The 144,179-nt window shown below is 39.4% G+C and overlaps 1 protein-coding gene across 1 annotated transcript in view; it reads left to right on the plus strand.

The window, feature by feature from the left end:
* The first annotated feature begins 142,766 nt into the window (after positions 1-142,766).
* LOC120105740 (zinc finger BED domain-containing protein RICESLEEPER 2-like) overlaps positions 142,767-144,179 on the plus strand; it is a 2,015-nt gene continuing 602 nt past the window's right edge. The window contains exons 1-2 of the mRNA XM_039118462.1: positions 142,767-143,891; positions 143,983-144,179. The exon at positions 143,983-144,179 is cut by the window's right edge and continues 53 nt beyond it. Coding sequence (XP_038974390.1) covers positions 142,767-143,891; positions 143,983-144,179 — 1,322 coding nt within the window. The remainder of the gene's footprint in view (positions 143,892-143,982) is intronic.

Raw genomic sequence — 144,179 nt, forward strand, 5'->3', positions numbered from 1 at the left:
TGTCATCATCAAAAAGGAAGAGATTGGGGAGTGATTGATTATACCCCTATTTGATTTTGATGAGCTCAAAGCATTTGAGTATATTTCATGTTGTACTAATGAATTCAATCTAGTGTCTCAGATAAATATATGTAAATTTATCTTTAAGAGCATCGAGCTTTTGTTCAAGGTCTTTTGGCTAAGTGTTGAACTCAATTAAGCCAAAGTCTGAAGCTCGAGTCAACTCCGAAAGATTGCGAGTCGACTCTAAGTATTTCAGAGGTTCTGGCACAAGCTCAAGTCGACTCCAGTACACTACGAGTCGACTCCGACTGAGAACAGACAGAAGGATAGAAAGATGAATTTCAGATCCTGTCACCGAGTCGACTCCGATGATTTTGAGTCGACTCCGATGCTTGCCGAGTCGACTCCCGACGGTTCCGAGTCGACTCCAAGGAGTAACAGACAGAAAGACAGAGAAGTGTTTTTCTAGACTCTGCTACCGAGTTGACTTCAGAAGGATTCGAGTCGACTCCAACGTTTGGTGAGTCGACTCCTAAACATGCCAGAGTTGACTCTCAGAGGAAAGCAGACTGAAAGACAGAGGATCAGTTTTCGGGCTCTGAGAGCCGAGTTGACTCCAAGATAATCCGAGTCGACTCTGAGGCAGTTCAACTCGAAAGACAGAGGATCAGTTTTCGGGCTCTGAGAGCCGAGTCGACTCCAAGAGGATCCGAGTCGAGTCGAGAGAGAAATGCAGAAAAATAGATCTCTGGAATCCTGAGAACGAGCCGTCTCCAAAAGTACCGAGTCATCTCCGGATATTGGGGAGTCGACTCCAGGTTTGGTCTGAGTCGACTCCAGGACGGGACAACACTTTAATTCAAATCCTGAACAGCGGGCGAGTCGTCTCCAGTAAAGTATGAGTCGACTCCTGCAACAGCCGAGTCGACTCCAGATCGAGCGAGTCGGCTCCGACCCCAATGGATACATTGTCAGGAAGTGCAGACTATGCAGAACGGCCACAAATCAGTGTCTAATGGCTATTTTTCAAAAGAGACTGTTTAAATAGCCAAAGTGAATAGTAGTAGACTGATAGTATGCGTGCAGAGGGCTAAGCATGAATTTCAGAAAATTTTTATGCGGAAAGAACGGGTTAAACATTTTAACCCATAACATGCTTGATATTTTAGATATTTTAACTCTGGTACCAGTCGAAGACAATCTTCAACTGCACATCACATGTGGCACGGGCTCAGTCCCAATACATAGGGTGACACCCGCACGTGCCTATCAAAGCACTCATCATATGAGCCCCCGGGTGGAGAGCCACGCTTCGTCACACGATCACGCATGAGAGTTTCCGAGAATCGGATAGTCTCCACTAATCCTTTGCTTTGACACCAAATATCACAAAGCCCTCAGATCCCGAGGATTGTGTGATTCGAATAAATATGCATAAATCACAACTTCTTGTGATTTGAAGATTGAGATCATATCACAACCGAAAAAGAGATCAGGTCTCTTACCTTTAGAAGGGGGTTCCTTCAAGGATGCTTCGCAGCCGCACAAGCGTCCGGCCTCGATGACTCGTCCACGCGAAGCTCCGAAATGATCAGCTCCCGGGGAGTGCTAGCTCGCAGGGAGGCAGAAGGTTGGCTGAAAAGGAGAAGGAAGACGATGGGCCTTCACAGCTCAAGAACTCCTTCTTGGGCTTTCACCTTCAGAGCTACTCTCTCCTCTCACTCTCTTTCTCTGGTGCTCTTTTTTTGTGTAGAGAAGAAGGAAGAGGGGTGGCTTATTTATAGGCCAAGAAGAAGGTGAGGTGTCCCTATGAGGTGTCCTATGAGGTGTCCTGCCAGGACACATGTCACACATGCAAGAAAAAGATGTGTCCTGCTCCGCCACGTGTCACGCATGCAAAGGGGTGAGGTGGCCTGGAGGGCGATGTCATGCATGACCTCATGAGGCAGATGAGGTCATGGATGACATCAGGAGGAGTGTGAGGTGTCCAGGCCCGCCACATGTCACGCATGCAAACAAAAGAGGTATCCTGCTCCGCCATGTGTCACTCATGCAAAAGGATGACGTGGCCTGGAGGGCGATCGGGATGTGGGTCCCACATACAGTATGCGGGTCCCACCTTAAGCAGGACGTGGGTCCCACATACAGTATGTGGGTCCCACATAGGCAGGACGTGGGTCCCACATACAGTATGTGGGTCCCACATAGGCAGGACGTGGGTCCCACAATGGGCAAGTGTTGCCCAGATAGACAACCCAAGAGGGGGGGTGAATTGGGTTTTAAAATAATTTTGCAATTAAAACGTTGTGGATGACTAATTAATGCTTTACCAAGATGGTTAATTAATTGCTATGTGCTGTGAATGAAATGAGAGTAAAAGAAAGAGACAAACAATCACAAACACAAGGCTTTTATAGTGGTTCGGAGCTAACCCTTGCTCCTACGTCCACTCCTCAAGTCTCACTTGGGAATTCACTATAACCCCTTGGATTACAGCTGGTTGTTTTACAAGCTCAGAACCAAACTTGTTATTTTACGAGCTCACAACGAACTCGGTCGGTTTTCCCTGGCTCACCGACTAGAACCACCCCGATTGTTTTTTCGGGATCACAATCGAACCCTTACACGTTGGTTTTACACTCGGCTCACCAACCAACCTCTACACCCTTGATTCAATCCCCCGATTGAACCAAGCAAAGACAATATGGAAAGAATAAGAAACAAACAGAAAAACTGAGCTTCTTAAAAAGCAGATTTGCTACAATATAAACTAGAGAGAAGTTAAGAGCCCTCAAACACTTTTGAGTTGGAGTAGAGTAGGGCTTCTTGAACTTTGAGTCTCCTCTAGAATGTCTGGTCGACTTGAATGCAGGAGGAGGCTTCTTTAAAATGCTGGGAAGAGGAAGTTGGATGGAGTTAATGGCGCTCTTCCTTCTTTTCATTGAAGACAAGTATGCAGAGAATGAATGCTTGATTTCTTTGAATGGAATGGTGCTTCTCTGCCTTGCTACAGTCCTCTGTGGCTATTTAAGCCATCCCCCACGGAAACTAGCCGTTAGACACCTTTTTCTGCCCGTTCTGCACACTCTGCACAACCTGACAATATGTCCGTTGGGGGTCGGAGTCGACTCGCGCGATCAGGAGTCGACTCGGCTGTAGCGGGAGTCGACTCATGCTTTTCTGGAGTCGACTCAACAACTGTTCCGGATTTGAATTAAAGTGGCCTCTTCGACTGGGAGTCGACTCGACTTGACCCGGAGTCGACTCGCCAACTTCTGGAGCTGACTTGGCATTTTCGGAGTCGGCTCATCCCATGAAGTCCATGGAGCCAATTTTCAACCTGGCCCACTCGAGTCGACTCGACAATCCTGGGAGTCGACTCGGCGCTCAGAGCCCGAACTCCCGATCTTCTGTCTTTTGGCTCGTCCAGTCTTGGAGTCGACTCGGCTCTCAGTTTTCGAAACATGGCCTTCTGCCTTTTTGGTGTAGCGCTGCCTTGGGGTCGACTCGAGCTGTCTGGGAGTCGACTCGGCTCTCAGAGACAATAATTCGGTCTTCTGTCTTTTTGGGGTCGCGCTGTCTCGGAGTCGACTCGCGCATTGCGGGAGTCGAATCGAATCTCAGAGTCCGAAAACTGCTCTCTGACTTTTGCCTTGTGAACCACTGAGAGTCGACTCTCGCTTTCTTTGGAGTCGACCTACCAACCATCGGAGTCGACTCGCGTTCCACAGGAGTCGACTCGAATCTCAGGGTCGAAATTCGCTCTCTGACTTTTCTGTCTGTAACTCCTTGGAGTCGACTCATACTACTCCGGAGTCGACTCGGTAAACATTGGAGTCGACTCGCGCACTTCAGGAGTCGACTCGTTGATAGATTTTGAGTTGATGCTTTCTGCTCGTCTGTCTGTTCTCAGTCGGAGTCGACTCGAGCCCGTGCCAGTGATTCTGATACGCTTAGAGTCGACTCGTAATACTCTGGAGTCGACTCGAGTCTCAGACTTTGGTTCAAACTGACTTCTTAACTTATCCAAAATATTATGAACCAAGTCTAGAAACACTTTAGACAAGATTTTCACTGAAACACTCAATTGAATTCATTAGTAAACAAGAGATATACTCAGATGCTTTGAGCTCATCAAAATCAAATAGGGTTATGATCAATCACTCCACAGCAAGAAGTTCAAGTCCAATTTGACTCAAGCCAAATCTAATTTGGTTGGGGGCAAATTGAGTCTAATCAGTGATCCAATCACCAATTAACTTTTCCAAGCAACAATTGCTTAGGGCAATCAATCAATCACATTTACTATTTTACCTCTAGACGATTCTCAATCGTCAATCAGCTATTTGATCAATCCAGAAACTTCTAAGCGTGTGACCTCACATGTTCGAGCCTAAGCCGGTAGTACAAAAACACTTCCTGCACTAATCGAAGTAACCATCTAGCAATGGGACCCGACGACCGGATAGGCCGAATAGATGCAAAGCAACATTCTAGAACTTATGGACCATGGTTACCGCATAATTCATCCTCTTGACCAGAAAATGTCCAGGGTGGGTTCAGAGTCTGTCTACCCTGAAACGATCTATCCGGAAATATGTTTCAATTCAATAAGTCAAGTGATAGAGATTTGACTTTCCCTGGCCAGGGTACTACTTAATTGAAAACACAAGGCATTCACCCTTATTCCTAAGGGAGGTCAATCCCATCTTGATTTGCAACTGACTACCACAAGTACTTGACTGGACCCAGAAACCTTCCGTCGCTGGATTAGAAATCCAGGTAGTCCGGCACCAAAGTACAGTGAGTTGCTTGCAAGCCACCGGTTGCAATCTTAGGTCTAAAGGATACATATACCCATATCCACTCGGAACAACTCTTGACAAGAGAGAGTCCGTCAATTGGTCACGTTCAGTGAACGTAGACTACCATTTACCTGTATACCATACTAGTATCTCTATACTCTTTGGTTTGGAAGACGACCAACAAATATGATACACAATGACCTACGCCCGATAATACTATCGTCCTATTAATAGTATATCATACGATCATGAACTTTTAAGGACCTGTGTGACAAAATCATATTTCATTACACAAAGCAGTCCTAAGGACTTCATCACATAGGAGTTTGTGAAGATGTTCTGGTGATGAATAAATACCATGTTATTTATAATTGATTCAAATACATTTACAATCAACAATTGATTGGATTTAGGACATAATTCCCAACAACTCCCACTTGACCTAAAGCCAATCAGTACAGTATCGTATACCCATCTTCAAGTAATGATGGTCAAACTCCTTTATACTGAGGGCCTTAGTGAAGGGGTCAGCTAAGTTATCCTTCCCGTCAATCTTTTGAAGATCAACGTCACCTCGTTCTACTATCTCACGAACGAGGTGATACCGGCGCAGAATGTGCTTGGTGCGTTGGTGTGCCTTTGGTTCTTTAGCTTGAGCGATGGCCCCGGTACTATCACAGTATAGTGGGACTGGTCCATCAGCGGAGGGTGCAACTCCGAGCTCAGCAATGAACTTTCATAACCAGACAGCTTCTTTGGCGGCATCAGATGCAGCAATGTATTCAGGCTCGCATACAGAGTCTGCCACGGTATGCTGCTTGGAACTTTTCCAGCACACGGCCCCACCTAACAGGGTAAACACATAACCAGACACAGACTTGCTATCATCTCGGTCTGATTGAAAACTTGAATCGGTATAACCGACAAGTCTCAACTCAGTATCTCCATAAACAAGCCACTTATTCTTAGTATTTCTCAAATACTTGAGGATAGTCTTTACAACTTTCCAGTGGCTCTCTCCTGGGTCAGATTGGTACCTACTCACTACTCCTAGTGAATACGCCACATCTGGTCTAGTACATGTCATAGCATACATAATAGATCCCACAGCAGAGGCATATGGAATTCTACTCATACGCTCTCTTTCTTGGGGAGTTGTCGGGCAATCTCCTTTAGAAAGAGTGATTCCATGACCTATCGGAAGATAGCCTTTCTTGGAATTTTCCATGCTGAATTGTTTCAGCACAGTATTTATGTACGTGGACTGGGATAACCCAAGCAACCTTTTAGACCTATCCCTATAGATCTTCATCCCTAGGATGTAGGATGCATCTCCTAGATCTTTCATGGAGAACTGTGATGACAGCCAGATCTTTATTCCTTGTAGTGCAGGAATGTCATTCCCTATTAAAAGAATATCATCCACATACAGTACAAGAAACATCACTACTGAACTATTTACCCACTTATATATGCAAGGTTCCTCTCCGTTCCTAACGAAGCCATACGTCTTGATCACCGTATCAAAGCATATGTTCCAATTTCGAGAAGCCTGCTTCAGTCCGTATAAGGACTTCTGAAGCTTGCATACCTTAGATTTATCTGCAGAAATAAAACCTTCAAGCTGTATCATATACACCTGCTCTTCTAAATCTCCATTCAGAAAAGCGGTTTTAACATCCATCTGCCAAATCTCTAAGTCCAGATGTGCAGCTATTGCAAGCATGATCTGAATGGATTTCAGCATTGCCACAGGAGAAAACGTCTCGTCATAGTCTATGCCATAACGTTGGCGAAATCCCTTGGCAACCAGACGGGCTTTGTAGGTTTCCACATTTCCGTCTGCGCCTCTCTTCCTCTTGAAAATCCATTTACACCCAATGGGTTTGATTCCTTCAGGTGGGTCAACCAATGTCCATACATCATTGACCTCAATGGACTCCAATTCGGATTTCATGGCATTAAACCATTTTTCAGAATCAGACCTTTGCATAGCATCCATGTATGTGACGGGATCCTCTGTGTTCTCATCGAGACCAACCGGTTCGCCGTCCTGGACCAGAAAACCATAGTATCTGTCCGGCTGATGCGGTACTCTACCGGATCGCCTCACGGATGTCTCTATAATGGGTTCTGGATCTGATCTAATCAAATCCGATTTTTTAGTCTGTACTGGTTCTTCTATACGTTGAACTTCCTTAAGTGCAACATCAGAGCTGTTCGCTCCTTCACCAAGGAACTCCTTCTCAAGGAAAACAGCCCTATTACTGACAAACAACTTTTGCGTATCAGTATTATAGAAGTAATACCCTAAGGTTTCTTTTGGATATCCGACAAAGAAACAATTATTAGATTTGGATTCCAGCTTATCTGCTTTCAAACGTTTGACATAGGCCTTACACCCCCAAACTCTTAGGTGAGTGATCACTGGCTTACGCCCAGTCCACATCTCATGTGGTGTTTTAATTACAGATTTACTAGGAACCTTATTTAAGATATAGCAGGCAGATTCTAGAGCATATCCCCAAAAGGATAAAGGCAGGCTAGCGAAACCCATCATGGACCGGACCATGTCTAACAGAGTTCTGTTCCTCCTTTCAGATACACCGTTATGTTGAGGTGTTCCAGGAGCGGTCCACTGAGACAGAATCCCATTCTCTTCCAGATAAGTCAAGAAATCACTGGAGAGATATTCCCCTCCTCGATCAGATCGAAGAATTTTAATATACTTTCCAGTTTGTTTCTCTACTTCATTACGGTATAATTTGAACATTTCAAAAGACTCGGACTTATGCCTCATAAGAAACACATGCCCGTACCTAGACAGGTCGTCTATAAACGTAATGAAATAGATGTACCCTCCTCTGGCACTTGTACTCATAGGTCCACATACATCCGTATGTACGAGTCCTAGAATATCTATGGCTCTCTCACCTTTTCCAGTAAAGGGTGATTTGGTCATTTTACCAAGAAGACAAGACTCACAAGTTGGAAATAATTCAAGATCATTAATATTCAGAATACCCAACTTGGCCAACTTGTTGATCCTATTCTTGTTAATATGTCCTAGCTGGCAATGCCATAGGTAGGTATCAGAGACATTATCTATCCTGGGTCGCTTACTTGATGTGTACATTACACTAACAGGATGTGATATTGTGTAAATGCCATTTATTAATTGTCCATCAACCATAATAACACCATTCACAATGATATTACAAGAACGATTCTTTATTGATATTTTATAACCGTTTTGGGCTAAAAGCCCTACAGAAATGACGTTCATTAAGAACGACGGGCAAAAGTGACAGTCACTTAAGGCGATTACATGAGAATTGAAAACTAACTTAAGATCTCCCAATACTAGAACTGGAACAGTCCTTCCATCTCCAACATTCAGGAACCTCTCATTATCCTCAAATCTCTTATTGACATGAAGTCCCTGTAATGAATTGCAAATATTATAAGGACTTCCGGTATCCAATACCCAAATCAATTTATCACATATGGAGAAATTACAAGGAGTTATCATATAAGTACCTTGCCCAGCAACTGTTTGCTCATTTCTCCTAGGCCTGTTTGGATCAAGGGTGGCTACATACAGAGGACAGTTCCTTTTCCAGTGTCCCAGTTTCTGACAGTGGTAGCACACCGCCTTTCTAGGGTCAGCCCGCTTTCTTATCATCTGACAAGATGTCCCGACACTTAGCACCTTTCTCTTCCTTTTATTTTTATTTTTAATTTTATTTTTGTTTTTCCCTTTCCCAAAGGGACGACGTCTTGCCCCACCACCAACCACATTAACCGGCCCTTTCCTGAGCTGGTTATCCTTCTCAAAGTTCTGCAACAACCCCAAAAGACCATGGAAGTTGAGTACAAGCTTTGTCATTCTATAATGAGTGAGGAATGGTCGGTAGGAATCAGGCAGGGAATTCAAAATCGCGTCCTTTCCCAATTGTTCATGCAGGGAAAAGCCGAGTTTGCTCAGGCGCTCTATCAACTCGATCATGTACAGTACATGGTCCGTAGCAGAGGCCCCTTCCCTGAGTTTGGCGTTAAAGATACAGCAACTGGTACTATACCTTTTATCATCATCAAGGATGCCAAACGATTCATTCAACACTTGAATGATCTCGTTCGGCTGAGCACTCTCGAATCTCTGCGAGAATTCGTCGCTCATCGCCGCTAGCATAATGCACCGGACAGTAATCCGATCACTCGTCCATTTCTGGTAAGCGTCACGGACTGCTACCCGTGCATTAGCAAGAGGCAATTCAGGTGCCGGATCAGTAATTATATACATGGTTCTCTCGTGTTCTAGGACGATCTTAAGCTTTCTAAGCCAGATTGAAAAGTTGGGACCGGTCAACTTATCATTATCTAACAATGACCTAAGTGACAATTGAGTGGCCATTTCTGCAAAGAATGACAACAAAGCCTAATCAGTAAATGAATCAATATAATCAAGAAATTTGGATTTTAGTCCAAAGATCCTCCCACCATTTTGTACGAATCAATAGCCTCTACTTTAATCCGAAGAATTACTCCTAATTTTTTAGTGGGTACCGGAATCCACATAGACTACAGATGGGCCCGAGTGTGTCTCGGCTAACCCATCTGTTTCTAAGGGTAGGTTCATAACCAATTGCTTCACCAAACAACTCCCAGTATTATCCTTTTGCCACAGGCCACTTCAGCAGGTGTGTGTCACCTCCACTAAAAAACCTGGTCAGGTCCAACCATCAACTTGCTGCAATAAGTTTATCACATTAATAGATGACCAAGCCCGAGTGTGTCTCGGCTCACCTAACCACCTATTCAATGGATGCAACCGATTCAACATTAATTGAGTGACAATCCCAATAGCCGATGAGCACCAGGCGTGTATCGCCTCCAATGATCATAAACATATTGGACTCATTATCATTTCAACGCAATGGGAGGCTATGACACGGTCATATTTCATTAACCGCACCATTTTTAAGAACCTGATAATTTAGAGGATTTGTATGAAACACGAAAAGCTGACTAACCTTGATCCTCCCACTGACTTCTTCAAATCAGAGGTTAATAAGAACAGGTTTGAGTCAGTGCACCTAAATCGGTCCGACCGATTTTCTTACAGGCATGGGTCAATTAGAGTCAATCAGAGATCTGATCAAAAGAGATTCACCAAGATGGCTAGGTAAGTGAGATCAGCGGAAGGGTATGCCATTAACTTGACTGGACCGAAACCCAGCAAGTAGCTCCCAATTAAAAACCTACCGATAACAGTTGCCTTAGACACCAACTGGTTCATCAATTTCAATTCGATCAATATCAAAACTCAGTGCTCAACCGCGGAGCCCAAATCAACATCCATTTGGTCTTATCAAGAGACATAGACTTGATCAACTACAACTATTGCAAAGATCAAGAGTTACCTTGATCGAATCCAAAGTAAATATTTTAAATTAGATTTGACCAGTTATTGTTCCATATTTTGATTTTGACCATTGGGTCTAACCCAACCAGATTTGATTAGATAACCCATTATCCCCATGATTTATGCAATGTCTTAAATGTTTAAATCAAATTTAAAATCTAAGATCTACATCAATACTTAATTCACAATTAAGTGTATTGCATTATTCATGTCTTATCTTGGTTTTGCATGCATTACAACTTTGAATCATTAAAACCCCTTTTAATGTTCAAGTTAAATGGTTTCCACATGCATACAAACATGTCTATTCATCATATGAATAACATCATAAAATAATATAATCAGTTTACATCATATGTAAAAGATCACATTTTGCATAGATATTTGATATCACAAAGAACCTGGACGAGCTCTGATACCACTGATAGTGTGCGTGCAGAGGGCTAAGCATGAATTTCAGAAAATTTTTATGCGGAAAGAACGGGTTAAACATTTTAACCCATAACATGCTTGATATTTTAGATATTTTAACTCTGGTACCAGTCGAAGACAATCTTCAACTGCACATCACATGTGGCACGGGCTTAGTCCCAATACATAGGGTGACACCCGCACGTGCCTATCAAAGCACTCATCATATGAGCCCCCGGGTGGAGAGCCACGCTTCGTCACACGATCATGCGTGAGAGTTCCCGAGAATCGGATAGTCTCCACTAATCCTTTGCTTTGACACCAAATATCACAAAGCCCTCAGATCCCGAGGATTGTGTGATTCGAATAAATATACATAAATCACAACTTCTTGTGATTTGAAGATTGAGATCATATCACAACCGGAAAAGAGATCAGGTCTCTTACCTTTAGAAGGGGGTTCCTTCAAGGATGCTTCGCAGCCGCACAAGCGTCCGGCCTCGATGACTCGTCCACGCGAAGCTCCGAAATGATCAGCTCCCGGGGAGTGCTAGCTCGCAGGGAGGCAGAAGGTTGGCTGAAAAGGAGAAGGAAGACGATGGGCCTTCACAGCTCAAGAACTCCTTCTTGGGCTTTCACCTTCAGAGCTACTCTCTCCTCTCACTCTCTTTCTTTGGTGCTCTTTTTTTGCGTAGAGAAGAAGGAAGAGGGGTGGCCTATTTATAGGCCAAGAAGAAGGTGAGGTGTCCCTATGAGGTGTCCTATGAGGTGTCCTGCCAGGACACATGTCACACATGCAAGAAAAAGATGTGTCCTGCTCCGCCACGTGTCACGCATGCAAAGGGGTGAGGTGGCCTAGAGGGCGATGTCATGCATGACCTCATGAGGCAGATGAGGTCATGGATGACATCAGGAGGAGTGTGAGGTGTCCAGGCCCGCCACATGTCACGCATGCAAGCAAAAGAGGTATCCTGCTCCGCCACGTGTCACTCATGCAAAAGGATGACGTGGCCTGGAGGGCGATCGAGATGTGGGTCCCACATACAGTATGCAGGTCCCACCTTAAGCAGGACGTGGGTCCCACATACAGTATGTGGGTCCCACATAGGCAGGACGTGGGTCCCACATAGGCAGGACGTGGGTCCCACATGGGCAAGAAGTTCAAGTCCAATTTGACTCAAGCCAAATCTAATTTGGTTGGGGGCAAATTGAGTCTAATCAGTGATCCAATCACCAATTAACTTTTTCAAGCAACAATTGCTTAGGGCAATCAATCAATCACATTGACTATTTTACCTCTAGACGATTCTTAATCGTCAATCAGCTATTTGATCAATCCAGAAACTTCTAAGCGTGTGACCTCACAGGTTCGAGCCTAAGCCGGTAGTACAAGAACACTTCCTGCACTAATCGAAGTAACCATCTAGCAATGGGACCCGACGACCAGATAGGCCGAATAGATGCAAAGCAACATTCTAGAACCTATGGACCATGGTTACCGCATAATTCATCCTCTTGACCAGAAAATGTCCAGGGTGGGTTCAGAGTCTGTCTACCCTGAAACGATCTATCCGGAAATATGTTTCAATTCAATAAGTCAAGTGATAGAGATTTGACTTTCCCTGGCCAGGGTACTACTTAATTGAAAACACAAGGCATTCACCCTTATTCCTAAGGGAGGTCAATCCCATCTTGATTTGCAACTGACTACCACAAGTACTTGACTGGACCCAGAAACCTTCCGTCGCTGGATTAGAAATCCAGGTAGTCCGGCACCAAAGTACAGTGAGTTGCTTGCAAGCCACCGGTTGCAATCTTAGGTCTAAAGGATACATATACCCATATCCACTCGGAACAACTCTTGACAAGAGAGAGTCCGTCAATTGGTCACGTTCAGTGAACGTAGACTACCATTTACCTGTATACCATACTAGTATCTCTATACTCTTTGGTTTGGAAGACGACCAACAAATATGATACACAATGACCTACGCCCGATAATACTATCGTCCTATTAATAGTATATCATACGATCATGAACTTTTAAGGACCTGTGTGACAAAATCATATTTCATTACACAAAGCAGTCCTAAGGACTTCATCACATCGGAGTTTGTGAAGATGTTCTGGTGATGAATAAATACCATGTTATTTATAATTGATTCAAATACATTTACAATCAACAATTGATTGGATTTAGGACATAATTCCCAATATAGACATCAAGAGAGTTACTTCATCTGTGCATTAAGTGTTTTCCAACTTCCAAGAGTCTATTGAAAGAAAAGTCAAGCATAAGAAGGAAGAACCGTATTCAATACATTCCTAGAAGTCTTTCCTTCGCATTCAAGGCTCTTCCTCTGGCATCAGATCTTCAGTGCACTCAAAGAGGAGACTCAGAGTTTGAGAAGCCCCTTATTCCTCTTCCAAAATCGGTTTGAGGGCTTCTAACTCTACTCTATTCATATTGATTAATATTTGCTTATTAAGAAGCTTTTCTTGTAACTTTCCCAAACTGTTGTCTTACTTGATTCAATCAGAAAATTGAATTAAGGGTTGTAAGGTTTGTTGGTGAGCCGAAGTTAAAACCAATGGTGTAAGAGTTCGATTGTGATCCCGGAAAAACAATCGGATGGTTCTAGTCGGTGAGCCTGTGAAAACCGACTGAGTTCATTGTGATCTCGCAAAAACAACAATTGGGTTGTGAACTTGTAAAACAACCGGCTATAATCCAAGGGATTATAGTGAACTCCCAAGTAAAGCTTGGGGAGTGGACGTAGGAGCAAGGGTTAGCTCCGAACCACTATAAATTGGTTTGAGTTTGTATTGGCTGCTGATTTTTCTCTCTCTCTTCATGCACATCATCTAGTAACTTCATCTAGTAACTTAACTAATTTGCTTGCAATAGAACTAGTTAATTACTAATCATAGTTTTTAATTGGTCGAGAATTAATCCAAACCCAATTCACCCTCCCTCTTGGGTTGTCTTCTTGGGCAACATGGACACCAAGGTGTCGTACCGGTACTGGTAGGCGTACCGGTTACCTACCGGATCAGTACGGTTTGGTTCGTACCGGAATCGGTCCAGTACGAACCAGTAGGCATTTTTTTTTCTTCTGGTTTTCACGTCCGCGAGCGGATGTTTTTTTTTTTACTTCTGGTTTTCAAGTCCGCGCGCAGACGTGTAGACATTTTTTTTTCCTACTGGGTTTCGCGTCCGCGGATGAGCGGAACAAATGCCACAATGTGGCATTAAATGCCACAATGTGGCATTAAATGCCACAATGTGGCATTAAATGCCACAATGTGGCATTAAATGCCACAATGTGGCATTAAATGCCACTCTGTGGCATTAATGAGCTCGTGGGGGGCAGCGCGCTCGCGCGGGCGGGGGAATCTCCCGTGCAGGGATTCACATCGCGGAGAACCGTGCAAAGGGCGCTCTGCCCGAGGAGCGCATTGCCGAAAGGCCACGCGCTTTTCCACAGCGTAAAACGCTCTCCCACTGTTAAAAAGAAAAATATACCAATGCGAACCAGCCGGTACATGACTGGTACGTATGTGTACCGATCGGTACCGGCCTGAAAATAGCTGAAACTGGCTCGAGAATAGCTGAAACTGGTTTCCACGCTGTCCGGATACCGGTTCCAGGCCAAACCGGCCGGTACGGTCCAGTTCGGCAGACACTGTCGGACACAAACATTTATTTGAAAAAAAAATACCAGGAATAATTTTGGATAAATGAAGTAGCTGAGATAAAGATGGGTGGCCTAAACGACAATGCCAAAGGTCAAAGGATTGAGGAGATATTGAAAGAGTAGCAATAGAACTAAAATTTAGTTGAAAAATATAAAGGCCTCCTCGCTCTTTACCCAAACAAATCTCCATCTTCCTTGACAAGTCCTGCAAAATATATTGGTTAGGATAGAAAATAAGGGCACAATTCATAGATTTTGTGAGATTACTAACAAAGAGAAGATTATGTTGAAAGGATGGAATGCAAAGGACATCATTTATGGATAAAGAAGAGTTGAGGTTTGTTGTTCCTACATATGTAACGTCGGCTTCTTTTCCATTAGGGAGAATCTAAGGTAGTAGAAGAGGTTAGAAGAGAGGAATCGGACACCATGACATTAGTGGCTCCACTATCAATCACCCATAGTTTAGAAAGGATAGAGAAACAAGCTAGAAGCATACCTGCAAGATTGGCCATCGGTGTGGGGGTACTTGGAGAAATTAAAGCAAATAGCTTGGCATATTGCTCGAGTGTAAAAGCTAGAGCAGTAGGAGTGAGAGCATCATGAGATCCATTAGGATCAACTTCCATGGGAGTGGAAAAACCAAGAGTATTGGCAGCATAGGAGGAAGACCAAGATCGATTTTGCGCAGGAGATGCTGAAGCATCATTCTTTTTCATTTTCTTCAATTTGTTCAATTGTGTGGTTTTCTTTCTTATAGTAACGGCATGACAAGGGCTTGGAAGGACTAGGAGTATGCCTCCTCTGGTTCTTAAAAGTAGCCAAGACGTGGTTTCCACAAGAGTTTTAGAAGTTAGATGAAGAGAGTGGTATCATTCTTCTTGTAAAAGGAGACTGTATGCCTTATTCACTAAATAAAGTGAGTCCATAAGTAAGATTTGTTGCGAAGAGAAGAGTATGATTCATTGAGTCCCATTAAGAATTACATCAATCATTGACAAAGCTCAAATTGGGACATAGATCGAGATGCAACATATGTGCAATAATTAATCTTTGACAATTCGGCAAGCTCGTCCCATAAAGATTTAAGCTTTCCATAATAAACGACAATAGAGGAGTTGCCTTGTTCTACTATTGCGATATTAGGCACAAATTCAAAAAATTTTGGTCCATTGCTTTGTACAAATTGCTCTTCTAGATCTTTTCAAATTTCATAGGTTGTTGAATAATGAACACTCCAATATTTCTGCAAAGAGTAAATGCAGAATCCATGAAACAACCATATCATTAATATGGTCGCATAAAGAACATATGGGAGATCTAGTGAGTGGCCACAAAAGAGAACCATCTATGAACCCTAATTTATTTTTGGCATTCAAAGCCATTTTCATGGCACATTACCAACCGTAATAATTATCACCAATAAAAGGTTTGGAAACAAGGGTAGTACCTACGTTGTCAAAGTGGTGGATTAGTGTAGGGTGAGAACAAACTTGGATCAATGAGAGGAGTGGAGACGAAGCTATTGGAAGCAATGGTGGAAGGGTTACTAGAGGATGCAGAACTTTCTGCAATGATGAACCTTGGAAGCGGTAGAAAAATTAGAAAGCTCCTTTGATGGCGATGAAGGATTAGATCTTCGATGTCTTCAAAGAAAGCGCCTGTTGCTGGATGGATAATAACCGAGCTTTGAACTACCAATGGAAGAGAAGAAGAAAGTAGTGGTGAAGACCCCTCCTAGAAAAAAAAAAAAGGACAGCCCCTTGATGCATCATCTTCGGGACGCCAGTGAGGAAGAAAACTGTGGTACCGAATATTCAATAAGAAATGAATGGCTTTGATACTATGTTAAGAAGAAATTTGTAGCCAAAAGGCTTGATTTTTATTAGCTATGATCATAATATATCGTACCATATCGAACTAGACAGTACAGGACGTACTATACTGGCTAAATATCGGTATGTGGTATAGGAGATATACCGACACTTAATATGCCAAACCGGCCCCATACCATACTGTACCGACATAGTGATAACATGGCACCGGTATGGGGCTTAGTATCGAGACAACCTTGGTTAATGATAACATGTTTAAATACACTTCATATGGGATCAATATCCCTACATCAAAGGAATTTATATCTCTACATGGAACGATATGATACATATAAAAAAAATCTCTACAAATATGTATATAGTTGGCAAAATCAAAGAATGATTTTCATCATATGGGATTGTATAGCTAGTCATATTTACCAAATCCAGTTGCATGGTTAGCCGAGGAAATCAAGGAATGATTTCCATCACATGGGATGGTATAGCTGCCCAATATGTACCTAATCAGGTGTTGAGAAATCAAGGTATGATTTCCATTAGATGAATGAGGAGGACAAAAATTTGTTTCCTCAGAAATTCTATGTGATGATGACAATGACAACATATTGTGTATCTTTTTCATTGGTCCATATTTCCATGTCTAACTACATTTTTTTCATGTCAAATTAAGGCATCATAAATGGTAGATTAAAGCTACTTAGAATAATCAAAATGGTGCAAGTGACTTGAATAAGATATGTCTGAGGTTATGATTGCTGAAAAGCGAGCATCTGACATGCCAATATCATGGTTTCTCAAACAGTGCTCATTCAAATTACAACTAAGTCATGCTTCTTACTTGTCATACAATGTATCCCCTTTAATGTTTGAAAAAAATCAAAAACAATCTTATGGGATCCAACCCCGTCTACAATTTATAGTACAGTTCTGGTCTTGGCAGACATTGCTCGCCATATCACTGTTTGTTTGTTCAGATTATTCTCAGATCCTAGAAGAAATCTTAACATATAGCTACAGCAATCATTCATAGCCAAAACAAACAACAAAGTGGTGCAGATATAGTATTCAGTTAACAATTAAGAATGCAAACCAGAGAAGAACAGTAAATGAACAAACACCTAATATTCCTTCCTCATACTACAAAAGAAAATAAAACGTTACTGTTAACAATAGAGCCAATTCGAGCTACAAAGACAGAGTCAATGCCAGCAAAGATAACAGAATTAGTTCAAATGTTTTTTGAATCATCTGATCCTTCGGATGAGGACCTAACTGGGAGCACAACAACCTCTCATAGATAACAACCTTTTGTATTTTGAATTGTAGCTAAGAGTCCTTAGTCAATGGTAATTATCTTGTCAACAAATTTTGTAACAGAAACTTGTATAAATATATGCATCCGCCTGCCTTGCTAGGGGTGGTGAGATTTCTCAATTCCATCATTCTATCATTTTCTACTTGGTATCAGAGCAATCAACATGTCTTCCACATCTTCTTTGACCGTTAGCAACTTTGTGACACTTCGTCTCAAACCAGACAACTAACCTTTATGGAGAGAATAAGTTCTGGCTTTGGCAGAAAGCCAAGACTTACTCGGTTCCCTTACTGGAGACACTCTACCACCTCCAACTCATCTTCCAGCTACTGCTGATAACAATGCAGCACCTGAGGATGATAGTGTTATTTTGATGATTAACACAACCATTGAGGAAATATCTAATTAGTACTACAAGTTAACGTGATACATCACTACTGAGTTCGACACTGTCGATACATTAGAAGAATTAGATCAAGATGTCTTTCAATGATTAATAATGAGATAAAATTTGTAATAAAAAAGGGATAGAAAATTCTAAATTCTAATTCAACAAAATTTCAAGTAAAATGTACTCTTAAGGGCAAAATAGTAATTTTAATTGTCAAGAGTATGTAGCACTACCATGGCATACATTCGAAATTGCTTGAAATATATTTCATTGATTGTATGGATGAGTCTAATCTTAAGATGCAGCAAAGTGTGGAATGAGTCGACCCCAACATAGGTGGAGTTGACCCTGGCATTTCATGTAACCATCAGGTACACCTCTGCAAAAATGGCATGGATGAACAGTAGTGGAGTCGACCCCAAGTATGCTTGAGTCGACCCCAGGAGCGGAGCCGACCCCAAAGAACCTTGAGTCGACCCCAGCTTCAAATATCAAGAAAACAAGTCTCTAGAATTTACTGAGAGGGTCGACCCCAACCTTCCTTGAGCCAACCTCAGATGGAGCCGACCCCAAGAATGCTTGAGTCGACACCAATAGAGTCGACCCCAACTGAACATGAATCGACCCCAAGGCTATGTCGTTCAAAACTGTATCTCTGAAATTCCTGAGAGGGTCGACCCCAATGAAACTTGAGTCGACCCCACTGTAGCTTGAGTTGACCCCAAAAAAAGTTGAGTCGACCCCAATAAAAAACAGCTAAAATACAAGGTTCTATGATTTCTGAGAGGGCCGACCCCACTGCAGCAGGAGTCGACCCCAGTGAAAGTTGGGTCGACCCCAAAAGGAGTTGAGTCGACCCCAAGTATGATGAACAGTGGTTTGAGTCGACCCTAGAAAAGTTTGAGTCGACCCCAGCACGGACAGAAGCATAATGGCTAGTTCTGCAGAAGTACTTTTTGACCTTCCAATGGTTAGTAACGGTTTGTTTTTGAAATCTAACCAATGGGGAGTGACCAATAGATGAGGAAAAGTATTTAAAATGACACTATTCATCAGAGGAAGTATCCTTTTGCAAAATATCAAAGTTCATTCAAGAAAGAAAAAGCCCTAACATTCTTCATTCAAGTGCTTCATTCAAAGAGCTAAAAGAAAGTTGTTGAGCAGATTCTGAGAGACATTAAGAGCTCCACCAACCCTTGAAAAGTGAAGCAATCTTGACAAAGAAGAGAAAAGTCTTATCAAAGCAATAACTATATTCTAAACTCTTCTTAGTAGTTCATAATTGTTATATTTGCTCATCTAGAAGTTTCAACTTTCTTCTTCTTAATCACCTTGTAAGGTTTGTTGGTGAGCCCGTAAAACCAACGGTGTAGGTTTGTTGGTGAACCCGTAAAACCAACTGTGAAGGTTCGTTGGTGAGCCCGTAAAACCAACATAGATTTTTGGTGATCCCGAAAAACCAAAGTGTAAAGGTTTTTGGATTGTGAGTCCGGAAAACAATCCAACTGTAATCCGTGGGATTATAGTAAATTCTCAAGAGGATGCTTGGAGAGTGGACGTAGGTGCTTAGGAGAGCACCGAATCACTATACTTCTTGTGTGTTTGCTTTATGCGTGTCTTTCTATTTCCATTACATGCACCTAATTAGTATTAACTAAGTGATTCAATCTCCTAACAATTTAATTGGAAAACCAAAAATTTAGAAGAACTAATTCACCCCCCCTCTTGGCTTGTCACTTTGGGCAACAAGTGGTATCAGAGCAAGGTGCTCTCATAGTATTTGTTGATCTTACAATCAAGAATCAAAGATTATGACAACCCAAGTAGGATGTTCTATTAGCGATGGACAATTCACAAATAGACCACCCTTGTTTAATGGCACTAATTATACTTATTGAAAAGCTAGGATGAGGATATTCATTCAAGCACTAGACTATGACTTGTGGAACATCATAACTAGGGGGCCACACACACCCACAGTTAGTATAGAGGGCACAATCATTCCTAAGCCTGAAATGGATTGGAATGAGAGTGATAGAAGACTTGCACAATTAAATGCTAAAGCAATTAATGTACTTTACTGCTTGCTAGATATAAGTGAATTTAATAGAATATTCACATGCATCTCCGCGAAAGAAATTTGAGATAAACTAGAGGTCACGCATGAAGAAACTAATCAAGTCAAAGAGTCAAAAATAAATATATTAGTACATAAGTATGAGTTATTTAAAATGAAATCCACTGAGTCCATAACTGAAATGTTCACTCAATTCACTGAAATCATAAATGGACTAAAGAGTTTGGAAAAGTCTTATACTAACTCTGAACTAGTGCGAAAAATTCTCAGGTCTCTACCAAGAGTTTGGAAGGCCAAGGTAACTGCAATTCAAGAAGCAAAGGTTCTCAATACACTGCAATTGGAAGAACTTCTAGAATCACTCATGACCTATGAGCTGACCATGAAACAAAACTCAGAAGAAGAGGTTAAGAAATGGAAGATCATTGCCTTGAAGTCTACAACTCCAAAGCAGAAAACTGAATCAGAGGAATCCGATGATGAGGAGGAATATGATGAAGAAGGAATGGCTATGCTTGCAAAAAAATTTTAGAAAATTCATGAAAGGTAAAAAGAAATTCCATAAAAGAAAATCTTTCGTCAGAGGTAGCTTAAGCCGGGAAAAGGGAAAAGAAAAGGAAAAAAAAAAGTGCCAATATGCTATGAGTGCAACAAGCCCGGGCACTTCAAGATAGATTGCTCGGAATTGAAATGGATGACTAGAAAACTTAAAAAGAAGAATCTCATGGCTGAATGGAGTGAAAGTGATGACTCAAGCTCTGAAGAAGAAGAGCAACAAGAGACGGCTCAAATTTGCTACATGGCCAATAATGATGAGGTAGATTCTGAACTTGAGTGTGATTTTACAGTAAAGAAACTACATGATGCATTTTTAGATCTTATGGAAGAGCATAAAAAGCTAATTACTAAAACTAAAATCCTAAAAGATGAAAATCAATCTCTTATCAAAGAAAAACTGAAACTATCTAATGACTATGAAACATTAAGTAGAAGGTTCACAAATGAAACCAAAAATCTAATTACTGAAAATGTCAAGCTAAAAGAAGATGCAGAAAAATACAAATTCTTAGTAGACAAGTTTACACTTAGTTCAACTAAATTAAATATGATTCTTGACAGTCAAAAAGCTGTATATGATAAGGCTGGTTTGGGATATAAAACCTATAGAAAGCAAAAATACTTAAAGAACATATTTGTGAAAGCCAAAACTAAAAATATAATTTGTCATTGCTGCAATAAAGTAGGACACAAAGCATCTGCATGCAATTTTAGAAAGTCTAGCTATAACAAATTGAGTGATAAGAGGTCTAAGTCCAAGAAAATTTGGATTCCAAAAGGAACATCAAGTACTAACCTTAAAGGACCCAACATAGTTTGGGTACCTAAAGCACATTCTTGACTTTGATTGCAGGAGTGTCTTACAGCTAATAAGAGGGATAAACGATGGTATCTAGATAGCGGCTGTTCAAGACACATGACAGGTGACATAGAACAATTTGTTACCTTGGAATCTAAGGAGGGTGGAGTGGTAACCTATGTAGACAATGGAAAAGAACTTATCATTGAAAAGGGTAAAATCTATATTACTCCATCCACATTTATAGAAAATATTTTATTAGTTAATAGTCTGAAACATAACTTGTTTAGCATAAGTCAATTTTGTGATAAAGGTCTTAAAGTCACATTTGAAGCTTCAGTATGCATAATTACAAATCCAAAAGATAATAGCATTGTACTTATGGGACATAGGCATGGAAATATTTATATGGTAGATCTTCATGATTTAGGCAAGAAAAATGGATTATGCTTAATTACTAATGAAGAAAGAAAAAGTGAAACAAGTTGGCTTTGGCACCATAGACTAGGACATGCTAGTATGGACTTAATATCGAAACTAGTCAAGAAGGATCTGATAAAAGATGTGCCAAAATTAATCTTTGAGAAAGATAAAATCTGTGGACCATGCTCATTGGGAAAGCAAACAAAATCATCCTTCAAATCAAAGAATATAGTATCAACCACTAGGCCCTTTGAACTCATACACATGGATCTATTTGGGCCTACTAGAACTGCTAGTCTAGGAGAAAAAAAGTATGGACTAGTTATAGTAGATGATTTCTCAAGATATACATGGGTTTCATTTCTTGCACATAAGAATGAAGCATTTTCAACATTCTTGAAATATTATAAAAATATCATAACTGAAAAGAAGCTCACCTTAATTGCAATTCGAAGTGATCATGGAACTGAATTTGAAAATCAACACTTTGAAGAATTTTGTAATAAAAATGGTATCTCTCATCAATTTTCAGCACCTAGAACGCCTCAACAAAATAGGATTATTGAAAGAAAAAATAGGACATTGGCAGAGATGGCACGCACGATGTTGTGTGACTCAAATCTTCCAAAGTACTTTTGGGCTGAAGCAATAAGTACTGCTTGCCATATTTTAAATCATATTTTAATACGATCTATAACCAAGAAAATTTTTTATGAACTTTGGAAGAATAAGAAGCCAACTGCTAAATATCTTAGAGTATTTGGATGTAAATGTTTTATTTTAAACAATGGCAAGGAGGATCTAAGTAAATTTGATGCCAAGTCAGATGAAGGTATCTTCTTAGGATACTCTACATCTAGCAGGGCATACAGAGTGTTCAATAAAAGAACTCTTGTAGTTGAAGAGTCAGTTAATATCATTTTTGATGAGTCTGATAGTGAGTCTCCTAGGAGAGAAAATACTCTTGATGATGATGCAGGAATTATTGATTTTGAAAAATTGAATCTTGATGATGTGCCAAATCAAGAAAAGAAAAATGATCGCATGCCACCACAATCTCAAGACTTGCCAAAGGAATGGAGGTACGTACATGAACACCCTAAAGACTTAATCATTGGTAATCCATCTCAAGGGGTAAGAACTCGATTCTCTTATAGAAATTTAAATGACTATCTTACTTTTGTTTCACAAATAGAACCCAAGACTTATGAAGAAGCTGAAAAAGACATAAATTGGATAAATGCTATGCAAGAAGAATTAAATCAATTCAAAAGAAGCAATGTATGGACATTAATTGAGAGACCAAAGCATAATTCTGTAATTGAAACAAAATAGGTCTTTAGAAATAAATTAGATGAAAATGGGGTAGTTATAAGAAATAAAGCTAGACTTGTAGCTAAGGGATATAATTAAGAAAAAGGAATAGATTTTGAGGAAACATTTGCTCCCGTGGCCAGATTAGAAGCTATTAGATTACTTCTAGCTTTTGCATGCTTCATGGATTTCAAATTGTATCAAATGGATGTAAAAAGTGCCTTCTTAAATGGTTATATAGAGGAAGAAGTATATGTAGAGCAACCTCCTGGTTTTGAGAATCATGAATTACTAAATCATGTGTTTAGATTACATAAGGCATTATATGGATTGAAACAAGCACCTAGGCCTTGGTATGATCGACTAAGCAAATTTCTGCTAAATAATGATTTCAGTAGAGAAAATGTAGATAAAAAACTTTTTCTCAAAAGAAAAGACAAAAATTTGCTAGTAGTACAAATATATGTAGATGACATAATCTTTGGTGCCACTAATGATAATCTTTGCAAAGAGTTTGCTAAATTAATGCAAGGAGAATTCGAGATGAGTATGATGGAAGAACTAAATTTTTTTCTCGGATTACAAATCAAGCAAACTAAGGAAGGCATCTTTATTCATCAAAATAAGTACACAAAGAAAATATTAAAGAAGTTTGGGAATGAAAATCACAAGGGGATAGGCACTCCTATGAACTCCACTAGTAAACTAGACAAAGATGAAAAAGAGAAAAGTATAGATATGAAGCTCTATAGAGGATTAATTGGATCTTTGCTTTACCTAACTGCCAGTAGGCCAGACATAGTATTTAGTGTGGGAATATGTGCTAGATACCAATCAAATCCTAAGGAATCACATTTAAGTGCTGTCAAAAGAATCCTTAGATATTTGAGAGGAACCACAAACATAGGATTATGGTACGCTAGAGACTCCTGTATTGATTTGCTCGCATATTCTGATGCAGATTTTGCTGGATGCAAATTAGATAGGAAGAGCACTAGTGGAACATGTCAATTCTTAGAAAATAACTTAGTATCATGGTTTAGCAAAAAGCAGAATTCAGTAGCATTGGTAACGGTTGAGGCCGAGTATATAGCTGCGAAAGTTGCTGTGCTCAAGTACTATGGCTCAAGCAACAACTAGAGGACTATGAAATTAAATTAGACAACATTCCTATAAAGTGTGATAACACTAGTGCCATTTACCTTACCAAAAATCCGGTTCAGCACTCTAAAGCCAAACATATTGAAATAAGGTATCATTTCATTAGAGATTATGTACAAAATGGGAATGTATGTATTGAACATGTACGTACCGAGAAACAATTAGCTGACATATTCATAAAACCTCTAAGTGAAGATAGATTATGCATGCTTAGAAGGAAATTAGGTATATGTGACCCCTTTGATTGAAAACAAATGAAGAGAACAAGTTGTCACGTGATACTCTCCTCTCATTTTGAAAAACCCATGAAACATTAGCCAAATCAGTTATTTATAGACTCCTTACTCATATATCAGTGTCCCACAAAGATTTGTTAAGGATTGGAAGAAAGGAAGAATTAAAAAAAAAAAAAAAAATTTTGGGCTAAACTGGGGCCGACCCAAGCTAGAATGGGGTCGACCCCACGTTGAGTCGACCCTAGCAGAAACTGGGGTCGACCCAACGATAGGACCCCACTTTTAAAAGGAGACCCGTGAGCTATTTTAGGGTACTATTTCATCTTGTCCTCTTCCTAAAACTCTATTTTCCACTTTCCAATCTCTTCCAATCACCTCCAAATAGTAGAAGATTGCTTTCCCAAGCCGTTGGATCAAGACCTAAGGAAGCATTTGGTGAAAATGGGACCCAAGCAAGCCGTTGCTAAGATATCCGGGAGAGTCTCATGCCCAACCATTGTAGATAGACATGCTAGAGACTCTTCTACAGTGCCCCCACAAGGTGAGACACGTGTAAAGCCTCCTCCACCTCCTTCCCCTTCAGTTCAACTTGCTAAATATGCAGGAAGACCGGTAACCACAGGGAGAAGGATCCACTCTGAATTTTTGGATCAAGAAGGGTTCCGTTTGGGGGATTGGATTCGAAGGCAAAGATGGGAGTATCTTTGCTCCCTAGACTTGGTGACCTACCCGGGCTTAGTTCGTGAGTTCTATGCCTTCCTAAAAGTTGGAATGGGAGGGCTTGTGTCTGAGGTCCGAAGAGTACGGGTTAGGATTTCAGAAGAAAGTTTGAGTGAGTTACTTCATCTCCCCTGCGAAGGTGCAACTCCAGAAACACCGGAAAGCAAGTTGAGAGCTCTATAGTTGATCTTTGAGAGAGATGATTTTGACTACTCCGAAAATGTGATAGCTAGCTCTCTATCAGCTGAGATGAGGTTATTGCACAACTTCATAGGTCGGATTTTGTTTCCGAAAAGTGGAAGATTTGATCACATATCTGAGCGAGATTTGGTCATTATGGTGCACGTCATTCAGGGCATACCCCTGAACCTTCCAGCTATGATGATCAAGTAGATGAGAGAGGCTATATGCAAATCGAGAGTTTTCCTGCCCTATGGTATGATACTCACCCTGGTCTTCCGACAGCATGACATATCTGTGGAGGAAGAGATCTCCAGGCATCTATTATTCACTGACACTTACACTGCACGGTCCTTAGTTCGCATGGATTATGAGAAGGTGAACAGGCAGTGGGTACGTGGAGGAGCAGGGATACATGCACCGAAGGGTGATGCACCAAAGGTTGGAGACCCCATCCCTGAGGCTGAGGTACCTGAGGATCATCCTACGGCACCTTCAGAGGCTGGACCGTCGTCATCCGTACCTACAGGGTACACAGAGGAGTTTTGAAGTAGGATGACTAAACTTGTGTCAGCTCAGGTGAGGACTCTCTCTGATGGGTTGTCGAGCAAGATGGACATTATGACTGCTGAGATTAGAGACCTCAGAGAGCAGGTGGGAGCATTAGAGAGAGAGAGACTCATGGTCCATCTGTGCCCCGAGCAGCTGAGTTGGAGGTTTCGGCACAGAGTCATCCAGCTCAGCGAGGTCCATGCCAGACTCAGTCCCATCAGGCTCGACCTCCCTTCGCCACTTATGCTAGGAGGATGAGGACTAGATCACAGCCCTTAGATACCCCCTAGGCCCGAATGTTAGCACTTCAGTAGTCTATCATGACTAGTGCTTAGGATTTATCTAGTTCTTATATGTATTTTACTTGTTTTATGTATTTTACACCTTAATTGAAGAACATTGTACTTTTGGCTTTAATGTACTACAATGTTCCATTTTGATCAATGAAATTTGAACTTTTATCATTTACTGCTTCTACTTATCTGTTGCTATATACTTGTTTGATGATAACAAAAAGAGGAAGAAGTAAGAAAAGAAAGAAGTTGCGATATAAAGGGACAAATAAGTTTGAAAATTATAGTAAGAGATAATATTCACTTAAGGGGGAGCAAAATGTAACAATGAAAATTTTTAAAACAAGAAAGTCTGAATTTTTAATCTAAATTTCTGAATTTGGCACATACTTCTCGTGCCTCGATACATAACCTGAAACTCTTGCTTTATCTCAAATTTTTGAAGTTTCATTCTTAATAAAATACAAAAGAAAGGGACAGAAAGTCAAATGTTCTACTTGGCAATATTTGGATGAAAAAGGAGGAGTATTCACTTTCAAATTTGAAAAGCAGAAATTTAGCAACTTGAACTCCTTCTAAAACAAAACTCCTAATTTCAATATAAGAATCAATCTATTTATACTCAATGTTTTGTAATCATCAAAAAAGGGAAGATTGAGGATGATAGTGTTATTTTGATGATTAACACAACCATTGAGGAAATATCTAATTAGTACTACAAGTTAACATGATACATCACTACTGAGTTCGACACTCTCGATACATTAGAAGAATGAGATCAAGATGTCTTTCAATGATTAATAATGAGATAAAATTTGTAATAGAAAAAGGATAGAGAATTCTAAATTCTAATTCAGCAAAGTTTCAAGTGAAATATACTCTTAAGGATAAAATAATAATTTTAATTGTTAAGAGTATGTAGCACTACCATGGCATATATTCAAAATTGCTTGAAATATATTTTATTGATTGTATGGATGAGTCTAACCTTAAGATGCAGCAAAGTGTGGAATGAGTCGACCCTAACATAGGTGGAGTTGACTCTGGCACTTCATGGAATCATCAGGCACACCTCTACAAAAATGGCACGGATGAACAGTAGTGGAGTCGACCCCAAGTATACTTGAGTCGACCCCAGAAGCGGAGCCGACCTCAAAGAACCTTGAGTCGACCCCAGTTTCAAGCCTCAAGAAAACAAGTCTCTGAAATTTACTGAGAGGGCCGACCCCAACTTTCCTTGAGCCGACCCCAGATTGAGCCGACCCCAGGAATGCTTGAGTCGACCCCAATGGAGTTGACCCCAACTGAACATGAGTCGACCCCAAGGCTATGTCGTTCAAAACTGTGTCTCTGGAATCTCTGAGAGGATCGACCCCACTGTAGCTTGAGTCGACCCCAAAAGGAGTTGAGTCGACCCTAGTGAAAACAGCTGAAATACAAGATTCTGTGATTTCTAAGAGGGCCGACCCCACTATAGCAGAAGTTGACCCCAGTGAAAGTTTGGCCGACCCTAGTGGAGGTTGAGTCGACCCCAAGTATGATGAACAGTGGTTTGAATCGATCCCAGAAAAGTTTGGATCGACCCCAGCACGGGCAGAAGCATAACGGCTAGTTCTGCAGAAGTACTTTTTGACCTCCCAACGGCTAGTAACGGCTAGTTTTTGAAATCTAACCAATAGGGAGTGACCAATAGATGAGGAAAAGTATTTAAAGTGTACTATTCATCAGAGGAAGTATCCTTTTGTAAAATATCAAAGCTCATTCAAGAAAGAAAAAGTCCTAGCATTCTTCATTCAAGTGCTTCATTCAAAGAGCCAAAAGAAAGTGGTTGAGCAGATTCTGAGAGACATTAAGAGCTCCACCAACCCTTGAAGAGTGAAGCAATCTTGACAAAGAAGAGAAAAATTTTATCAAAGCGATAACTATTTTCTAAACTCTTCTTAGTAGTTCATAATTGTAATATTTGCTCATCTAGGAGTTTCAACTTTCTTCTTCTTAATTACCTTGTAAGGTTTGTTGGTGAGCCCGTAAAACCAACGGTGTAGGTTTGTTGGTGAATCCGTAAAAATAACTGTAAAGGTTCGTTGGTGAGCCCATAAAACCAACATAGGTTTTTGGTGATTCCGAAAAACCAAAGTGTAAAGATTTTTGGATTGTGAGCCTGAAAAACAATCCAACTATAATCCGTGGAATTATAGTGAATTTCCAAGGGGACGCTTGGGGAGTGGACGTAGGTGCTTAGGAGAGCACCGAACCACTATACTTCTTGTGTGTTTGCTTTGTGTGTGTCTTTCTATTTCCACTACATGCACCTAATTAGTATTAACTAAGCGATTCAATCTTCTAACAATTTAATTGGAAAACCAAAAATTTAGAAGAACCAATTCACCCCCCCCCCCTCTTGGCTTGTCACTTTGGGCAACAACACCGCTTCCCAATCCAGAATTTAAGAAATGGAAGACCACCGATCATCTTCTACGGGGTTGGATCATCGGCACACTAGGAGAAGAGGCGTTGGGTCATGTCATTGGTGTTGACACCTCACAGGATGTCTGGAGTGCCCTCAAGGAAGCATATGCCCAAGCTTCTCAAGAGAGGCAGTTTCAACTCACTCAACAACTAACGTATATGAAAAAAGACTCAGAAATGTCTCTCAATGACTACCTACACAAGTTTAAAGGCATCTGTGATAGCCTAGCTAGGATTGGACACCCTGTCGATGACAAAACTAAAGTCTTCTCTCTTCTTACAGGTCTTGGCAATCGCTATGAACCATTCACAACATCAATGCTTAAGCCTCCCATGCCTTCATATGGTGCGGTTGTTCCCCTCCTACAAAGCTATGAAACTTGGATTAATCTTCATAGCCCTGATACTACTCAATTCTCGGCCTTCTTCAATCAGAAAACCAATTCCAAAACTTAGACCAAGACTTTCAAGCCCTCTGGCTCAACATCCTTTTCTTCCCGAGGTAAAGGGTTTATCCCCACAGACACCTCAACCAACAAATCCCAGACTCCAAACACCTCATCCTCTTCCTTCTCTAGAGACAACAATCGGAACAACTCATGTCAAATTTGTGGTAAGAGAGGCCACTCTGCTCTGAGATGTTGGCATCGTTTCAACCATTCCATCCAGCCGGATAATCTCCCTCAAGCATTTGCAGCCAACAGCCTTGGTTCTGATCCTCCAATCGAAGAATGGACTTCTGATACTGGTGCGTCTGCACATATGATAGCACATGTAGGTATTCTTACTAATATACGTCTATATAATGGTGTTGATAATGTCTTGATTGGTAATGGAGAATTCTTAAGCATTACCCACATTAGTGATGCAAATATTAGCACTGGTTCTTCTCAGCTCACTCTACATAATGTGCTTCTAGTTCCTAACTTAGAAAGGAGTTTATTATCTATTGGCCAACTCACATCTGATTATCTAGTGAATTGTGAATTCTCTTATCATGATTTTGTAATTAAGGATCGGGTGACACAACAGATGTTGATGAAGGAAATAAAAAGGGGTAATTTATATTCCATCAACACGTCTCCAGCAGCCTTTTTCTTTACCAGATTCAGAAGGGCTTCAGCAGAGACGTGGCATAGGCAACTTGGTCATCCTCATGCTGTTGTGGTAGACAAGCTTCGCCAAATGCGTCTTATTCAGTTTCTTGGCAATAAAACAGCTCCATTATGTGAGAGTTGTCAACTAGAAAAAAGTTCTAAGCTTCCATTTTTACCTTCATTGCAAAAGACTACTGTTGCTTTTGAAAAGATTCATATAGATCTATGGGGACCGGCTCCTATTTTCTCTGTTCATTCCTTCAAGTATTATGCAGCTATTGTCGATGATTTTACTAAATTTATATGGTTCTTTTCGTTGAAATTTAAATCTGATTTCTTTGATCAATATGTGCTCTTCTAAAAATATATCATTTGGCAATTTAATGGCTCTATTAAAACCATTCGAACCGATGGTGGTGGAGAGTTTATGAACACTCGGTTTATAACTCATCTGCATAATCAAGGAATTATCCACCAAGTTTCTTGCCCTTACACTCCGGAGCAAAATGGAACTATGGAAAGGAGGCATAGAGTCAGAGAATTGGGCATTACCATGCTAATCTATGCCAATATACCCAAGCAGTACTGGGTGGAAGCTTTCTCAACTGCTGTGTTTCTCATCAACTGAAATCCTACTTCTACACTTCAGTGGGATTATCCATTCACTCGGTTATATGGTCAATCACCTGATTACTTATCTTTCTGTGTGTTTGGTTCTCGATTCTATCCATATTTATGGGATACTAAGCAGAACAAATTTGATAACAAGTCATTGCCTTGTGTTTTTATGGGTTATAGTGACCGGCATAAAGGTTATAGATGTTTTTATCCTTCTACTGGCCGTACTTACATCTCTAGGCATGTTATATTTGATGAAACTGTGCTTCCTTTCAAGGCTTCTGATGAGCATAAACCAGGATCTCCTGAACCACTAGTCACTACCTTCCAAGAGTGGACTACATCCTCACAATCCTTAAGTGTTTCTTCTGCTCCTGCCGCCATCACAGCATTGGAAGATCCACCTGTACCTGATATTCCTTTACCAACCAACTCTGATGACACTTTAGCACAGCCCACCTCAACCACAGTCTCTCCTTCCCTTGAACCTGAGATATATTCATTTCCTGCACTGCCTCCTTCTCCTATGTCCTCAACTACATAGCTTTCTTCAACAGATACACTTCTCCATAATTCTGTTGAACCTGCCACTATAACTGCGTTGGAGACTCCTCAAGCTGCAGCCAATTCTCAGTTAGCATCATCTCATTCCATGCTTACTTGTGCCAAAGCTGGAATTCGAAAACCAAATCCAAAATATGCTCTCATTCGTTCCTTTGCTGATATTCCAAAAGAGCCGCGTAATCTTAAAAGTGCTCTATCGCATCCAGGGTGGAAATCAGCCATGGTAGAAGAGTTAGACGCCATGTCTTATAACAACACTTGGCAGCTGGTCCCTCGAACTCCTTCCATGAATGTTGTAGGCTCTTGGTGGGTATTTAAGGTCAAACTAAATGCAGATGGCACATTGAGTACGTTGAAAGCAAGACTGGTCGCAAAGGGGTACTTACAGGTTGATGGGGTTGATTTTTTGGAGATCTACTCTCCAGTTATTAAACCAGGCACGATCAGATTAGTCCTATCAATTGCTATTGTTAAAGGCTGGAATATTCGTCAACTTGACGTCAAGAATGCCTTCTTACATGGTTTTCTCCCCGAAGAAGTTTTCATGGAGCAACCTCCTGGGTTGAACACACAGATTTTCCTAATCATGTTTGCTTATTACAGAAAACCATTTATGGGTTGAAACAAGCCCCTCGGGCTTGGTTTAATTGTTATCCTAAATGTCAATCATCAGCATGTTGATAATTGAATTTTGTAAATGAATTGACAAATTAATAAAGTGTTATTTGGCATTATTCATCATTTCATTGTACATCTTTAAATGAACTTTTATATGATGAAGTTCTTAAGACTTGTTTTATTATAAAGGAGGATTTATCTTCAAGTCCTTAAAACTGTTCGTGATCAAATGATATGCTGTTTCTAGGACGACAGCATTATCGAGATTAGATCGTTGTGTGATATATACGTTGGTTGTCCTCTTAACCAAGAAGTGTGGAGACACTGATATGTCACACAGGTGAAGTGTAGAAGTACATTTCAATGAACGTGACCAATTTCGGAACGCTCTACTGTCAAGAGATGTTTCAAGTGGATATGGATATTAGTTTAGCCCTCTGACCTGAGACCGCAACCTGTGACTAGCAAGCAACTCACTGTACTTTGGTACCAGACTACCTGAATTTTTAATTCAGTGATGGAAGGTCACTGGGTACAGTCAAGTACGGCGTAGTCAGTTGTGAGTCAAGATGGAATTGACCCCTCCTGAAAATAGGAGATAATGCCTTGTGTTCAATTTAGCAAAACCTTAGCCAGGGTAATCCTTGTGAGGAGTCACAGGATTTTTAAAGTTGAATCACATCATGAATGCACTTATTATAGAGTTGACAGAACTCTGAAGTCATCCTAGCATTTAGGAGTCATAGGGATAAATTATACGGTAACCATAGTCCAAGGGTTCTTGAATGTTGCTTTGCAATCATTCGGCCTAACCGGACGTCGGGTACTATTGCTAGATGATCATTTCGATTAGTACAAGAAGTTGTTCTTGTGCTACCGGCTTAGGTTCGAACCTATGTGTGGAGTGATTGATTGTAACCCTATTTGATTTGATGAGCTCAAAGCATTTGAGTATATCTTATGTTTACTAATGAATTCAATCTAGTGTTTCAGTGAAAATCTTGTAAATTTATGGTTAAGAGTCTCTAGATTTGGTTCAAGACAATTTGGATAAGTTAAGAAGTCTATATGAACCAAAGTCTGAGACTCGAGTCGACTCCGGGATATTACGAGTCGACTCCAAGTGTATCAGAAGCATTGGCACAGGCTCGAGTCGACTCCAGAACATTACGAGTCGACTCCGACTAAGAACAGACAGACAAACAGAAAGACCCAACTCAGAACCTATCAGCGAGTCGACTCCTGAAGTGCGCGAGTCGACTCCGATGCTAGCCGAGTCGACTCCACGGTAGTATGAGTCGACTCCAGGGAGTTACGGACAAAAAGTCAGAGAGCAGTTTTCGGACCCTGAGAGCCGAGTCGACTCCTGAGGAACGCGAGTCGACTCCGATGGTTGGCAGGTCGACTCCAAAGAAAGTGAGAGTCGACTCTCAGTGTAATACAAGGCAAAAGTCAGAGAGCAACTTTCGGACACTGAGGGCCGAGTCGACTCCCGCAAAGGCCGAGTCGACTCCGAGACAGCGCGACCTCAAAAAGACAGAAGACAGTATTTGTGTCTCTGAGACGCGAGTCGACTCCAAGAAAGTTCGAGTCGACTCCAAGGCAGCGCTACTCCAAAAAGATAGAGAACTGTTTTCCGGATACTGAGAGCCGAGTCGACTCCGGAATAGTTCGAGTCGACTCCAAGACTGGACGAGCCAAAAGACAGAAGATCGGGAGTTCGGGCTCTGAGCACCGAGTCGACTCCCAGATTTCACGAGTCGACTCGAGTGAGCCAAGTTGAAGAATACATCCATGGATTCCTTGGCATGAGCCGATTCCAAAAATGCCAAGTCAGCTCCAGACTTTGGGGAGTCGACTCCGGGTTAAGTCGAGTCGACTCCCAGTCGAGAAGACCACTTTAATTCAAATCTGGAACAGTTGCCGAGCCGACTCCAGAAAAGTATGAGTCGACTCCTGCTACAGCCGAGTCGACTCCAGATCGCGCAAGTCGACTCCGATCCCAACGGACACATTGTCAGGATGTGCAGAATGTGCAGAACGACTAGAAAAGTGTGTCTAACGGCTAGTTTCCGTGGGGAATGGCTTAAATAGCCACAGAGGACTGTAGCAAAGAAAGAACGAGAGACTCCATTCAAAGCTAAAGTGATTTTCACCTACCAAAGCCTTTCTAGAGTAAATACAAGAGAAAGAAGGAAGAAGTGCATTGAAGTCCATACTCCCAACGTCTTCTTCGCATTCAAGGCTCCTCATCTGATAACAAATCTTCTTCCCACTCACGAGGAGATTGCAGAGTTCGAGAAGCCTCCTTCCTCAAATCTAAAAATCTGTTTGAGGGCTTCTAACTCTTCTTTAGTTATATTGTTTATATTTGCTTTTCAAGAAGCTATTCCTGTATTCTTTATAAACTGTTTCTTGTCACTTGATTCAATCGGAGGATTGAATCAAGGGTGTAGAGGTTGGTTGGTGAGCCGAGGGTAAAACCAACGTGTAAGAGTTCGATTGTGATCCCGAAAAAACAATCGGGTGGTTCTAGTCGGTGAGCCTGGAAAAACCGACCGAGTTCGTTGTGACCTCGTAAAACAACAAGTTGGGTTGTGAGCTTGTAAAACAACCGGCTGTAATCCGAGGGGTTATAGTGAATTCCCAAGTGAGACTTGGGGAGTGGACGTAGGAGCAAGGGTTAGCTCCGAACCACTATAAAAACATTGTGTTTGTGATTGCTTGTGTCTCTCTCTCTTACTCACATTTCACTCATAGCACATAGCAACTAATTAATCATCTTGCAAAAGTATTAATTAGTCATCCACAAACGTTTTAATTGCAAAATTATTTTAAAACCCAATTCACCCCCCCTCTTGGGTTGTCTATCTGGGCAACAAGTGGTATCAGAGCCGGAACTCTTTTACCCTAAGAGGAAAAGATCAAAATGACAACCCCATTTGGATCTTCCCACATTGAGGGCCAGTCCACCCAAAGACCCCTATTCTTTAATGGATCCGACTACTCATATTGGAAGGCTAGGATGAGAATATTTATCCAAGCCCAAGACTATGAGATGTGGACCATTATACTAAATGGACCCTACATCCCATCCATCTATGTAGAGGGTGTCACTATACCCAAACTTGAAAAGGATTGGGATGACAATGACTTTAGGAAGGCACAACTCAATGCCAAAGCAATGAATGTGCTCTACTGTGCATTAGATAGAAATGAATTCAATAGAGTCTCCACCTGCAATTCTGCAAAAGAGATTTGGGATAGACTTGAAGTGACCCATGAGGGCACGAATCAAGTCAAAGAATCCAAAATAAATATATTAGTTCATAAGTATGAATTATTTAAGATGGATTCTAATGAAACAATCACCTGCATGTTCACTAGATTTACTGATATTGTCAATGGCCTAAAAAGCCTTGGCAAAAATTATACTAACAGTGAGCTTGTCAGAAAGATTCTTCGCTGTCTACCAAGGTCATGGGAAGCCAAGGTGACGACAATCCAAGAAGCCAAGGACTTGAACAAGCTTCCACTTCAGGAGCTTCTTGGATCCCTAATGACGCACGAGCTCACAATGAAACAACACAGCGAAGAAGAGTCCACCCATAAGAAAAAGGTAATAGCTCTCAAATCTACATCTTCTAACAAAGACTTGTCTTGCAGTAGTAGCAGTGAAGAAGAAGATCATGAGGGAGATGATGATGAGGCTCTTCTCGTGCGCAAGTTCAGAAAATTCATCAACCGGAAGAAGTCCTTTCATCAAAGGAGAGGCCCCTCAAGTTCCTATCACAAGGATAAGGGTAAGAAAAGGGAAAATGAGGGGATTGGATGCTATGAGTGCAAGAAGCCGGGGCACATCAGAGCTGAGTGTCCCTTGCTGAAGAAGGAAAGAAAGTACAAGAAAAAGAAAGCCCTTGTCTCCACCTTATCGGACTCCGACTCATCATCATCATCATCGGATGAGGAACAAGAAGAAAAGGCCAATTTCTGCTTCATGGCAAATGAAAATGAGGTATCATCCGAAACGCATCTAGATTTTACCTTTGATGAATTGTATGATGCATTTAATGAATTAATGGTTGAATATAAGGCTATAAATCTTAAGAATAAAGAGCTAAAACTAACCAATCAATCTCACCTCCACAAATACGATAAGTTAGTTAAGGATAAGGACTCTATAACTAAAGAAAATGTAGAACTTAAAACAAGGAATCAAATGTTGATTCAAAAATCTAATACCTTAACTAAGGATAATGAAAAACTAGCCAAGGAAATTTCTGAACTTAACAAGGATAAACTAACTAAGGAAATTTCAGAACTTAAAAATAATAAACAAATCTTGAACGAGAATCTCACAAAAGAATTAAACACTCTAAAAATAGAAAAACAAAAACTAACTAATGAACTTGAAAAATACAAACCCTTGGTTGAAAAATTTACATATAGTTCTGAAAAATTGAATATGATACTTAATAGTCAACGAGCTGTATTCAATAGAGCTGGTTTAGGGTATAAACCTAAAAATAAGCAAAAACTCCTTAGTAATTTCTTTGTTAAAGCAGGGGAGAGTAAAATTAAGAAAATAACATGTTTTTGCTGTAGAACATTAGGACACAAAGCAAATGTATGTGATTATAGAAAAGAAAAAACTAATAGAAAAATTAAAAGGGTTTGGGTTCCAAAAGGAACTAACATTACTAACCATGAAGGACCCAAGAAAACTTGGGTACCTAAGATTATATGATTTGCTTGTGTAGGAGTGTCTTGCAGCCAAGGTCGACAAAAATTGTTGGTACTTGGATAGTGGCTGCTCAAGACACATGACGGGTGACAAGGATCAATTCTTCACCCTTGAAGCTAAGAAGGGAGGTGCTGTGACTTTTGGAGATAATAACCAAGGTCACATCATTGGTATAGGTAAAGTACAAATTATCCCTTCAACCTTTATTGATAATGTTCGATATGTTGATGGTCTTAAGCATAATTTACTTAGCATTAGTCAATTGTGTGATAGAGGTTTTGATATTTTGTTCAAACCATCACTATGCATCATAACCAACTCAAATGACAATAGTTTAGTTTTTAAAGGAATAAGACGTGGGAATGTGTATGTTGTAGACCTTGAGGATCTTGCCAAACATAATCCATGTTTAGTTGTTAATGATACTAAGGATAATGATGCTAGTTGGTTATGGCACCGTAAGTTAGGTCATGCAAGCATGGACACAATATCAAAACTAGTTAAGAGAGATTCCGTAATAGGTTTGCCAAAACTAAAGTTTGAAAAGAATAAAATATGTGAAGCATGTCAATTTGGCAAACAATCAAGGAACTCCTTTAAATCTATAAATTGTGTCTCTACCTCTAGACCTCTAGAACTACTACACATGGATCTATTCGGACCAACTAGAACCACAAGTCTAGGTGGAAATAAATATGGTCTAGTTATTGTAGATGATTATTCTAGATACACTTGGGTCATGTTCTTAGGTCATAAGGATCAAGCATTTTCAGTCTTCAAGAAATTTCACAAAGAAGTAACAAATGCTAGAGATACTTCAGTCATAACTATTAGAAGTGACCATGGAACCGAATTTGAAAATCATTTATTTGATGAGTTTTGTAGTAAAAAGGGGATAACTCATAATTTTTCGGCACCTAGGACACCACAACAAAATGGAGTTGTGGAAAGGAAAAATAGAACTCTAGAGAAAATGGCTAGAACCATGTTATGTGAAAGTAATCTCCCTAAGTACTTTTGGGGAGAAGCCATCAATACCTCATGTCATATATTAAATAGAGTTTTATTAAGACCCATTATAAAGAAAACACCTTATGAACTTTGGAAAAACAGAAAACCAAAAGTGAACTATTTTCATATCTTTGGATGTAGGTATTTTGTTCATAATAATGGGAAAGATAATCTAGGAAAATTTGACTCTAAATCTGATGAGGGTATATTCTTGGGGTACTCTACAACTAGTAAAGCCTATAGAGTCTTTAATAAAAGAACCCTAGTTATAGAAGAATCCATACATGTTGTTTTTGATGATTCTAGTGATATCTCTTCTAGCAAGAGAGTTAATTTTGATGATTGATGAGAGCACAAAAGTGCAATCGTCAGACCATCTTAATTAGTATTTTAGCTAATCATTAATAACATAATTAACTAATTAATGTTTTATTTGTGCAAGTAGCCCAATCAGCTCGTTCCCCGCATTGTGCCAGCATCCGCGCCGTCCATCAGATCACCATCATCTTCAGCCTTCAATCCCAACGCCCCTAGCCACGTCATCTTCCGCAATCCATTCCAGCAGCCGGTAATCCAGATCCCACGATCAGCAACCGTCCGTTTCAAAGAGTCCCAGCTCCTTCCCAAATCAAGCCGAAGCCCCATCCCAGCCGTTCGCATTCCCCTCTTGGCCCGAGGAAGGAAGCTAGCGTCTTCACCGCGTCTCCACCGCATCCATGTCAGCGGCCATCATCCCGAATCCACGCTCCCAGCTCATCCCGTGATCAAGATCCAGCGCTCCAGCCCCTCAACCACGATACCTCCCAGTGATTCCCATGCCATGAACGCCCACCCAAAGAAGGAAACCCCTCTCCCGTGATCCAAGCCGCATGCGTCCCCACCTTCCATCCGCATCATGCCAGCCACCGTGCCAGGCTCCAGCTCCTTCCATCGCCCGGATCCACGTCTCTCCCAGCAAGGAAAATCCCAGCTGATCCCTCCATCCGTGCCTCCTTCTTCTGCGCACCCTCGGATCAGCCCCTCCTCCCAGCTCACCCGTCTCCAAATCCCCCGCAATCACCGGCGATTCCAGCTCCTTCCCGTGATCCCAGCCCACGGCATCCCGTGGCACCTGCCATCTTCCTTCTCCATTTGAAGATCGCGTGCCAGCAGCCCGGATTGCGTCCGTGATCGACTCCTCCCCACGTCTGCCATCTCCCTTCCGCATCAGGCGTCCGTCCGCGGCTATAAAAGGAATAGGACGAAGAGAAGAGGGGTGTGCTCGGTTGGGGTGGTGGCTGGCTGGTCGAAGGAAGAAGAAGGAGTTTGGCTCCTTCGGTTTGTCCAAAGAAACAGGGGAAGAGGAGAGAGGGAGGAGAAGAGAGCTCGGTGGAGGCCAAGAAACAGAGAGAGGGGGGGGGCGGACCAGCAGTGCCCTGTTTTCAATCTGAAAACAGAGCATTATGGTTCTTGTGTTTTTTTTTTCTTTTTAGTTTTTTTTTTCTTTAAGAGTTTATGTTTTTAATTGGTGTTTAGTCGTTTTGTTTTGAGTATCATGTTGTTCTTATTTATTTATTTTTATTTTAATTGAGAGCAGTGTTTTTAGTAAGAGTTTTATTTTGAGAGCATGTTGTCTTGAGGTTTTTAGTTTTAGTTTAATAGAGAGATCTATTTATGCTAAAGATTTTAATTTCTATTGTTTTTAATTTCCGTTCTCCAAATTCTGTAATCTTTCTTCTTTGTTATGCAATACAATTAAATCTTCCTTCATTCAATCGATGTTCTAGTCTTCAATATTCCTAGCACTGTTTTCATCCATTTTATGCCAGAGTTTTCTTTTTCATTAAATATATAAATGATCCTCGAATTTAAGTACCTGTCTTTCCGTTAATTTCAAGCATAAAACATTCTCCGGTAGACCAGAGAATCATTCAAACATCCTCATAATAATATTTTTCTTTAAGTTATTCGAAACTCGATTTTGAATCCGAGTGAACGTTCTAATTTTTTAGCAACTCCAACTGCCTCCCTGTGGATCGACCTCTTACAGCCACTATTCTTCGAGTAGAACAGGTAAGAGTAAATTTAAATTTAACTTTTGTTCGTCGGTTCTAACAACGATCTGTCTAGCATATTTTTAGGTAGACAGGAAAGGACGAACGAAATTTTGGCGCCGTTGCCGGGGAGGCAAATCGAGAAGCAAGAACGATCACGAAGATCAAATCAGATTTTGGATACCCGGAGTGAACGCACTCCGGTAGTAAGTTTTTATTTTTATTAATTTTTCTTATTTTGATTATTTTTAGTTAGTAATTTCGTAGTTATTATTAGTTATTATAAGTTTTGTATTAGCTATTCTGAAATTTGAAATTCGAAATCTAAAGTTTTCTAAAAAAGTAAAAAAAAAAAATTGAAAAAAATTTCCAAAATTCAAAAATTCAAAAATTTAAATTCAAAATTTGAATTCTGTGATTCGAAATTTGAAATTTAAAAAAAAAAGTTAAAAAAAAGTTAATTAAAATAAAAAAAAATTCAAAAAAAAAATATTATTTTTGCTAGTAATTGATAGGGTGCAATCCTCCGAGGTGATCATACCTCTATTGGGACTCCTCACGGAGTAATCTCCAGAGCTTATTCAATGGGCATTCGGAGATTGACTGACGCATAAGGATTAGTTTTAGTTTACATTCAAGTTATTCCTATATAAAAAAAAACAACATAAAATTTAAAAAAAAAATAAGAAAAATAAAAAAATTGCTTGCTCATTTAATCAATACAACCTAATGACATTGCATAAACTTTAAAAAATATATTGATTATTTGCTGCATTTAGTATTAAGCATTTGCATAAAGAATTAAGGGCAAAACCCACTAAAAAGATAAGGTCGGGAAGTCATTACCTGTCCTTAGCCCAAAAATCACCACCTTGCATACTTATCCTAAGCCAAATTAAATTAAAATCAAATTAGATGTTGGCCTTAGGGTTTTCAAGCTCAATTAGGCTCTTGGAAAGAAGCGGCTGAAAGCCACTCCAGTGAGAATTTAGTAATTGGTGATGTCTAGGAAAGTTTTACAACTGTGAGAACTGTTACGGGTATTGTGGTATCGGTGTATCCCTTCTGGCACCACTGCACACCCCGGGACTTTCCTGGTCACTGGTTACTGGATCACTTAACTGGTAAGCTCAAGCTTAATCTGAAAGGGAGATTAGGAGCTGTGTAATCTAGAGAGAATTTCAGGAACTTTTTTAACCTGATAAGTCTCTATGCAACTAGATTTAAAAAGCTACTAAACCTCACTTAGCTCTAAAATTTATAGGGTCAAATTATTGTGTGGTGTTGATTGTGGTCATCTTGGTCTAGCCCTTCTTCTTATCTTTTAGGATTTCGTTTAAAAAAAAAAAAAAAAATTTGAGTCTAATTAAGTTGTGGAAAATGTATGCATGGTAGAAGGTCATTAAGGGATAAGTTAACCCCATTTGATCCTGAGATTGACAGAACTTTTCATCATAACTTGCGAACTGTAAACCAACTGTCAATCTCTACAATGGGTGAACATATTAGAACCCTGAATGAATTATTCGCTCCTGCATCCGCTAGTCCACCTACATGTATAGTATTGCCAATAAATAATGCAGCCCAATTTGAAATTCGGGCTGCAACAATAAACATGTTACCCAAGTTTCATGGGTTCGAGAGTGAACAACCCTATATTCATCTAAACAAGTTTTTGACAATCTGTCAAACATTTAGAAATCAAAACTTAGATGAAGAGGGTATTAAATTAAGATTGTTTCCCATGATTTTAGAAGATCGTGCTGCTGCATGGCTGTATTCCCTTGCTTCAAATTCCATCACATCATGGGAACAGTTGTCTAGGATGTTCATGGCTAAGTTCTATCCCATGGTAAAAACTGAAAAAATTAAGGATGCCATCAGAACTTTTAGAGGAAAATCTGAGGAGGAATTTTTCCAACTTTGGAAAAGATTCCATGATCTGTTAGTCAAGTGCCCGCACCATGGGCTTGACAAGGCTGATCTAGTACATTTCTTTTACAAAGGACTAACTCCGGCACATAGAAACATGATTGAGTCCATGCACAAGGGTAGGTTCATGAACCAAACCCCGGATCAAGCCTATGAATTTCTTGTTGACTTAGCTGAAAATGCCCAAAATTGGAGTAGCTATGGTGAGGAAGTAATTAGAGATGAGTTTGGGTCTAGAAAACTAGGTAATTATGAAATGAAAGCAGACCCAGAACTCAAAAATGTCATGTCTAATCTGGTGACTGGAATGAACAACTTAAGTAAAAAGTTTGATGCTTTCACTGTTTCCACTAGTTCGAGTTCATACAAAGAGTCAAATTCCGTCATGAAAGTGGATCACGAGTCATATAATTTGTGTGTCTTGTGTAACAGTCCGGAGCATCTAGTGGAGTGCTGCCCTAATCTGCCCACCATAAAGGTCGAGCAAGCAAATGCTCTAAATTCATATAGTGCCTTTAAGAAGCCCACTCCCAACTCGTTCAGCCCAGTTTATCACCCTGATAATAGGTTCCACCCAAATTTCTCATACAAGCAAAATGAACCTATTCAGCATCAAGGTGGTCCACCAGATTTTCAGAACAACTTCCCCAGGATAGGTCCATCACAAATTGTAATAACCCCAAAATATTTTTTTTATATAAAAAAAAGGATAGAATAGTCCTTTAAAATTGATATGAGGGGTAAAATTGGAAGAAATGAAAAGATAATGGCATAGTTGTAGATGCGTTGAAGTGGTAAGGGTAAAATTGGAAAGGAATCAAAAGTTAATGGCATAACAGTAGATATGTTGAAGTGTTAGGGGCAAAATGGGAATTTAATAATATTAAAAAAGGGTGAATAGTATCTTGATGTGATTTAATTGGAGGGTTTGAGCTGGCTCACGGGAGTGAAACAGAGAGGAGAGGGGGAGGGTTCTTAGGCGACAGAGAGGAAGAAAAAGAAGAAGAGGAAAGGAAAGGAAGGAAGGAAAAGGAAGAAGAAGAAGAAAAAGAAAGGGAAAGGAATCTCGGTTGCACTTCTAGCTGAAGGGAAAAACGTAGATCTCCTTTCCCTCTACGCAAGGACCTCGATTTCCAAAAAGAAAAAGGTAAATATCCATCTCTATCTAGTCTTTTGATGACATTAGGCTATACAAAGGGTGGATATAGTCTAGAGGGGTCGGATAAGGGTTGTAGAGGCGGTTAAAAGAGGAAGAATCGAATTTTGACAAATTTTTCCGGCACTACGGAAAAACTGTGCCGAAGTTCCAACTTCGGCGAATTATTTAGGGGGTCAAACGGCCTCCGATGATGATGCATGTTATCTCTTTGGAATCCTCTATGAGTGTAGAATGTTAGGTAAAAATTTCATCAAATTTGGAGTCTGAAAAGTGGATCAAACCCGGGATGAAGTAACCGGCTGTCGGTCCGGGTTACTGTTCATCCGGGTGGAAAATAGGGGATTTCATGCTATAATAGGGTATTAAGCCTAGATCAAGCTAAAAGGGACCTTGTACTCATGCAAGGGAGTCCCTAATACACATAAATGGTGAGTTAATTAATTAAAAAGAAAAAGAAGAAAGAAAAGAAAAGATTTAGGGAACAGGGGAGTTGAATCAATTAAAGTTTCCTATATTATAATTGGCACGTAGATTATAGCCCTTGATACAAAACTAAATATATTGTAAATGCATGTATCAGTTGGGCAAGAAGCTAGGGAACAAGAGGAAGAAGTTTTCCCACTGCCAGCTGTAGATTTTTGAAGGCGTATCAGGGCTGTGCCAGATTGACAGGTGAGTGGGAGTCATGTACTTTGCACCATGAGCATCCTTAATTCATTTTCATGAATACCGCCAAGTGTGAATTGATTCCACTTGTGCATATTGATTGATATTGTAGTAGATTCCTCTATAATTTTGTTTCTCCATACTTGATTATCTTGTGCACGCATTTGAGGGAACATTGAGAGGAATTACGAGGGGTTGATGAGTAACCAAATTGATTCCGAATTGTGAAATAACTTCTTTTGTAAATTGATTTCATTTCCTCTATTTCAAAGACTTGTAGAGCCCTTCTCATGGTATATTGAGTTGCATTGTACTCCCGTGATTCCTCACTCCCAACCCTGATGTTAGTTATAATTGGGTCGTGGCCGAGTGAGTGGTAGTCTTGATTATGCTCCTTTTTAGTAGAGTATTGGGAGGGTGCATTATGGCATTTATGCATGGCTTGGCAGTATCTGCAGGACACCTATAGTCGATGGGGTTGAACATCGGCCTTTGTGCACATAGTAGCCTTCTGGGTGGGCGGAGCCCAGTCCCTTCCTAGGGGGGACACGGCCCTAGGCGTAGGATCGGCCGGTCCTACGACTTATATTCTGCTTGCCGCCGGGCATAGTAAGACCCCGCGAGGTGCAGTATGGCTTTCCGCGGATGTAGAATTCCCGCGAGGTGCCGTTTAGTATGTAGATGTGAGATGGATTTCTGTTCTGGATACTGGCCGGCATTTACATGATTAGTGTGGTGTCTTATCCTGCATATGCATGTGACAGTAGGGAGTTGTTGCTGGTTCGCCTGGGGCGTAAAACCCACCTTCCGACAGCTGTCTAGCATTTACATTATCGATATGGTGTCTTATCCTGCATATGCATGTGACAGTAGGGAGTTGTTGCTGGTTCGCCTGGGGCGTAAAACCCACCTCCCGACAGCTGTCTAGTGATGATTTCAGCATATTGACACCTGATTTGTATGTTCCAGCATTATGATCTGTTGAGCATATTCATGAGTAGCATATATGTTTACTTGATTATTCCATATATGCTTCAGATGAGTTGATATTGATTGTGGTGATATTGATGATTTACTCTATATTCTCTATGTTGAGTTCATGTTCATGTTGTTATTGATCTTGAGATTTTATCTTGAGCCATGATTATATTCTGTCTCATGTGCATAGTACTCTCTACTCCACTCACTGAGTATTCATATACTCACTCCCCAGTTTGATATTTTTGATTGCAGGGCAGGTATTGTATATAGAGGAGCAGGATTAGTGGTTGCCTGCTAGCTGTGCCGCTCCATAGTATAGTATAATGTAGATAGAGGTTTATACCCTTTTGGTGTATTATAAACCTTCTGTTGTATATAGTGTATAGTTACAGTCATAGATCCTGTTGTGGATATGGGTTTGACCATGGATGGAATGGGAACCAGATTTTTATACAGATGAGTTATATGTCTGAGATAATGTATTGATATATATTGTCCAGGTTCATTATGTGATGGATTATGTGATTGCTGCTCTGACAGGTAGCGTTGTTGTGTGTAATGAAATAATCCTGACAGGTCACTATAGAAAAAGTGATCATTTTGTGCATGTATCATGCCAAATTTTTCAAGATTTATTGATGATTGATAGGTAGTAGGGTTCTACGAGGTGGCTGGTGGCCTTATGCCTACCCGCACCCTAGGACCGTCGCGGCGGCCCGCCGGGAACGGGGCGGGGGTCGTGACACAAATGAACCAACCACTGGTTCCATCTGTACCTCCTTATAATGCCCCTATCCCACAGCAACCTTCACAATTAGAAACCATGATGGCTAATATGATGAAACAACAACAAGATTTTATCAAGCAACAACAACAGACCAATACAGCCCAAGCCCAGACTAACCAATTCCATGCGCAAGCGATTGCAAAACTTGAGGTTAGTCTAAGCCAAATAGCTAACTCTTTAGGGGATAGGAAGAAAGGTGAACTACCTAGTCAACCAGTGCCTAACCCTAGTAGACAACAAAATCAAGGTCAGTATCAAATCAATTCTAATGGAAATCCGACCTATGAAGTCCAGGCAATTACCACTTTAAGGTCGGGCAAGCAAGTGGACAATAAAGTTCAACTTCCTGAACATGAAAAAGAAAATAAAACTGAATCCGATAAGAACCCTATTCAGAAGAGGGGTCAAGAACAGGACAAACCGGAAAAAAGGGAAGAACCCATAGAAACATACAAACCCAAGGTTCCCTTTTCCAGTAGACTTCAGGACTCCAAGAAACAATCTAACTTTGATGAAATCATGAAAGTCTTTAAAACTGTTCAAATAAATATACCTTTTCTCGATGCCATAAGACAAATTCCCTCCTATACAAAATTCTTGAAAGACCTCACCACGATCAAAAGAAAAACAAGTATTCCTAGGCAAGCTGTTATGGCTGCACAAGCCTCATCTCTCATTCAACAACAGATTGCCCCGAAATTCAAAGACCCTGGTTGCCCAACTATTGAAATAAAAATAGGAGAGACGATCATCCAAAGAGCTCTATTAGATTTAGGAGCCAGTGTAAACCTACTTCCCTACTATGTGTACCAAAAATTAGGTTTGGGGGAATTAAAGCCTACAGATATTACCCTTTCCTTAGCAGATAGGACAGTGAAGTACCCCAAGGGGATTGTAGAGGATGTAATAGTGAAAGTAAATGAGTTTTACTATCCTGTGGACTTCGTTATCCTTGAGACTGAACCTGCAATACATCCAGACAGTCACACACCTATAATTTTAGGTAGACCTTTCTTAGCCACAGCAAATGCTGTGATCAACTGTCGAAATGGGATGCTGAAGTTATCTTTTGACAACATGAAAGTCGAGCTTAATGTCTTCAACATAAGTAAACAACCACCAGACGACAAAGAAATCAATGAAGTTGACATGATTGAAAGTCTGGTTCAGGAGACTTTCTTACAAACTTATAATAAGGACCCTTTAGAAGCTTACCTTGCCCATTCCGAGGAAGGGGTCAAGCATGCGCCTCTTAGTTCTGTTCCCCTTATGAGCATAGATCGTCATCAGCCGACTGTTCTTCATCGGACTCTTCCAAAACCATTCTTAGATAATGGTTGAAAAAAAAAGGAGATTTACATTTTGTCTGGCTGAAGACATAAAACTTAGCGCTCTTGGGAGGCAACCCAACATATAAATATCTTCTATAAAACAAAAACAAAAAAAAAAGATTACTAACATGCAGATTTGGGGGATTTTGCCCCAATTTTCAATTTACCCACCCATATCAGGTAACCTCTCCTCTGTCCTCTTACTGCTTTAAATTTTCTTTAACATTGAGGACAATGTTAGATGTAGGTTTGGGGGTATTTTTAAGCATTGGAATTTTATAAAAATAAAAAAAAAGTTTTTAGTTAAAATAATAAAAAAAATATACAACACACAAGGTATATAAAATCTAAGAGCCCAATGACTAGTTGGAAGTAGTGCAAAGTGAGTTCTTTTTATTAAGTTCCTGTTAGTGAGTTGTAAGCTAATTAGTGCTTTGAATTTCACAACACATCTGGCCTGCATTTTCTAAGGTATAGGTTCGACATTGTGTTGAGAATATGGTAGCAACCTCGAATCCTGATGAACCATCTTTTTCTGATCCAAAAAAAAAAAAAAAAATTGGTGGATTTAGTCAGGTACATCGAAAAGGGCTACCTATTGTCAAAGGTCAGCGGGCTTGTGATGAGGAACCCGAGCATAGGTCCGTAGGGGAGTCTTGATGCCCGACACCTCATGCCAACTGGTATGAGAATTGTCGACTAATTGCTCGCTACATGGAGGAATCATCACAGGAGTAAAAGTGCACAATATATACACTATCATTTCTCTTTAATGAAAAAAAAAACAAAACAAAAAAAAAATGATGAAAAAAAAAATGTATATTGACCTTAAGAAAGACAATAGTATGAAAGCCGTCGTTGTAAAAATTCGAGTAAACTGGAATATTACAGATAAAACTCATGAGGTATTAAAGTAAACATCCACAGCTCTCGAAATCCTGCAGATAAGATGATTTTGAATCAGCAAATAGGTCTTTTCCGACCAATTCTTGGAAACTACTAATATTAGCGATATTTTGGAGATCCGAAACCTTAGCTGGTGCATGGTCCAAACTTCACTGAGCACTCAAGTATAAATAAGTTTTACAACTCCCTAACGGAAAACTTAATGACTTCAATTTAAATTGCATACTAACCTAGAAATTGGGCTACTTAGTAATTAAAACCTTGTGTGCTTTTTATCAGTTATGTACTTGAAATTAGACTTTCATTTCATAAAACAAATTTTATTTTGGGATTGAAGTTTGTGGGTAACTTCACTACAAACCCTCACGAGACAACACTCGTCCACTAGGGTAACCTAGGGGTTTAACGGCTTGTTGCACGTGCTAAGTGCAATCGTAATGCTCTACGAAAGTGAGTATTTATCTTAGCTTATGTATATTTATATATATATAATAAATAAAACTTTTGCACTCCCATTTTATCATTGTCGCACTAAATTGCTAGAGACTAGCAATAAGCTGGTTGAGGGGTGTGATGAGAGCACAAAAGTGCAATCGTCAGACCATCTTAATTAGTATTTTAGCTAATCATTAATAACAGAATTAACTAATTAATGTTTTATTTGTGCAAGTAGCCCAATCAGCTCGTTCCCCGCATTGTGCCAGCATCCGCGCCGTCCATCAGATCACCATCATCTTCAGCCTTCAATCACAACGCCCCTAGCCACGTCATCTTCCGCGATCCATTCCAGCAGCCGGTAATCCAGATCCCACGATCAGCAACCGTCCGTTTCAAAGAGTCCCAGCTCCTTCCCAAATCAAGCCGAAGCCCCATCCCAGCCGTTCGCATCCCCCTCTTGGCCCGAGAAAGGAAGCTAGCGTCTCCACCGCATCCATGTCAGCGGCCATCATCCCGAATCCACGCTCCCAGCTCATCCCGTGATCAAGATCCAGCGCTCCAGCCCCTCAACCACGATACCTCCCAGTGATTCCCATGCCATGAACGCCCACCCAAAGAAGGAAACCCCTCTCCCGTGATCCAAGCCGCATGCGTCCCCACCTTCCATCCGCATCATGCCAGCCACCGTGCCAGGCTCCAGCTCCTTCCATCGCCCGGATCCACGTCTCTCCCAGCAAGGAAAATCCCAGCCGATCCCTCCATCCGTGCCTCCTTCTTTTGTGCACCCTCGGATCAGCCCCTCCTCCCAGCTCGCCCGTCTCCAAATCCCCCGCAATCACCGGCGATTCCAGCTCCTTCCCGTGATCCCAGCCCACGGCATCCCGTGGCATCTGCCATCTTCCTTCTCCATTTGAAGATCGCGTGCCAGCAGCCCGGATTGCGTCCGTGATTGACTCCTCCCCGCGTCTGCCATCTCCCTTCCGCATCAGGCGTCCGTCCGCAGCTATAAAAGGAGGAGGAAGAGAAGAGGGGTGTGCTCGGTTGGGGTGGTGGCTGGCTGGTCGAAGGAAGAAGAAGGAGTTTGGCTCCTTCGGTTTGTCCAAAGAAACAGGGGAAGAGGAGAGAGGGAGGAGAAGAGAGCTCGGTGGAGGCCAAGAAACAGAGAGAGGGGGGGGGGCGGACCAGCAGTGCCCTGTTTTCAATCTGAAAACAGAGCATTATGGTTCTTGTGTTTTTTTTTTCTTTTTAGTTTTTTTTTCTTTAAGAGTTTATGTTTTTAATTGGTGTTTAGTCGTTTTGTTTTGAGTATCATGTTGTTCTTATTTATTTATTTTTATTTTAATTGAGAGCAATGTTTTTAGTAAGAGTTTTATTTTGAGAGCATGTTGTCTTGAGGTTTTTAGTTTTAGTTTAATAGAGAGATCTATTTATGCTAAAGATTTTAATTTCTATTGTTTTTAATTTCCGTTCTCCAAATTCTGTAATCTTTCTTCTTTGTTATGCAATACAATTAAATCTTCCTTCATTCAATCGATGTTCTAGTCTTCAATATTCCTAGCACTGTTTTCATCCATTTTATGCCAGAGTTTTCTTTTTCATTAAATGTATAAATGATCCTCGAATTTAAGTACCTGTCTTTCCGTTAATTTCAAGCATAAAACATTCTCCGGTAGACCAGAGAATCATTCAAACATCCTCATAATAATGTTTTTCTTTAAGTTATTCGAAACTCGATTTTGAATCCGAGTGAACGTTCTAATTTTTTAGCAACTCCAACTGCCTCCCTGTGGATCGACCTCTTACAGCCACTATTCTTCGAGTAGAACAGGTAAGAGTAAATTTAAATTTAATTTTTGTTCGTCGGTTCTAACAACGATCTGTCTAGCATATTTTTAGGTAGACAGGAAAGGACGAACAAAATTTTGGCGCCGAAATTCTTGAAGAAAAGATTGATGAGATGACGTTACAAGATAATGAACAAAAATTAATTGGAAATGCATCATCAAGCCAAGAGGATATGATGGATCATGGGCTAACTAAGGCTTGGAGGTATGCTCACGGGCATCCTAAAGAATTGATTTTAGATGATCCATCTCAACCTGTTAGAACTAGAGCATCTCTTAGGAACTTAAATAATCATCTAGCTTTTGTCTCACATTTTGAGCCCAAACACATAGAAGAAGCTGAAAAAGATGTAAATTGGATAAATGCAATGCAAGAAGAATTAAACCAATTTACTAGAAACAAGGTATGGAATCTAGTTGAATGACCTTCTGAATATTCAATTATAGGTACCAAATGGATTTATAAAAATAAACTTGATGAAAATGGAATTGTAATAAGGAATAAGGCTAGACTAGTAGCAAAGGGGTATAATCAAGAAGAAGGTATAGATTTTGATGAAACCTTTGCTCCTGTAGCTAGACTTGAGGCAATTAGACTTTTACTAGCATTTGCATGCTCTAAGGACTTCAAATTATTTCAAATGGATGTAAAAAGTGCATTTTTAAATGGGTATATTAATGAGGAGGTATATGTAGAACAACCTCCTGGTTTTGAAAATCATCAATACCCTAATCATGTATATAAATTGAACAAAGTACTTTATGGTTTGAAACAAGCACCTAGAGCATGGTATGAAAGACTTAGCAAATTTCTACTAGATCATGAGTTCTCTAGGAGAAATGTAGATACAACACTGTTTCTTAAGAAGAAAAACAAAGATATGTTAGTAGTGCAGATTTATGTTGATGATATTATTTTCGGTGCTACTAACAATCGCCTCTGCGAAGAATTTGCTGACTTAATGCAGAGTGAGTTTGAGATGAGCATGATGGGAGAGCTGAACTATTTTCTCGGGCTTCAAATCAAACAATCAAAAGAGGGGATCATCATCAATCAAGCTAAATACATCAAGGAGATGCTTAAGAAGTTTGATATGGAAGGAAACAAGCCAATCAGCACACCCATGAGCTCATCATGCAAATTAGACCAAGATGAATCAGGTAAATCTGTAGATCAAAAGTTATATAGAGGTATGATAGGATCTTTATTGTATCTCACTGCAAGTAGACCTGATATCATGTTTAGTGTATGCATGTGTGCTAGATATCAGTCTAATCCTAAGAAATCTCATCTAATTGCAGTCAAGAGAATCTTTAAATACCTAATAGGAACAAAGAATATAGGTTTATGGTATTCTAAAGATTCTAGTCTGAACTTAATAGGATACACAGATTCAGACTTTGCTGGTTGTAAACTTGATAGAAAAAGCACCAGCGGGTCATGTCAACTCTTAGGAGAAAATTTAATCTCTTGGTTTAGCAAGAAACAAAACTCGGTTGCATTATCTACTGCTGAAGCTGAATATGTTGCAGCCGGGAGTTGTTGTGCTCAAATCATGTGGATTAAACAACAACTTGAAGATTATGGCATTAAACAAGATAAAATTCCCATTAATTATGATAATACAAGTGCCATTAATCTAACTAAAAATCCAATTTAGCATTCAAAAACTAAACATATTGAGATAAGACATCACTTCATAAGAGATCATGTACGAATGGTGATGTGACACTTCAATTTGTTTGCACTGATGATCAATTAGCTGATATTTTTACGAAACCCTTAAGTGAAGAGAGATTTAGTGTGCTTAGGAGGGGATTAGGAGTGATTGATCCATCCTAGTGGTGTTCTCCTCTAGTTCATTGATTTTGATGTTTAGATTGTGTTAAAAATAGAGTTTCTCAACTATGATCATCAAATTAGATCATAACTTAGTGAGTGTCTCTGGTTTGGTACGAAAATAGCATGATTTTTAGGTGCGTGCCAGAGTTCGAGTCGACTCGAGTAAGTTTCAGAGTCGGCTCATAAGGAGGAGTCGACTCGCACACAGACGGGAGTCGACTCGAGGAAGATGAAGCATAAGGAGAGTCGACTCGCACATTGACGGGAGTCGACTCAAGGCCAATGGAAGCATAACGGGAGTCGACTCGCGCATATTTTGGAGTCGACTCGAGGTCGAGTCGACTCGCAACTCAGTGGAGTCGACTCGAGGTCGGGATCCGGATTTTTAACCCTAATCCAAGCGTTTAATCAACACTTCTATTCACCGCCGCCACTGTTCAAAAACCCTAGAGCCGTCTCCTAGATCGTCTCCGACCGTCCTTAGGACTTTTTCCGTCGACCTTCCTCCGTCCATTAGCGTTTTACCCCATTCTAGGTCGACCATGCCTCGTAAAGCCGTTGTCCCAAGCCGGAAGAGGCCCCAACCCGCGACCGGCACCGAGCGACGGTCCAAGGCTCGGAACGATCCTGTGAGGCCACAACCTCCGGCTCGTTCTCCGCCGAGTCCCGCTCCCTCGCGTCCGTGCGCCGGGAAGGCGGTCTCCACCGGGAGATACGTCAACTTTGACTATCTCTCCCAGGAGGGCTTCACCAAAGGAGAGAGGTTAAGGGCCCAGGGTTTAGAGTTCTTCTGTTTCTTAGATCTCCCCACATACCCAGGTCTAGTTAGGGAGTTCTACGGTACCGTGCATAGGGGCCATGGTGGGATAGAGGGAACGGTAGCCGGTGTCCCATTGTTCATTTCGGAGGATATCATTGCTCAGATCCTCCATCTTCCCCAAGTTGGGGTATCTCATACACATCCAGAGGACAGGACTGAGGCCCTTACGGGCATTTTAGGGTGTCCACCCCAGTCCCCATTAGATGAGGTGTCCGCCAGCTCACTGTCAGTTGAGATGCGGCTCCTCTTGAGTATCATCTCTAGGACCCTCTTTCCGAAGACTGGCCGCTTCGATTTTATTTCTGAGAGGGACCTAGCCCTTATGTTCTACATCCTCCAAGACACCCCAATCAACTTCCCGAAACTCATTTACAGATACCTATGTGAGCCACTAGATAGGCCTAGGCTCACCCTTCCCTATGGTATGCTGTACACATTGATCTTTAGGGAGTCTGGGATCCCCATTCCTGAGGGGGAACCCTCTCGCGGTCTGCGGTGGACAGATCGCATGGGCGAGGGGACCATGCACCGGATGGATTTTCATAAGGTAGAGAGAACCTGGGTTAGAAAACCATCTACCTCCACACATACTACCAGACACTCCCCCAGTCCTGACCCTGATTTAGACATTCCCACCTTTCCCTCCACCTCAGCACCATCCACCTCTGCCGGACCCTCCACTGCTACACCTACTCAGCCATTAGAGGTCCGGATATCACCTGAGCAGCTCCAGGAGTTGCGACAGGAGATCGTCAGGGATCTTCGGGATGACCTACTGAGGGAGCTCCGAGGTCCAGCCAGTGCCCCATCTTCTGCATTAGTTCCCTCATTCTCAGCCGTGACCGAGATGACGGCTCATGTGAGGGAGGAGATCTTCAATGTCAGAAGCCTGGTACAAGCCCAATTCTCAAACATGAGCGATATCACAAGCAACACACGAAAGTTGCGAGATAGCATCTGACAGGATATGGGCACCACTAGTCAGGGGGCCGAGCGCTTGGCGAATGTGCTCATCGCCAAGCTGGACACACTCCAGGAGACAGGGACTGAGCTCTCCACGACACACAGCAGGGCCACCTCGGCCATTATCAGACAGTTAGAGCACGTCACCAATGCGGTCACCCTACTCATGGAACAACAGTCCAGACTGCCCAAGGGAACCGCATCCTCCTCGAGGAAGCCCTAGTTTATTTTGTTTATCTTGACATGTATTTACTGCTTTACTTATTGTATTCACAAATGTACTTACATATACATCAATACAATGAGTAGACAGCTTTTCTTCAATATTGTGCACATTGATCTCTATTTGCTTGTGTGTTCTGCTTGCCTCCTTTTTGATATGATGACAAAAAGGGGGAGAAATATTTAATAGATATGTAAAAGGAATCAAAATGAAAATCAAAAAAAAACTCTTAAAACAAATTAACAGATTTTTCCTCTAAAAACCAAAAATTTCAATTCAAAAGTTTCAATGCACTAAAAAAAATTCAGAGAATCAAAACAAAGTTGAATGCATATGTTGAAGGGAAGAATCTGAATTTTTAAGAAAGCAAAATCATTAAATATATATAAGCCAAACAATTGATTGCATGATATGAAGGCTTATATAATTCCAAATGAAAGGGGGAGCTTTAACTTCAAAATTTACTGTTTCACACCTTTCAGTTTTGGATAAATCAAATAACTAGACACTTGAATTCATTTTGAAATTTTACTGTAAATTTCCTTTTTGGTTGAGCAATTCACTTTACATATACTCAATGTTTTGTCATCATCAAAAAGGGGAAGATTGTGGAGTGATTGATTCTAACCCTATTTGATTTTGATGAGCTCAAAGCATTTGAGTATATCTTATGTTTACTAATGAATTCAATCTAGTGTTTCAGTGAAAATCTTGTAAATTTATGGTTAAGAGTCTCTAGATTTGGTTCAAGACAATTTGGATAAGTTAAGAAGTCTATATGAACCAAAGTCTGAGACTCGAGTCGACTCCGGGATATTACGAGTCGACTCCAAGCGTATCAGAAGCATTGGCACAGGCTCGAGTCGACTCCGGAACATTACGAGTCGACTCCGACTAAGAACAGACAGACAAACAGAAAGACCCAACTCAGAACCTGTCAGCGAGTCGACTCCTGAAGTGCGCGAGTCGACTCCGATGCTAGCCGAGTCGACTCCAGGGTAGTATGAGTCGACTCTAGGGAGTTACAGACAAAAAGTCAGAGAGCAGTTTTCGGACCCTGAGAGCCGAGTCGACTCCTGAGGAACGCGAGTCGACTCCGATGGTTGGCAGGTCGACTCCAAAGAAAGTGAGAGTCGACTCTCAGTGTAATACAAGGCAAAAGTCAGAGAGCAACTTTCGGACACTGAGGGCCGAGTCGACTCCTGCAAAGGCCGAGTCGACTCCGAGACAGCGCGACCTCAAAAAGACAGAAGACAGTATTTGTGTCTCTGAGACGCGAGTCGACTCCAAGAAAGTTCGAGTCGACTCCAAGGCAGCGCTAGTCCAAAAAGACAGAGAACTGTTTTCCGGATACTGAGAGCCGAGTCGACTCCGGAATAGTTCGAGTCGACTCCAAGACTGGACGAGCCAAAAGACAGAAGATCGGGAGTTCGGGCTCTGAGCACCGAGTCGACTCCCAGATTTCACGAGTCGACTCGAGTGAGCCAAGTTGAAGAATACATCCATGGATTCCTTGGCATGAGCCGACTCCAAAAATGCCAAGTCAGCTCCAGACTTTGGGGAGTCGACTCCGGGTTAAGTCGAGTCGACTCCCAGTCGAGAAGACCACTTTAATTCAAATTTGGAACAGTTGCCGAGCCGACTCTAGAAAAGCATGAGTCGACTCCTGCTACAGCCGAGTCGACTCCAGATCGCGCGAGTCGACTCCGATCCCAACGGACACATTGTCAGGATGTGCAGAATGTGCAGAACGACTAGAAAAGTGTGTCTAACGGCTAGTTTCCGTGGGGAATGGCTTAAATAGCCACAGAGGACTGTAGCAAAGAAAGAACGAGAGACTCCATTCAAAGCTAAAGTGATTTTCACCTACTAAAGCCTTTCTAGAGTAAATACAAGAGAAAGAAGGAAGAAGTGCATTGAAGTCCATACTCCCAACGTCTTCTTCGCATTCAAGGCTCCTCATCTGATAACAAATCTTCTTCCCACTCACGAGGAGATTGCAGAGTTCGAGAAGCCTCCTTCCTCAAATCTAAAAATCTGTTTGAGGGCTTCTAACTCTTCTTTAGTTATATTGTTTATATTTGCTTTTCAAGAAGCTATTCCTGTATTCTTTATAAACTGTTTTCTTGTCACTTGATTCAATCGGGGGATTGAATCAAGGGTGTAGAGGTTGGTTGGTGAGCCGAGGGTAAAACCAACGTGTAAGGGTTCGATTGTGATCCCGGAAAAACAATCGGGTGGTTCTAGTCGGTGAGCCTGGGAAAACCGACCGAGTTCGTTGTGACCTCGTAAAACAACAAGTTGGGTTGTGAGCTTGTAAAACAACCGGCTGTAATCCGAGGGGTTATAGTGAATTCCCAAGTGAAACTTGGGGAGTGGACGTAGGAGCAAGGGTTAGCTCCGAACCACTATAAAAACATTGTGTTTGTGATTGCTTGTGTCTCTCTCTCTTACTCACATTTCACTCACAGCACATAGCAACTAATTAATCATCTTGCAAAAGTATTAATTAGTCATCCACAAACATTTTAATTGCAAAATTATTTTAAAACCCAATTCACCCCCCCTCTTGGGTTGTCTATCTGGGCAACACTATGGGGTCACACGCATAGAAGTTTCTAGATTGATCAAATGGCTGATTGATGATTAAGAATCATTCAGGGGTAATTTGGTCAATTCGATTGACAAATTATCCTAAGCAAAAGTTGCATTAAAATAATTATTGAATTATTGGAGGGTTAATTAGTAATTGGATTACTAATAAATTCAATTTGATTAAATTATCGGACTTTAATTAAGCCAAATTGAATTAGATTCAATTTGGGCTAAATTAGGATTTGACCTAATTCGATCGGATTCGATCCGAGCCGATTGGACATAACCTAATTGATCGGACTTGACCCAATTGGATTGGGATTGACTCAAGTCAATTAAGAGTCCTTATTTGATGAGGATTAAGAGTCCAAATAATCAGAATTTATTATGGGAAAGAATTTCTAAAATTTAGGACCCTAGCTTTTTTTCTTGGAGAAGAAAGACACCTCATCCTTATCCCTAAAAGCAGTGGTACCTATCCTCTTTATTTTTAGCCAATTTTTGGCGTGAGGAAAGAGGAGGCGTGGGGATATTTTTTAGAAAAATATGGCACCTCAAATCTTCCTAAAAAGATAAGAATCAAATCCCTAATTTGTAGGAACTGCATGACGCATCAAGCAGGGTGGCGTTTAGCTGAAGTTTGGGGCATAATAAACCCCTAATTTTAGGGATTCTTGGAACAAGATTAAAATAGAATTTGTTCATCTCTTAGCTGCCGATTCACCAAAATTTTTTGGAAATTTTATCATCCAAATTCGTTGGCCAAAAGAGGTGTGAGGCGTGGGGGTCTTTTGGCTATAAAAGGACCCCCACACTTAGGGTTTGTTGAGATGGTCTTTAGAAAGGGTTCTAAATTCTGAAAAAATTCTGAGAGCTAGCCACCTTCTCTCCTCCTTCTTATCCTTCATCTCCATCCTTCATCCTCTCAAAGAAGAATCAAAAGTTGAGTGCTTCGAGGGAGAAAAGTTTAGCCACTGCAGCACCTTTGCACGAGCTAGCACTCCTGCAGTTGTGGATCTTTCTAGAGCTTCGCGTGGACTATCCATAGAGGCCAGACATGTGTGCGGCTATACAAGGTGATCAAGGCATCATCAAAGTTTTCAAAGCAAAAAGGTATGAGATCTGATCTCATTAAAAATTAAAATTAGAGATCAATTAGGTTGCTGAAATTCTGCATGACTACATGTTAGACATAGAATCATGCCTACTTATTTAGGATAAATGTTTAAAGTTCTGGATCTATTTTTGTTGTAGAGATATGATCTCTAGCATGCGTAGGAATTAAATAGTTTAATTCATGCTTCCGCTGTAAAATTTTTAAAAATATATGCATGCGATTACCTGGGTTCCCAGCAGTGGTATCAGAGCCAGGTTCAAAGTAGTTTAAACATTTATGCCTAAAACAAGTTTTCTAATCCTAGTAGTCTAGTAATCTGATTGGAATGATCACCAGGCCGTCCGGTCATAGGAGAAAGAAGGGTTCATAACCCTCTTTTGCCATTCAATGGGATCTCTTATGGCATGTAGGGGTGTTACTGTGATTCAATCCTTGAAGATGAACTACAAAAAGAAGATTAAAAGTAGTTTTAATCTTTGTAATTAAATCTAAAATCATGGATTTGTTTAGATCAGATTTAAAAAAGATTTATGATTGATTTAGTTGCTGTTTTTACATGATTAATTAGATCTGAAAAATAGAATGCATGTGATGCATGAGATCTAGGTAAATTCATGTTGATGTATATGTGATATAAAGAACATGAATAAATCTGAAATCATAAAATTGTTTAGATTAGATCTAAATAAAATTTATAATTCATTTATTTTCTGATTTTGTATGACAAATCAAATCTGAAAATAAATGCATATGATGTATGTCGCTTAAGTTAATTCATATGACTTTGTATATGTGATATATGGACATAAATTATCTAAGATTCAAACATGAATTATATCTAAATTTTAACATTATTAATTATAAATCTCATATACGAAAAATAAGTTCTAAGAACTGAAACTTTGTAGTTAGTATGTAATTAAGAATAATGCAATGATCTGAATTCCCATAAACCTACACTTAATTAAGAATTAAGTGATGATGAAAATCTAGATCTAAAATTGTGAACTCAATTCAATAACATTGCATAATTCATGGGGCATTTGGGTTAGCTCAAATCAAGTTCTTAAGATTAGGTTAGACCTAGGGTTAGAATCAAACATGGTCCAATTAGAGTTAATTGATCAAATCTAATTAAGTAGTAACTAGATTAGGTCAAAAAAACTCTAGGTTAAATACAATAATTGTAGATTGATCAATTCCATGTCTTTGATCAGACCAAGATGGAACTTGATTTAGGCTCCGTGGTTGAGCCCGAGTCATTAGGATGGTCAAAATCAAAATTGATTAACCAATCGGTGTCTAAGGTAAGTTTGGCAGACTCGACCGGTGGTTTTTAATTGGAAGCTACTCGCACTGATGCGTCTTTGTCGAGTTAATGGCATATTCTTTCCACCGATCTCACTTACCTGGCCGATTTGGTCAATCATTTTTTATTGGATCATTTAATGATTCGAGTTAACCCATGCCTGTAAGAAAAATTAGTTTGACTGATTTAGGTGCCTCCTTAACCGGTTTGAATCTAATTCTTTATAATCTAACTTGGTGAAGTCAGTGGGAGAATTTAGGTTAACCGGATCTTCTTATCTATCCTAATTTAATCCTCTAAAATTATTAGGTCCTTAAATGAAATAGTTATGGGGATAACTAGGTCATAGCCTCCCATTAAGTTAGATGATAATGAGTCTAATGTTTCGATAATCATTGGAGGCGCCATACGCTTGGTGCTTATCGGGCATTGGAATTGTCATTTGATATATGATGAGTCGAGTGTACCTTCAATAGGTGGTCAGGTGGGCCGAGCCACACTCGGACTTGGTCATCTATTAGTTGATTACACGGAACCCTATCATTTGATGGTTGGACCTAACCAGAATCTTCGGTGGAGGTGCCACACGCCTGCTAAAGAGACTGGGGCAAAATTATCACTAGAAATTGTTTGGTAAAACAATTAGTTCAGAACCTACCAATAGGTGCATATGGGTTGGCCGAGCCATACTCGGGCCCATATGCGATCAATTGGATTCTAGTGCTCACTAAAGATTTAAGTATAATTCTTCGAATTTGAGGTAGAGGCTACAAATTTGTATAAAATAGTGGAAGGACCTTAGACTAAAGTCCAAGTCTATAGGATATTGTCAATTCATATACTGATAGCCGATTTTCTTTTTATGCAGAAATGGTCACTAGTTTGTCACTTCGTTCATTGTTGGATAATGACAAGTTGACTGGACCCAATTTCAATAATAGGCTTAGGAAACTTAAGATTGTGCTAGAGCGTGAATGGATCCTTTATGTAATAATGGATCCAACACCTGAGCAGCTTGCTGCTAATGCACGGGGTGCGGTCAGAGAAACTTATCAGAAGTGGCTCAGTGACCGTATCACTGTCCGATGCATTATGCTTGCTGCAATGAGCGACGAGTTCAGTCGCCGGTTCGATAACGCCCAGTCCGAAAAAATCGTTCAAGTGTTGAACGAATCTTTTGGCACTTCCGACGACGTTGAAAGGCACAAGACTAGTTGTGCTATTTTCAGCGCACGGATGAAGGATGGGGCATCGGTGACTGATCATGTATTGTACATGATTGAGTTGATCGAGTGCCTGAGCACTCTCAGTTTTCCCCTTCATGATCAATTGGGAAAAGATGCTATACTGAACTCTCTTCCTGGTTCGTACCGCCCATTTCTCACCAACTTTTATATGACGAAATCGGTAGTAAATTATCACCAATTGTTGAGTTTACTACAAACTTTTGAGAAGGATCACCAACTCCTAAAAGGGTCGGTGAATTTAGTGGGAGGTTCGTCCAAGGGTCGTGGTCCCTTTAAGAAAGGGAAGAAAAAAAAATCAAAAGAAAAAGGTGCATCGTGCTGAGCAAAGTCAGACTAAGAAGAAGAAAGCTGATCAGAGTAAGGCAGAGTGCTTCTACTATAAGAAGCAAGGGCATCAGAAGAGGAACTGTCCTTAGTACATTATCTCTCCTGACCCGAACAGGCCAAAGAAGAAGATGCAATCAGTTGTAGATCAAGGTACTTATATGATAACACCTTGTAATTTCTCAATATGTGATAATTCGACCTGGGTATTGGATACCGGTAGTCCTTTTAATATTTGCAATTCGTTGCAGGGACTTCAGGTCAGTGAGAGGTTTGAAGAAGGAGAAAGATTTCTGAATGTTGGAGATGGAAGATCAATTCCAGTTCTAGCTTTAGGGATTCTAAAACTTGTATTCAATTCTCAAATAATAGTCTTAAGTGACTGTGACTTTTGTCCTTCTTTTCTATTGAATGTAATTTCTGTAGGCCTTTTGGCCATGAACGGTTATGAGATTTCAATAAAAAGAAATTACTGTGATATCGTTATGAATGGTGTTACTGTAATGCATGGACAATTGAATAATGGGATTTAGATATTATCACAGCCTGTACATGTAATGTACAAGTCCAATAAGCGCCCTAGAATAGATAATATCACGGATGTCTACCTTTGGCATCATAGGCTAGGTCATATTAACAAGAACAGGATGAACAGGTTAAATAAAGAGGGAATCCTCAATGTTAATGATTGTGAATCATTAACAACCTATGAATCATGCCTTCTTGGTAAGATGACCAAGTCACCTTTTACTGGAAAAAGTGAACGAGCCAATGACTTATTGACCCTAGTACATTCTGATGTATGTGGGCCAATGAGCACAAATGCTAGAGGCGGATATGCATATTTCATTACTTTCACAGACGACCTTTCGAGGTATGGTTATGTCTATTTAATGAGACATAAATCTGAAGCATTTGAAATGTTCAAATTGTATCGTAATAAAGTAGAAAAACAAACTGGAAAGAGTATTAAAACTCTTCGATCAGATCGAGGGGGTGAATACTTTTCCAATGAGTTTTTGACATATCTGGAAGAGAATGAGATTCTTTTCCAATGGACTTCTCCTAGTACACCGTAGTATAACGGCGTGTCAGAAAGGAGAAATCGAACTCTATTAGATATGGTTCGATCCATGATAGGATTTGCTGATCTGTCCATATCCTTTTAGGGATATGTACTTGAGTCAGCCTGTTATATACTTAATAAGGTTCTAAGTAAATCTGTGAATAAAACACCACATGAGATGTGGATGGGACAGAAATCGGTACTCTCTCACCTTAGGGTTTGGGGGTATCCGGCGTACGTCAAACGTTTAAAGACAGACAAATTTGAACCCAAGTCTGACAAATATTTCTTTGTCGGTTATCCTAAAGAAACTAAAGGATATTATTTCTACCTTGCTGAAGAACAAAAGTTGTTCGTAAGCAATAGAGCTGTTTTCTTAGAAAAAAAATTCTTTAGTGAAGGAACTAATAGCTCTAATGTTGAACTTAGGAAAGTTCAACATGTAGAAGATCCGACACCATCTACTGAACCAATTGAGTCGGATTTGATTAGATCAGATCCAGAGCCCAACTTAGATGCACCATTAAGGCGATCAGGTAAAGTACCACGTCAGCCGGATAGATACTATGGTTTCTTGTTCCGGGACGGAGATCCTGTCGAACTTGATGAAAATAATGAGGATCCGATCACCTACATGGATGCAATGCAGAGGTATGACTCTGATGCATGGCTTGGAGCCATGCAATCCGAAATAGAATCCATGAAGGTCAATGATGTATGGACATTAGTTGACCCACCCGAAGGGATTTAACCCATAGGGTGTAAGTGGATTTTCAAAAGGAAACGGGGCGCAGACGGAAAGGTAGAGACCTATAAACCCCGTCTAGTTGCCAAAGGATATCGTCAGCGTTATGGTATTGACTATGACGAGACGTTTTTCTATGGTAATGCTCAAATCCATTCGGATTATGCTTGCGATAGCAGCACACTTGGATTATGAAATCTGACAAATGGATGTAAAGACCGCTTTTCTAAATGGAGATTTAGAAGAGGATGTGTATATGATGCAACCTGAAGGTTTTATATCTACGGATGAGTCTAAGGTATGCAAGCTTCAAAAATCCATTTATGGATTAAAGCAAGCTTCACGGAGTTGGAACATACGATTTGATAAGGTGATTAAATTGTATGGCTTTATTAAGAATGAAGAGGAACCTTGCATTTATATATGGGCAAATGGTTCAGTTATTAGATTTCTTGTTTTGTATGTGGATAACATTCTTCTAATCAGAAATGACATTCCTGCATTACAAGGAATAAAAATTTGGCTATCATCTCAATTTGCCATGATGGATTTGGGAGAGCATCTTACATCCTAAGGATGAAGATCTATAGAGATAGATTTAGAAGATTGCTTGGATTATCCCAATCCACATACATTGATACTATATTGAAGAGGTTCAGTATGATTAATTCCAAGAAAAGCTATCTTCCGATGGGCCATGGAATTAACCTCTCTAAGAGGGATTGTCCGACAACCCCTCAAGAAAGAGAGAGTATGGATAGAATTCCATATGCTTCGGCAGTGAGATCTATAATGTATGCCATGACATGTACTAGACCAGACGTGGCATACTCATTAGGAGTAGTGAGCAGATACCAGTTTGATCCAGGTAGCAACCACTGGAAGGTTGTAAAAACTATCCTTAAGTATTTGAGAAATACTAAAGACCAGTGGCTTGTCTACGGTGATTCTGACTTAAAACTTGAGGGATATACCAATTCAAGTTTCCAGTCAGATCAAGATGATAGCAAGAGCGTGTCGGAATATATCTTTACTCTTAAGGGTGGGGCCATCTGCTGGAAGAGTTCCAAGCAGCATACAGTGGCAGATTCTACATGAATACATCATAGCATCTGATGCCACCAAGAAAGCTGTATGGTTGCGAAAGTTCATCACTGAGCTTGGAGTGACACCCTCCATTGATGGTCCAGTGACTGTATTTTGTGACAACATTAGAGCCATAGCTCAAGCAAGAGAACCCAAAGCACATCAGCGGACCAAGCATATTCTACGTCGCTACGACCTGGTTCGAGAGATCGTCAAACGAGGTGACTTTGATCTTCAGAAGATTGATACAAAAGAAAATCTGGCTGACCCATTTACCAAAGTCCTCGGAATCAAAGAGTTCAACGAACACAAGTCGAAGATGGGTATTAGATATTGTGCCGCTTGGCTTTAGGTTAAGTGGGAGTTGTTGGAAATTATATCCTAAATGTCAATCGTCAGCATGTTGATGATTGAATTTTGTAAATGAATTGATAAATTAATAAAGTGTTATTTGGCATTATTCATCATTTCATTCTACATCTTCAAATGAACTTTTATATGATGAAGTCCTTAGGACTTGTTTTATGATAAAGGAGGATTTATCTTCAAGTCTTTAAAACTGTTCGCGATCAAATAATATTCTGTTACTAGGACGACAGCATTATCGAGATTAGGTCGTTGTGTGACATATACGTTGGTTATCCTCTTAATCAAGAAGCGTGGAGACACTGATATATCATATAGGTGAAGTGTAGGAGTACATTTTACTGAACGTGACCAATTCCGGAATGCTCTGCTGTCAAGAGATGTTCCGAGTGGATATGGGTATAAGTTTGGCCCTCTGACCTGAGACCGCAACATGTGACTAGCAAGCAACTCATTGTACTTTGGTACCGAACTACCTGAATTTTTAATTCAGTGACGGAAGATCACTAGGTACAGTCAAGTACTTGCGTAGTCAGTTGTGAGTCAAGATGGAATTGATCCCTCCTAGAAACAGGAGTTAATGCCTTGTGTTCAATTTAGCAAAATCTTGGCTAGGATAATCCTTGTGAGGAGTCATAGAATTTCTAAAATTGAATCACATCATGGATGCACTTATTATAGAGCTGACAGAACTCTGAAATCATCTTGGCATTTAGGAGTCATAGGGATAAATTATACGGTAACCATAGTCCAAGGGTTCTTGAATGTTGCTTTGCAATCATTCGGCCTAACCGGACGTCGGGTACTATTGCTAGATGATCATTTCGATTAGTACAAGAAGTTGTTCTTGTGCTACCGACTTAGGTTCGAACATATGGGGTCACACGCATAGAAGTTTCTAGATTGATCAAATGGCTGATTGATGATTAAGAATCATTCAGGGGTAATTTGGTCAATTCGATTGACAAATTATCTTAAGCAAAAGTTGCATTAAAATAATTATTGAATTATTGGAGGGTCAATTAGTAATTGGATTACTAATAAATTTAATTTGATTAAATTATTGGACTTTAATTAAGCCAAATTGAATTAGATTCAATTTGGGCTAAATTAGGGTTTGACCTAATTCGATCGGATTCGATCCGAGCCGATTGGACATAACCTAATTGATCGGACTTGACCCAATTGGATTGGAACTGACTCAAGTCAATTAAGAGTCCTTATTTGATGAGGATTAAGAGTCCAAATAATCAAAATTTATTATGGAGAAGAATTCCTAAAATTTAGGATCCTAGCTTTCTTTCTTGAAGAAGAAAGACACCTCATCTTTATCCCTAAAAGCAGTGGTGCCTATCCTCTTTATTTTTGGCCAATTTTTGGTGTGAGGAAAGAGAAGGCGTGGGGCTATTTTTCGGAAAAATATGGCACCTCAAATCTTCCTAAAAAGATAAGAATCAAATCTCTAATTTGTAGGAACTGCATGACGCATCAAGCAGGGTGGCGTGCAGCTGAAGTTTGGGGCATAATAACCCCCTAATTTTTAGGGATTCTTGGAACAAGACTAAAATAGAATTTGTTCATCTCTTAGCCTCTGATTCATCAGAATTTTTTGGAAATTTTATCAGCCAAATTTGTTGGCCAAAAGAGGTGTGAGGCGTGGGGGGTCTTTTGGCTATAAAAGGACCCCCACACTTAGGGTTTGTTGAGATGGTCTTTAGAAAGGGTTCTAAATTCTGAAAAAATTCTGAGAGCTAGCCATCTTCTCTCCTCCTTCTTCTCCTTCATCTCCATCCTTCATCCTCTCGAAGAAGAATCAAAAGTTGAGTGCTTCGAGGGAGAAAAGTTCAGCCACTGCAGCACCTCTGCACGAGCTAGCACTCCTGCAGTTGTGGATCCTCCTAGAGCTTCGCGTGGACTATCAGTAGAGGCCAGACACGTGTGCGGCTATACAAGGTGATCAAGGCATCATCAAAGTTTTCAAAGCAAAAAGGTATGAGATCTGATCTCATTAAAAATTAAAATTAGAGATCAACTAGGTTGCTGAAATTCTGCATGACTACATGTTAGACATAGAACCATGCCTACTTGTTTAGGATAAATGTGACCACCTGGGTTCCCAACATTAATCGCTTCAGTACCTTCTTAATTGCACTTGGTTTCATTTGCAGCACGGCAGATCCTAGTTTATTTATTCATCATTCAGTTGAAGGTATTTTAGTCCTGCTATTATATGCGGACGATATCATACTCACAAGGTCCTCTCCTTCACTTGTTTAGACCTTTACAAATACCTTACATCAGGAATTTGCTATGAAGGACCTTGGCCCTCTGCATTATTTTTTGGGTATTCAAGTCTCACCAGTTTCGGATGGCATTCTTCTTCATCAAAGTAAATATGCAGTGGATGTTCTAGAGAGGGATTCTATGCATGAGTGTAAGCCTATTGCTACCCCTATGAGTCAAAAATATCAACCAAACTCAGACTCGTCTCCTTACTCTAATCCTCGTCATTATCGATCTTTAGTGGGAGCTTTACAATATCTGACTTTAACACGTCCAGATTTATCTTATAGTATTAATTATGTTTTCCCGTTTATGCAGGCCCCAACCGATGTTCATTTTTCTTTGGTTAGACGAATTTTAAGATACGTCAAGCATATAGTACATTATGGCATTCATATTCAAGCATCCAGTTCTCTGAATCTTTATGCCTTCTCGGATGCTGACTGGGCTGGATGCCCTATCACTCGTCATTCTACCACAGGGTATTGCACTTTCTTGGGATCTAACATCATATCTTGGTGTGCAAAGAAACAAAGCACAGTATCTTGGTCAAGTTCAGAAGCCGAGTACCGTGCTATGGCTCATGCTACTGCTGAAATTACTTGGTTGACCTTTCTGCTCAAGGATTTGGGCATTCCACTTCCACAAGCTCCTACTCTCTATTGTGACAACTTAAGCTCCTTATTTATGACTATTAACCCAGTTTTTCATGCAAGGAGAAAGCACATAGAACTTGATTATCATTATGTTCGTGAAAGGGTGGCTTTAGGATTACTTATTACTCAACACATTCCCACTCATATGCAGATTGCAGATGTCTTTACCAATCCTCAATCTCGGGATGCTTTAGACTTGCTACGTCGCAAACTTTGCCTAGTTCCCATGCACAGTTTGAGGGGGGATGTTAACAATAGAGCCAATGCCAGCTACAATGACAGAGTCAATGCCAGCAAAGATAACAGAATAGTTCAAATATTTTTTGAATTATCTGATCCTTCGGATGAGGACCAAACTGGGAGCACAACAACCTCTCATAGATAACAACCTTTTGTATTTTGAATTGTAGCTAAGAGTCCTTAGTCAATGGTAATTATCTTGTCAACAAATTCTGTAACAGAAACTTGTATAAATATATGCATCCGCCTGCCTTGCTGGGGGTGGTGAGATTTCTCAATTCCATCGTTCTATCATTTTCTACTGTTACCTTCCGCTTAAACAAAAGATTGTCAGCCTTCTTTCTGACTCCAAGATTGTGCTAAGTGACATAATTCTGTCATTTGAGTATCCAAATAATGACCAGAAGTCGAAACAATGAAATTAAATGGGAAGCGAGGATGAGTACGAGAATTTAAATCCAAACCTTGGGGTTTCCTCGGATGGCCGCTGCCGGGGCGGAGAGGGTAAAGGAGACCATCGCCAAAGCCATTCGAAATTCGAATTCGAAATGATATCCTGGATGAAACCCAAATAGGATTTAATGCAAAAAAAAAAGACCTAGTTTAATTGAAAATTGAGCGAGAGCGAACTTCAGAGCAATAACAACACCAACAACAGCTGCGAACGATGGCAGGGCACCGCTGTTCTTGCTAGTAGCGACCCGTCACGACTTCCGCGCATGCCGCGATCGGCTGTCTCCAGCCACAACTACAATAGCTTCAGCGATCTCCCGTTCCACGGACCTAACAAAACTGAAACAGGAAGAATGCAGAAAGAGCAAATATGGTCTTAGGGAATTTTTTATACAATCATTGTTAGAAAAACGATTACGGAAGTTCAATTTATTCTTGGCGCGACTTATATTCTAGGCTGGAACCGGGCCGGACTGGATCGCACCTCTGCCGGCCCCAGAATTTTTTCCGCCTCCAAGCCACACTTAGGCTCCAAATATTATTGCTCACAATATAGACCAAAGCTCAACCCGAGCTCAAGTCTGAACCCGGCCCAAAATCCGACTGAGCCGACTTAATTAAGCACGTTTGGACTAGATGGCAAGGCCGACCGAAAATTTAAGCTCCCTCCTTTTCCCCAAATTTACCAAATCCTTGATTGACTCCCCCAAAATTACCTGAACCTCACTTCTTGGTGCTGGAATTAAGGTATCTCGAATTCAAGGGGAGAAGAAGAGAAATTAGAGCTCGGCATTCATGTTCGTCTCGGCGATTACCTCTATGCAAGTCCCCCAAGTGGCATCTACCCGACCCCCCACTAGTCCTGCTAGATCACCTCCAAACACGACCCCACCAAGTTCATCCTCAACCCCTACCCCTCGTTCTCCTCATCCTCTGACTGAAAGCTGACTACCAGCGGCCTCTCCTACCTTTTCTCTTCGCCGGTTCTCTGCCACACGGCCTCCTCTTCCACTAGACCGAACTCTGATGGTTCAACAATATCTCTAGCTTGTCCATAAAGCAGTCTCTCATTTGGACCCGGGGTGCGAGTTACGGGCCCTCTCTCTCTTTCTTCCTCCCTCATGGTAGTGGCCGGCCACGCTTGGAGGGCGTGGGCACACTGGTAGAAGCAAGGTTTCTCCTCGAGGGCTTCTCCCACCTCCAAAGACTTCCAATGCAACACTGCTGGGCCCAAGCAATGAGAACTAGCAGGTTAGAACAATTTTAACCTATAAGAAGGTTGGGCCTTAGGCCTAATTTGGATTTGAATCTAGGCTAGCTCCTAGCTTGACTTCAGACTCAGTTTTTGGGCCTAGTTAGGGCTAAGACTCAGGCCAGGCCTAGCCAAGCCAAGTATCTACCCAAGCCCGGCCTAAAATAGGTGCGAAGATTATATCATAGTCAATTCCTCCTTCTAGATTCTATTCTTATGCGGCTAATCTTGCCTTATTTCTTATATTATTGTCATTTTCATCTAGTTTGTTTCTAAGTGTTGCCCTATGTTGAACCAAAAGAATTGATTTTGATGATCAAAAATAGTTGAGTTAAATGTTGACTAATCTATTGCTTTGAGGTTAAGTGATAAATTTTAGAAAGCAGAGAAGAAAGCCTTCGGCCACTCTTAAGTAAAGATTATCCATCTGAAGCTCCATATCAAAGAATCTAAACTCCAAAAAGAACATGAATACATTCCTTGGAAGCTTACATACAAGTATAGAAGATTTCATCCTAAGCCATCTTAAGAGTCGACCTCAAGCCTGCAATGAGTCTCAAACAGATACTATTGCTGACTGATGCATCTTCACAAGCCGACTCCAACAGATTATGAGTCGACCCCAAAATAGTCTTAGAGGATAGATAGAAACCTATGAAATTCATTGCATTGATTAGTCGGCATATGAAGTACTCGAGCCGACTTCAGCTTAGCACTAGTCAACCCCACACAAAGACAAGTCAACCCCAGAATGGCCTAGAGAAAAGATAGAGAGCTGAGGAAATCACTGCATTATCGAGTCGACCCATGGAATCAACGAGCCGACTCCAGTAAAATTAGAGTCAACCCTAGAAACAGTTGAGTCGACCTCAAAATGGATATAGCGGAAAGAAAAAAAAGCAGTAAAAGACAGTCCATTAAAGAGTTGAACATTAAAATCAATGAGTTGACTCCTGAAAATCTCGAGTTGACCCCTGAACTGAGAGAGCCAACTCCACAAGTGCCACAAAGGAAAGACAGAGCATAGCACAAGCAGAAGCAAGCTCGAGCTGACTTCTGAAGATCATGTGTCGACTCTGGAAGATTATGAGTCGGCTCTTGAAAATCTCAAGTCGACCTCTCTACGCCTGACAACCACAATGGCTAGTTTTTCTACGAGTCTAAACAATTGTTTTCTTCTCTCAATATCTCTGTTAACTGCCTAATGACTAGAAAAGTATTCCAACCATCTTCAAAGAGTATAAATGCAATAAAACACCAAAGGAAAGATAAGGTCTCTAGAACTACAAAGACAAATCTTCTAAGAGCCAAAAAAGAAGAGCAAAAAGAAAGAGCTTCAAAGAAGATAACATTCAAGAGCTTTTATTTTGAGCTAAAAGATCATATCCTCAACTTCAAAAAGTTGGTGAAGCGCCTTCAAGAGAAATCAAGTCAACCAACAAAGTGTAGCTCCATTTATTGTTTTGCATTTACTGCTTTGGAGTTGGATTCATTGTAACCGCATTTAATTCTTTCTACCATTTGCTGTAGCAAGTTTCTAGAACTGAAACTTAGAAAAAAGGTCTGTCCAAACCTTGAATTAGCCTGTGTTGAGCCTAGGATAGCTCGGGGTAGATTTTGGTTGATTGGCCTGAAAAATCAAATTGGTTGATTGGGAACCCGAAAGACAATTGCTAAAGATTTTGATTACTTGGCCTAGAAAATCAACTGGGTTGATTGTGAATCCAAAAAATAATCGGTGAAGATTTTGATTGATTAACCTAAAAAATCAACTAAGTTTGGTTGTAGACCCGAAAAACAACTAGTCTATAATCTAGGATGTGGATTATAGTAAAATTTTTAAGAGATCTTGGAGAGTGGATATAGGTGCAGAGTTGGCACCGAACCACTATAAATCTTCTATATATAATTTGTTGTTTTTCTTACTTTACTTCCTTGCATATTTACTTAGTGGTTATTTGCTAAGTTAAATATTTATCTATTAAACATTTAATTCTTGTGCATTATCAGTTAAAGTTTTTGAAAAACCTAATTTACTCCCACTCTTGGGTTGCATAGCAGGAAAACAAGTGGTATCAGAGCCTATTACTCAAGCCACTTATTGACCTAATCATCAAGAGTTAAAGATCTATGACAGCCCCTATTGGTACATCTCTCCTCTAGGGTTAGTCCACAAACAAAGCTCCTCTAGGGATCGTCAAGTTGGTGTGTCTTCTAGCATGCCTGCTCATAAAGATATCTCTTCTTCTTTAGATGAAACCTATTCAAGTGATTAAGTTGTACTTGAACTTCCTTATTTAATGAAAAGTTAGAGTTTCACTTCAAGTGAAATGTGTTTAGTGATTTATGTGTTTATGATGAATGAAAATTTAAATGCTTCTCCAATTCTATAACTTGTGCTCATACTCTTTGGGAATTCTCCTTGATGAATATTTATGTTGAATGGATATGCTACATGTATATTTGATTCTGACTGCCTATATTTTTCTCATGTTTATCCTGCTCTTTCTATGAGCTGGTGCCCTTCTTATTGATAATGAAAAAAAGGGAGAGAAAGATAAAGAAAATAAAAAGAGAGGAAAATTAATGAGAAAGATAAATGGTATTAGATTTAATGGTAAAAGGAAAAGAAAATGGAGAGAAAGAAAAATGATCAATGATATAAGATGGTAGTCCCAAAGAAATGTTTGAGAAATGTAAATAGGGGGAGTAAGAGAAAATGGAGAACAAAAATTCAAAAAAGCAAAGTATAAAGTGAATGTTTAATCTAAAATCTTTGCAACTAATAGTCCTGTAATTACAACAAAAGGAGGGAGACATTAATCCTTTAAACTACTTGGCGTAATCTCAATCAAACATAAAGAGTGAGTGGTATTAAATAGTATAAAATTATTTTTCCCTTTATGATTTTTGTGAACATTAATTCATATGTTATTCATGCTTAATTCTTATATCTGAATTTTTACAAATGTACTCTTTTCTAAAAGATATTGTTATTATTTACAACTTTTTCTTTTGAAACTCAAAGGTTTTGTCATCATCAAAAAGGGAAAGCTTATTGAACCTAAAGAAATGATTTTGATGATGAAAAATAGTTGAGTTAAATATTGACTAATCTATTGCTTTGAGGTTATTGATAAATTTCAAAAAGCAAAGAAGAAAGCCTTCAACCACTCTTAGGTGATGATCATCCATATGAAGCTCCATGTCAAAGAACTTAAACTCTAAAAAGGCAATGAATACATTTTTTGAAAGCTTACAAACGAGCACAGAAGATTTCATCCTGAGCCATCTCAAGAGTTGACCTCAAGCCTGCAATTAGTTAACCCCACAAGCCGACTCCAACAGATTATGAGTCGATCCAAACAAAGTCTTAGAAGATAGATAGAAAGCTAAGGAATTCATTGCATTGACAAGTCGACCCATTAAATACACAAGCCGATTCCATCTTAGCATGAGTTGTTGCCCAAGGTGACAAGCCAGGAGGGGGGGTGAATTGGTTTCTTTTAATTTTAACTATCTTACTTGTGTTAAATAATGAATTAGTGAACTTAAACAAATCACAATACAAACAACATGAAGTATAGTGGTTCGGTGCTCTCCTTAGCACCTACGTCCACTCCCCAAGCGACCCCTTGGGAATTCACTATAATCCCGCGGATTACAGTTGGATTGTTTTCCGGGCTCACAATCCAAAAACCTTTACACTTTGGTTTTCCGGGTTCACCAAAAACCTATGTTGGTTTTACGGGCTCACCAACGAACCTTTACACTTTGGTTTTCCGGGTTCACCAAAAACCTATGTTGGTTTTACGGGCTCACCAACGAACCTTTGCAATTGATTTTTCGGGTTCACCAATCAACCTATGCCGTTGGTTTTGCGGGCTAACCAACCAACCTTTACAAGTAGTTTAATAAACAAAGGAAGAAGATTTAAACTCCTAGATGAGCAAATATAACAATATAATCTACAAAGAAGAGTTTAGAGAATATTTATCGCTTGATGTGACTTCTCTCTTCTTTGTCAAGGATGCTTCACTCTTCAAGGGTGGATGGAGCTCTTGATGACTCTTTGAATCTGCTCAACCACTTTCTTTCGATTCTTGAATGAAGCACTTGGATGAAGCTTGCCTTGCTAGGGTTCTCTCTTGAATGCACTTGATGTATTTTCCAAAGCTTACTTCCTCTGATGAATACTCCCTCTTAAATACTTCTCCAACCTCCAAATAGTCCTTCCTGACCGTTGGATTGAAGAAACTAGCCGTTTATAGCCGTTGGGAGTCCAAAAAGCACTTCTGCACAACTAGCCGTTATGCTTCTGCCCGTGCTTGGGTCGACCCAAACTTTTCTTGGGTCGACCCAAACCTTGGGTCAGCTCAAACTTTTTCTTGGGTCGACCCAACCTTCAGAAACACAAAAACTTGGAATTCAGCTTTCCTTCACTTGGGTCGACCCAACTTTTCCTTGGGTCGACTCAAGGTTCAGTTGGGTCGACTCAACTTCTTCTTGGGTCGACCCTAACAGGGTTTCCAGAGAACCTTTTCTGTCTTCTGTTCTGTCTTGCCTTTGGGTCGACCCACACAGGGTTTGGGTCGACTCAAGCTTGGGTCGACTCAACTATATCTTGGGTCGACCCTCTCAGTAAATTCAGAGAACCATTTTCTGTCTTCTGTTCTGTCTTGCCTTTGGGTCGACCCACACAGGATTTGGATCGACTCAAGCTTGGGTCGACTCAACTATATCTTGGGTCGACCCTCTCAGTAAATCCAGAGAACCATTTTCTGTCTTCTGTTTGAGGATCTTGATGTTTGGGTCGACTCATGCTTTCCTTGGGTCGACCCAACTCACTGTTCATTTGTGCCATTTTTGCAGAAGTGTGCCAAATGCTTTCTTGATGTGCCGGGGTCGACCCAATCATCCTTTGGGTCGACTCAATCCACACTTTGCTGCATCTCAAGGTTAGATTCATTCAAATAAACAATGAAATGTATCTATATCAATTTATCCAAATATACTGAGAGTAATAGACTTATAAATGAAGTATCGATTTAACTTATAACATACTCTAGATAATTGCTTATTAATCATCAAAATAACACTATCATCCTCAATCTCCCCCTTTTTCATGATTACAAAATAAAGAGTATGAACCTTTTGATACTTATTTTAAAATCAGTTTTTGAAAGGGCTTAACTTGCTGAATTTCAGCTTTTCATATATAAGAGTGAAGTCTCCCCCTATATCATTCAAATGTTGCCAATTTGACTTTTTGAATTGCTCCCCCTTTCATTTATAATTCATTAAAGATGAAACTCCAAAAACTTGAGATAAAACATGAGTTTCAGGTTATGTATCGAGGTGTGAAAGGTGCGTGCCAAATTCTGAAATTCTATATGCCAAATTCTGAAATTTGATAGAAATTTTTGACTTGATCATTTTCATTGTTGCAAATTGCTCCCCCTTGGATGTATATGCTTTCCTATATGATTTTCAATTTGTTTTACAAATTATTTCTCTTTCTTTCTTTACTTCTCCTCTTATTACTCTATCTTTACTTCTCCCCTATTACTCTTTCTTTACTTCTCCCCCTTTTTGTTACTCTATTTACTCTATCTTTACTTTTCCCCTATTACTCTTTCTTTACTTCTCCCCCTTTTTGTTATCATCAAATAGGTACATGGGAAAAGACACAATAAATAACAAACATTCAAACTTCATTGATCAAAATAGGAACATTTTAGTACAATCATGCCAAAAACAAAAGCAAATACAATGTTCCTCAATCAAGGTTCAAAATACATGATCAACACAAAATACATATGAGAACTAGATACATATCCTAGGCTCTAAACAAGATCGTGAGACTCTCCCGGATCGCTTGGCTATGGCTCTCTTGGGTCCCATTTCTTCAAGATATTGAAGTAATCTACTGTTTGGAGATGATTGGAGAAGATTTGAGAGTGAGAAATAGGGTTTTTGAAAGAGGACAAAGGGTAAACAGTGCCCTAGATAGCTCACGGGTCCCTCTTTTAACAGTGGGGTCCCGACGTTGGGTCGACTTAAGAATTTTCTTGGGTCGACTCAACGTTGGGTCGACCCTATTCTGGGTTGGGTCGACCCAAGTTCAGAAATTTTTTCTTTCTCTTCCTTTTCGCTTCTAAAAATTTTTCTTGCTTCCAATCCTTACAAATTCTTTCTGGGACAATGATACATGAGTAAGGAATCTATAGATTACAAGTTTGACTCATGTTTCATAGGTTTTTAGAAATGGGAGGAATGTATCATGAGACTGCTTGCTCCCTTTTATATCTCTTCAATAAAAAGGATCACATATGCCTAATTCCCTACTTAGCATGCAGAATCTATCTTCACTCAAGGGTTTTGTGAATATGTCGGCTAATTATTTTTCAGTCCATATATGCTCAATACATATGTTTCCATTTTGCACACGATCCCTAATAAAATGATATCTTATTTCTATGTGTTTGGCTTTAGGAATGAGATATTAAGGATATAAGCCAGAAGTGATCTCTAAATGTAGATTCCAAAGATAGTTTTGAAATCAAGTGTAGATGGAATCTTTTTCAAGTTATTTCAAGGAGTATCAAGAATAATATTCAAAGAAAGCACGAATGAAAATCCAATACCCTTTTTTTTTTAATATATTAAGTATATAGCAACATGAGAGCAATCTAATTAAATTTTAGAGTATAGTATAAGAGCAGATAAAGATCAAAACTTATATACTCGAAAAACATAAGATTATGTTGAATCCTTAATTCTTAATGACTTCAAAGTTCTTTCATGATATAAAAGTATTGGAGCATAGATACCAAAATATGAATTTATGCAATGTAGGATATATAAAATTCAGGGCTTTGAATGTTCTTTTAAAGCTCTCTTAAAGACTTTCTTTTACTCCTTTAAAGATCATAGAATCAAAATCAATTAAAATAAATTGGCTCAGGATTGAAACACTAAAGTGCAAGCCAATAAGAACTCATAAGTAGATTCCAAGATAAATTTTCGAAACTAAGACAGATGGAATCCTTTTCAATTAAATTTTCAGAAATAAATGATTTACCGATGAATACAGATGGAAATCCAACTTTCAAAAGATATTCAATGAAGCACAAAGTTTAATACCACTTTACATTTAGTATTCTTTGTCTCATCTTTAGATGCGAATTTATACGATTAAGTTCTATATGATCTCTCACTCTGAAATTTTCTTTCTCCCCCTTAATTAATCATTCCATTTGAGAGTTTAGAGTTTGAAGATAATTTTCAATAAAGAGATTGAGTATTTAAAGCTCCCCCTCAAAAGATGCATTTTCTTTCAAACCTTTTTTTTTGTTCTTCTATAATATCAAGAATGTAGAGTGATCTAGAATTTTTCAAAATTTATAACAATCACTCTTTTTAATCTTTCAAGAATAAATTATATTTCCTCTTATTTTTTTTGAATATGTATGGAAATATTAATCAGAAAATAATTCTTTTGAAGCTCAAATTTCTTTCAAAAGTAATTACATTTTCTTTCCTATAAGAATTATTGAAGTGAGTTGAAATATTCTAAGCTTTAGGATCATTAACTCTCTTCTTAAAAATAGCTTTTTTTTTAATGATAGAAGCATTTAATTATGTACGAGTATATATTCAAAATATTAATTTCTTAGTCATAGTTTTTCAGCAATGTATATATGAAGCACCATAAATCTTTTTAATATCAAAATAATATCATATGTTTAAAACCATTTATTTGCAATCAAGATCATTGAAAAACGCATCATTTAGACTAATTTTAATAAACTTATAAGATAGAAAATGATATGTTTCAGATGCGTATCGGAGCAAACAATCAAGGCATCAAAATTAATTCTATTTTTCTTAGACCGTAGTTTTCATCCAGGAATCATATTGAGTTATTCCTCAAAATGATGCAATCATTGAAGCATATAATGAAAGTTACAAAAATGCAATGATAGAAGCATTTTTTAAATTAAGTTTAAGCTTTTATACAAAATCAGATTCTGAATTTCATAAAAATTTTCAAGGAGGCTTTCATGATTATAATTTGAGATATGCATCTTCTACATTGTAGCTTATCTTAAATTATTAAGATTGAAAACACATATTTCAAGAACATTAGAGCACATCCAGAATCTTTGTAATTCATATTGAATTTTGGTACAAATTGGAGGACATTATGTACTAATGTTAGGCAAGATAAAAGATAAATCGGAATCAATTCATTTTGCCTAATTTGCAAATTCAAATTATTCTTTTCTTTTATTTTTCAAAATATATTCATTAAAACAAAATGATGTTGTTGTTGGTAATAACATGTTTCAATCAAATTTTATAGGCATGAAGCATTACAAGTTATATTTAGGAAAGATCTTTGTTATTTGAATATTGAAAACATATAATTCAAAACATCATGTGACATGCAAAATATATTATGCATTAAAATATTAAGAACAAGCATGTTAAGGATCAAAATCAATTCTTTTCAAATAAACTCCCCCTATTTAAATATAATCTTGTACTGATTTCATCCTTAAAGTGTGTTTTTAAGTGATTAAAAAATTTGACTTGATTCTTCTTATATACTTTCATTTACTTTGTCTTTCATTTTTACCTTCTTATGCTCTATACTCTATTTGCTCCCTATCCGATGGAGTTGGAAGGGACACGAGGTACTACCACTAGCCTCCCTCTTGTGTCGTCCCTAATATACCCTACACCGAATAGTTGGGTCAAATAGTGCCGGGTACTACCACTAGCCTCCCCATTGGCACCATCCCTATGATGAGCAATATAGAAGGGTTAAAATGTTCACTTCAAACTTTTTCTGTAATTAATTACGGATTTTATCTCTTCCAAAAGGAATGTTCATATTAGTCTCACAAATGTGCCAAATATATTATGCTTGTTTTGCTTTTTCTAAAGATTGGAGTATTTGCCTTTACTTAGATTTTACTTCCCTTGAATAATTGTTCATTTTCTTTTCTTTATCTCTCTTTCTTTTTATTATTTCAAGTAATTACATGAAAGAGCAGAATAAAAAATTAATCTAATATGCTGCATATAAATATATACCATGCAAACAGCATTTTCATTATGCCCAATGATTCATAGCTTATCACAAGTTATTTTGAATTAGAGGTTTGAGGCATAAGCTTGTGTATTTCATGGTTATGCATTATATAGAAAAAGGTAAACTTCAATTTAATCACACCATGAAACAATTATCACTAGCATGAGAATGAAGCATGATATCAAGATGATCAGCAATTAAAGGTTTAATCATGCTACCATATAATTTCAGACTATTGATTTTGCTCAACTAACTCACAAGAGAAGAGTTTAGATTACCAGTGCATTTAGCATTCTTCAAGCCAAATACCTTTTAGATTCTTTACACCCTTGGCTGAAGAAAATCTCTCCCTTTTTTTTTTGTTTGCAAGGGAATGTTTATTGTATCTTATGTGGAGGTGTCCTTCAAGTTGAAATCTCTCATTTTCTTGCTCAAGGATCCTGCATTATTAACAAACTTCTTTTCTTTCTTGAAAGAAAGTCATTAGTTGCTTCAAGATACAAAACATTCATACAACATATTTCTTAACTAGATGACTCAACATAAGATATGACAATAATTGAATGTTGAGTCACTTTACTCAAGAGATTGTCTAAATATAAGCAAGCACATGTTACTTGAACTAAAGAGATAGTTTCATTAACCAAGATGGTTCAAGAACAAGCATGTGAGGCAATAGGAAGATTCATCAAGGTCAAATCAATTTCTTGTTTTCAGAATCAATTTAGCTTAGATTCTATTTGCTTAAGATAACTATCAATAAGACGTGCTAGCTAAGTTTTAATCAAATTATCTTAAACAGTTGTTTCTATCAAAATTCAGATTGTTACATAGAATCAAAATGATAAACTATATTCTCAATAAAGGATCTAGTTTTAATAAGAATAGTATGAATTGATATCTCTACAACTAGTATCTTTTCATTGAATATTCTATATGCATTGCTTGAAGAGTAATATCCAAAGAAATATTTGTTTTATCAGATTTGACATTATTTTCATAAGAACATATCAAGCATGACATGTATGACTGAAAAATATAAAAGATATACAATATATCATTTTCTATTTTTCAGAAGATCAAAAGGAGTTTTCTAATAGAAACCATATGTATGACAAGCAATGATGATAGCTTTTAACAGAAATCATTTAAGTAGATGACTATCATACAACATTGTCTTTTTCATTTCTTCAAGGATTCTATCAACTCTATTTTTTTATGGTGTTCTTGGTGTAGAAACAATTGTATTCAATATTATTTTCAGATTTAGAAATGATTCTAGTTTATTTTTCTAGATGACATACATAGCAAACTTTGACCTTGCAAAAATTAATCTAAGTAAACCAATGATAAGGTCTTTTGAGATTAAGTCCATACTAGTATGAGTTGATTTTATATGCCAAAACTAGACTCTTTAATCTTGATATTCTTAATGCATATATTAAAAAAAATATACCAAGTAGACATTCTTATGTTTATAATCAATAGAAGATAATGCCATGGATAAGAACTCTCAATCAAGCATATAGAGAATTCAAAGAGTTATTCTAAGAGTATTGATTAAGCAAATTATCCATCAATAACTGAAGCATAATATAGAAAGATGGAGTGATTTGGATATATTTTCTTTTCATACCAAAAGTATCACTTATATCACAGAAATGATTAATACTAGCTACAATTTCAATATGAGAGGATGCAAGGATTACTAATTTCATTATTTCTTCCATTTTAGTCACTCTTCTTAATTATATTTTAAGTCTCATTCTTTAATATATGTCTAGAACACCCAATGTCTAAATTAACATTTTTTTTGTTGGAGCCTTGAGTGCTAGACACACCTACAGAAAATATTCAGATTTTCAACTTAGGAACCCAAGCTCTTTTGGGTCCTTGTAGGTTAGCTATAATTGTTTCTTTTGGAACCCATATTCTCTTAATAGCTATTTTGTTTATTAGTTTGCAGGTTTTAGGATTACAAGAAATGTATTTCTGCATACTCTTATTAAATTTCCAAACATAGATTTAACATGAGTAGTAGATAAACTTACAATTTTCTATTTTTGCCTTTTAGGTTCATCAAATTTGTAATGTATAGATTTAGAAACAACAGAAGAGATTTTGCTTAGCTTTTGTTCCTGTTTATCAACATTATAAGAATCTGTTTTAAAATAATTAGAAACTGTTTTAACAAATATATTCTTGAAAGATTTTTGGGTGTACCAAGGTTGATATTCCAATCCAACTTTATCAAATTCAGCTATTTGATTATTTATCATTAGGTTTAATTTTTCAGAGCTGAAAGTAAATCTTTCAACAACAGGTTTCAATTTGTCAACTTTTTTAGTTAATCTTCTATTATCTTCTAAAAGCAATTCATTATTTTTCTTAAGTTTATCATAGCTTTCAGTGAGAAGTTGGTTTTTCTGATTTAGTTCTTTATTTTTCTCAATTAAGATTTTAGTTTCATTAGTATGTTTCTTAATTAATGTTTCATAATAATTAGACAATTTCAGTTTTTCATTTACTAGGGTTTTCTTTTCATTCGTCAGGTTCTTATTTTTACAAATGAGTTTCTTATGTTCTTTCATTAGATCAAGAAAAGCATCATGTAACTTATCAAGTGTAAAATCATTTTCAATTTTATCATATACTTCATATTCAGAAGAGGAGATACTTTGTGTTTCAATACATACCTCGTCCTTGTGTGCCACAAGGCTTAGGTTCTCAATATCAGCTTGCCTCTCATCTTCTTCAGAGCTAATTTCAGATTCACTAAAAATGTTAGTACTTTCATATTTAGCCTCTAGCATATTCCATATGTCTTTAGCAGTTATGCAAGAAGATATGCAATTAAACTCATTCTCATCTAATGCACAATATAACAGCTTCATGGCTTTTGAATTTTGTTGAGCCATTTCCTTATCATGATTAGTGCTTGTGTGTAGCCCATTGACTATAATACTCCATAGATCATAGTTATGTGCTTGAATGAAAATGCGCATGCGTGCTTTCCAATGTGTGTAGTTTATGCCATTAAATAGTGGAGGTCTATCAATTAATTGTCCCTCACTCATAGAACATCCCACTTGGGTTGTCATGATCTTTAACTCTTGATTGTGAGATCAATAATTACTATTGGAGCACCTTGCTCTGATACCACTTGTTGCCCAAGGTGACAAGCCAAGAGGGGGGGTGAATTGGTTTCTTTTAATTTTAACTATCTTACTTGTGTTAAATGATGAATTAGTGAACTTAAACAAATCACAATACAAACAACAAGAAGTATAGTGGTTCGGTGCTCTCCTTAGCACCTACGTCCACTCTCCAAGCGACCCCTTGGGAATTCACTATAATCCCGCGGATTACAGTTGGATTGTTTTCCGGGCTCACAATCCAAAAACCTTTACACTTTGATTTTCCGGGTTCACCAAAAACCTATGTTGGTTTTACGGGCTCACCAACGAACCTTTACACTTTGGTTTTCCGGGTTCACCAAAAACCTATGTTGGTTTTACGGGCTCACCAACGAACCTTTGCAATTGGTTTTTCGGGTTCACCAATCAACCTATGCCGTTGGTTTTGCGGACTAACCAACCAACCTTTACAAGTAGTTTAATAAACAAAGAAAGAAGATTTAAACTCCTAGATGAGCAAATATAACAATATAATCTACAAAGAAGAGTTTAGAGAATATTTACCGCTTGATGTGACTTCTCTCTTCTTTGTCAAGGATGCGTCACTCTTCAAGGGTGGATAAAGCTCTTGATGACTCTTTGAATATGCTCAACCACTTTCTTTCGATTCTTGAATGAAGCACTTGGATGAAGCTTGCCTTGCTAGGGTTCTCTCTTGAATGCACTTGATGTATTTTCCAAAGCTTACTTCCTCTGATGAATACTCCCTCTTAAATACTTCTCCAACCTCCAAATAGTCCTTCCTGACCGTTGGATTGAAGAAACTAGCCGTTTATAGCCGTTGGGAGTCCAAAAAGCACTTCTGCACAACTAGCCGTTATGCTTCTGCCCGTGCTTGGGTCGACCCAAACTTTTCTTGGGTCGACCCAAACCTTGGGTCAGCTCAAACTTTTTCTTGGGTCGACCCAACCTTCAGAAACACAGAAACTTGGAATTCAGCTTTCCTTCACTTGGGTCGACCCAACCTTTCCTTGGGTCGACTCAAGGTTCAGTTGGGTCGACTCAACTTCTTCTTGGGTCGACCCTAACAGGGTTTCCAGAGAACCTTTTCTGTCTTCTGTTCTGTCTTGCCTTTGGGTCGACCCACACAGGGTTTGGGTCGACTCAAGCTTGGGTCGACTCAACTATATCTTGGGTCGACCCTCTCAGTAAATCCAGAGAACCTTTTCTGTCTCCTGTTCTGTCTTGCCTTTGGGTCGACCCACACAGGGTTTGGGTCGACTCAAGCTTGGGTCGACTCAACTTCATCTTGGGTCGACCCTCTCAGTAAATCCAGAGAACCATTTTCTGTCTTCTGTTTGAGGATCTTGATGTTTGGGTCGACTCATGCTTTCCTTGGGTCGACCCAACTCACTGTTCATTTGTGCCATTTTTGCAGAAGTGTGCCAAATGCCTTCTTGATGTGCCGGGGTCGACCCAATCATCCTTTGGGTCGACTCAATCCACACTTTGCTGCATCTCAAGGTTAGATTCATTCAAATAAACAATAAAATGTATCTATATCAATTTATCTAAATATACTGAGAGTAATAGACTTATAAATGAAGTATCGATTTAACTTATAACATACTCTAGATAATTGCGTGTTAATCATCAAAATAACACTATCATCCTCATGAGTCAACCCCACACAAAGGCAAGTCAACCCTAGAATGGCCTAGAGAAAAGACAAAGAGCTGAAGAAATCATTGCATTGCCGAGTCGACCCATGAAATCTATGAGCCAACTTCAGTAAAACTAGAGTTGACCCCAGAACGGCTATAGTGAAAAGATAGAAAGTAGTAAAAGACAATTCATTGAAGAGTTGACCCCCAAAATCAACGAGTCGACTTCTGAAAATCTCGAGTCAATCCCTAAATTAAGAAAGCTGACTCTATAAGTACCACAGATGAAAGACAGAGCGTAACAAAAGCAGAAGGAAGCTCGAGCCAACACTTGAAGATTATGAGTACACTCTTAGAAATCTCGAGTTGATCTTAGAAATCTGTGAGTCGACCCCTCTATACCTGACAACTGCAATTGCTAGTTTTTCTGCAAGTCTAAACGGTTGTTTCTCCTCTCAAGGGCTCTATTAACTGTCTAATAGCTAGAAAAGTGTTCCAACCATCTCCAAGAAGGAAACACCATAGGAAAGACAAGGGCTCTAGAACAACAAAGATAAATCCTCTAAGAGAGAGGAAAGCAGAGCAAAAAGAGAGAGCTTCGAAGAAGACATCATTCAAGAGCTTTTATTGTGAGCTAAAAGATCACATCCTCAATATCAAAAAGTTGGTGAAGTACCTTCAAGAGAAATCAAGTCAACCAACAGAGTGTAGCTCTATTAATTATTTTGCACTTACCGCTTTGGAGTTGGATTCATTGTAACAACATTTAATTCTTTCTATCTTTTGCTATTACAAGTTTCTAGAATTGAAACAAGGAAGAAACGTCCGTCCAAACCATGAATTGGACTGCGTTGAGCCTAGGATAGGATGGGGGTAGGTTTTGTTAATTAGCTTGGAAAATCAATTGGGTTGATTGAAAACCTGAAAAACAATCGGTGAAGGTTTGGGTTGATTGGCTAGAAAATCAATTGGGTGAAATAAATTCTTTTCTTCAAATAGTTTGTGGTTTATTTTTCTAAGTTCCTTATTTTTCTTTTCCAATTGTTTTAGTTCAACAAGAAGATCTTCAAAAGCATCTTGCAATTAATCTAAAGTAAAATCAGAATGGGTTTCAGGTTTTACCTCATCTTCTTGTGCCATAAAGAACAAGTTGTTTACCTTAGTTTCTTCTTCTTTGGAGCTAAAATCTTCACTGACGATCCAAGTTCTCCTCTTCTTCTTTTTCTTGCTTACCTCCCCCTTAGCCAAAGCTTTCTTTTCTCTTATCTTTTTTCTTCTTTTCTTTGTTCAGCTCCCTTTTACCTGAAGTTTTACTTCTTCCTTCTTACTTCTTCTTTATCTTCAGGGAGCTTTCGAATTTCTTGGTGATTCATGATAGGTCTTTGTCTTCATCACCAGACTCTTCACTTTCTATGCTTTCTTCCTAATTGGAGGATTTGAATGCTAAATATTTATTGCTATCGTCTTCTTGGTTCATCATGCTTATCTCATGGGCCGTGAAAAAACCCAACTGCTCCTCCAAGGTTAGCTTATTTAGATCCTTTGCCTATTGAATAGCTATCACCTTTGCTTCTTAAGACCTAGGCAAAGATCTAAGAATCTTCTTCACAAGATTAGCATTAGTATATAATTTTCTTAATGTTTTCAAATCATTAATAATATTTGAAAATCTCAAAAATATTTTAGAAATAGATTCATAAGACAACATTTTAAACATTTCATAGTTTTGTGTTAGCATATTAATTTTTGATTCTTTCAAATTATTGGTTCCTTCATATATTATTTCCAATTTAGTCTAGATTTTCTTAGCAGAAAAACATGTAAAAATTTTATTAAATTCATTTTCATTAAGAGCACAATAAAGTATATTAGTTGAGCTTACTTTTTTCATTATTATCCCATTCACTTTCGTGTTTAGGAATTTAAAGTCTATTTATGATTTTAGTGGGTGTGTGTTGGCCATGTACTATGATATTTCATAAATCATAGTTTTGTGCTTGAATAAAATTTTTTATTCTAGCCTTCGAATAAGTGTAATCAAATCTGCTAAAAAAAGAAGGCCTAATAAAGGAGTGTCCTTCAGCAAAAGACATTCTAAAGGCTTCCATATGGATCTTGAGCTCTTAGATGGTTAGGTCTATAAAAGATAAAAGAGTACTTACTCTTATACCAATTGTTGCCCCGCTATACAGCCCAAGAGGGGAGATGAATTAAATTTTTCAAAAACTTTAAAACTAAATATAGTAGAATTATAAGCTAGACAAATGAATATGAATTTTAGTAGCAAACTAATAAGTAAATATGCTAAAGATAAATGCAGGCAAAATAAATAATGCAAACACAAAAAATTTATAGTGGTTTGATGCCAACCCTGCACCTAGTCTATTCTCCAAGACTTTCTTCTTGAGAATTTTACTATAATATTTTTGAGATTACAACTTATTGTTTTACATGGAATTACAATCAATCCAATTAATTTTCTTAGGTTATCAACCAAAACCAACACAATTTTTTTTAATTGTTTTACGCAGGCTCATAATCAATCCAGTCGATTTTTCAGAGCAATCAACCGCAACTTACAAACCAATTGATTTTTACTGTGTCAGCCACACTAAAATCCTCATACGAGATTCTCTAATCTTGTGCAATAAATAAGGATAGAAAAATACATACACAATAACCCATATAAAGGTTGGATTGATGTATTGCTTTGAAAGTTAGAATCTTGATGAGTTAGCTCTTTCCCTTTTTTTTCTTTTTCTCGCTCTTGATCTTGTGATGGATTTCATGATTGGTAATTGAAGCTCACTCTAAAGTGGGAGCATGCTTTGGATGGTCACTTCTCAGATTGATCCTCAAGTTGAAGCCCAAGAAGTGATATTCACTTGCATTTCTTTTTCTTTATCTCATCCACTTAATCTCCTTAGTGTATCCTCTTCTACAATTCAATTTGGAAACAATATTTATAGCTTGAGAAGTTGTTAGAGAGCTGTTTCTAGCCATTGCAAAGAAGGAACTAGCCATTGGAAGTGAATATGGTCATTATGTTTATGCAAAAAAAAACTAGTTGTTACTGTTGTTATGCACAGATAAGGCTGCAAATGGGTCGGGTCGACCTGTGACCCGACCAACCCGATCCGAATTTTAGGATCCACGGGTTCGGATCGGGTCCTAAAATTGGACCCGAACCATTTTCTGGGTTGGGTCTAGTTTACTGAATCCGGACCCAAACGACCCGAAGAGAATGAGCAAAACAGAAGGAAACCCAAACGCCGAGCTCTCAAGCTTTTGGTTTAACTCGGGACAGGTATGGCAGCAAGAAAGCCAGAGAAGCAGACCCAAGATGGTTTCTTTAATGAATGGGAGCTATCTCAGATATGTTCTTCTGCCAGAAGAAGAAGACAGGAGCTCCACACAGCTGTGCTCTGCTTCAGAATCTCTTGGGCCCAGAAGAGAGAGAGAGAGAGAGAGAGGAGACTGCTGGTTTGAGTTGGAAAGAAGGTGGCTTGTCTAAGGACCAGAAATGAGGCTAAGTAGGTGGCTTTAACAGCACTGAGTTGGTGGTAATGGAAACAGAAAAAGAGAAACAAAATCAAGATAAAGGCTGCACAAAGCCACCTAAAATCCAGCAAAAGCTCAGAGAAATGAGTTTGCTTTGTGATAACACGCAAGGGAGTCTCTTCTTTTGTTTGCGTGTGGCAGTGTGTGTGGTGTTACTATTGGTCGTTTTTAAGTGAATTTATGGCGGGTTTTCAAGGCAGACAGGAAGGAGATATGGGTTTCTTTTTTTGCTAAGGAGATATGGATTTCTTAGGAGCTTGTTAGCTTGCTCCCATGGCCTTATTATTCTCTATGGGATGGGAAATGCCAGCCAATGAGGAGGAAAAGGCCTAAGGGGAGTAAAGTTCAAGTGTGGAAGGATAGCAACAAGCATAGGTTCACAGAATCCAAAGGAACCTCAGCCCGTCAGGATTCTCTCTCTATCTATTACACTGTTGCTGCCTCTGGTGTCTCAGTAGCTGGCTTTTTTTTTTCCCTTCTGTTTTTTGGTTTTTGTTTCTTTTAACTTTTGAAGGGAGAAAGTGATGGAACACTGAACTAAATATGGGTCATGTGCCAGTTTTCTGCAATGGAATTGGATTTTGGAAGAAGGTTTGGGATTGTTTTTGTCCTTCTGAGAGGAGAGCAGGGAGACACCAAGTTCCGTCCAATCAGTCATATAGATAAAAAATAGTGTGATATGAAATTTGGCTTGTAGACCGACTTTGTTAGTAAGTCATGGGTCATTGTTCTGACTGGAGGTGAATTGCAAGTCTTTCAAGTCATGGGTCACCCAGCACCTCATAGTTATAATATGACCAAATTAGATTTGCCCAAATTCTTTTCCAAAGGCACGAAAAAAATGATAACATCTGAGCCAAACCCGACTTGGACCCAATCCGACCGGATCTTCAACTGGGCCGGTTCAGGTCCAAAATTAGGACCCAAACAAATAACCGGGTCGAGTCGGGTCACCTAGGACCCAACCCAATCCGATCTGACCCGACCCATTTACACCCCTAGGTATAGATGGGTCGACTCGAATTCTTTAGAAGTCGACTCATGATCTCAGAGGTCAACTCGTGATCTTCAGCGGTCGACTCGTGATCTTTAGAAGTCGACTCATGATCTTCAGGGGTCAACTCGTAAAAGGGATGTTTTTGACTGCTTTCTATTTTGGACCTGTGGCTTTCTAGGGTCGACTCCTAGGGTTTTGGGTATAATTCCTCCACTACAAAGAATTTCGAAATACTTTAGATACTTCTCCAATTTTGAAATTTGTTCTTCTAGGCTTCTACATACTTCTCTAACCTCTTAAAGTCACTAAGCTCTTTATAAACAAATTGACTATTCCATAAAATCATTAGTATCATACTCGAATTTTTTCTACTCATCAAAATCAATCCATTGGGTCAACACTAAGTACCCACTTAGTTCCAATTGCAGGATGATTGATGTAGCACAACTGCAGGGAAAGAGGAGAAGGAGGAAGAACAAGGGAGGGAGAAGGAAAAAGAGGTTATAAAGACACATGAAGAAGAGAAGGGGAGGAGGAAGAAGAAGAAGAACAAGAAGGAGGCTAGGATTTTTTCATTCAATCATCAATTCTCTCATAAATGAGAGGGGTGGTCTTTATATAGACCTTACATATTGACCCAATTACATAAACCCAATCGACTAGTCTAATAACAAAACAACTGACCAAATTGACTTGACTAAGACAAAAGCAAATAATGCAATAAAAGAAAATGACTCAGACTCAAATGGACCCAATCCGAGTCTGACTCAATCCGAGGGCTCAGGATCATCTGGACGAAGGGCTCTGATATCCCCATCAACTCCTTCCGGGTGAGAAAAGCTCGACCCCATCGAGTACAGGTCTGACCTGCTGTCGTACTGCTCCAGAAGATCGGGGTCAAGGCGCTGCATCTGGGCTCTGAAAATCCACGTCACGTCAGACTTTGATTGACCTTTTCACCGAATAAGGTAACGTTGGTAACCACCGTTCCTGATTGATATAACCTACTCATCCAATATATGTTCTATTTGTTCTCTGCATGCATAAAATTTGGAAGGTGGTGTCTCAACAGCAGGTAATAGGTCAGGGTGTTTAACATGGGCAGGTATATCAATAAAAGGGTCAGAAGGCATGAATATTGTCTTTTTGTATGGAACTAAATCTACAATATTAAATATCGCACTAATCCCATAGTCATCAGGAAGATCCACAACATATACATTCGAACTGATTTTCGTTAAGACTTTGAACGGTTCCGCACTACAAGCTTGCAATTTTTTAAACGTTTCCGAAGAAAGTCGTTCAAGCCTAATTCTTATCATGATGTAATCTTCTTCACTTAACTCTTTATAATAACTGTGTAAATCAGCAAGAAATTTATATTTTAAGTTATTAAAGTGACTACAATTGCCGATTTCTTGATGCAATGAATGTGGATGTGATGCAAATGATTGTACAGACTCAAAGACTCTATACTGATGAGATATAAAAAATAGGTCTATAGGTTGTCTAGGTTTGTAATCATGCACCACATCGAATGGATTCATGCCTATGGACTTATTAATCGAACTATTATATGCAAACTCAACTGTCAATAATATTAAATTCCAGGTCCTAGCATATGCATTCGGGTTGAGCCTATGTTGTGGAAGGCTGGGCAGAGATGTTCCGGAAACTAGATCAATTGCGTGTTTGATATCACACATCGGAGGAAGTGCATCCAGAAGATCATCAGGGACTACAAAATGAAACTCCTCTAGAAGGAAAACTACTAGAGGAGAATGTTTAAGGTTGGACTCCGCATTGGTATCTTTAGCGACAAGTGCCAACTCAGGTGACTGGCTCTTAATATCTTTCACTACCTCTTACACAGTAGTGATCTGAAGTGGCTTGGTTGTACTTAGATCAATAGCCTCCCTTTGGAAATCATTTTGGACAAAGTCTAATTCCGTGGGTTCATCTTCAAAGTCTTCTACATAGTCTTCTATATTTGGTTCATAAACCTTTTCGACATACTCGGTCTCTTGGGTCCCAGGTTCAATAATTAGGTAAGTCTTGGCAGAGCATTGGGACGCGATGTGGCCGGACTTTTGGCACCAGAAGCATTGGGTTTGGCTTCGAGAAGGACAGTTGGAACCTAATATTCCTTTTTCCTTATCAGTTGAAGGGTTTGGGACAGGCATCGGGGAGGTCCTATTTGGTGTTTGGGTCAGGCCGGGTTGATTAGGAGGATTGAAAAGCGGTCTAGATTGTGGAAGATAATTTTGGTTAGGTCGGGCTGCAACAGGGGTTGGCGGTTTAGAGATTCTAGAATTTCGCATGAGCTCACGGATCTCTTGTTTGAATTCCTTGTGTGTAGCCCGCATGGCATCGAGCTGTTCTATGAGAGACCTCAAAATGTTGGAATTCATGGTAGCTACAGAGGTTTTAGGTTGATTGAAATAGTACTCCCTCTCACTACGGTTTGGCATGCAATGACGACACTAGGTGATGATGTGAAATGCAGTGTTACTAATGAAACCCTAATAGATATGATGTAGGACTAAATTTGATGCAGGACAACCTATTAATGCAATCCATTATGATTTTAGAGATCAGCAAGTTTTCACAAGAATAACTTAAAGTTTAAATGTTGCTGATTTTTTACTTCGGTTATTCGAAATTAAGGATTAAGATTATTCAATTTAAGAAATTAGATTGTAATCAAGTAGTACAGTTGTTCTAATCCTAAAGTAATCTGATCGAAGAATGTTAAGAAACATCTAGTTGCTAGGGTGTGTTAATTTAATATCTAGATTTTAAAAGACGAATAAAATAGGTTTGAAAGTAGAGGTTCTATGTTCTAAATTTTAACAGCAAAAATAAGTTGCAAGAATATGGCTATCATGCAAGAGAACTAGAACATAATTAGATGAACAAGTCCAAAAAAAGTGAAAATCTTATTACCTATCGTGAAATAGATGACAGAATGTATGCTCGTGGGTCGGGCGACGATCGGTGCGTGGTTGCAGCTGATGGACACTTTCAATTAGCTTCAATTGGCTTCAACTTGGATCCGATCACAGCACCTTGGCAAGTCTACTGGGCTTGTAAAATGGCGGGGAGTGGACCTGTTGGAGTTTGTGAGATGGGATCAGGCCTCTATTGTGAGGGCCTGCTGGCTTGGGCCCGTTAGGTGGCAGTGGGGTGGTCCGAAACTTAGGCCCAAAAGGGGCCTGCTTGGGGGTCGATGGAGGGTGCTCGGGTGAGCTGCAGTGGCCAAAGAAGAAAAGGGATGAGGGGAAAGAGGGGCAGTGGAAGGTGACAGGGGTTCGGGATGGGGACAGCCGGCGGCAGAGCAGACGAAGCAACAGGCGAGTGGCGGCGGAGCTGCAGCGACGACGGAGGCGGAGCTCGAGGGAAGAAGTAGCAGGGGTTGGGCGGCGCGGTAGAAGTGGACACAGAAGATAGAAGGGGATGGTGGCTTTGGCCGGTGGAGCAGAAGCGGCGAAGGGTGGGCGGCACGTGGCGAAACTCGACGGCGGCACGGGTGGAGCGGCGCTCAAGGGCGGAGGCACGACGTGCGGCCGAAGAAGACGAACAGTGGTAGGTCTCTCTTTTTTTTTCTTTTTTTCCTTTTTTTTTTGTACGCACGTGCGGTCACGTGCGGGCTTTTTGGACCCGGGTTTCGGGTTTGACCCGACCCGATACTCGTTACGGAGTTGTCACATGTAAATCACGTGCCGGACCTTTTTTTTTTTTGGGATCCGAGTTGCCGGTTTCGGGTTAACGAGTGTGAAGCTTACCCGTTAAGCAACTTCAACCTCCCGACGGTTCGGGAGGGCTCTCCGACCCTTGCGGCTGCGGCTATAGGGCGGGGCTCCGATGGCCGTGGCAGAGGGTGGTGATCTAGGCTACGGTTCCATTGTCCATGGCGACGGGTGGCTCCGGCAGGCGGCGGCGTCCAGTGGCAAGCCAACGGCAAGGTGGTCACGGCTCCGGCAGGCGTCTTCCGGTGGTGAAGGCAGAAACGTGCACGGTGGAGAGGGGTCACAGCAGGTCGGTGGCACCGGGATGGCACAGAGCGGTGGTGGGGTGCGGTGCAACCGGCAGCAAATGGTGGAAGTGGTGGCCACGGGCTTGGCGGCTAGTGGGAAGGGCTCGATGAAAGGGGTTTTCCCCTTTTTGTCTCTGATGAGAACCGAGAGGGAGAGAGGGACCTTCCTTTTTTTTGTGTTCTTCTGGTGAGCACCGAGGGAAAGAGACAGAGATGATGTCTCAGGTGGGATTTTGGTGGGGTGAATGATTAGGGATGGTGGACCGTGGGAGGTTGAGGAAGAAGATGCTGGATCGTGGCTTTGGCAACAAGGGCAAAGCCGGGGCTCTGATACCAAGCTGATGTAGCACAACTGTAGCGAAAGAGGAGAAGGAGGAAGAAGAAGGAAGGAAGAAGGAAGAAGAGGTTATAGAGACGCAGGAAGAAGAGAAAGGGAGGAGGAAGAAGAACAAGAACAAGGAGTCTAGGGTTTTTTCATTCAATCATCAATTCCCTCATAAATGAGAGAGGTGGTCTTTATATAGACCTTACACATTGACCCAATTACATAAACCCAATTGACTAGTCTAATAACAAAACAACTAACCAAATTGACTTGACTAAGACAAAAACAAATAATGCAATAAAAGAAAATGACTCAGACTCAAATGGACCCAATCCGAGTCTGACTCAATCCGGGGGCTCAGGATCATCTGGACGAAGGGCTCTGATGTCCCCATCAATGATCCAATGTTCTCGTAACTAAATTGCATACTTTATTTCTTTCAAATTGCTTTAATTCCTCTTTTATAGTATTTATCCAATTGTGATATTGTTCAACTTTTTTTATGGTTTTAGGTTCAATTTGAGATACAAAGGCTAAATGATTGAAAATGTCCCTAAGAGATGACCTAGTCCTAACTCCATGTGATGGATTACTAATAATCAATTCTTTAGGATGATTGTGACATACCTCTACTTCTTAGGCCGATCTTTATTACCTTGACTTTCACTTCGTGGATTTTACCTATGTTCTTCTTCATCCTCATGTCCAACATCCTTACTTCTATCTTCAGGGGTCTCCTTTAAGGTAAGCTCCTACATCACTTTATCCATTGCATCTACATCATCATATATATCTTTCTTCCTTGATAGAAGAGTATTAGTTTCGTCAAACATAACATGTATGAATTTCTCTACTACTAGTATTCTTCTATTAAATTTTTGTTGTACTATACTAGTGAAAGAATATCCAAGAAATATAGATTTATCTGATTTAGCATCAAATTTATCTAGTCTATCTTTTCCTTTAATAAGAACTAAACTTTTATATCTGAAACATGAAAATAACCTATGATGGATTTTTTTCCTTTCCAAAGTTCATAACGTGTTTTCTTCAAGATTAGTCTTATCAATGCTCAATGCATGATTTAGGATGTAACATGTCGTGTTGATTGTCTTTGCCCAAAAATATCATAGAAGATGGCTTTTACACAGCATGGTTCATGTCATTTCTTCTGGTATTCTATTTTTCCTTTCCACTACCCCATTTGGTTGGGGTGTTGTAAGTGCAAAGAAGTTGTGTTCTATGCTATTTTCACTACAAAACTATTCAATATCCTAATTATCAAATTCAGCTCTATGATCACTTCTAATAAATAAAGCTTTTAATTCTTTTTTATTTGAAATTTTCTTGTATAGTTTTGAAAAGTAGTGAAAGCTTCATCTTTATGTGCTAAGAATAAAACCTAGGTAAATCTTAAAAATCATCAATAATGACAAAACCAAAATATTTGCCCCCAAGACTTGTGGTTCTAGCTGTCCCAAACAAATCCATATATAGAAGTTTCAGTGGCTTAGAAGTTGAAACCAAATTCTTTTCTTTAAATAAAACTCTAGTTTGCTTTCCCAGTTGGCATGCATTACAGATTTTATCTTTTTCAAAATTTAATTTAGATAGTCCAACAACTAGATCTTTTCTAACTAATTTTGAAATTAAGTCTATGCTTGCTTGAGCTAGCCTACGATGCCACAACCAACTAGTCTCATTGGCTTTAGCATTTATTGCCACTAGACACTTCACGTTTTGCATAGGGAGATCATCAAGATCAACTATATAAACATTTTCTTATCGATGTCCAATGAATTGTATGCCATTGTCAATGGACTAGACACAATGCACATGAATGCTTCAAAAGTAACTTTAAAATCTTTATCACAAAGTTAACTAATACTAAGTAAGTTATACTTTAATCCACCAACTAATAAAATATTTTCAATGTGGGTGGATGGGGTGATACCGATACTTTCTCTATCGATGATCTTTTTTTTGTCGTTGTCTCCAAAGGTGACCAACACTCCATCCATTGTCTTTAGTAAGATAAATTGTGATTCATCTCTTATCACGTGTCTTAAGCAACTACTATCCAAATACCATCTTCTATTTGAGCCACGGACTACTAGACAAACCTACAACATAGAAAATCAGGTTTTTAATTTAGATACGCACGTTTTCTTGGATCCTTGATGGCTAGTAATTATGGTTCCTTTAGGAACCCACACCATTTTAATTGTCACTTTACCTATTGTCCTAGAGTTGCAAGTGAAAGATTTATGGCCTATTTTACTATAGTTGAAACATGTTATATTAGTAGAATAGTTACTTGATGATTTAACAAATATGATTTTCAACCGTTTCTATTTTTGTAGTAGATTATTGCCAAGATCTGCCTTGTTATACACAACATGTTGACTATCTAAAGTGAAGTTATCTGTAAGAGGTTTTAATATTTCTACTTCTTTCTTCAGTTTTATAGTCTCATTAGTTAGATGTTCCTTTTCTTGGAGAATTTCTTCCTTTTCTTTGGTTAAATCTTGAGTTATCTTTTTAAGTTCTTTATTTTAATGTCCTAATTTTCATAGTTCACATAAAAGATCTTGCAAAGCATCTTGAAGTTCTATTGTAAAATCAGCCTATGTTTCAGAAAATACCTCCTCCTCATTTGCCATAAGGCATAGGTTTGTAGTCTCTTGTGCCTCTTCTTCTAAACTTGACTTGTCGCTGTAGCTCTTGGTCGCTATTGCTCCGGGTCGCTATCATGTCCTTCTTCTTGAGTCTTTTGGGGCCTTTCTTGCGATGAGAATAGTCTACTCTGAAACATCTAGGCTTCTTGTACTTATAGTAGACTATCTGATTCTTCTTCCTTTCCTTGCTAGTTTCTCCCTTAGAGGTGGGCTACTTCCTAAACGATTCTTATTTTTTTTCTCACGAACTGACTAAACTTTCTAGTGATCAAGGCCATTTCCTCATCATCCTCGGCATCCCCAGAGTCTTGACTTCCCTCTACATCCTTGGCTACTAATTTGAGGGTGATTGTCTTCTTCTTCTTAGACTCCTCACAGTTTTGCTTCATGATGAGCACATGAGTCATCAAGGACCCCAACAGCTCCTCCAAAGGAAGGTTATTGAGGTCTTTTGCTTTTTGAATTACTGTCACCTTAGCTTGCCACATTTTGGTAGTGACTTGAGAATTTTTCTCACCAAATCACTATTAGTATAAGCCTTTCCAAGGCTATTTAAACTATTTATAATATCTATAAATCTAGTGAACATTTCAGTATTCACTAGGTTCCATTTTAAACAATTCATATTTATGTACAAGTATATTTATTTTGGATTGTTTAACTTGATTTGTTCCTTCATGTATGATTTCTAATCTATTTCATATTTTTTTTGCCAAAATACAGTTAGAGATCCTATTAAATTTATTTGCATCTAAAGCATAGTAAAAAACATTCATGGCATTAGCATTGAGTTGAGCTATTTTTTTATCATATTCATCTCATTTCTTTTCAGGCTTAGAAAGGAAAACTCCATCTATAGTCTTGGTGAGTGAGGATGATAGTGTTATTTCGATGATTAACATAACCATTGAGAAAATATCAAATTAATAATACAATTTAACATGATACATTACTAATGAATACGACACCCTCGATACATTCATAATATATTAAGAAAATGAGATCAAGACGTCTCCAATGATTAACAACGAGATAAAATTTATAGCAGAAAAGGGATTAAGAACTCTTAATTCTAATTCAGCAAAGTTTCAAGTAAAACATACTCTTAAGGGCAAAATAGTGATTTTTATTGCTAAGAGTATGTAGCTCTATCATGGCATACACTCAAAATTGCTTGAAATATATTTCATTGATTATATGAATTAGTCTAACCTTAAGATGCAGAAAAGTGTGGATTGAGTCGACCCCAAGCTAAGTGGAGTCGACCCGGGCACACCATGGAACTATCTGGCACATCCCTGCAAAAATGGCTCAGACGAACAGTAAGTGGATTCGACCCCATGTATCTTTGAGCCGACCCCAGGTGAGGAGCCGACCCTAAGGAATCTTGAGCCGACCTCAGTTTGAAATCTCAAGAAAATAACTCTCTAGAATTCACTGAGAGGGCCGACCCCAAGATTCCTTGAGCTGACCCCAGCTGGAGCCGAGCCCAGGAACACTTGAGTCGACCCCAATGGAGCCGACCCCAACTGAACATGGTCGACCCCAAGGTTATATGTTCAAAATCATATCTCTGAAATTTCTGAGAGGGTCGACCCCAATGGAACTTGAGTAGACCCCACTGTAGCATGGGTCGACCCCAAGAAAGCTTGAGTCGATCCCAGTGAGAACAGTCGAAAATACAAGGTTCTGTGATTCCTGAGAAGGCCGACCCCACTGTAGCAGGGGTCGACCCCAGAGAAAGTTGGGTCGACCCCAGAGGAAGTTGGGTCGACCCCAAGTCTTATGAACAGTAAGTTGAGTCGACCCCAGAAAAGTTTAGATCGACCCCAGCACGGGCAAAAGCATAACGGCTAGTTCTGCAGAAGTGCTTTTTGACCTCCCAACGGCTAGTAATGGATAGTTTTTCAAATCTAACCAATGGAGAGTGACCAATAGAGGTGGGCAAGTATTTAAAGTGACACTATTCATCAGAGGAAGGATCTTTTGCCAAGAAATCAAAGTTTATTCAAGAAAAAGCAAACCCTAGCATCCTTCATCAAGGTTCTCCATTTAAGTCTCAAAAAGAAGGTGGTTGAGCAATCTGAGTGTGTATTCAACAGCTCCACCAAACTATTATGAAGTGAAGGAACCTTGGCAAAGAAGAGAAGAGCATCCTCAAAGCGATAACTATTTTCTCATCTCTTTTACTAGTATAAAATTATTATATTTGCTCTTTTAGGAGTTTCAAACTCTTTCTTCTTTATTATTTTGTAAGGTTTGTTGGTGAGCCCGCAAAACCAACATAGGTTTTTGGTGATCCCAGAAAACCAAAGTGTAAAAATTTTTGGATTGTGAGTCCGGAAAACAATCCAACTATAATCCGCGGAATTATAGTGAATTTTCAAGGAGACGTTTAGGGAGTGGACGTAGGTGCTTAGGAGAGCACCGAACCACTATACTTTCTATGTGTTTGTATTGTGTATTATTCTAACTTCACTACACGCCCTCAATTAATATTAACCAAACCATTCACTCATCAATTGACTTAATTAAAGGATTAAAAATTTAGAAAAACCAATTTACCCCCCCCCCCCCCCTCTTGGCTTGTCACCTTGGGCAACAAATGGTATCAGAGCTAGGTGCTCCCATAGTATTTGTTGATCTCACGATCAAGAGTCAAAGATCATGACAACCCAAGTAGGATGTTCTATGAGCGAGGGGCAATCCACAAATAGACCTCCTCTGTTTAATGGCACTAATTACATATACTGGAAAGCTAGGATGAGGATATTCATTCAAGCTCTAGATTATGACTTGTGGAATATCATAACTAGAGGACTACACACACTCACAATTAGTATAGAGGGCACAATCATTTTTAAACCAGAAATGGATTGGAATGAGAGTGATAGAAGACTAACATAATTAAATACTAAAGCAATTAATGTACTTTACTGCTCACTAGATGTAAGTGAATTTAATAGAATATCTACATGCATCTCCGCGAAAAAAATTTAGGATAAACTAGAGGTCACACATGAAGGAACTAATCAGGTTAAAGAGTCAAAAATAAATATATTAGTACATAGGTATGAATTGTTTAAAATGGAATCCACAGAGTCCATAACTGAAATGTTCGCTCGATTCACGAAAATCATAAATGAACTAAAGAGTTTAGGAAAGTCTTATACTAACTCTGAACTAGTGTGAAAGATTCTCAGGTCACTACCAAGAGTTTGGGAGGCCAAGGTAACTGCAACTCAAGAAGCAAAGGACCTCAATACACTACAATTGGAAGAACTTCTAGGATCACTCATGATCCATGAGTTGACTATAAAGCAAAACTCAGAAGAGGAGGTCAAGAAAAAGAAGACCATTGCCTTGAAGTCTACGACTCCAAAATAGAAAATTGAATCAGAAGAGTTTGATGATGAGGAGGAATATGAAGAAGGAATGGCTATGCTCGCAAGAAAATTCAGAAAATTTATGAGAGAAAAGAAGAAATTTCATAAAAGAAAGCCCTTCCTCAAAGGTAGCTCAAGCAAGAAAAAGGGAAAGGACAAAGAAAAAAAAAGGAAAATGCCAATTTGCTATGAGTGTAACAAGCCCGGGGATTTCAAGATAGATTGCCCGGAATTGAAATGGATGGTAAAAAGGCTTAAAAAGAGAAATCTCATAGCTGAATGGAGTGAAAGTGAGGAGTCAAGTTCAGAAGAGGAAGATCAACAAGAGACGGTCCAAATCTGCTACATGGCCAATGACGATGAGGTAGATTCTGAACTTGAATGTGATTTTAGAGTAGAAAAGTTACATGATGCATTTTTAGAACTTATGGAAGAACACAAGAAGCTAATCAATAAAAATAAAGTTCTAAAAGATGAAAATCAATCTTTTATCAAAGAAAAGCTGAAACTATCTAATGACTATGAAACATTAAGTAGGAAGTTCACTAATGAAACCAAAAGTCTAATTGCTAAAAATGTCAAGCTAAAAGAAGATGCAGAAAAATACAAATTCTTAGTGGACAAGTTTACACTTAGCTCAACTAAATTAAATATAATTCTTGATAGTCAAAAAGCTGTATATGATAAAGCTGGATTAGGATATAAAACTAATAGAAAGCAAAAATATTTAAAGAACATATTTGTGAAAGCCAAAAATGAAAATATAACTTGTCATTGCTGCAATAAAGTAGGACACAAAGCATATGAATGCAATTTTAGAAAGTCCAACTATAACAAATTGAGTGATAAGAGTAAGCTAAAATTCAAGAAAATTTGGGTTCCAAAAGGAACATCAAGTACTAACCCTAAAGGACCCAACATAGTTTGGGTACCTAAAGCACATTCTTGATTTTGATTGCAGGAGTGTCTTACAGCTAATAAGAAGGATAGACAATGGTATCTAGATAGCGGCTATTCAAGACACATGATAGGTGACATAAAACAATTTGTCACTTTGGAATCTAAGGAGGATGGAGTGGTAACCTATGGAGACAATGGAAAAGGACTTATCATTGGAAAGAATAAAATTTATATTACTCCATCCACTTTTATAGAAAATATTTTATTAGTTAATGGTCTGAAACATAATCTACTTAGCATAAGTCAATTTTGTGATAAAGGTCTTAAAGTCACATTTGAAGCCTCAGTATGCATAATCACAAATCCTAAAGATAATAGCATTGTACTTATAGGACATAGGTATGGAAAGATTTATATGGTAGATCTTCATGATTTAGGCAAAAAAAAATGGATTATGCTTAATCACTAATGAAGAAAGGAAAAGTGAAATAAGTTGGCTTCAGCACCGTAGACTAGGACATGCTAGTATGGACTTAATATCAAAACTAGTCAAGAAGGATTTGATAAAAGATGTGCCAAAATTGATTTTTGAAAAAGACAAAATCTGTGGACCGTGCTCATTAGGAAAGCAAACAAAATCATCTTTCAAATCAAAAAATGTGTATCAACCACTAGGCCTTTTGAACTCATACACATGGATCTATTTGGGCCTACTAGAACTGCAAGTCCAGGAGAGAAAAAGTATGGACTAGTTATAGTAGATGATTTCTCAAGATATACATGGGTTTCATTTCTTGCACATAAGAATGAAGCATTTTCAGCATTCTTGAAATATTATAAAAATATCATAACTGAAAAGAAGCTCACCTTAATTGCAATTCGAAGTGATCATGAAACTGAATTTGAAAATCAACACTTTGAAGAATTTTGTAATAAAAATGGTATTTTTCATCAATTTTCAGCACCTAGAACGCCTCAACAAAATGGGATTGTTGAAAGAAAAAATAGGACATTGGCAGAAATGGCACACACAATGTTGTGTGAGTCAAATCTTCCAAAGTACTTTTGGGCTGAAGCCATAAATACTGCTTACCATATTTTAAATCGTGTTTTAATACGTCCTATAACAAAGAAAACTCCTTATGAACTTTGGAAGAATAAGAAACCAACTGCTCAATATTTAAGAGTATTTGGGTGTAGATGTTTTATTTTAAATAATGGCAAGGAGGATCTAAGTAAATTTGATGCCAAGTCAGATGAAGGTATCTTCTTAGGATACTCTACTTCTAGCAGGGCATATGAAATATTCAACAAAAGAACTCTTGTAGTTGAAGAGTCAATTAATATTATTTTTGATGAGTCTGATAGTGAGTCTTCTAGGAGAAAAAGTACTTTTGATGATGATGCAAGAATTATTGAGTTTGAAAAATTAAATCTTAATGACGTGTCAAATCAAGAAAAGGAAGATGATCGTGTGCCACCACAATCTCAAGACTTGCCAAAGGAATGGAGGTACGCACATGGACATCCTAAAGACTTAATCATTGGTGATCCATCTCAAGAGGTAAGAACTCGATCCTCTCTTAGAAATTTAAATGACTATCTTGCTTTTGTTTCAGAAATAGAACCTAAGACTTATGAAGAAGCTGAGAATGACATAAATTGGATTAATGCTATGCAAGAATAATTAACTCAATTCAAAAGAAGCAATTTATGGACATTAACTGAGAGACCAAAACATTATTCTGTAATTGGAACAAAATGACTTTTTAGAAATAAATTAGATGAAAATGAGGTAGTTATAAGAAATAAAGATAGACTCATAGCTAAAGGATACAATCAAGAAGAAGGGATAGATTTTGAAGAAACATTTGCTTCCGTGGCTAAATTAGAAGCTATTAGATTACTTCTAGCTTTTGCATGCTTCATGAATTTCAAATTATATCAAATGGATGTAAAAAGTACCTTCTTAAATGGTTGTATAGAAGAAGAAGTATATATAGAGCAACCCCCTAGTTTTGAGAATCATGATTTTCTGATCATGTATTTAGATTACATAAGGCACTATATGGATTGAAACAAGCACCTAGGGCATAGTATGATCGACAAAGCAAATTTCTATTAAATAATAATTTCAGTAGAGAAAATGTAGATAAAACACTTTTCTTCAAGAGAAAAGATAAAAATTTGCTAGTAGTACAAACATATGTAGATGACATAATTTTCAATGCCACTAATGATAGTCTTTGCAAAGAATTTGCTGAATTAATACAAGGAAGAATTCAAGATGAGTATGATGGGGGAACTAAATTTCTTTTTCGGATTGCAAATCAAACAAACTAAGGAAAGCATCTTTATTCATCAAACTAAGTACACCAAGAAAATATTAAAGAAGTTTGAAAATGAAAATCACAAGGGAATAGGCACCCCAATGAACCCCACTAGTAAATTAGACAAAGATGAAAAAGGAAAAAGTATAGATATGAAGCTCTATAAAGGCTTAATTGGATCTTTGCTTTACCTCACTGCTAGTAGGCCAGACATAGTATTTAGTGTGGAAATATGTGTTAGATACTAATCAGATTCTAAGGAGTCACATCTAAGTGCTGTCAAAATAATTCTTAGATATTTAAGAGGAACCACAAACATAGGATAATGGTACTCTAGAGACTCCTATCTAGACTTGTTTGCATATTCTGATGCAGATTTTGCTGGATGCAAATTAGATAGAAAGAGCACTAGTGGAATATATCAATTCTTAGGAAATAACTTAGTATCATGGTTTAGCAAAAAGCAGAATTCAATAGCATTGTCAATAGCTGAGGCCGAATATATGCTGCCAGGAGTTGCTGTGCTCAAGTACTATGGCTCAAGCAACAACTAGAGGACTATGGAATTAAACTAGACAACATTCCTATAAAGTGTGATAACACTAGTGCCATTAACCTTACCAAAAATTCGGTTCAGTACTCTAAAGCCAAGCATATTGAAATAAGGTATTATTTCATTAGAGATCATGTACAAAATAGGAATATATGTATTGAGCATGTATGTACCGAGAAATAATTAGCTGACATATTCACAAAATTTTTAATTGAAGATAGAATCTGCATGCTTAGAAGGGAACTAGGCATATGTGATCCCTTTGATTAAACAAAAGAAATTGAAAGGAACAAGTTGTCTCATGATACTCTTCTCCCATTTTGAAAATTCCATGAAACATTAGTAAAATCATTCATTTATGGATTCCTTACTCACATATCAATGTCCCATAAAGATTTGGTAAGGATCAGAAAGAAGGAGGAATTAAAAAAAAAAAAAAGTTGGCCTAAACTGGGGCCGACCCGAGCCAGAATGGGGTCGACCCCTCCTTGAGTCGACCCAAGAAAGATCTAGGGTCGACCCAACAGCGGGACCCCATTTTTAAAAGGGGACCCGTGAGCCATTCTAGGGCATTATTTTTCCTTGTTCTTTTCCTAAAACCCTATTTTCCACTTTCTAATCCCTTCCAATCATGTCCAAACAGTACTAGATTGCTTCCCTAAGCCATTAGATCAAGACCTAAGGAAGCACTTGGTGAAAATGGGTCCCAAGCGAGCCGTTGCTAAGAGATCCGGAAGAGTCTCACGGCCAACCATTGTAGAAAGGCATGCTAGAGATTCTTCTACAGTGCCTCCACAAGGTGAGACACGTGTAGAGCCTCCTCCACCTCCTTCCCCTTCAGTTCAACTTGCTAAATATGCGGGGAGACCGGTAACCACGGGGAGAAGGATCCATTCTGAATTTTTGGATCGAGAAGGGTTCTGGTTGGGTGGTTGGATCCAAAGGCAAGGATGGGAGTATCTTTGCTCCCTAGATTTGGTGACATACCCAGGCTTAGTTCGTGAGTTCTATGCCTTCCTAAAAGTTGGACCGGAAGGGCTTGTATCTGAGGTCTGAGGAGTACGGGTTCGTATTTCAGAAGAAAGCCTAAGTGAGTTGCTTCATCTTCCCTGCGAAGGAGCCACACCAGAAAGATCAGAGAACAAGTTGAGGGCTCTACAGATAATTTTTGAGAGAGATGACTTCGACTATTCAGAAAACTTAGTAGCTAGCTCTTTATCAGCTGAGATGAGGTTATTGCATAACTTCATAGGTCGGATATTGTTTCCGAAGAGTGGAAGATTTGATCACATATCTGAGCGAGACATGGTCATTATGGAGCATGTCATTCAGGGCATTCCCCTGAATCTTCCAACTATGATGATCAGGCAGATGCGAGAGGCCATAGGCAAATCGAGAGTTTCTTTGCACTACGGTATGATACTCACCCTGATATTCAGGCAGCATGACATATGTGTGGAGGGACAGATATCCAGGCATCTGCTATTTACCGACACCTACACTGCACGATCCTTAGTTCGCATGGGTTATGAGAAGGTGGATGGTCAGTGGGTGCATGGAGGTGTAGGGATACATGCACCGGAGGATGATACACCAGAGATTGGAGACTCTATTCTTGAGCCTGAGATACCTGCGGATCATCCTACAGCACCTTCAGAGGCTGGACCTTCGTCATCCACACCTACGGGATGTACAGAGAAGTTTTGGAGTAGGATAATTGAGCTCGTGTCAGCTCAAATGAGGACCCTCTCTGATGGCATGATGCGCAGGATGGACAGTATGACTGCTGAGATTAGAGAACTCCGAGACCAGGTGACAGTATTAGAGAGAGAGGCTCATGGTCCATCTGTGCCCCGAGCAGCTGAGTCAGAGGTTTCGGCACAGAGTCACCCAGCTCACCGAGATCCACGACAGACTCAGTCCCATCAGGCCAGATCTCCCCTCGCCATTTATGCTAGGAGGATGAGGACTAGATCACAGCCCTTAGATTTCCCCTAGGCCTGATGATAGCACTACAGGAGTTCATCATGATTAGTGCCTAGGATTTATATATTTCTCATATGCATTTTGCTTTGTTGATGTACTTTGCACCTTAATTGAAGAATATTGTACTTTTAGTATTAGTGTACTACAATATTTCATCTTGATCAATGAAATTTGGATTTTATCGTTTATTGCTTCTACCTATCTATTGCTATATATTCTTTTGATGATAACAAAAAGGGGGAGAAATAAGAAAAGAAAGAAATTGCGATATAGGGGAGAAATAAGTTTGCAAATTATAGGAAGAGATGAAATTCACTTAAGGGGGAGCAATATGTAACAATGAAATTTTTCAAAACAAGAAAGTCTGAATTTTCAATCAAAATTTCTGAATTTGGCACATACTTCTCATGCCTCGATACATAACCTGAAACTCTTGCTTAATCTCAAATTCTTGAAGTTTCATCTTTAATAAAATACAAAAGAAAGGGGGAGAAAATCAAAAGTTCAAATTGGCAATATTTGGATGAAAGAGGGGGAGTCTTCACTTTCAAATTTGAAAAGCTGAAATTCAGCAACTTGAGTTCTTTCTAAAACAAAACTCCTAATTTTAATATAAGTGTCAATCTGCTCATGCTCAATGTTTTGTAATCATCAAAAAGGGGAAGATTGAGAATGATAGTGTTATTTCGATGATTAACATAACCATTGAGAAAATATCAAATTAATAATATAATTTAACGTGATACATCACTAATGAATACGACACCCTCGATACATGCATAATATATTAAGAGAATGAGATCAAGACGTCTTCCAATGATTAACAACGAGATAAAATTTGTAGTAGAAAAAGGATAAAGAACTCTTAATTCTAATTCAGCAAAGTTTCAAGTGAAGCATACTCTTAAGGGCAAAATAGTGATTTTTATTGTTAAGAGTATGTAGCTCTATCGTGGCATACACTCAAAATTGCTTGAAATATGTTTCATTGATTATATGAATTAGTCTAACCTTAAGATGCAGGAAAGTGTGGATTGAGTCGACCCCAAGCTAAGTGGAGTCGATTCTGGCATACCATGGAACCATCTGGCACATCCTTGCAAAAATGGCTCAGATGAACAGTAAGTGGAGTCGACCCCATGTATCTTTGAGCCGACCCCAGGTGAGGAGCCGACCCCAAAGAACCTTGAGCCGATCCCAATTTGAAGCCTTAAGAAAATAACTCTCTGAAATTCACTGAGAGGGCCGACCCCAAGATTCCTTGAGCCGACCCTAGCTGGAGCCGACCCCAGGAACACTTGAGTTGACCCCAATGGAGCCGACCCCAACTGAACATGAGTCGACCCCAAAGTTATATGTTCAAAACTATGTCTCTGAAATCCTTGAGAGGGTCGACCCTAATGAAATTTGAATCGACCCCACTGTAGCATGGGTCGACCCTAAGAAAGCTTGAGTCGACCCTAGTGAGAACAGCCGAAAATACAAGGTTCTGTGATTTCTGAGAAGGCCAACCCCACTGTAGCAGGGGTCGACCCCAGAGAAAGTTGGGTTGACCCCAGAGGAAGTTGAGTCGACCCCAAATCTGATGAACAGTAAGTTGAGTCGACCCCAGAAAAGTTTGGATCGACCCCAGCACAGGCAAACGCATAATAGCTAGTTCTGCAGAAGTGCTTTTTGACCTCCCAACGGCTAGTAACGGATAGTTTTTCAAATCTAACCAATGGGGAGTGACCAATAGAGGTGGAAAAGTATTTAAAGTGACACTATTCATCAGAGGAAGGATCTTTTGCCAAGAAATCAAAGTTTATTCAAGAAAAAGCATGCCCTAGCATCCTTCATCAAGGTTCTCCATTTCAGTCTCAAAAAGAAGGTGGTTGAGCAATCTGAGTGTGTATTCAACAGCTCTACCAAACCATTGTGAAGTGAAGGAACCTTGGCAAAGAAAAGAAAAGCATCCTCAAAGCGATAACTATTTTCTCATCTCTTCTATTAGTGTAAAATTGTTATATTTGCTTTTTTAGGAGTTTCAAACTCTTTCTTCTTTATTACTTTGTAAGGTTTGTTGGTGAGCCCGTAAAACCAACGGTGAAGGTTGTTAGATGTATGCCCTAGAAGCCAATTTGGCTGACACATTGTTGATTCTAGGGACATAATTTTGTACTTGACTATTTATTATTGAATAAATAAAAGGCATCTTTTCATTCATATTGTTTATGTGTCTATGAATCGTCCAAGAAATTAATAAGATGATGATACATATTCTCAAGAGTTGAGAATTTGAGCCATGTATCATTGGTGATTAATTTCTAAATGCTCCTGATCAAAGGATCATCACGAGGACGGTGATCGATCCGATCAGTGCACAGATCACTCTCCTTCTGGATGGACGAGACTTGAGTCCACAGTGTAGGGACACTGAAGTGATAGTGCAGGTGCTTGTTAGAGAACAAGGGTACTGAGCGTGACCAATACAAGAAGTCACTTGGATGTCTATCCACTCGTCAGTGACTTGCTTGATGTTGCAGTAGTGTGACTGGTCCTTTGACCTGCGGTGCTTCGGCTGCTCACAGTGGGGTTATTGTAGTTTGACTGCACACATACATGGTCCCTAGCCATATGGGTCCATGCAGTGTAGATTGGCTGCAGTAAGTTCACTGTAGGAGTAGGGTATGCACCTATATGGAATCTATCGACCTTGATAGATAAGGAGAGATCCTATGTGATTTATAAGACTGAGTTCGTAAGACCTCGGCCGGGGCAGTATGCACAGTGGAGAAAGAGTTTTTCACTATCGAACTCGAGTCGAATAAATCTTGACATATGACAGACGATGGGGTTTGACGAGTTGTCCATGACCTCCGTCCTGTAGGGATCCACGATAGTAGGACTATATCACATGTTAACTGCACCTAGAGGTTCATCATTCCATTCTACTGGGTAGCCACTACATGCTGCTAGGTGTCACTGGTGGATGGTGGGACTCATAGGGATTATCTTGATGATCGATAAACCCTAATGAGTTGAGTTGGAATCGTTCCAACCCATTGAAAGGAGTTTTCAATGATATAGTGATAGAGATCACAATATATCTCACTACCAGTCAGAATAGAACCTATGGGGTCACACACACTAGAAGTATTGACCGATCCGATGGTTGAAATCGTGATTAGGAATCACAAGAAATCAATTTGATTGATAAGAAGTTGAAGAAGAAACAAAGGGAATTAATTAATTAGACTTAAACACAAATCCTACTTCGGGAGGGATTCCTAGAGTCCTAATTGGATTAGGGCTGGGAATCCTAGTTGGAGTAGGACTGGAATTCCTACTTGGAATAGGATTCCTACAATACTAATGAGATTAGAAATTTTGAATTAAAATTGGATTCCTACTTGGAGTAGGATTCCTAGAAATCCTAATTGGATTAGGACTTCGGATTCAAATAGAGTCCTAATTGGATTAGGACTAAAATTAAATACATCCTAATTAGATTAGGATTCCTTAAGTCTAAATTAATTATTAATCTAATGAATCAACATGACTCCTAATTGGATTAGGATTGAAGAGTTCAATTGAGTCATGGTTCATTCAAATCCTAATTGGATTAGGACTAGCATAGATTGAACCCAATTTGGCTAATCCTAATTGGATTGGGATTAAACCATAAGAGAGGCACCCAATCCTCTTTGGAAGAGGATTAGGGCATCACAAGAAGGAGGGTTCACGCCCCTCCTCCTCTCCTTGAGTGCGGCATGAAGAGAAGGGCCGGCACCCCCCTTCCCTCTTAGGCAATATGTCTAGGGCTCCTAGATTGTAGGAGCCCTAGATGGCTTTATAAGGAGGCATGAGGCCGGCGCCCTAGCCAAGAGCTCTCTTCCTCCTCTTGCTGCCGCCACCAGCCCCCTCCTCTCTTGGTTCAGCCGCAAGCAAAGGGAGAGCAAAGTCCAAGCGTTGGCGTCATCCTCTTCCTCCAATCCTTCTTCCAACGCAGGGAAAAGAAAGAAGGCTGCAGAAGCTATGTTCTTCTTCCTTGAGTCCCTTCTTCTTCTTCCTCCTCTCAAGCACTTTCAAGAGTTGAAAGAAAGAGAGGAGATCAGCCATCAAAGGAAGTCTCTGCAAGGGAGCTAGCACCCCGGGGAGACGAGAAAGCTTTGATCGGTCCTCTGCTTCGTGTGGATACCCGTAGAGGCCGGACGTTTGAACGGCTTCAAGCGAACCCTCTTCCTAAAACCACGAATTCAGATTCGCGGTGATCATCTACCCGCGCAAGGTGAAGATTTGATCTTCCTATTAGTTTTAAAAGGATTTAATTCTTACCTAATTACGAAAGGTCTCGAAACAACGTTCATGAGATGAACGTCGAACTCGTGCATGCCGATTCCGCTGCCATCTGAAAAATTTTTGAAATATCAGCGGCATGGGCGGGTTCCCAACAGTGGTATCAGAGCCTAGGCTTCATAGATTAAGGTAAGAATTAAATATTTAAAGGCTTATTAGATCTGAAAATTGATTGATCATGCATGCTGAAAAATTCTGCATACAGATTTTTCAGGGGTGCTGAATTTTTACATGCTGATTTTTATGTGATAAAAAGATGATTCTAATTGCATTGTTAATGGGATTACAAAGTTTAGAATCATGATTAGCATGATCAGCGACCTATGTCATGATATAATCAGTTAAGTTTCAGATCTAAAAATTATAATTGTAGCATACGGTGATGATCATAGGATTCAACCCCTTTTGGTATCAAATGTAATGACCTGCGATGTGATCTGCGATGTCATGTAATTTTTCAGATGCTTGCATGCATCTTATTTGATGTTTTGAGAGGCCTGCGTGCCCCCTAAAAGGAGATGTAAATTATTTTTATTTTTATTTTACATCTGGTTGTATTTCTGTGATGTAATGTACATCAACGATCAAGTCGAAGACGATGCATGAGATGAACAGGGGTCTAAGCGATTGATGGCGATGGGATCAAGAGTTGATCAAGGATCGAATCAAGGAAGCTTGGATCCAATTCAAGAGTTGAAGACCACTTGATCGATTGATGTGCATGTGCTTGTAATACGACCTAATTAGAATCCATGATCATCACCTAGTTAAAGTTTAGCTTTAATTTGATGCCGCGATTATAACTGCCTGCAATGCGCCGTTTGCATGTGATGTGAATGAGAGTCGGGTAGATAGGTCTACATGTGATGTAGCAAACCCAATTGAGACCTAAATTAAAACCTCCTCAATCAAGTCGAGAGTGAACCGACATGAGCAAGTCATATTAGATTAATTGATCTAATTGGTGTCTAGGAAAGCATGAAAGGTGGTTACTTAATTAGGACCTTACTCTCTGAGTAAGGGGAGCCTCCCACCTGCTTACCTGGCCAATTGTTCGATTACCTCTTATGAAAGGCTCAAATTGCAAACACTAAGACCTGATTAACCAATATTAAGTCAATAGGTCTTCCACTGTAGTAGAGCTGCTAAGGCCTTTCTGATGTTGACTTGTCTCGGCTGGATACAGTGGTCAAGTTGCATTGGGGGGCTGGACCTCTCTATAGACATGAGATGTTGTAGGGTAAAGGTGGGGTTGGGCACCAATAACTGTTAGGTGAGGACCCAATGACGACTTTATTCCTACGGTTATACGGTGGGTCTGACTTAACTAAAAAATGGGACCAATAACTGTTAGGTGAGGTCTTCATGGCTTAGAGACCAAGTTGCACTGCAACATGCTTGAGAAGCATTGTACAAAAGTTGTACACTCATCCATCTATGTGTCACCAATAACTGTTAGGTGAGGTGGCATGTGAATTGGTGGGACCGCAGTACCCACTAGAAACCCTAGTCGTGTGGGATTTCCGTTTTCCTACCAGGGGAGTGTGAGGAATTCGAGAAAATAGTGGGAGTCATATTTGTTCTAAAAGACCTTAGGACAGATTAGGATCAAGTACAAGAGTCTAACTAGAATCTTTACTCTCTGCAGATACAATGTCGGCTTCAAACCCTTTGACCCGTATTCTTGAGACCAACCGACTGACCGGAACCAATTACAAGGACTGGCTTAGAAATCTCAAAATAGTTTTGGACTGTGAGAAGATAGGCTATATACTCGATTCAGATATTCCCACATTACCAGCACGTCCCACTGATGTTCAGCGTGAGATGCATAAAAAGTGGTTGGATGATGACATTAGAGTAAAATGCTATATGATGGCATCTATGTCTAATGAACTCCAATGCCAGCATGAAAATATAAAGACTGCTAGGGACATACTGGCACACCTACAAGAGTTGTATGGTGAGCAGAGTCGCACAGCTCGTTTTGAAGTGTCCAAGAGGCTTTTCAAAGCGAAGATGCGCGAAGGGCAGTCTGTCCATGATCACGGTCTGACCATGATCAAGGACCTAGAGGAGCTTGAGAAGCTCGGTATGGACATGCACAAGGAATTGCAAGTGGATTTGATCCTACAGTCACTTCCTGATTCATTTGGTCAGTTTATAGTAAACTACCACATGAATAAGATTGAATGCACTAAGACTGAACTAATCAACATGTTGGTAACTGCTGAGGGAGCCTTGAAAGGTTCAAGGGGCAATGTCCTCGCTGCTGAGTTGACTTCTGGTTCCAAGAGAAAGTCTACTTGGAAGAAAAGGAAGCCTACAAAGAAGCAGAAGAAAGACAAGAAGCCAAAGAAGGAAGTTCAAAAGAAAAAGGCTAACGACAAAGGAAAATGTTTCCACTGCAATGTCGAAGGCCACTGGAAGAGAAACTGTCCTTCATACCTCGAGAGCCTGAAGAACAAGAAAGGTGACACACCTTCAGAAGGTATAGACTTGCTCATAATTGAAACTAATTTAACGGTTTCTTCTACTTCCAGTTGGGTTATAGATTCTGGTTCTAGTGCTCATTTGTGCACTACCATGCAGGGTCTAAAGGAAAGTAGAAGGCTGGCAGAAGGTGCGGTAACCCTTCGGGTTGGCAACGGGGCAAAAGTTGCTGCTGTGGCTGTGGGCACCTACCATCTGCGACTACCGTCTGGATTTAGTTTAATACTTAGAGACTGCTATTATGTACCTGTTGCTAGCAGAAATTTGATTTCTGTTTCATGTCTAGCACAGGAAGGTCATGTTTTTACATTTGACAAAGACTGCTGTTCTATTTATTTAAGAAATAAAATAGTCGCACGTGGTTTTATGATTGACAGTCTCTACCATTTACATATGGATGTATCTGTGAATGTTACCGAGCAAGATGTGAGTGCCAAAGGATCCAAAAGATCCAGAGATGAGATAAACCAAAGATATTTGTGGCACCTCAGACTTGGCCATATTGGAGAAGATAGAATGAACAAAATGGATAAAGATGGGCTCTTAGGCTCATTGACTTCCGAGTCATATCCAGTTTGCGAGTCCTGTCTTCAAGGAAAGATGGCTAGACTACCCTTTGTAGGACATGGGGAGAGGACCACTGAAATACTTACCCTAGTACATACAGATGTATGTGGCCCATTCGATGTGCTAGCCAGGGGACGTTATTCTTACTTCATTACCTTTACCGATGATTATTCACGGTATGGGTATGTGTATCTTATGAGACACAAGTCTGAATCCTTTGAAAAGTTCAAAGAGTTCAAGAATGAAGTAGAAAAACAAACTGGAAAACCTCTTAAGGCTCTTCGATCAGATCGGGGAGGAGAATACCTTAGTGGGGAATTCCGGGACTATCTCAAAGAAAATGGCATAGTCTCACAATGGACACCTCCGGGTACACCTCAACTCAACGGGGTGTCAGAGAGGAGAAATCGGACCCTATTGGATATGGTCAGGTCCATGATGAGCTTCACTGATTTACCTATGTTCCTTTGGGGAGATGCCTTACTCACAGCGATTTATTTATTGAATAGAGTTCCCTCTAAATCCGTTCCTACCACACCGTATGAGATATGGCATGGTAAGAAACCAAGTCTGGGTCATCTCAAGATTTGGGGATGTTCGGCCCACGTCAAGAGACTACAGGCGGACAACTAGAGGCTAGGACCATAAGTGCTCGTTTTATAGGATATTCTAAAGAGTCATTAGGATACAATTTTTACGTCTCAGAGGATCACAATGTGTTTGTGAGCCGTCATGCCATCTTCTTGGAAAATCAGTTTATCCTTGATAGAGGCAGTGGGAGGAAAATTGAGCTTGAAGAGAAAGTCTCTGAAAAGCAACGAGTCATGGATCCTATAGAACCCATTCATAAGGAACCAGTACACGATGTCCCTCAACCACCTCGTAGATCTAGTAGAGTCTCCCATCCTCCCGATAGATACTTAGGTATACTTGAAGAGGATACTGAGGAAATGTTCCTAGTGGGAGATAGGGATCACATACAGGATCCCAAAACCTACAACGAGGCGATATCTGATATCGATTCCGAGAAATGGCTGGAAGCAATGAAGTCAGAGTTAGACTCCATGCGTTCCAACCAAGTCTGGACCTTAGTAGACCCACCAGAAGGTATTGTACCTATTGGATGCAAATGGATCTACAAAAGGAAGATAGGTTCGGATGGAGAGGTAGAGACCTATAAGGCAAGGCTTGTGGCAAAAGGGTATAGTCAGCACGAAGGCATTGACTATCAGGAGACCTTTTCACCTGTAGCCATGCTAAAATCCATCCGAACATTGCTTGCCATTGCAGCATTTCATGATTATGAAATCTGGCAGATGGATGTGAAAACTGCTTTCCTGAATGGATATCTTGATGAAGATATCTATATGGAACAGCCTTTGGGTTTTACTTCCAGTGATGGAGATCACAAGGTCTGCAAGCTGCAAAGGTCCATCTATGGACTAAAGCAAGCCTCTCGGAGTTGGAACACTCGTTTCGATGATGCAATCAAAACGTTTGATTTCATCAAAAACGAGGAGGAACCATGTGTTTATAAAAAGGTTAGTGGGAGTGCTGTCGTTTTTCTCGTACTGTACGTAGATGACATTCTCCTGATTGGGAATGATATTCCCATGCTAACCTCGGTCAAGGTCTGGTTGTCAAAAGAATTCTCCATGAAAGACCTTGGAGAAGCATCCTATATCTTGGGAATAAAGGTCTATAGAGATAGATCTAAAAGGATGCTTGGCCTGTCACAGAAAATGTACATAGAGGAGGTGCTGAAGAGGTTCAGCATGGAAAACTCCAAGAGGGGTCTCTTACCCCTAAGGCATGGAATTCATCTCTCCAAGAAGATGTGCCCCAACACACCTGAGGAGATTCAACGCATGAGCAAGATTCCTTATGCATCGGCAATAGGAAGCCTCATGTATGCCATGCTATGTACACGACCTGATATAGCTCTTGCTGTGAGTGTCACAAGCAGATATCAGTCGAATCCAGGTGAAGAACACTGGACAGCTGTGAAGAATATTCTTAAGTACTTGAGAAGAACTAAAGATTTATTCTTGGTTTTTGGAGGATCATCAGAGTTAAAGGTAGAAGGGTACACAGATTCAGACTTCATGACTGATGTCGATGACAGGAAGTCAACATCTGGATATGTGTTCTTGTGCAATGGTGGTGCGGTAAATTGGAAGAGTTCTAAACAACCGATCATTGCTGATTCTACTATGGAAGCCGAATACATCGCCGCCTCTGAAGCTGCTAAGGAAGGCTTCTGGTTCAAGAAATTCATTGCAGAGTTGGATGTGATGACATCAGATGCCATAACACTCTACTGCGATAACAATGGCGCCATAGCCCTTGCTAAGGAGCCAAGGTCTCATCAGAAGTCTAAGCATATAGAGCGGCGCTTTCACCTCATACGCGACTATGTGGAGAAGAAATATGTAGAGGTGCAGAGAGTAGACTCCGCGGATAACGTGGCAGACCCTTTCACTAAGCAGCTGAGTCAGCAAAAGACTGAAGCCCACCTTGAGAAGATAGGCCTAAGATATATGACCAATTGGCTTTAGTGCAAGTGGGAGATTGTTAGATGTATGCCCTAGAAGCCAATTTGGCTGACACATTGTTGATTCTAGGAACATAATTTTGTACTTGACTATTTATTATTGAATAAATAAAAGGCATCTTTTCATTCATATTGTTTATGTGTCTATGAATCGTCCAAGAAATTAATAAGATGATGATACATATTCTCAAGAGTTGAGAATTTGAGCCATGTATCATTGGTGATTAATTTCTAAATGCTCCTGATCAAAGGATCATCACGAGGACGGTGATCGATCCGATCAGTGCACAGATCACTCTCCTTCTGGATGGACGAGACTTGAGTCCACAGTGTAGGGACACTGAAGTGATAGTGCAGGTGCTTGTTAGAGAACAAGGGTACTGAGCGTGACCAATACAAGAAGTCACTTGGATGTCTATCCACTCGTCAGTGACTTGCTTGATGTTGCAGTAGTGTGACTGGTCCTTTGACCTGCGGTGCTTCGGCTGCTCACAGTGGGGTTATTGTAGTTTGACTGCACACATACATGGTCCCTAGCCATATGGGTCCATGCAGTGTAGATTGGCTGCAGTAAGTTCACTGTAGGAGTAGGGTATGCACCTATATGGAATCTATCGACCTTGATAGATAAGGAGAGATCCTATGTGATTTATAAGACTGAGTTCGTAAGACCTCGGCCGGAGCAGTATGCACAGTGGAGAAAGAGTTTTTCACTATCGAACTCGAGTCGAATAAATCTTGACATATGACAGACGATGGGGTTTGACGAGTTGTCCATGACCTCCGTCCTGTAGGGATCCACGATAGTAGGACTATATCACATGTTAACTGCACCTAGAGGTTCATCATTCCATTCTGCTGGGTAGCCACTACATGCTGCTAGGTGTCACTGGTGGATGGTGGGACTCATAGGGATTATCTTGATGATCGATAAACCCTAATGAGTTGAGTTGGAATCGTTCCAACCCATTGAAAGGAGTTTTCAATGATATAGCGATAGAGATCACAATATATCTCACTACCAGTCAGAATAGAACCTATGGGGTCACACACACTAGAAGTATTGACCGATCCGATGGTTGAAATCGTGATTAGGAATCACAAGAAATCAATTTGATTGATAAGAAGTTGAAGAAGAAACAAAGGAAATTAATTAATTAGACTTAAACACAAATCCTACTTCGGGAGGGATTCCTAGAGTCCTAATTGGATTAGGGCTGGGAATCCTAGTTGGAGTAGGACTGGAATTCCTACTTGGAATAGGATTCCTACAATCCTAATGAGATTAGGAATTTTGAATTAAAATTGGATTCCTACTTGGAGTAGGATTCCTAGAAATCCTAATTGGATTAGGACTTCGGATTCAAATAGAGTCCTAATTGGATTAGGACTAAAATTAAATACATCCTAATTAGATTAGGATTCCTTAAGTCTAAATTAATTATTAATCTAATGAATCAACATGACTCCTAATTGGATTAGGATTGAAGAGTTCAATTGAGTCATGGTTCATTCAAATCCTAATTGGATTAGGACTAGCATAGATTGAACCCAATTTGGCTAATCCTAATTGGATTGGGATTAAACCATAAGAGAGGCACCCAATCCTCTTTGGAAGAGGATTAGGGCATCACAAGAAGGAGGGTTCACGCCCCTCCTCCTCTCCTTGAGTGCGGCATGAAGAGAAGGGCCGGCGCCCCCCTTCCCTCTTAGGCAATATGTCTAGGGCTCCTAGATTGTAGGAGCCCTAGATGGCTTTATAAGGAGGCATGAGGCCGGCGCCCTAGCCAAGAGCTCTCTTCCTCCTCTTGCTGCCGCCACCAGCCCCCTCCTCTCTTGGTTCAGCCGCAAGCAAAGGGAGAGCAAAGTCCAAGCGTTGGCGTCATCCTCTTCCTCCAATCCTTCTTCCAACGCAGGGAAAAGAAAGAAGGCTGCAGAAGCTATGTTCTTCTTCCTTGAGTCCCTTCTTCTTCCTCCTCCTCTCAAGCACTTTCAAGAGTTGAAAGAAAGAGAGGAGATCAGCCATCAAAGGAAGTCTCTGCAAGGGAGCTAGCACCCCGGGGAGACGAGAAAGCTTTGATCGGTCCTCTGCTTCGTGTGGATACCCGTAGAGGCCGGACGTTTGAACGGCTTCAAGCGAACCCTCTTCCTAAAACCACGAATTCAGATTCGCGGTGATCATCTACCCGCGCAAGGTGAAGATTTGATCTTCCTATTAGTTTTAAAAGGATTTAATTCTTACCTAATTACGAAAGGTCTCGAAACAACGTTCATGAGATGAACGTCGAACTCGTGCATGCCGATTCCGCTGCCATCTGAAAAATTTTTGAAATATCAGCGGCATGGGCGGGTTCCCAACAAAGGTTTGTTGGTGAGCCCACAAAACCAACATAGATTTTTGGTGATCCCAGAAAACCAAAGTGTAAAGATTTTTGGATTATGAGCCCAGAAAACAATCCAACTGTAATCCGCGGAATTATAGTGAATTTCCAAGGAGACGCATGGGGAGTGGACATAGGTACTTAGGAGAGCACCGAACCACTATACTTCTTGTGTGTTTGTGTTGTGTATTGTTCTAACTTCACTACACGCACTCAATTAATATTAACCAAACCACTCACTCATCAATTGACTTAATTAAAGGATTAAAAATCTAGAAAAACCAATTCATTCCCCCCCCCTCTTGGCTTGTCACCTTGGGCAATAGTGAGTGTGTGAGATTCATTAGTTATGAAACTGCACATATTATAATCTAATGTCTGAACAAAAATGTGTATTCATGATTTTCAATATATGCAATTTGTACCATTAAAAAATGAGGATCGATTGGTTAACTGACCCTCAGCTAGAGAGGATCCGATTTGGGTTGCCATTGACCTTTTTCTCTTTGATGGTTAAGTCAATAGGGGACAAGAGTACCTTTCCTTATACCACTTGTTGTCTAGATAGCAACCCAAGAGGTGGAGGTGAATCAGGTTATAAAATTTTACAACTAAAAAGCAATTGAATTTGAAGGTGTGTGAGTGAAGTGAAAACATAAGAATATGAAGCAAAAAATATAAGAAGCAAGAACCAAGAAAGATACAAAATTTATAACGGTTCGGTGCCAAACTTAGCACCAAGGTCTACTTGTCAAGGCTCACTTCTTGAAAATTCCATTATAATCTTACTCAAAGATTATAGTCGGATTATTTTACAAGCCTTTCCTAGGCTTAATAAGTATTACAATGCAAAGATCCTTAAGTTTCAACCCTTGAAACTTGTTAAAACTACCAAAAGAAAGTACAAAAAGATTGGCTCTCTTAAGAGCCGGGGGGATCAGTCATTGGAGCTCATGAAGAAGCACTTGATGATCTTGATGTGACCTTGAAAGCTATGCAATTATTTCTTTAGTTGTGATGGATATGATGTTTAATGTTCATACTAAATGCTTCTTGTTTTTCACATTCTCTCTTTCTACTTTCTTCTCTTGTTCTTCTTGTTGTCTTCTTTAGGTGTTTTCATGCATTTATATCTTCAAAAAGTAGTCAGAAGATATTTGTAGCTATTATACAGGCTAAAAGAGTCGTTGGAAGTGAAAACAGACATTCTGGTTTTGCAGACAAACTAGTCATTACTGTTGTTAGGTGTAGATGAGTCGACTTAACTTCTTCAAGGGTTGACTCATAATCTGTAAGAGTCGACTTCTCTTCTTCAAGTGTTGACTCAAGAAATGTTAGTTTTTGTTGCACTCTATATTTCATTTGCGGCCACTGTGGGTCGACTAGTCCATGACTAGGGTTGACTCATTATCTTTCAGGATCGACTCGTGAAAAGGCTAAATTTTGTTGTTTTCTATTTTCTATCTGTGGTCATGTTGGGGTCGACTTGTTAGGTGCTGGGGTCGATTCTTGTTCTACAAGAGAACAAGAGTCGGCTTGAGGTCTTTAGGGGTCGAGTCATTAAAGTGCATTTTTTTTTCACCTCTCACCGTCTTTCATCTAAGACTAATTTGGGGACAACTCAGATGATTTAGGGTTCTACTCATAAAAGCGTGCCAGTCTTTGTTAATGTGCCAGGGTCGACCACCTCGTAAAACTATCCAAAATTGAGGTCTTTTGTTTTAGCCTATGGACATTCATAGGTCGGCTCCTAGAGTTCTTGGGGTCGACTCCTCTTGTACTGATCTTAATAAATTTTATTTACATTCTTCCCCATTAAGTATTTTGAATTGATATAATCTTGGCTTCCGGTGAGCATTCTTGCACACTCCAAACTTGTGATTGGTAAACTTTTTTCTCAAATATTTTGTATCATCAAAATCAAGCTTTTTTGGTCAACAATACTTAAGAAAGCATGCATAAGCTAAAAATAATCTTAAAATGACCTAATCACATGGAGAAGAAATCAACTTAAAGTGCTCAAGTTGGAAAGATTTAATAAGTATTTTTGAAGTTTTAAAGTAGAGGAGTCGACCCCAGGTCATGAGAAGTCGACCCCTAAATGTCCAAAGGCTTAGACAAAAGACCATGATTTTGAAAGGTTTCAAGAGTCGACCCCAAGGTTACATGAGTTGATCCCGACACAATAGAGAAGACTAGCATGCTTTTACAAGTCCACCCTAGGTTCAGCCGAGTCGACTATAGAATAGTCATAGGCAAAAAATATAACGCAATGAAAAGCAGTCTTTCTACAAGTCGGCCCAAGTAGCTCAAGAGTTGACCTTAGAATGATCTCAGGCGAAAGACAAAATATAGTAAAAATTAGTGCTTTCTCGGGTTGATCCAAGAAGATGAAGACTTGACACTTGAAAATCATAAGTCGACCCTTGAAGAGCTCAAGTCGACCGTTCTACATCTGACACTTCAAATTACTAGTTTTTTTACGAGCCCAAAATGGATATTCTCACTCCCAATGGCTATTTCCACCCCTCCAATGCCTAGTAAAGGTGTTTCTGTTGGAATTTGTATCCTAAATGTCAATCGTCAGCATATTGATGATTGAATTTTATAAATAAATTAAAAATTAATAAAGTGTTATTTGGCATTATTCATCATTTTATCTTCAAATGAACTCTTATATGATGAAGTCCTTAGGACTTATGTTATGATAAAGGAGGATTTATCTTTGAGTCTTTAAACTTATTCGCGACCAAATGATATGTTGTTACTAGGATGACAACATTATCGAGATTAGGTCATTGTGTGACATATACGTTGGTTGTCCTCTTAACCAAGGAGTGTAGAGACACTGGTATATCACACAGATGAAGTGTAGGAGTACTTTTTACTGAACGTGACCAATTCCGAAATGCTCTACTATCGAGAGATGTTCCGAGTGGATATAGGTATAAGTTTGGCCCTCTAACCTGAGACCGCAACCTGTGACTAGCAAGCAACTCACTGTACTTTGGTACCAGACTATCTGAATTTCTAATTCAGTGACGGAAGGTCACTGGGTGCAGTCAAGTACTTGCATAGTCAGTTGTGAGTCAAGATGGAATTGACCCCTTCTAAAAATAGGAGATAATGTCTTGTGATTAATTTAGCAAAACCTTGGCCAGGATAATCCCAGTGAGGAGTCACAGAATATCTAAAGTTAATCACATAATGGATGTACTAATTACAGAATTGACAGTAAGCTCTAAGTCATCCTGGCATTAGGAGTCAAAGGGATTGAATTATACAGTAACCATAGTCCAGGATTCTAGAATATTTGCTTCGCATATATTCGGCCTATCCGGACGTCGGGTACCATTGCTAGATGGTCACATCGATTAGTGTAGGAAGTCGTTCCTATACTACCGGCCTAGGTTCGAACTATGAGGTCACACGCATAGAAGATTCTTGATTGATCAAGAAGGCTGATGAATGATTAAGAATCATTTAGGGATAATTTGGTCAATTTGATTAGCAAATTATCTTATAAAATAATTAAAGTAATTATTGGAGGATTAATTAGTAATTAAATTACTAATAAACTCAATTTGATTGAGTAATTGTGCTAAGGATGAGCCAAATTGAATTGGATTCAACTTTGGGCTCAATCAGGGTTTTGACCTGATTGGATTAGGTCAGAACCAAAAAGGACTTAAGTTGATCAAATTAATTTTAAATTAATTTACGCTTAATTGGGGATTGACCTAATTGGATTAGGTACAATACAAAGTAATTAATTCAATTTGATTGAGTTTGGATGAGCCAAAAATTAAATTGGATTCAATTTGAGCTCAATCAGGGTCTGACCTGATTAGATTGGGTTCAACCAAATTGCTTTGTTTTAATCCGGGTTTGACCAAATTTGATTAGGTGCAACCCAAGAGGATTAGGCTCAGATGATGTGGCAATTAGTGGCAACATGGAATTGGATTTCATGAATATTTAATAAACCAAAATTATTGCATGGCGCATGGACCCATTGCTTGACACATGGCGACATTGTTTGTTGTTTGAATTTGAATTCAAACATTAAGCAATATATTAAATGATTTCATACATCAAATAACTTCCCTAGCTGGTGTGTGAACCTCTGAATCATTTAAATTCAAATTTCAAATGAAATATATGCGACAATAGGAAGAAAAATTCTGCTGCATGGATTTCAAATTCCTCCCCTCTTGCACATGTGTTTAAAATTTGAATTTAAATCCTGATTTGGTTGAGATCTGATTTGGGTTGTTCCTATTCTTTTGCATGCGCCAAGTAAAGAAAGTTTTCTAAAGATAAATTTTGAATTTTGAATGAAAATTCTGAGTCCATTAAGAGGGGTCAAACATGGGCGCCGAAAACACATCCATTGCAGCCTTCTTCCTCACACGCTTCCTTCTCCTCTTCTTCTCCATTTTAGATAGGATTTTCAGGGTGAATATTTAGAAGATTCAAGATCAGATCTGAGTCCTCTACTTCCCTTACAAACCTCATCTCCATCTGCTTCAAGACGATTGATCAAGAGTTGATTGAATCCTGGCAAGCAGATTTCAGCTTTCAAGTGCTCTGCAGCTGCTAGCACTGTTGTGGAAGAAGATCCTTCAGGGCTTCGTGTGTACTTCTCGTAGAGCCCATTAGTGTGCGTGGCTGTGAAGTCAAGGATCAGATCCACAACTTTCATCCATCATAAAAGGTATTAATCTAGCATTAATCATTTATTATGGTGTCAAAGTTTAGGTCCGATTTTCCGAGATTTTACCCTCTTTTGGGGCTCCTCATGGAGATATCTCCAGAATCCATTCGATTGATATTCGGAGATTAATTAGAATAGAGTTTTTAAGTTTTAGATCTGATAGTTAATCATGCATAAAAGTTATAGCATAATTGTTTAAACGATTCCGGCATAATCCTATATGTTCTTAATGTTGATTTCTAGATTTGATTTTGTAAGCATGCATGAATTAAATTGTTTGATTCATTTTTTTGCTGCATTTTTGAAACTTAAAAAGAACTACGTGTGGCTTGATCCCCCTTGTGAAGGGGTATGTAGGCAACCCGATCAGGTTCAGCCATGGTTTTCAAAAAAAAAAAAAACAGCATGCTAAACACCAAAGAACCTAGGATGCACTTTCAGTTCCAACCACCTTTGGAGATATAAATGCTTTGAAATCAATTTGGCACATAACACATAAAAAAAGGAAATAAGAGGTGCGTGCCATTAAGTTAGTTTCAGGAGAGCATTAAACATCACATCCACCCACTCTTGAGAGTGTTGATTAGAGCATTGAAGTTAAGCCTCGAAGCATCCAAAAAGCACCTCCACTACTTTCCACAAGTATCATGCCCCAAACTAGAAGCACACGCCAAACCCAGAGCGTAAAAGGTGTCACATACTTGCAAGGCGGACCAGATCAAGCCATATTAATCTCAAAGCAATAATATTAATAATTCTTCGAACCTCAAAACCCAATTTAATCAAGACAAAATCATTCTTCATAATCAATTGTTCCAATGTGACATAAGTCAAATATGCTAACTAATTCAAATCAAATAAAATGTTCTAACTAAACTAATCTAAACTAGAACTCCAATAATTTCAAATATTTTTAGAAGATCTAGTGCATACTCCAAGTTCTGAGCAATTATGATTCAGGATCTAAAAAATAGAAAAAAAAATAATGAGCTATACTAGCCCAGTAAGCAACATAACACCCCAAAGTGGGATCTAAGCATGCTAAATAAATAATTAGTTAAAGAGTATGATACTGACTGAAAATAAATTAATTTTTGAATAATATATATATATCTTTTGAAGGTTACTATTATTTTTATAAACTAATACTAGAAATCCAACATTAGGCTATAGCCAAGTAACCTAGTGGCATGGGTCAAAAATAGAATGCACAAAGTGCCAAATACGTCTATTCTAATTACAAGTGGTTCGGTGTCCAAATATCACTATTCTAATCACTAGTGATTCGATGTCAAAGCCAGTTTCTTAGATTATAAGTCTAAAGGGCAAATAAATAATCTCCATTGATAGGGCCAAATCATAGCCATGCTGAAAATACATACATACAAAATAAATTTTATAATTTTTTCAGTCATATTTTCTCAAATTTATAAAATAACACATAAGATATTTAAAATAAAAAGACTTACTATTGTAATAATAACATGCTTGACCCATTTGACCAAGTATAAAACAGATATCATATTCAATAAACTAATTTTTATTTTACTAAAATATGAAAAATATTTTTTAAAGCATTAGATTACTTACATCTTCTTGCTTTAAAATTCTAGTTCTATTAGACGAGTCAGTTCATCTATTTTAATAATATTAAAATATAATTAACTTTATGACTATCTTAGAAGCCAAGCAAAGTTAAAATACTATTGTGGATACCTTATGCCCAAAACAAGGTGAAGAAAAAGTAAGGTCAATCAGGCGATTGTATGGGTCAGTCTGAACAAGAGCTGAACTAGTCAAGATCAGACATAATTTAAATAACATGATAACCATATTCTAGGGATGCCTAATAGGGCTACGATATTAGGCCGATACACTGCCCGAGTATTGGGGTGATTTAGAGCCTCCATCTACGAGTCAACTTGGATCTGAACAAAGGAAGATAGGGTTTATACTAGGAGACTAATTCTAACAATGTCCGAATGACTACACTCCCATATAAAATCAAGAGTGACTATAAAAATAGATTCATATAGGATGGCATATGAGGCCGGCAAGATGATAACGTCCAACTGTTCGAATCAGTCAGCACAATGTAACACAATTCTTTTGATCAAGAGATCGCTTTATAATAAAGACGAGTAACATGTCAAATTGTCAGAGAACTGACAATGGTCGGAATGGAGGAAGGATAGGTTACCAAGGTAGTAACATTCGACAGCTCAGATTGATCGAATCCGGATAGTCTAACTAGCCTAATCATAAAACAAGAGTTAGGGTACAATATAAATAGCTCAATAAAAATTGATGATGATGGTGATGAAATTCAACAGTGCTCGGCAAGTGCCGCGGTAGGGACCAACATGCTGCATGGCTACTTGGGGCGATTATAATGATATTTGTCCAAGACCCTCTATGGGGTTGACCAAAGAGCACGGAGAGAAACAAAGGAGAGAGAAGAATTCTCTACTCTGTCCAGTTAGAAGCATACAGAGAAAAAGAGGAAGAGAGAGAAGAAAAGAGAGGAAACTTTCTCCTTTCTAAAAATAGGGGAGGCTTGTGATTGATTGGAATGGATGCAGCCTCAGGGTCGGTGGCAGCGGCAACGACCCGATGTACAGCCTCTAGCAAAGATCACAACAATGGCAATGGCCAGTAGTAGAGGAAAAGAAGAGGAAAGCCGACACTAGATTGTCCCAAAATAAAAAGAGTTGGTATTTCGGCTCACCGGCCGGTGACTAAGGCTCAGCTATGTTAGTAGGGCTCACTAAAAGCTTAACCGAAGCTCCAACAAAGACCTCAACCTCAAATCACGGTGAAGAAGATAGAGAAAAAAACTAGTACAAGGGAGACAAAAATAGGGCATTGGGTCTTCATCCAAATTTGGTGTCTCACCGGTAAAAATCGAGCCGATGAAATCATTGATGATGGCCAAGGAATTCTAGAATAAATACAAAAGAGAGGTGGGGTTGATTACCTTGCACTGATGAGGCAAATCGATAGTGGTTTGTTGAGAAATCTTAATAGAAATCCGGAGAACTTTATGCTTGTCACTAGCGATTATTCAAGAATCAGAAGTGGGATCATGAGAGGAAAGAGAGGAGGGGGTTTTTATAGATCGATTTCCAAAATCTCACCGAAGTCCGGCAGCAGTGAAACTACTCTTCCATTGGATTTGGGAAGAAGAGGCAAACTCCCATCCGGAGTCTTCCTCTCCCATCTTAGCCTTTTTTTTATTTCATTTGGGCTTATTTCAGTGATGAGCGAGGCCTTACATTCCCCCCCACTTAAAATAATTTTGTCCTCGAAATTGACTTACCTGAAGCCTCAAACTTTGAAAGTACGCAACCATCATATCATCCTCGAGTTCCTATACATCTCTCTCAGAATGCCTACTCACAAGATTTTGACAAAATTCTGGCATCTCAAAACTTGATCCTTTCCATCTATAATAAATAGTATGTTCTTTTGATCTCTTTCAAAAGAAGCCTAACATCCCAACCTTGGATTAAACTGCCATAATTCTTTTCCCAAGAAATTAGTTGCTCTTGATTAATTCCATATAAAAATCATAATCAACTTAGCATAAATAGGAGAAAGCTTTAGCATCAAATGCTCTTCATAATCTACAATCCTCTTTCTTCTCTTAACTTTGCCCATGATTTAATAACTGGAATTTTATTCTAGAGAAAAGCTCAACATCTTCAAATTGATGAAGTAACAATATGAGAGCTAGAAAAAAGAGATCCATACCAAAATATTTTAGGTCCGAGCCTAACCAAAGAACCATCAATCTATTTAAACAAAATTTGAAATACCCAAAAATTCTCTCAAGAGTTGTCAACAATAGAAGAATCCACTAGTAAAAATTGCATAGTTATCTTCAGTAGCCAAAGAATCAATGATGTTCTCGTTTCCTAATTCAAGTCTTCAAACCATAATACCTTTCGGATCAAAGAATCAATATTCCTAAGTAGTTTCAAAATAACTCAAACCACCATACTTCCACTGTGCACTCTGATTCAAACCACCAAATTTTTTTGGATTCACGAATAACTTTTGATCAAAATACTGCTTTCTATTATAAATTAAAGAGATCCAAAATTTTAATTTTTAGGTAAAGCCAAAAAATGAACTTTTGATTCTCGTCTGTTAATTTACCTCATGTACTTCTATCTAGATTAATCCTTGAGTCAATTGATACATTCAAAACCATCATATAGGCTAGTTACTATAATTCAAATATGAATTAAATCTTAATTCTCTTGTCAATTTAAGTAAAGAATTTCAAGTCAAAATCCTACAAATAAAAGCAACTAGAAGAATTTTCTTAATGCTCCACCAAGTTACAAGGCCTTAAATTAATAGCTATGCGTAAAATCGACTCAACCATCTCTCTTAGAGTTTTCTTCATCAAGATTTTTAGCATTTATCAAAAATCTTCTATGATAATCATGTAAACTTCAAAAATTTAAATTATTCATAAAAAAACTAGATTTCATTAGCAACCTCAACAACATTGACAAAAGATCTCTAGATCAACTTATAAGTTCAAACTTTGAATTGCAGTTTATTACACACCACATAATCTCTGATAGACAAAAATATGATCTATTATTTGGGTCCAAAGATGGTAGTTAAAATTATTAATGATTCCACAAAGATGAATACTTTATGATCTCAAATAAAATCAATTCTTCAATAAGAAAATAATTCTATTTGCAATATCCCCAAGCATATTTTTTCTTTACATGAGAGTTTCATGCATGTTCCATATACAGATTTCAACTTTGAAGAATATTTCAATGAATATCATAAAATGTTTTCTTGTCCAAGCCTTAAACAACTTCTTATGAATGAATCCTAACTTGCCACCAAAATAATTAACTTTAAGCTAGAAGTAATATCATAATATACCCCCATATAAAATTATACTTTCAAATTAACTAATAAATAAATAATTATATTGCACAATAATATTCCATGGTCAATCCTCCTGCTACCCCCATATTAAAATAAACCATTAAATTAACTAATAAACAAATAATTATATAGCACAATAATATTCCATCGTCAATCCTCCTGCACTTAATTTTGGTCAAAATCCAATTAATCATAACCTTGAATATCCACCAAGAGAACTCCCAACTAACTTATTCACACTTGGCTACCAGCTCAGTTAGGTGGCATTCTGATTTAAATAAGCATCACAAATAGGATTAAGATAAGATCACAAAATTTTACCAACAACCACAACAAACAGACATCTATCTCATTTTCTAATTTCTACCTAACTCTCAAACTTTCAGGCAAACCCTAAGGATCCTAAAAGCTAAGATCTGATATAACTATTTCCTTCATGATCTATCATTATCCCTAGTGATCTTAAATCTAATCTCTGATACCACTAAACTGTCACACCTTGAACTTGAAGCGCATTCCAAACCCAAAGCGTAACAGACGCTGCATAACAATAAGGCGGACCATGCAGGCATGCAAGGCTATAAATCAAGTCATAATAATCTCAAAGCAATAATATTAATAATTCTTCGATCCTCAAAAACCAATTTAATCAAAACAAAATCATTCTCAAAATCAATTGTTCCAAAGTGACATATATCAAAATATGCTAACGATTTCAAATCAAATAAAATATTCTAACAAAACTAATCTAAAGTAGAACTCCAATAATTTTGAATATGTTTAGAAGATCAAACACACTTTCCCATGTCCCGAGCAATCATGATTCAAGATCTAAAAAATAAAAAAAAAGAATAATGAGCTATACTAGCCGAGTAAGCAACATAACATCCCAAAGTAGGGTATAAGCATGCCAATAAATAACTAGTTAAAGAGCATGATACCGACTAGAATAAATCAATTTTTGAATAATACATATATCTCTTTTGAAGGCTACTATTATTTTCATAAACTGATACTAGAAATCCAACATCAGATTATCGCCACGTAACCAGTAGCATGAGTCAGATAAAGAATGCACAAAGTGCCAAATACCACTATTCTAATTACTAGTGATTCGTTGTCCAAATACCACTATTCTAATTACCGATGGTTGGTGTCGAAACCAATTTATCGGATTTCAAGTTAATAGAGACAACGAATAATCTCCATTGCTGGGGCCAAATTATGGTCATACTGAAAATACATACATATAAAATAAATTTCTTAATTTATCTAGTCATATTTTCTAAATTTCATAACATAAACAAAAAGACTTACTATTGTAATAATAACATAATTGACCCATTTGACAAAGTATAAAATATATATCATATTTAATAAACTAATTATCATTTTACCAAAATTTGAAAAATACACTTTGAAGCATTAGGTTACTTACATTTTCTTGCTTCAAAATTCTACTTCAGTTAGATGGGTCAGGTTCGCCTATTTTAATATCATTAAAATATAATTAACTTTATGATTATCTTAGAAGCCAAAGAAAGTTAAAATACTATTGTGGATATGGCCTTATGCCCAAATCAAGGTGATGGAAAGGCAAGGTCAAGCAAGCAGTGGTACCCAACTCCATGGATCAGTCTGAACAACATGAACTTAATTGATCAAGATCAAAGATGACTTAAGTGACTCAATAAAAGTCAATGGTAACCATATTCTAGGGATGCCCGACAGGGCCAGGATACTAGGCCAATATACATCCCAAGTACTGAGGTGATTCAGAGCCTCTACCTAGGGGTCAACTTGGATCTGAACAAAGAAAAGTAGGGCTTACACTAGGATGCAGGTGTTTCCATTGAGATCAAGGGTGACCAATTCTAACAATGTCCAAATGACTGCACTTCCATATAAAACCAGGATTGACTATGAAAATATATATTCGTATAAGATGATATATAAGGCCGGCTAGATGATAACGTCTAATTGTTTGAATCAGTCAGCACAACGGAATCCAATTCATTTGATCAATACATCAGTCTCCAATGAAGGCAAGAGTAACTTGTTAGATTGTTAGAGAGCTGATAAGTACTAAATAATGCATAAATTAACCTCTTTCTCCTAGCACTTATTATTATTTTAACACACACATTTCGTAAATTTAACTAAAAAAAAATGTTACCTTCATCATTGCATTTTAATAAATTATTAAAGGTAATTCAAGTTTTACTTATTTACTAATTGAGTCTAATGTATGCAGGTTGAGTCAAGTTCATTAGGGATTATTCCTGGACCTAAACCACATGCACCCCGCAAATCAAGACCCTCTGATTCAGTCACTTAACTCTTTTTCCACATGATCCTATTTTAATAAAATCCCTTCAATTATTTGTTTCGCATATCTCAAAGTATATCATCTAGTTGCACGGATCCCAAAGCTTCAACCAATCCGAGTCCCTTTCAGAGCCTGTTCAAAGAAAAAAGCTGTATCACTCTCCCGAACCAAATCCAACACTCGGCCAGCTATTCCTATCAGAATAGAGCTCCATCGTCCAAGCCAATCGATCCCTCCGAGTACAACATGGATTCGTAAACCATCCTCGTTTAACCCCATCCGAACAACTCCTTCATCCAACCGGGATCAACTCCAATTTTCTCCCGAGTTAATCACATCCTAAAAGGCATCATTCCAAGCTGATTAACATCTCCTCCCAGCATTTCGCACATTCCACATGGCCGTCCGTTTCTCCCATGCATCTCTGCGTTTGCTCTTCATCCTTATCCCGCGGCTATCCAGGATTCAACGTCATCACGGATCAGAGCCATAACCCCTTTGAGATCACTTCACATCCATAGATCCAGCAAATCCAGCAGAACGAATTAGCGTCCGTGGATTCAACTCCTCCGAGGTCCTCCCAACGACTTCCCTCATCTCAGCCGTGGGCAACATCCCTTGTATCTGAGCATCAAGCCGACTCCTTCAACGTGATCAGCTCCCAGCTTATCATCTTCCCAACGTCCACAAACAGAATCCCCTGTTTCAAGATCGCGATTCATCCTTATCCTCCCAGCCGAATCTAGCATCCTCATCCTCTCCTCATCTACGGACTCATCCCAGACAGGGGCGGCCCAAAACATTTGGAGGCCTAAGGCGAACTCACTAGGGGAGGCCTTTTTTTTTTAAATGATTAAAAAATTTAATAAGTGTAAAATACTTTAAAATTTTATTTATGAATTTGGTTGTCTATCTCATTTTGTTTCATTCTTTTTATGTCATTTTCTAACTCTATTTCGGGTGCATGCTCTGTTGCTAATTCCTGAGTTGAATTTGATGTGGTTTTTTCCTTGTTTGTGACAACAATCTATCTAGAGCTTCTTTTTGAGATTGAATGAGTTTATCGATTTTTCTTTTCTTTTTGAGTTTTTCATACCCATATTCATATTTTCTATTAAACATTTTAATCTAAAAATAATATTATCAAACAAAGCAATTAAAAAAACACCACAAACAAATTAAAATATAAAAAAGTTGAAAATGATAAAATTTGATTGTGTCAAAAAAAAAACAAACTCAGGTCCCGATAAGTAGTGCCGAACTTGATGGGGAGAAGAGACCGAATAGTGCCGAACTCGATGGCAAGAAGAGGCCGAACCGCCGAAGTCACAACCAACCTATAATTAGACAAAAAAAAAAATCAATTGTAGTGTCTCTAACTTGACTAAATCAAAATCAATTGGACCAAAAAATTAATCAGTTGGCCATTTATTTCCTTAGCTTTTCCTATTATTGTATAACATTAAATGTAATAAGCCAATAACAACAACTTAGAGAAAAACTCCATAAGATAAGCCATGTAAATAGTCAAGAATCCTCTGACAAATAAAATAACGAATACAATGTAACAGGGGCGGCCCAAAACATTTAACAACATGTGAAATAGACTCAATAGTCATTAGTGATTAGTCAATAGATAGGCTCACCACTATGGCCCTGCTTGGGAATTGGGATGCTAACGGAGGACGGTGGTCCGTGGACTTTGAAGCAGAGCTGACGAGGCCAGAGCCGCGGAGCGGCGGAGCCCGGAGGTCGGAGGAGCCGAGGACGGTGAGGAGGAGAGCTGGAGAGGAGATCCGGACTCCAGAGTCCAGAGCAGGGGCAGTCGAGCCTCAAGCCGTCGACGGGTTCTTGCCTTCTTGGAGCCGGAGGAGGAGCCGAGGAGGACAGTAGCCTTTAGAAGTTGAGGCTAGAGCGGAGCCGGGGAGCTGGAGGCCGGAGGCTGGAGGTTGGAGGTCGGAGGAGCCGAGGACGGCGAGCAGAGTTGGAGAGGAGATCCGGACTCCAGAGTCCAGAGCAGGGGCGGTCGAGCCTCAAGCCGTCGACGGGTTCTTGCCTTCTTGGAGCTGGAGGAGGAGCCGAGGAGGACGGGGGCCTTTAGAGGTTTAGAGGCTAGAGCGGAGCCGAGGAGCCGGAGGCCGGAGCCCGAAGCCGGAGGCTGGAGGTCGGAGGAGCCGAGGACGGCAAAGTGAAGTGAAGAAGCACTGGGGGGACAGCCGGAGAGGAGAACTAAAGAAGCCGAGTCTGCCGTTCAGCAAAAAAAAAAGGCACCGGTGGAGTAGGGGGGAGAGAAGAGGGGAGCCGGGGAGGAAATGCCCGTTGCCTGTCTCAGCTGTCGTAGGTCGTAGCCATGCCCGTCGCCCAGGCCGTAGCCTGTCTCAGCTGTCTGTCGTCGGGGAGATGGGGACGCACTGTAGCTGCGTAGCCGTCGCCCATCACCCTTCTAGCTTTTAGATGGGAAAGCTCAAAGCTGTGCAGCCGTGCAGCAAAAAAAAAAAAAAAAATCTCCACGAGTCCATGGGCAGAGTGGGGCCTTCCATGAGCTGGGGGCCTTAGGCGACCGCCTCAGTCGCCTAAGGCCCGAGCCGGCCCTGATCCCAGATCCCAGCCTATCCACTACTTCCGAACCAGCCAGTGTTCCGGATTAATCCCAGCATCCGCGATTCAAGGATCATCTCCCAACTCATCTTCCCACGCATCTGGTTCATCTCCCCTGCTTCACGTCTCACAACCTTCCTATACTTTGGAACAGATCCGAGATCTTCTCTGCATCCTCCCATGCTCATCCCAGCCGTTCCTAAGCTTCTTTTCATTCCGGATTGATCCCAACTCCATGCTCCCAAATTTCTTCTCATCCACATCCAGCCGTGAGCTTCATCAGCATCCCCTATTCCGCGTGAAGTTCCACGTCCAAGCATCCCATCATCCGCGGAAGAGATAAGCATCCACAACCTTATCCGGAACAGCCACAAGGAAGAGAGAGAGGGAGATGGGCCGCTTATATAAAGGGAAGACTTTGATCAGAGCGGGGGCATTCCTTCTTCCCCCACCGGGGGCTGATCCCATCTCTCCTCAGAGACCAAGTTCCCCACCGGGAGAAGAAGAAGCTTGGCTCTTCTCAGGGAGTTACCACGAGAATAAAAAAACAGAGGAGGGAGAGAGGTTTGGCTATTTTGGGAATATTTCAAAGGAGAAAGAGAAGGAAGGAAGGAATGGGAGCCCGCTGCTGTGCTGCTGCTGCCGTCCACCACTCCATGAAAGGCTGATCTTCTCTCTAGGGCCGGATGCAGCCCTAACAAAGGGACACAAGTTTTATATTTGATTTTATATTCTTGGGGTTGTATGAACTTATTGTTTTTAATGGATATATTCTTTTGAATCATATTTAATTTCTGTGATTTTAAGTATGATGTTCGTACAACTGTTCTTCATGATCACTAGGTAAATATAAGATAGTCCATGCTTAGGAAAGATGCGATGTGCTGCAACCTTAGATTAGGGTAGACATTTCATGCCAACTGAAGATGGATTATGCCCAAATTACTTTTGTGAAATTTTATTCAAATGCTTATCAGGCTTGTAGCCAATTTGCATGTTTATCCAAGAATAAATTAAAAATTAATTAATCCTTGTTCTGATGTTAGTTGTGAATTCCATGCCCTAGGTTCTCTCAAACTGATATCATTTTAATTACATTTTCTTTTATTAAATTGCTTAGTTTAATAGTCTTCACAAATTCATCCTTTTAAATATTTTTATTTTTAAGAAAAACAACTATACCCCAATCCCTGTGGATCGATACCCGTAATCACTATCCTACTAGATACGTGCTATTGCGTGGTCTTTAAAATTGACTATCAATTTTTGGCGCCGTTGCCGGGGATTGTTAGCATAGTTGTTTTTCTTTTCATAAAAAAAAAACTTTCAAAAAAAAATATATATTTAAAATTAAATAAAAATATTTTCTATTTTTGTTATTTCTCTTATCTCCTTTCTCTCCTTTACTAATTTTTGATTTTTATTTGATCAGGAATCGAAGAGAAAATTTGGGACGATCAAAAGGGAACTACTGGAAAAAGAATGCTGTAGAGGTTTGCTTTAAAAGTAAAAAATTTTTGCTGGAGAAATTTCCTTTGGTAACATCTAAACCTTTCTTATTTAAATTTTCTTGTGTGGTGATTGTTTGATTTTAAATTCAGCAAAAGTGTGAATGCATGCTTGATACACATACACCAATTAATCTGCACATAGTAAGGGCAATCACCCCAACAAGATAAGAACTGGATTTCATCACCAGATTCTTGCCCAAATTAGGTGAATCAATTCTCACATAGCTATCACATTAATTAAAATCAATTAGACGTTGGCCCCTAGGGACATTCGAGCTCAATAGGACGAAGATCACCGAAAGTTGCACCAATTTTGCTCTGTGGCTCAGATGATGTCTAGGTGAGCTTTGACCCTTTAAGGGAGACAGTTCATCTGTTCGAGGCAAGTGGTTTTTAAGTGGGACCTTTGCAACGCATCGTGACCCCCCCACTTACCTGGGAGCTTACCTGGTCAGCTCAGTCATTAGACCGGATTGGAGGCTTAGGTGCCCTCTTCAAACCAGTTAGGAGCTGTCTAGTGATTTTAGGGTGAACATAAGGAATTGTGTTTTTCTTTTTAGTGCATGCTTGACTGTACTGATCAGAGGAGTCTTAGTGTATGCTAGGGTGTCGTTCCAATCTCCTGAATTAGTACCTTTTGACTCTGAAATAGAGCGTTCTATTAGGACCCTTCAAGCCGAAATCCGTACCTATAGAACCATAGGATCTACACCACTTGTCGAGATGGCTTAAGAGCAACCCAAACTGTTAAAGGAGTACTTCACTCCTTCTATTTATACCTCTCCATCTTGTATTCGACTACCTGATACCACCGCTGCTGCACATTTTGAAATTAAGTCTAGTGTCATCCAAATGCTTCCCTCTTTTTATGGACTTAACAATGAAGACCCATATAAACATTTGGATGAGTTCCTTGAGATCTGCACTACTGTCAAAATTCAGAACTTCACTGATGATGCTCTGAAACTTAGGTTGTTTCCTTTTTTCCTTAAGGATAGAGCTAAACAATGGCTCCATTCATTAGAAGTCAATTCCATTCTTTCATGGGCTCAAATGCAACATGAATTTTTGAAAAAATATTTTCCCATAGGAAGAACGAACCAATTTAGGCGTGCGATCACGAGCTTCTCCCAATCTGACGGAGAAGAATTTCATGAAACCTGGGAAAAATTTAGAGACTTACTCCGAAAATGCCCGCATCATCAAATACCCAAATGGCAATTAGTGCAATGTTTTTATGATGGATTGTCTGAACGAAAACGTCAAATGGTTGATGCCTCTTGTGGGGGTACTTTCATGCTTAAAAGTGAACATGAGGCATGGCAATTATTTGAGAGCCTTAATGAAAATTCCCTCCACCATGCCTCCTCCGCTCGTCAAGCACCCCCGAGTTCTCAAAGAAAAGGAACCATATATGAAGTTAGCCAGTCCATAGGTCTATCCGAGAAAGTAGATGCACTGTCCCGCAAATTGGACCAGCTAATGTCTAGAGAACAGCTTCCAAACTTTTACCAAGCACAAGTATGTACTCTCTGTTCTAGTCCATCTCACACTGTCTTTGAGTGTCCTTCGGCAGCACAATTCCCCGAATTTGTGCAAGAACAAGTAAATGCTGCCCAAACACAATCCCGACCGGGTAATGACCCATTTTCCAATACTTATAACCCGGGGTGGCGCAACCATCCAAACTTCTCCTGGAAGCAGCATTCCAATACTTCCCAACCTTATTTCCAAAACTTCCAACCATTCCAGAATGTTCATCCGAACCGCCCTCCTACTCACTATTCACAATTTCAACATGTCCCTCCTCCAGCACCCCCAAAAAACACAGCTTTTGAGGAAAAAGTGTTGAACTCCCTTCAAGGTTTGGAAACTATTACACAATTGGTGCACTCTCACACGCAATCCATCGCCAAGCTAGAATCCCAGATGGGGCAACTAGCTAATGCACTGAACAAGCGAGAGAAAGGAAAACTTCCAAGCCAACCAGTGAGTAATCCTAGGGGACAATACATGGCTCAAGAAAATCAACCAAATACAATTCATCATGAACAAGCCAATGCTCTGACTACCCTAAGGAGTGGACGTGTAGTAGATAATAAGATTGGGGAGGGTAACAATAAGGAAGGTAAAGAAGAAGAAAGAAATGTATCACATGAAAATTCAAAACCTTCTTCTTCTTCAGCTAGTCCACCATCTGCCACAACTCACATTCCAAAGGTCCCATTTCCTGATGCTCTCAATTCACCCACTCCCTTTGGCAAGAAAGGAACTTCACTAGAGGAGATGATGGAGGTTTTCAAACAAGTCAAAATTAACCTTCCGCTTCTTGATGCTATTAGACAAGTTCCCTCGTATGCCAAATTTCTCAAAGACCTTTGTACCCAAAAGCGAAAATCTAGGACACATGTGCCTAAAAAGGTCTTCCTAACTGAGCAAGTGAGTGCTATTCTCCAACACAACACCCCTCCGAAATTCAAAGATTCTGGTGCTCCCACCATCTCCTGTGTCTTAGGAAATAATTTTATTGATCGAGCACTCTTAGATCTAGGGGCAAGTGTCAACCTTTTACCTTACTCAGTTTATAAGAAACTTGGGTTAGGTGAGTTAAAACCAACCTCGGTATCCCTTCAATTGGCTGATCGATCTGTAAAAATACCACGAGGAACAATTGAAGATGTCCTAGTCAAGGTAGACAAATTTTATTTTCCAGTCGATTTTATCGTCCTTGATATGGAACCTGTGCCTAATCTTAAGAAACAAATCCCCGTGATCCTTGGGCGACCCTTTTTAGCTACAGCCAATGCGAGTATAAATTGTAGAACTGGGGTGATGAATATATCCTTTGGGAATATGAAGGTCAAGTTAAATATATTTCGTGCCTCTGATCAACCCGCGAGGACAGTTGAGTGCTTTCAAATAGACAAAATGGATGATCTTGTAGAAGAAGCCCTTCCCTATATTTTGGTAGATGACCCTCTGAAAATATGCTTGGCCCATTTTGACTTTGATATAGAAAAGACCATAGAAGCAGTCAACTTCCTGCTTAAAAATCAGTCTTCCACAAATTTTCTTCCTTGGAGAACCCCGCATGAACCCGGTATGATTTGATAAGGATGCACTACGTCTGGCTGAAGACGTTAAACTTAGCGCTTGTTGGGAGGCAACCCAATTTTCATAGGTTATTTTTGCATATTTTCTTGTCACATTTTTTTCAGGTGTCCTCATATTACTGATGCAACTAAGGTACAATGCTTCTATCCTCCATATGCATCATACTTTCATCCAAAATAAAAATAATAATAAAAAATAAAAAAATAATAAAATATATATATATTAATATAATATGTTTAAAGTAAAAAAAAAACATTGAGGACAATGTCTGATCTAGGTTGGGGGGTATAGGATTCGAATTTTTGAAGAAATTTTTCACATTTTCGTATTTTTAAATAAGTTTATTTCAAAAAAAAAAAACTAATTTCTAGGCCTTAGTGCTGACATGATAAATACACAAAGTATATAAAATCTAAAAAGCCCAATGACTAATCAGCAGTAAGTCAATTTGAGTTCTTTTTAAAAGTTCTTTTAGCGAGTTGTAAGATAATTTTTACTTTGGAATTTCACAACACACATGGCCTGCACTTCTAAGGGTTAGGTTCAACATTATGTTGTTAAGTCTGGTAGCAACCTTGAGTCCTGATGAATCATACCTATCTAATTCACTATTAAAAAAAAAAAAAAGAAAGTGAATTTAGTCAGGTACATCGAAAAGGGCTACCTATTGTCAAAGGTCAGCGGGCTTGCAATGATGAATCCGAGCATAGGTCCGTAGGGGAGTCTTGATGCCTAACACCTTATGCCATCTGGTGTGGGAGTGTTGACTGAATGCTCGTTACATGGAGGAATCATTACAAGAGTAAAAGTGCGTAATAAAAATAAAATAAAAAAATAATAAAAAAATAAAAAATAAAAAAAAATAAAAAAAGAGAAAAAGAGAAAATAATATTGACCTTGAAAAAGACGATAGTGTGAAAGCCGTCGTTGTAAAAATTCGAGTAAACTGGAATATTACAGATAAAGCCCATGAGGTATTAAAGTAAACATCCACAACTCTCGAAATCCTGCAAGGTAGGATGATTTTGAATCAGTGATTAGGTCTTATCTGACCAATTCTTGGAAACTACTAGTTTTAGCAGTATTTTGGAGAATCTAAAGTCTTAGCTTGTGTATGGTCCAGACATCACCGAGCACCCAAGTATAAATTAGCCTTACAACTCTCTAACAGAAACTTAATGACTTCAACTTAAATTGCATACTGATTTAGGATTTGGGCTGACTTAGTAATTAAAACTTTGTGTGCTTTTAAAATTCTTGGCACTTATGCATTTAAAATTAGATTTTATAAAGCAATAAAACAAATTCATTAGGTAGAGACAACAGTTTGTGGGTATCTGAGCCGGAAACCCTCACGAGACAAAACTCGTCCACTAGGGCCACCTAGGGGTTTAAAGCCTTATTGCATACGGTAAATGCAATCGCGATTCCTGCGAAAGTGAGTTAGTTTTTATTTTGCTCGAGGACTAGCAAAATGCAGGTTAGGGAGTGTGATAAGTACTAAATAATGCATAAATTAACCTCTTTCTCCTAGCACTTATTATTATTTTAACACACACATTTCGTAAATTTAACTAAAAAAAAATGTTACCTTCATCATTGCATTTTAATAAATTATTAAAGGTAATTCAAGTTTTACTTATTTACTGATTGAGTCTAATGTATGCAGGTTGAGTCAAGTTCATTAGGGATTATTCCTGGACCTAAACCACATGCACCCCGCAAATCAAGACCCTCTGATTCAGTCACTTAACTCTTTTTCCACATGATCCTATTTTAATAAAATCCCTTCAATTATTTGTTTCGCATATCTCAAAGTATATCATCTAGTTGCACGGATCCCAAAGCTTCAACCAATCCGAGTCCCTTTCAGAGCCTGTTCAAAGAAAAAAGCCGTATCACTCTCCCGAACCAAATCCAACACTCGGCCAGCTATTCCTATCAGAATAGAGCTCCATCGTCCAAGCCAATCGATCCCTCCGAGTACAACATGGATTCGTAAACCATCCTCGTTTAACCCCATCCGAACAACTCCTTCATCCAACCGGGATCAACTCCAATTTTCTCCCGAGTTAATCACATCCTAAAAGGCATCATTCCAAGCTGATTAACATCTCCTCCCAGCATTTCGCACATTCCACATGGCCGTCCGTTTCTCCCATGCATCTCCGCGTTTGCTCTTCATCCTTATCCCACGGCTATCCAGGATTCAACGTCATCACGGATCAGAGCCATAACCCCTTTGAGATCACTTCACATCCATAGATCCAGCAAATCCAGCAAATCCAGCAGAACGAATTAGCGTCCGTGGATTCAACTCCTCCGAGGTCCTCCCAACGACTTCCCTCATCTCAGCCGTGGGCAACATCCCTTGTATCTGAGCATCAAGCCGACTCCTTCAACGTGATCAGCTCCCAGCTTATCATCTTCCCAACGTCCACAAACAGAATCCCCTGTTTCAAGATCGCGATTCATCCTTATCCTCCCAGCCGAATCTAGCATCCTCATCCTCTCCTCATCTACGGACTCATCCCAGATCCCAGCCTATCCACTACTTCCGAACCAGCCAGTGTTCCGGATTAATCCCAGCATCCGCGATTCAAGGATCATCTCCCAACTCATCTTCCCACGCATCTGGTTCATCTCCCCTGCTTCACGTCTCACAACCTTCCCATACTTTGGAACAGATCCGAGATCTTCTCTGCATCCTCCCATGCTCATCCCAGCCGTTCCTAAGCTTCTTTTCATTCCGGATTGATCCCAACTCCATGCTCCCAGATTTCTTCTCATCCACATCCAGCCGTGAGCTTCATCCGCATCCCCTATTCCGCGTGAAGTTCCACGTCCAAGCATCCCATCATCCGCGGAAGAGATAAGCATCCACAACCTTATCCGGAACAGCCACAAGGAAGAGAGAGAGGGAGATGGGCCGCTTATATAAAGGGAAGACTTTGATCAGAGCGGGGGCATTCCTTCTTCCCCCACCGGGGGCTGATCCCATCTCTCCTCAGAGACCAAGTTCCCCACCGGGAGAAGAAGCAGCTTGGCTCTTCTCAGGGAGTTACCACGAGAATAAAAAAACAGAGGAGGGAGAGAGGTTTGGCTATTTTGGGAATATTTCAAAGGAGAAAGAGAAGGAAGGAAGGAATGGGAGCCCGCTGCTGTGCTGCTGCTGCCGTCCACCACTCCATGAAAGGCTGATCTTCTCTCTAGGGCCGGATGCAGCCCTAACAAAGGGACACGGGTTTTATATTTGATTTTATATTCTTGGGGTTGTATGAACTTATTGTTTTTAATTGATATATTCTTTTGAATCATATTTAATTTCTGTGATTTTAAGTATGATGTTCGTACAACTGTTCTTCATGATCACTAGGTAAATATAAGATAGTCCATGCTTAGGGAAGATGCGATGTGCTGCCGCCTTAGATTAGGGTAGACATTTCATGCCAACTGAAGATGGATTATGCCCAAATTACTTTTGTGAAATTTTATTCAAATGCTTATTAGGCTTGTAGCCAATTTGCATGTTTATCCAAGAATAAATTAAAAATTAATTAATCCTTGTTTTGATGTTAGTTGTGAATTCCATGCCCTAGGTTCTCTCAAACTGATATCATTTTAATTGCATTTTCTTTTATTAAATTGCTTAGTTTAATAGTCTTCACAAATTCATCCTTTTAAATATTTTTATTTTTAAGAAAAACAACTATACCCCAATCCCTGTGGATCAATACCCGTAATCACTATCCTACTAGATACGTGCTATTGCGTGGTCTTTAAAATTGACTATCAAGAGCCGACAAAGGGTAGAATGAAGGAAGGATAGGGCCAACAAGGTAGTAACATTTGACAGCTCGGATTGATCGGATCCGGATAGTCTAACTAGTCAAATCATGAAACAAGAGTTAGGATACAATATAGATAGCTCAATAAAGATTGATGATGGTGATGATGAAATTCAACAGTGCTCGGCAAGTGCCATGGTAGGGACCAACATGCTGCATAGCTACTTGGGGCGATCACAATGATGTTTGTTCAAGAACCACTATGGGGTTGACCAAAAAGCATGGAGAGGAACAAAGAAGAGAGAAGAATTCTCTACTAGGTCCACTTAGAAGCATATAGAGAGAAAAAGAAAGAAGAGAGAGAAGAAAAGAGAGGAAACTCTCTCCTTTCTAAAAATAGGGGAGGCTAGTGATTGATCGGAATGGATGTAGCCTCGGGGTTGGCAGCGGCGGCGGCGGCAACCCATTGTCTGGCCTCTGGCAAAGATCATAGCGACACAACGGCCATGATGGCGGGTGGTAGAGAAAAAGAAGAGGAAAGTCGACGCTAGGTTGTCCCAAAATAGGGAGAATTGGTATTCCATCTCACCGGCTAGCGACTGAGGCTTGGCTATGGTAGTAGAACTTGCTAGAAGCTTGACCAAAGCTCTAGCAAGGACCTCAGCCTCAAATCACGATGAAGAAGATAGAGAAAAAAATAGAACAAGGGAGATGAAAATAGAGCATTGGGTCTTCATCCGAATCCAGCGACCCGCCGGCGAAAATTGAATCGATGAAGTCATTGATGATGGCCGAGGAATTCTAGAATAATTACAGGAGAGAGGCGGGGTTGATTACCTTGCACCGATGAGGCAAATCGATGGTGGTTTGTTAAGAAATCTCGAAGGAAATCCTGAGAACTTCATTCTTATCACTGGTGATTGATCGAGAATTAGAAGTGGGATCATGAGAGGAAGGAGAGTAGGGGGTTTTATAGATCGATTTCCAAGGTCTCACTGAAGTCCGAAAGTAGTGAAACTCCTCTTCCATCGGGTTCGAGAAGAAGAGATGAACTCCCACCGGGAGTCCTCCTCTCCCACCTCATCTTTTTTGTTTGTTTCATTTGGGCCTATTTCACTGATGGGTTGGGCCTTATAACACGTGCATCAACAATCTTTTATTTGCTCTTAAATAGCTTTGTTTTTGTTATTTCATTGATTGTATCATCACATTTTATGTTGTAACAAGTTTCAAAGAGTTTTGAACTTATGGAAAAGGTCCATCCAATTCTTGAATCGAATTATAAGTTGTAATCAAGCCTTGGAAAGATCTTGATTTGGACAGTTTTTGGTTGATTTCCATAGAAAATCAACTAGGTTTGATTGTGAGCCTGAGTAAAACAATCGCATTGGAATTTTGGAATGAATTATAGTGAAATTTCTAAGAAAAGTGCCTTGGGGAATAGATATAGGTGCTGAGTTTGGCACCGAACTACTATAAAAACTTTATGTTTATTGTGTTGTGTATTTTTCCATATTGCATTCAACTTCTTATGTTTACTTCTGCATATACATATTATAATTCACCTTACAAACATTTTATATGTTGGTTTTTCAATTGTACATAATTGTAAAATTTTAAAAATCCAATTCAGCCCTCCCTGTTTTGGATTGCATCACTCGGCAACACACTGTAAAACAGAATACCGCCAACCTACATTGTTAGCTCCAGAAGTGACTTGTAGTCTCAAAGATTCCCATTGTTGACAAAATACATGATCGATCATGAAGTCCTTGGAGTCTTAGTGATACTACAAAGTCAATGAAGAACCTAAATCTGCATGTTTTCTAATCAAGTAAGAGATTTTCCAGATTGATGGAAATTAGTGAAGTTGGAAAAGGTGGGAAGGACAGGAAAATCCGAACTCGTAGAAAGTTGTCCGCAAGCTTTAAACTCGTAAGTGCATCAATTTGTGTTAGTAGACTTCTGATATAGTTTCGAAAATTTTGTTAGGGAATCAGTGGCCTAATTTGACATAAGCGTGAGAAATAACAGTTAAATTAGGATGTTGACAAGTGATATCAAGCACCATAATATGACTGTGGAGACATCTATAAGATCTTTCTGCTGCCAGTTCCACTATAAAATATTTCCAACTCTTTCTGAAAACTATAGTTTAGAAAAGCTTTGTAAAGGATGACTTAGATGACACCACGAGAAACAGGATCAGGTAGTACATTCAGGAGTTTCTGGCTGTTCTTATCAGCATCCATGTCATAATTTTTGCATGTTAAATGTTATGATGGATCCCAATAAGATAGATGCTTTAAGGATGGTAATCCGGATATCTCAACAATGTAAAGAAATTCATCACCATAGCGGACAAAGCTGTCATGGCTCAAGAATCAAGCTATAGAGAAGGGAATCAAGCCGATTCGGGCTTCAGAACCGAAGGCTAGAATTGCATATGGGTTGGGCCAGGCCAGGCTGAAGGTCAGGCTCAAACCAACCAAAATTGAGGGGAACAGGATGCTTCTGAGTCACATATCAAATCCAGACATTATTTCTTGCTCTGTAGAAATCAATTCTGCAACCATCCAATACATATGTAAGAAACCTGGAAACATTTTGAGTGATGTTCATCATGTGGTGAACATTTTTTAGCACATCAAAATAAGGGCTAAATCTTTCTCTTTTCCTCGTCCTATGTAGAGTGTCTTAACCTCTGCAGTCATCAAATCTATAGACATATTAACACTAGCTCACATCAATTTATTGAAATAATTGTAGGCAAGGTTCGCCGTATCGGTACCGAACCCTATACCAGCGTCATACTAGTATAGTTAAGGCTGCAAATGGGTCGGGTCGACCCGGGACCCGACCCGCTTTAGACCCGACCCGACCCGAATTTTAGGACCCGCGGGGCCGGGTCAAGTCCTAAATTTCGACCCGATCTATTTTTCGGGTCGGGTCGGGTCCACCCAATCTTGATCTGGGACCCGACCCGACCCGTTACTATATAAAGCTAAATCCTGCCTTCTCGCCTTCGGCCTTCCTCTCTTTTAGTCTTTTTCGATCCCGTATTTCCGTGCGGCCGTGCCCTAGATCTCGATCGCCTTCCGGCCTTCCTCTCCTTTTTGATCCTGTGCGGCCGTGCCCAGCAGCCCAGGTGCCCTGGATCTTGAGCACCTTCCTCTCTTTTTCGATCCCGTGCGATCGTGCCTAGGTGCCCCGTGCCCTAGATCTTGAGCTGCGGCGGCGGAGAAGAGTAGACCGCTTACGTGTGGCCGTGCCCGACTTCTGGCTCTCCAGTCCGCGGATCTCCCTCTCTGCCTCTCTCCATTCTTCAGCGTCCCAAGGACCTTGCTATACGCCTGTACCAGGTGCTGGTCGCCTTTGTCTGGGCCTCTTTACTCTCTATATTTTTCATCCTGATATCTTGCAAATCGTTCCCAGAATATTTTGCTAATGCTATTCTTGTTCTATTATGATAATGGATAAGTAGATCTTGAGCTGCGGCGGCGGAGAAGAGAAGACAGCTTCTATGCCCGATGCGGCGGTGCCCTAGATCTCCCGACTTCTGGCTCCCCATTCCGCGGATCTCCCTCTCCCCATTCTTCGTCGTCCCAAGATATGTCCCTCCTCTGTATTTTTTTTAGCATAGGCAGAGAGGAGGTTCCGGCGAGGGGGGCTTGTCTTGTAACAGGGCAACGAGGCTGGACTTGATGTTGGGACTTGGGACCGAACTAGTGCAGCAGCGCTGAATATAGGATTATCTCAAGGAAACAGTACGAGTATCTTTGAGGGAAGATAATGATTTATTGATTTAATTGAAAGAATCAGGGTGACTGTTACTGCATGGGCTGGCCGAATATCATTTTGGTTCTCACCTGGTCTTCATTTTTATGTGCACTATATTTTAAGTTTCTTAGTGCTTTAGTAATCATATTTACCTCCATTTTATAACTATTTAAAAGATGCTTTAGTTATATGAAGTACGCTTTAGTTATATGAAGTCTGTAGTGTCACTTTGTCAGTAATTTTGAACAGTTAACTACATGACATGGCGTTTACTTCAGCTTTCAGGAATACTGAAATGTTGTTCCTAGCTTAAATTTTGTAGATAAACTGATCATGATTTTTTTATGCGTGCAATAACATGATAGACATTATAAAGCTTAGATTATATGCATCTATAAAGTTGCATTTTATGCTCATACATTTTTATTGATTTCTATGCAAAATAGGTTAATGTCTACGATGGATAGCAATGAAAATATGGTTGAAGTTTCAAGTGTACTTCGTTATGGTAGTTCTCAAGCTATAGAGCCTTCTAATACAGATAGCTCTAAAACGAACAAAAGAAAGAGATCGGAGATATGGAATCACTATTGTGAGGTACAAAACCAAAAAGACAAGGCTAAATGCAATTATTGTCATTTTATTTTTTCAGCTGATCCAAAAAATGGGACAAGTCATCTTCACAAGCATACAAATATTTGTAAGACAAAAAAAATTCATGATAAGAAACAGAAAATATTAATAGGCACTGTGACTTCGAAAGATGGTGTTCCGTTGAACGAATTAGTTCCCTATTCATTTGATCAGGAAAGAAGTCGTGAGGACCTTGCAAGGATGGTAATTCTACAAGAGATGCCATTTACAACAATTGAACATCCAGCCTTTCAGATGTTTATTAGGAACCTTAGACCAGAATTTCATATTGTTTCAAGGACAACATTGTCTTCTGATTGCTTTAAAACTTATGAAAAGGAAAAACGAAGACTTGAAGATTTGTTCAAGACGAACTGTGGAAGAATCAGCTTAACATCGGATATGTGGACATCAAATCAAACATTGGGATATATGTGTCTCTCTGCACATTACATCACTAATGATTGGAAACTGAAAAAACATATTATCAATTTTAAGTTGGTTCCTTCACCACACACAGGCTTAGTCATTAGTGATGCTATAGCTAACTGTATTTTATCTTGGAATATTGAGAAAAGGTTGGGTTCAATCACTCTTGATAATTTGTCAGCAAATACAGTTGTAGCAACAGAACTTCAAAAACAATTTAGAAAAGATTTACTTTTGGATGGTAAATTCTTTCATGTGCGTTGCTGTGCACATATTCTTAATTTGATTGTGAAGGATGGGTTGAAGGTAGTGGAGGGTGCTATTCATAGGATCCGTGAGGCTGTTAAATATATAAAATCATCTCAAGGAAGGTTGGAATTGTTTATGGGAATTGTGAAACAGTTCAAGATGAATGGTAAGAAAAGGATATGCATAGATGTACCTACTTGTTGGAATTCTACATATCTCATGTTAAATGATGCTATACAATTTAAGGATGTATTTATGCGACTTGTGGCCCGGGATCCTAATTTTGATAATGCGCCAACTGATCAGGAAGATTGGTCTCAAGGCATTATTATTTGTAACTTAAAGGTTTTTCATCTTATAACTGAAGTTTTTTCACAAACAAAAAATCCAACTGCAAATTTGTATTTCTATGAAATTTGGAGAATCAATATGCTCTTGATTGAAGAATCTAGGAGTTCAAATGTAGTTGTGATGATGATGGCTTTAAAGATGCAAGAAAAATTTGACAAATATTGGAAGGAATGCTCTCACATTCTTGCTGTAGGGGTTGTTCTTGATCCAAGACATAAGATGAATCTTATTATTTATTGCTTTCAGACAATCCATGGTAATGGTGATCGTGCTTCATTTGAGATCAATAAAGTGCGTGAAGTTCTTCAAACTTTTTATGATAATTATGCAATTTTATATGGCACAAATGTCTCTCTTGTTCAAGTGGATAAGAGGGTGTCTACATCCCAAGGTGGAAGAGATGAGAATCATTTTATGCATGGCTATAAAGAATTCATCCACGGAGTACAAGTTACCCAACCATCGAAGTCAGAATTAGAGACCTATTTGGAAGAGAAGGTATTTTACGATCTCTAATTTGGATTCTTACATTAAATTATTAGTCAATAATTCTAATAAAAATGACTTGCTATTTAATTTTTTGGAGCAGGTTCATCCATTAGAAGATCAAAATTGTGACATTCTACAGTATTGGAAATTCAATGAATCAAAATATCCAATATTGTCTAGGATGGTACGTGATATCTTAGCAATTTCTGTTTCTACCGTTGCATCTGAGTCTGCCTTCAGCACTGCTGGCAGGGTTTTGGATAATTTTCGTAGCAGTCTATCTCTGAATACGGTTGA

This window comes from Phoenix dactylifera, unplaced genomic scaffold (genome assembly GCF_009389715.1).
Source record: "Phoenix dactylifera cultivar Barhee BC4 unplaced genomic scaffold, palm_55x_up_171113_PBpolish2nd_filt_p 000353F, whole genome shotgun sequence".
Classification (NCBI taxonomy): domain Eukaryota; kingdom Viridiplantae; phylum Streptophyta; class Magnoliopsida; order Arecales; family Arecaceae; genus Phoenix; species Phoenix dactylifera.